The following is a 137419-nucleotide window of genomic DNA, read 5'->3' as shown; positions in this document are numbered from 1 at the left end:
AATGGATGAACAAATATTCCAGATAATAATAATGGAATATTATTAAGCACTAAAAAGAAAGTAGCTACCAAGCCATGAAAAAATACGGAGGAAACTTCAATGCATATTACTAAGTAGATGAAGCCAATCTGAAAAGGCTACATACTGTACGATTCCAACTATATGACATTCTGGAAAAGGCAAAACTGTGGAGACAGGGGAAGATGGCAGAGTAAGAAGCATCTTGCATCTGTCTCCCACCTAGGCAACAACTGCACTGGCAGAATTCTGTCGTAACTATTTTGGAATTCTGGAGTCTATTGAAGACTTGCAACTTCTGGGGGAAGATGTGGAAGGTAAATTAGGGTTAATTTTGCTTAATTTCAGTTCTTAGCAAAGTAGCAGCTACCCATCCCTCATTCCTCATGCAAAAGAATTAAGCTGGACCCTTACCTAACACATACACAAAAATTAACTCAGAATGGACCAAAGACCTAAATGTAACACCTTAAACTATAAAACTCTTAGAAGAAAACATAGGGAAAATGCTTCATGACACTGGATTTGGCAACGTGACACCAAAAGCAAAGCAACGAAAGAAAAAATAGACAAATTGAACATCATGAAAAATTAAGGGGCTTCCCTGGTGGCACAGTGGTTAAGAATCCGCTTGCCAATGCAGGGCACACGGGTTCAAGCCCTGGTCCAGGAAGATCCCATATGCCGCGGAGCAACTAAGCCTGTGCGCCACAACTGCTGAGCCTGTGCTCTAGAGCCCGCGAGCCACAACTACTGAGCCCACGTGCCACAGCTACTGAAGCCCGCGTGCCTAGAGCCCGTGCTCCGCAACAAGAGAAGCCACCGCAATGAGAAGCCCGCGCACTGCTACGAAGAGTAGCCCCTGCTCGCAGCAACTAGAGAAAGCCCGCACACAGCAACAAAGACCCAACGCAGCCAAAAATAAATAAAATAAATAAATTTATTTTAAAAAATTAAAAATTTTGTGCGTCTAAAAACAATATCCACAGAGTAACAAGACAACCCACAGAATGGGAGAAAATATTCGCAAATCATATATCTGATAAGGGATTAAGAGCTAGAATATACAGAGAACTGCTAACACTCAACAACAAAAAAAACAAACAACCTGATTCAATAACAAAGGACCTGAATAGACATTTCTCCAAATGAAGATATACAAATGGCCAATAGCACACAAAAAAATACTCAACATCACTGATCATTAGGGAAATACAAATTAAAAATACAAGATACCACCTCACACCCATTAGGATGGCTACTATAAAAAAAACAGAAAATAACAAATGGTAAGGATGTAGAGAAATCAGAACTCTTGCATACTGTTGGTGGGAATATAAAATGGTATAGCTGCTATGGACAACAGTATGGCAGTTCCTTAAAAAAATTAAAAATAAAATTACTATATGATCCAGTAATTTCACTTTTGGGTGCAAACCCCAAAGAAGTGAAAGCAGGGTCTTGAAAGATATGTGTATACCCATGTTCATAGCAGCATTATTCACAATAGCTAAAACATGGGAGCAACCCAAGTGTCCATCAACAAATAAATGGATAAACAAAACGTGCCACAACTAACTGAGCCTGCACTCTAGAGCCCGTGCTCTGCAACAAGAGAAGCCACCACAACAAGAAGCCCACGCACCGCAATGAAGAGTAGCCCCCACTCGCCACAACTAGAGAAAGCCTGTGAGCAGAAACAAAGACCCAACGCAGCCAAAAATAAATAAAAATAAATAAATCTATTAAAAAAAATATGGAGATGGTAAAAAGATCAGTGGTTGCCAGGGGTTAGAAGGGGAGAAAGGGATGGCTAGGTGAGCACAGAGTATAGGGCAGTGAAACTATTCTGTGTGATACTAAAATGGCAAATACATGTCATACATTTGCCAAATCCATAGAATGTACAACACCAAGAATGAACCCTAAAGTAAACTAAGGACTTTGGGTGATGATGTGTCACTGTAGATTCATCAGTTCTAACAAAAGCACCACTCTGATGCCGATGTTGGTAATGGGGGAGGACTTGCATGTGTGGAGGCAGGAGGTATATGGAACTCTGTACTTCTGTTCAGTTTTGCTGTGAATCTAAAGCTGTTCTAAAAAATATTCTATTTTTTAAAAAGCAGACTAATACTGCAAAAGAGTATTTTTGCTTTTACATCTTTTAAATATTTTTCAAAACTGCATCAAACAAAAGCACAAAATTAAAGGGTCTCACACTGCCTATGGACCTCTAAGATATATCCCTGGACTAGGAGTCCACAACCCTGAGTTTGAGGAATACTGATCTGTATCATTCATTTGACGTTTTCATATGCATTGCCTGAAATTGTGTTACTTAGCTCTTTCATGTTTGTCTCATTATCCTAATTATGTTGCAAGTGATTCAGGGAATGGCTGCATTTTCTATTTCCAGAATATATGTTCTAGAAGATAAATTATGTGAGTTTACAAAAAAAGGAAAAACTTTTGGTCGAGGAATCAAAAAATTTCACTAAAAAGAATGGACTTTGAGTTGGGTCATAAAGAAAGATCAGGATTTTGATTCAAGCATTCCAAGCAGAAGGGACAGCATTAGTTCAGGGGCAGAAGAGAGAAAAAGGAAGAACTATGTGAGGAGGAGGGAGTGGTTTGGTTTGATTGAAGCATTGGATATTGTAGTTGAGAAACAGGAGATAAGGTTTCAGGGTAGGTTGAAGAGATAACCTGCAGCCACCGTTTAGAGAAGCCCTGTGGGTCAGATTAAGGACTCTTAATTCAGTAGATGAGTGGGAGTCATGCAAGTTTTTGAGCAGGCAAGTATAATAATCACAGCTGAGTTTTAAGAGAATGAAAGAAGAGACTGGGAGGCAGCATGGTGTAATGTTTAAGAAGACTTTGATGACAGATGGACTAGAGTTTGCATCCCAGCTCTACCACTTACTGTATAATTAGAGCAAGTTATTTCACCTCTTTGGGCCTCAGTTTCCTCATGTGTAAAACAAGGATAATTATAACCACCTTCAAGATTGTTGTGAGGATTAAATGAGATAATACACAGGGCCTGGCCCAGAGTCTATACTCAGTAAATGATAGGCATGCCTGTTAAGAGACTATTAGGAAAGGGAAAAGAAGGCTTGTTAATTGTGAATCATAGTCTAAGGTATGAACATTCAGCTGGACTTTAGGGGAGGGGCAGCATCAAACCCTGCTCTGGTTCTGAGCCTCAGTAATGGGAAAGTGGTGGTAACACTAATGAAACTCTAAGAGCTGTTTAGGGCTGGAGGAAAGGGGTTCATTTGGTTTTTAAACATGTTTAGCTTGAGGGGCTGGAAAATTATTCAGTGGTGATTCCAAGTGTATATTAATAGTTGGTCAACAGAAATGGGGTACTGGTGCAGAGAAACTGGTACAAGTTGTCAAAGCTAGACCAACATATTTAAGAGTCATCTACAGGGAGGAAATAAAGCAAGCTGTGGAAATAGATGAGATCAATAGGGCAAAGAGTAGAGAAAGAAGAGAGTCTGAAGGCATAGCCTAGGTATGCTTATTTTAGGGGTATGGGAAAAGAGAGAGGGAACTTTGAAAGAGTCAAAGCTTATGTGGTTAGGAGACTAGGATGAGGATCCATGACAGTGAGTTTCCCTGCCATCCTAAATGATTGGTAGAAAGCACTGTTTTGAACAATTGAGCTAGTGGGAAATATTTTACAGAAAGTTTTCTCCTAGCCTGTGGCACGACCATTAACGTGGTATAACTACTTTAGTCATATTGGATTACCAACAGTGCTTACAGGCAACACTCCCCAGGGATCTAGCACAAACATAATTTTCAGGGGAAAGCAAAGCTCTTTAACGTTTCAACATGGCAAAATAAATTTTACATTAAAAAAAATTCCAGCAACAGCTGGAGCTTCCAAGAACCTTTAGAAATGGGCCCTGTGTCTAGTAAAGCAGTTTGTTCTCAGTAAAGACCGTGCACTTTAAAACGTTTTAATTCATGGAGTGACTCTGTGTGTGCTAATGATGTAATATGATATAAATGAAGTTTAACTCAGCTCATACAAAAAAAGGCAGTCAAATTATGCTTTAGTGTATCTTTGTCTTTCTGGAAATGGATATATAAATGCTTGTACCTAGAAAAAAACCAGGAAAGCTATATACCAAATTAACTGGGATTCTCTTTAGGGGACAGGGTTGTTTTTTTTTTTTTTAATTTTATAGCTACTTTATTTATTTATTTATTATTTATTTTTGGCTGTGTTGGGTCTTCGGTTCGTGCGAGGGCTTCCTCTAGTTGCGGCAAGCGGGGGCCACTCTTCATCGCGGTGCGCGGGCCTTTCACTATCGCGGCCCCTCCCGTTGCGGGGCACAGGCTCCAGACGCGCAGGCTCAGTAGTTGTGGCTCACGGGCCCAGCTGCTCCGTGGCATGTGGGATCTTCCCAGACCAGGGCTCGAACCCGTGTCCCCTGCATTAACAGGCAGATTCTCAACCACTGCGCCACCAGGGAAGCCCGGGACAGGGTTCTGAGTGATTAAAATATTGTTCTTCATGCTTTTCAGTATTTTCCAAAATTATTACAATAGAATTTCATCAATTTTGAAATATAAAAAATGTTATTTAAGAGGAAGTAGAGCAATCCATGGTCCATGACTTACATGTGCTGAGACTTCCAAGAAAGGAAAATAAAAATCATACCTCACTATGGTTTATTTTACCATGAAATACTGTGAAAATAACTTGTCAATTAAAGTCTACATGGATAGATAAGAAGTCAGGAAATAAAATACTGTATGTTACAAACTGAAAACCCTTAATGTCTAAGCTACATAGTCAATCTATTAGTTATTGTTGAGATTTTAAGGATTAATTTTTAGAGTTTGTATATAATTCAATAGACCCTTCAAAGGGACAGAGACCTTGATACAAAAGAAAGTTTTCTCAATTAAAAGGTCATCTGATGAGTACCAAATTAATCTATAAGGGCACACTGAATGCAATTTCTCCAGTGGAAAGCTTTCTCCTAGCCTGTGGCATGACCATTAATGTGGCATAACCACTTTATTTACATTGGATTACCAATAGTGTGTACGGGCAACAATCCCCAAGAATATAGCACAAACACAAGAGATTCTGTAGCTGCAAAGGTTCAAGGTGGAGAAGCCCAGAAGGCTAAGGGTGTGAGCTGCATTGATGCAGATGAGTCCTGAGTCTCTGGTTAATGAATCCTGTGGAGATCGGCAATGCAATTTTTAGGATGTCCTAATGATATAAAGTGATGTAAGTGAAATTGAACTCTCTGAGTACAGCTTGTGCACTTTGATGGGTTTTGGCTTAGGCCTGCTCAGTAAATAGGGCCCTTCTGGCAGTGAAAGAAAAGAGGAAAAATACAAGCCAGTAAATCTTGTGCTTTCTTCAAATGTGTGTTATTTCTCAACTATTTTGTCTTCATCCTACTCAAGATTGGCCATGAAAACAGAAACAACTAATGTTTTAATCGTTTTGTGATCAGAAAGGAAAAACTTACCAGTTTCAATCCTGTTATCAACATCAGTGCTGACTTTTGATGCAGTGCTCTCATTTGCTACACAGTTTTTCACTGTCTTCTCCCTAGAGAAGATCGAATAATTTATTTAAAACTCAAAAGAAGTTTCTGAGAGCACCAGTAAAGGCTATTTAGAAAACATTATTTCAGGGTGATCAGATTTTTTTTTTTCAAATGCTCTAGAACATATTATTTTCACAAATATTTCAGTTAAAGCTATTTTTTAAAAAGTCATATTTTCATTGGGAATAATGAGAGAGAAAGACACTATAGTTCAGCTTTTAAAGCATGAAAGCCAGAAAGTTCAGAACTTACTCTGTTTTCTTGACACAAACTTAGGTCTGGGTGATTGAGGGAATAGTATTTCATATTATAAAATAATAATATTTTCTTTTGTATTAAAAAACTCATAGTTAGGACACAGAAAAGAACGTTCTTCTACCAAGAATTATAATGGAGACAACTATAGCTATTAGTTTGAAAAAGAGACAAGAAAGGCAAGTGTTTGCACTTGGTTGATGCAGTATAGTAAGATTGGGAAGTACAGATTGGGAAATACAGTAAGTACAGACAGCCTAGACTATAAGCCAGGCACTTTACACCCACCATTTCATTTAATCATAAAAGCTCTCCTATTAATCTATTATCACCATTTTATAGGTTGGGGGACCTGGGACTCAGAAAGGTTTTAAAAAAAAAACCTCCACCCAAGGTTGGAGAGCTTATAAAGTATTAATGTTAATACCGGGCACTTGAGCAACATTTTACCTCTGTTTTTGCAGTCACTATAAGGTAACTAAACAGAAATATAGTGGTGAAAATTATTTGCCTCACTAGTAAGTTTATTCAGTTATACATTAACTCATCTTTGGATTTCTATAGTAAACAAGGTACCCCAATGCATATAAAATAGGAATTAATTTACAAAGTACATGCACAAATAATTTTTAAGACATATTCCATTTCTTTCTACCGCAGGGTGAATTTTAGTCTGTGTAAATTAACCTCAATAAACTTGACTTTAAAAAAAAGGGAGCTTCGGTGCTTTGTGACCACCTAGAGGGGTGGGATAGGGAGGGTGGGAGGGAGGGAGATGCAAGAGGGAAGAAATATGGGAACATATGTATATGTATAACTGATTCACTTTGTTATAAAGCAGAAACTAACACACCATTGTAAAGCAATTATACTCCAATAAAGACGTTTAAAAAAAAAAAAGGGAGCTTAAAAAAATAGGGAACTAAGGCTGCTCTCTGAGGATTACATTATAAAATATATAATGGATCAGAGCAGAGACAGGCAACGTCAGTGGAAAAGAGCAAGATCCCAGGCCAGCAGGCACTGACTTCATTCATTCATCATTCAACAAATTACTCCTTAGCACCTTATACGGGCCAGACATTGTTCTAGGCACTAGGGATACTGCAGTAAACAAGACAAGCAAGGTCTTTGTTCTCATGGAGCTATGGTCTAGTGGAGGGGAAAGACAATAAAGAAGTAAACAAATAAAAAACATTCTGGGGAAGAATATTTAATGTTGTGTGGATATTTTCATATTTTATCAAATTAAAAATGGTATGTATAGGAAGAAAATTACTATAAAATAAATGTAATATATTTATTATTTTATATTTACATATTGATTATATAATATATAATGTTATATATTGTTATAATATATAAACATGCACACACAAAACACACACACACACACACACACACACACACATACATATACCTAAGACTAAGAGGATATTTACCATAATATAATTAGTATTTATTTCTGGGTAGTGGGATTATGAGTGGCTTATTCCTTGTTTTTTTCTCTACTTTCCATATTCTCAACAGTAAACCCACATTACTTTTACCATCAGAAAAAAGTACTAATAGTTACATCTACATGTGTATATAGGTACACAGATGTCTGGAAGGATGTATACCAAACATTACTAGTAGTTAACTCGGTAGCAAAATATGGGGTGATTTTGACTTTTTTTCCCTGTACTTCTGTATTATTTAAATTGTTTATAATAAACTTCTATTTTTCAAAAATAATAAAGCAACTTTTTTTTAAAAGCATGAGTTTTGGGGTAGAAGATATGGTACCTTACTTTGATAGAATTTTGGTAATAAGAAATAGAAAAAAATCTACCATTCAGATACTTTAGAGCTTAAAGGTCCATTTACTTTTGGTTTTGTACAGAAATGCTTCCCTTATCATTCTTTAACAAATTTATCTCTAACGACCCTGCCCATGGTAACGTAATCCTCCTAATTCAATGGGAAAAGACCATGTACTGATTTATAACTCTACCAAGAAAGGGTTGGTATACATTTATGGGGATGATAAGTAATCCCATAATATCCCTATCTATAAACTTTGAACAACAACTTTAGAGAATGTACAACGATTTTATCCAAAGAAGACCCAATAGTTCAAGAAAGCAGAAATGTACCACTGAGGGCCAGATTCTCACCCCAGACAAATCTCAAAATGTTGCATAGATACTTTCATTTCTGATCTGAGGATTCTTACAACTTGTAGAGATTTCTGCTGCAAAATGAAGAAAGTTAAGCAGGAATTCACTATTCTCTGTCCAGAACCAAACTAAAAAAAATTTTTGTAAAAATTCTTCTTACCTTTTTTCCACCTCTAAAAGAAAATTTTCATTGTTACCCAACTGACTAAAATGCAGCTTGGCAGCCTTTCTCTCACTTTCTCGTACGGCTCGGTCATCTAGAGGCAAAAACCGTGGTCTGAGCATGTTTCTTTTTGGAGTAAACAGTAATGGGTCAGAAAAGCATATTCACAGAGTAAAAACTAAAGATCAGTCTCATCTTTTGTTAGAGATGGGTCACAGAATAATGCTATTATGTTGTCACTGGAGCACTAGTAACTCAGGGAGACTACAGGGACACCATAGCAACAACTGCCACGTAAGTGTAACTACCTCTGCAGCAAAGTACAGCTTGGTCAGCAAACAATCCAAATGGCCTAATCTTAAGGCTGAAAGTTATACCATTTCTGAAAGACTTTTCTTAGTTCCTCTATAATAACTTTCCCAGGGGCATGTAACATAGAAGTTTATATCAACAAGAAATGTATACTCAACAATAAAATTATAAAGAAATACAGACTAACTCATTTAAAGGAATATTTATTGTTCCTTGACAACTAAGCCCCAAAGAGTTGTTGTATTCGTTTTCTGTTGCTAATTCAGTTACAAAGTTGGGGCACCTGGAAAAATAAATCTCAACCTGGAAACTTTTTGTTGGGGAGGAAGTGGTGGTGAAACCATCAACTGAAGAAAACTAAAGCTGGAAGTAACTGATAAAATCGTAGATTGTCATTCAATAAACAATAAAAGGACTCGTCATACATCCTGCCAAAACAAAAGAGTTACATAAATATTGACTAATAAACAAATATATCCTGCCAGTGCACACTCTGGGCCAACATCCAAAAGGTTAGGAGGCAGCTGGTTTAAAGTAAGATTCTGGGGCAAAGAACAGGGGAGGAGGGTCTCACCCAGTTTCTCCAGAGTTTGTAGCGTGTACACAGCAAAGAGCCTATAATCTGTATCTTTCCTGACAACAGGATTGAGTCTCAAATCTAGTTCTTTGAGGAAGGGTAAAGGCTGTAGGCGGGACACCTCCACTAATGAAGGAATGTTGTTATAATATAAATTCAGGTCTTGGAGTGAACATAAATACTGGATGCCCTGCAAGGAAAAGACTACATTGTGAAACTGCACATTGGGAAGCACTAGGAATCTCACAGATAAAGATGGAAATACAACTATTACTTTCCATCCTTAAACAGTTACCTGAGACACCTATGAGAAAGGCAGGGTTGAAATTCCCATTTAGTTGCCTGAGAATAAGAATGCTGCAGCCCATGGGTACTGGATGTGCTATACATTAAATAATTCATAGATATCATACATTTCCTCCTTTATAAGCTCTGACATCCAAATATCTGCGGTCAGCTCTCTACTTCTGTTGCCCCCCATCACTCTCCCAATCCAATCCTTCTCAGTGGTAGCCAAGCCAAGTCACTTTTGCACTTCTCTCACCCTTGCTATAACCACTCTCCTGACCCCAGGAGCACCTCAATTTAAAAGAGGGAGGGAGGGAGGCAAAAGAGAGATGGTTCTGGGGAGAAAGGCAGGGAAAAAAATTAAGTGTGTATATGTTCTTATATCTCAAGACCTAACTTTTAGGGTGAATGGACTATATGGCAAAACAAAACAATGCGATCTCCAAGTCTTCCCTCCTGGACCAGTCTGGAGCCCCTTTTGTCCTTGTTTCCCCCTTCAGAGTTACTGCCACCCCACAAGCTCCCCATCCTCCAATCAGTCAGTTCTTCTTGGTAGAAATGCTCTGCCTTCTTCTGTTCTATTTCTGTGGACTTAGCAACCCCGCCCCCTTCCCCCACTTCTCTAGCAACAGTACAATCAGAACTGGGACACTGGAGAGGAAAAGCCACAATTTTTCTCCTTTGCTAAAACCTACTATCGAAAATAATTGTTTAATTTTCATGTATTTGGCTAGTTAGGTGCTTGTGCCCAACACTAAATTTCAGGACAATATTTCAAAACATGTACATATATGTATAATCACATACTGTTAGTAGTAAAAATGGTTACCATAAAAGGAACTCTGTCATTGAGAGTTATTTCAGAAAGGTAAAATTATTTTCCATCATGTATTTATAAAATAATGTTTTTATTCTCCTCTCATTTAAAATTAACCTTTTTATAATTGCAGGAAGTTTAGAAAACTCAAAGATATATTCAAAACATTTCTGAATAGAACACTGTTTACAGTTGGATGCATTTCTTTCTGGCTTTTTTCAGTTCCACTAACTTCTACATTGTGAAAGGGTCAATGGTTGGGAATATTTATCAGTGCTTTTGGCCTCACTCTCAGGGCAGTACACCATTAGGACTGTCTTTAAATGTGTCTGATGTCCCAGCTCAAGTAATCTTTTAATGTCTCATTGTAAAAGTCAGGGGAACAATTCTTATCCTCCTCTCATGTTTCCCAGTTGGCATAAATTCATGTATTCCCCAACGCTACACTAGAACTAAACACAAAACATTTCTCCCTTGGGAAAATTAAGCAAAATGATTCAGAGCTGCTAGAGATGAATACATGCAGATAAATCATAGATGTAAAAAAATTTGTAAAACTAACATTTATTAAGTGCTTCCTATATGCCAAACACTACAGGAGTCTTATATGTGTAATATTTGATTACACGTGCTAATTTGATTAATCTTCACAACAGTTTTCAGCCAATTTACAGAAATGGAACAAAAGAGAGTACAAAAGTAAATGACAGCAATGTTCACTCAGTTTTTTTTAGTCTGAAAAGAACAATCAGATAAAAATACATATGAGAAGAGGAGACCTAAATAACTCTGTACTAATACTTTCTGAAATTTGTGGGCCAAATACAAAGGGCTGTTATCAAAGAGTCTAAAGACCTAGTTCAACTTGGAATTTCTGCTTTTAGAATCCTAGTTGGAAATTTGATCTAGCTTGGATTTCTTCTTTCGGGGCCCTTAGTTTTAGACCTTGAGATTGGGTCTAGTTTGTGTTGTTGAACAAGTTTCCCCTAAGAAATGCAAAACTGGAGGAATAATCCAGATCATTAACCAATCCTGGATAGAATCTGTAAGTCTTTCACCTTCAGTCTTGCACAGAAGGGCTTTATCAAGACAGCCCCATAGCTGGGCAAAAAGGGAACAGTGGAAGAAATACCATTTGGGGGTCTATGCAAAGAAAATAAAACTTCCATCTCTGTGTGTGTGGGTGTTTATATTTGTAGAGCTCTTTCTGTGTGTTTGCTAATCCTCACACTTTCTGCTTAAGCATGCTCCCACCTACTTTCCTAAACTGCCCTCTGCTCCACCATCTCCTGGCCTGGAAATTTTTGTTTTCAAGACCGTCATTTCCTCCCCCTCCTAGAAAAAACTCACAGTAGCAACTTAGGCCACGCACCAACATCATCAGAATCCCCTGGGAATGTCCTGGACCCACCACAGATTTATTAACTTAGAGTCTCTCTCGGAATAGGGACTAAGACTCTGTACTCTTATTATTATTATTATTATATATTTATTGATTATTATTATTATTTTTTTTTGGCCATGCCGCATGGCTTGTAGAATCCTAGTTCCCTGACCAGGGATTGAACCCACGCCCTCAGCAGTGAAAGCACAGAGTCCTAATTACTGGACCACCAGGGAATTCCCAAGAATCTGTACTTTTAACAGTGCTCCTCATAATTTTTTAACACACATTAAAAATTGTACTATTGACCCAACACAGCCATAAATAAATAAATAAATAAATAAATTTTTTTAAAAAATTAAAAAAAAAATTGTACTATTGCCCTAGGCAGTGATAGTTTAATATAGTTTTCTCTCAGTATAAAAGGAATTTTTTCCCAATATTTTATAATAAAAAAATGTCAAACATAAAATAATTTTACAGTGAATAGTAAAATTTAGTTTGGAAACATTTAAAAGGAAGATGCTATATTCCCCAGGCTGATATATCTATCTTTTATTTCTTCTCATCAAAAAAATAAACAGACTGGTCATAGAATACAGAACTTACCTTCAGGCTAGTGATCAAATTTCTTGATAAATCTAAGGATCGGAGACTTTTAAAATTTCTGAAGGCATCACCAATGGAATGGATTTTTCCAGCGTAAGATCCCTGCAATGAAAGAGACTCCACCAGTTCTGAAAAGAGATCATCAGTAGATATATTATGATCTCTGCTTGGATAAAGAGCAGAGTCACTGAAAACAGGCCTTCCTTCCTCCCGTATCTCATCTGTGAAAGAGCCTACATTCAAGGCTCATAAGAAGATCAGATCATCCTTTTAAAAGCATCAATATGGTCTTATGCAGTGACGCCAAGCCTTGGTTTTACAGAACCCTTGAGTTCTCTAATTACCCTGAAGGATGTAGTAAAAGTCTCCAAAAGTTCTCAAAACAAACAAACAAATTCAGCAATCCCACTGCGAGGATTCAGCCCTATAGATAATACTCACAACATTTTGCCAGGATATATAACGTAGACCAAAAGGATGTCAATCACAGGAAAGTTTTAGGAGGAAGGAAGGAAGGAAGGGAGGGAGGGAGGGAGAGAGGAAAAGGAGAAAAAGAAAATTGTTAAAGAGCCCATCAGGAGAAGAGTAGAACTAGATGGCTTAAGCAGCAGTTCATTGATACAATGGACAATGTACTAGATCTGTGACCTTGTACAAGTCACTTAACTTCTCTGTGCATCGGTTTCCTTATCTGTAAAATGGAGATAATAACAGTACTTACCTCACAAGATGTTGTAGGGATTAAATGAATATATATATGTGTGTATATAAAGATATATACATATATATGTGTGTGTATACAAAACTTAGAATAGTGCCTGACACGTGGTGCTATATATATGTTAATTATTGTTATGCAGTCATTAAAAAGAATGAGGTAGATTTGTAGATGCTCATATGGAAAGATCTCCAAGACATTAAGTGAGGGAAAAGTATGACTCTGTGTCTGTGTGTGTGTGACTGTGTTTTAAAGAATATATATGTGTGTGTATATGTACATATGTGGGTATATGTGTATATATACTATATATATATACACATACATATGTACATACATACATATATGTCAACTAGACTTCTAACAGCACTGAAAAGAGGAGAATCTCAAAACTGCCAATAGGAGCTCACTGGCAAGTGTGGTGGGCCAAAATGAGAACAGCAACCAAAACTGGAAGGAGTGTCTGCAGAATCCCATTTGCTGGTGACTGCCAGGGGATTGCATTGAAATAAGCTCTTAAAGTGCTGGAGCAGACTGGAGCAGTCTAGGACCTATAAACTATAAAAAGTATGAAACTGAAGATCCCTTTCAAGGCAAGACTCATCCCTGAGAGAAATCAGTGGGAGTAGAATCCACATTGAAAGGGATAGAGACAATAGGTTCAAAAGAAAGAGAAGGTCCAGATACAAGTCAGGGAGGGAAGCAGAGATGGCAGTTCTCCGGAAGCTTAAAGCCCTGTTTTTAGTACTTTGTGAACACAACAGAAGAGGGAGCTCCAAAACCTTGAAACTAGAAAAGCTATTCTGGCCCACTCTTCCCATCTAAAAGTATAGAAAACGTAATGCACTTTAACAAAGAGACAGAAAAGGTTTACAGTTAAATTTTATATGAGGTTATTAAAACAAAAAAGAAAAAAGAGCAGAATAGCATCCTTAAAGAATGAAAGCACTCCAAAAAGATACATCCACAAAACAAATGAAAATTTTAACTTAGTATTTCAAAACAAATTTCAAAAGCTAAAAGATGTCATAACAAAATGTAACAGTTCTCAAAACATGGTCCCTACACCCCTGGAGGTCCCTGAGACATGTACAGGGGTCCACAAACTCAAAACTATTTTAAAAAATTATTTTCATAATAATATTAGAACATTAATAGCTCTTTTTGCTGTGTTGATATTTGCACGTACTGTGTAAAGGCAAAAACTACTGAGGCCTTAGGATGAGTCAAGGCAGTGGCATCAAACTTCATTCTTAGTCATTGTATTCGTCACCATTGTATGCTTGCAGTTAAAAAAAAAAGCCACTTTCTCTTAAGAATGCCCTCGAAAAAGCAATAAAAAGGGTTAATTTTAGTAAATCTTGACGCTTGAGTACGTCTTTTTTATATTGTGTGACTAAATGGGAAGTACGCATGAAGTACTTCTGCTTAATACTGAAGTATGGTGGATGCCTTGAGGGAAAACACTTGTGTGGATTTTGAGATGCCAGCTTAACTAACCCCCCCCCTTTTTTTTTTAGAACACCATTTTTACCTGAAAAATCTGACATACTATGGTTATTCAGACTTGAATAGTTGGCAGACATTTCCTTGAAAATAAAGAAAGTGAGGCTGTCACCTCAGGAAGACAAGTGACAGCAACTGTTGTCAATTATAACATATGAGCTTCCAAGCTGAAATTAGAATTTTGATAAACTTGTATTTGCCACCATGAACTTGATAGATTCCAAAACCTAAAGATCTCTCTGATGAGATTTGTGATGATACTAACAAACATGATTTTTTAATGTTACAAAATGAAATTTGTCAGTATTTGGAAGACAGACATAACTCAGTGAGTTAATATTTTTCAAATGACGGATGCCTGATGTTATTACAAAATCATACATGGGTAAAAGATCCGTTTAAATGCAAAATTACCTGGGGAATTCCCTGGTGGTCCAGTGATTAAGAGTCCACCTTCCAATTCAGGGGACGCGGGTTCGATACCTGGTCGGGGAACTAGGATCCCACGTGCCACGGGGCAACTAAGCCCTCGCCACAACTACTGAGCACGTGTGCCTCAACTAGAGAGCCCGTGTACTGCAAACTAAGGGGCCAAACGCTCTGCAGCCTGTGCATCGCAACTAGAGAGAAGCCTGTGCGCCACAAGGAAAGATCCCATGTGCTGCAACTAAGACCCGACGCAGCCAAAAATTAAAAAAATTAAAAATAAAAATAAATAAATGCAAGATTACCAATGGATTTTAATGTAACAGAGTACAAAAAGTTCATTGATATGGTTTCAGATTCCACATACAACTAAACTTTGAGAAACTACCATTTGCTCAGTTTTCATGTCATATCAGAGAAGAAAATTCACTGAAAAGGCTATTTAAATACTCCCACCTTTTCCAACTATATATCTGTATGACTGTGTGTACATATATATGAAATATATCTATATTTCAACAAAAACAACATATCATAACATATTTAACACAGAAGAAGATATGAGAATCTGGATGTCTTCAATTAAGACATTAAAAAAACATTATATACATTAACACGTAACGGGTATGTTATGTTACCTTTTAATGAATTAAATAAATATTTTTAAATTTTCTGTTTCAATTTCAAATATGGTAAATATAAGTAGATATAATCCACATTAATAAAAACTCTTTGAAGTTCTAAATAATATTTACGAGTGTAATGGAATCCTGATACCAAAAAGTTTGAGGATTGCTGAAAAATGTAAATTAGAATTAGAAAAATTCAGAAAGATTACTGGAAAGATAAGGAAGATTTGAAAATGGAGAAGATAGAATTCAAGAAATAATAAAAATAAAATGAAAGGTCATTTCAGAAATGAAGATCAGAGCAAAAAAACCCAAAATCCAAAAACCAAATAAACAGTAGAACAATTCCATTTCTGAATGTGTATTCAAAAAAATTGAAATCAAGGACTCTAACAGATATGTCTACATCCATGTTCATAGCAGCTTTATTCAAAATAGTCAAATGGTAGAAACAACTCAAATGGCCACCAATAGATGAATGGATAAACAAAATGTGGTATATATCCATACAACAAAATATTACTCAGCCCATAAAAAGGAATGATGTCCCAGCAAGTTATTTTGTAGATATCAACAAACTGATTCTAAAGTTTATATGTAAAAGGCAAAAGACCCAGAAGAGCCAACACAACATTGAAGAAGAAAAACAAAGTCAGAGGACTAATACTACTGGACTTCAAATCTTACTTTAGAACTATAATAATCAAGACAGTGTGGTGTTGGAAGAGAAAAAAGGATCAACAGATAGAATAGAGAGCCCAGAAATAGACCTACACAAGTATAGTCCACTGCTCTTTGACAAAGTCAATTCAGTGGAAAAAGGATAGCCCTTCAACAAATGGTGCTAGAACAACTGGACATCCACATACAAAAAGAAAATAAAAGAAATCTAGATACAGACCTTATAACTTTCATAAAAATTAATTCAAAATGGATCTAAATGTAAAACACAAAACTGTAAGACTTCTCAAAGATAACAAAGGAGAAAATCCAGGTGACTTTGGGTTTGGCAGTAAATTTTTATTTTTTATTATTATTATGTTTTGGCCGTGCTGCGCAGCATGCAGGATCTTAGTTCCCTGACCAGGGATCAAACCCATGCCCCCCCTGCATTGGGAGCACAGAGTCTTAACCACTGGACTGCCACGGAAGTCCTGGCAATAAATTTTTAATAAAACACTAAAAGCATGACCCATGAAAGAAAAACTTGAGAAGTGGGACTTACTAAAACTTAAAACTTCTGCTCTGCAAAAGACACTGGGAAACTGTTAAGAGACTGAAAAGACAAGACACAGAGTGGGAAAAAATATATGCAAAACACAAATCTGAAAAAAGACTAGTATCCAAAATATACAGAGAACTCTTAAAGCTCAAAAATAAGAAAACCCAATTAAAAATTTAATCAAGGACTTCACTGGTGGTGCAGTGGTTAAGAATCCTCCTGCCAATGCAGGGGACATGAGTTCGAGCCCTGGTCCAGAAGATTCCACATGCCACAGAGCAACTAAGCCCGTGCGCCACAACTACTGAGCCTGTGCTCTAGAGCCTGCGAGCCACAACTACTGAGCCCAAGTGCCACAACTACTGAAGCTCGCGTGCCTAGAGCCTGTGCTCCACAACAAGAGAAACCACTACAATGAGAAGCCTGTGCACGGCAATGAAGAGTAGCTCCCGCTCTCCACAACTAGAGAAAGACCGTGCACAGCAATGAAGACCCAACACAGCCAAAAACAAAATAAATAATTTTAAAAAATAATAAAAATTTAGTCAAGGACTTCCCTGCTGGCGCAGTGGTTAAGAATCCGCCTGCCAATGCAGGGGACACGGGTTCAAGCCCTGGTCCGGGAAGATCCCACATGCCAGGGAGCAGCTAAGCCCATGCGCCACAACTACTGAAGTCCATGTGCCTAGAGCCCATGCTCCGCACAAGAGAACCCACCGCAATGAGAAGCCCGTGCACCGCAACGAAGAGTAGCCCCCGCTCGCCACAACTAGAGAAAGCCCAAACGCAGCAACGAAGACCAAAAAGAAAATAAAAAATGTATTACTATTTTTAAAAAAAATTAGTCGAAAGATTTGATCAGACACCTCACCAAGGAAGATATACAGATGGCAAACAAACATATGAAAAGATGCTCAACATCATAAATCATTAGGAAATTGCAAATTACAAGATACCACTCTACACTTATTAGAGTGGTTAAAATCCAAAACACTGACAACTCCAAATATTGGTGAAGATGTGGGGTGTCTTTGTCTGTTTGGGTTGCTATAACAAAATACTACAGCCTGGATGGCTTATAAACAACAAACATTTATTTCTCACAATTCTGGAGACTGGAAGTCCAAGATCAGGGTGCCAGCATAGTCAGGTTCTGGTGCAAGCCTTCTTCCAGGTTGCAGACTACCTACTTCTCAATGTGTCCTCACATGGTGGAAGGGGGCAAGGGAATTTTCTGGTCTCTTTTATAAGGTCATTAATCTCTTTTATGAGGGTGTTCATGACCTAATCACCTCCCAGAGGCTCTACCGCTTAGTACCATCACATTAGGCATTAGAATTTCAACGTATGAATTGGGAGGGGAGGACACAAATATTCAGACCATAGCATGGGGGCAACAGGAACTCTCATTCACTGTTAGTGGAATGCAAAGGTATCTTCCACTTTGGAAGATAGTTTGGCAGTTTCCTACAAAGCTAAACATGGCTTTTACCATAAGACCTAGCAATTATGCTCAAGTGAGTTGAAAGTTTATGTCCACACAGAAACCTGTATGTGAATGTTTATGGCAGCTTTATCCATAATTGCCACAACTTAGAAGCAACCAAGATGTCCTTCAATAAGTAAATGGATAAACAAACTATGGTACATTTACATAGTGGAATATTACTCAGCAATAAAATGAGCTATGGATCAAGCCGTGGAACGACATGGAGCAGCCTTAAATACACATTACTAAATGAAAGAAGTCAGTTTGAAAAGGTTATACACATATAATTCCAACTGTATAACATTCTGAAAAAGGCAACACTAAAAAGATCAGTGATGTACAGTATGATGACTAGTTACTAACACTGTATTACATATTTGAATGTTGCTAAGAGTAGATCTCAAAAGTTGTCATTGCAAGAAAAAAATTTTGTTACTATGTAAGATGACAAATGTTACCTAGACTTATTGCAGTGATCATTTTGCAATGTATATAAACCTCAAACCATTATACTGTACGCCTGAAACTAAGTTAATGTTATATGTCAATTATATCTCAACTAAAAGATTTAAAAAATTTTTTTAAAGAATCAGTGGTTGCCAGGGGTTATATACTGTATGATTACAACTATATGACATTCTGAAAAAGGCAACAGGAAAAAGGTCAGTGGTTTCCAGGGGTTCAGTGGTGAGGGATGGATGAATAGGTGGAGCACTGGGGATTTTTAGGTCAGTGAAACTATTCTGTTGATACTGTAATGGTGGACACATGACTATACATTTGTCAAAACCCACAGAACTGTACAACACAAAGAGTGAACCCTAATGTAAACTATAGACTTTAGTTAATAATAATGTATTATTATTGGTTCAAAAACCATAACAAATGTACCACGTGAATGCAAGATATTAATAATAGGAAAACTGGGAGGGGATATGGGGGAGGTGTTATGGGGGGAAGAGTATATGGGAACTCTTTGCACCTTCTGCTCAATTTTTCTGTAAACCTAAAACTGCTTTTAAAAACAAAGTCTGTTAATAATAAATATTTTTAAAAAGGGATGAAGTACCCTTTATGCTAAAATATGGATCAACCTTAATAATATCATGCTAAGAGAAAGAAGCCAGACACAAAAGGCCACATATTGTATGATTCCATTTACATGAAATATCTAGAACAAGCAAATCCATGGAGACAGAAAGCAGATTAGTGGTTGCCACGGGCCGGGTGGAGCTGGAAACGAGGACTGACTGCCTAATGGGTATGGGGTTTCCTTTTGCGTTGATGAAAATGTTCTGGAACTAGACAGTGGTGATGGTTGTACAATGTACTAAGTGACACTGAATTGTATACTTTAAGTTTTATAGGATGTGAATTATATCTCAAAAAAAAAAGCAAAAAAAAAATTTCCCGACTTTGAGGGCACCATATTGGTAGCTCTGTATTATGCAATGATCTAATACACTGAGAATCTTGTTACAATGGGACAAAAGCTAAGGTCAGTTATGATTTCATTCAGTGCCCTGCTGCATTTCACATGCCTTTCACTGCAGTCTATTTTGAAGAGCAGACATTTTAACATTTTTAAAGGGAACTAGAATTATCAATCAAATGATAAACTGCCATTGGGACAGATTTTTTTTTATGATTCATATGAAATACAGGTCTTAAGAGATTATGCACTCAGTTTCAATGGTTATAAAGAGAGTGAATACAAATAGATCAGAGAACAAATCAAACACTGCACATCATAGATGTCAAGAACAACAGAATAATCTTCCAATTTTACTATATGGGCCACAATAACCACAATGGGCAGAAACATGCTTTAATCATGAAAACATCAAGTAATCCCCTTATAGAAAACCATTTATAGTTCACTTGGAAACTGAATTCATAATCTTTAATAAAGCCTATTTATAATAATGATGAAAGAGTTTCAAATAAATAAAACTTAAATAAAAAAGTCCTCAGGAATCAACATGAAAGATCTCCCACTACCAAATTTGGGACAAGTTCTTAAATCAATAAGTTTATAATTATATTAAGAAAACATAGGCTTCCCTGGTGGCGCAGCGGTTGAGAATCTGCCTACCAATGCAGGGGATACGGGTTCGAGCCCTGGTCTGGGAAGATCCCACATGCCGCGGAGCAACTAGGCCCGTGAGCCACAACTACTGAGCCTGCGCGTCTGGAGCCTGTGCCCCGCAACAAGAGAGGCCGCGATAGTGAGAGGCCCGCGCACCGCGATGAAGAGTGGCCCCCGCTTGCCACAACTGGAGAAAGCCTGCGCACAGAAACGAAGACCCAACACAGCCAAAAATAAATAAACAAATGTGGGGTTTAAAAAAAAAAAAAAAAAACAACCCTCGTTGGTCACCTTTGGAGGACGCTAAGAAAACAACTCATTTTTCTAAAAACTGGTAAATAAGGTGAAAAATATCAAGCATTTATCCTTTCTTTCCTATACAAACTGTGCCTCAGGATAACCAAATAGTTGGCATGAGGAAATGTCTTTTTATATAAGTATTACAACTAACAAATATTAAAGAATTTTAAAATTTTCATTTTGCAATCCCGAATGAATTAATAGACCCTAGGCAATCATATTCAATGACTGATAATATCACAAAAAGAACACCAGATGTTATATACTTCCTGATGGAAGTATACACCATCACTTACGAAGTGGTCTTGCAAAAAAACTCAAAAAAACAGGGACTTCTCTGGTTGCGCAGTGGTTAAGAATCCGCCTGCCAGTGCAGGGGACACGGGTTCGATCCCTGGTCCTGGAAGATCCCACATGCCGAGGAGCAACTAAGCCCGTTCACCACAACTACTGAGCCTGCGCTCTAGAGCCCACGAGCCACAACTAACTGAGCCCGCATGCTGCAACTACTGAAGCCCACGTGCCTAGAGCCCATGCTCCACAACAAGAGAAGCCACTGCAGTGAGAAGCCCGCACACCTCAATGAAGAGTAGCCTCCCTTCACCACAACTAGAGAAAGCCCGTGCACAGCAACGAAGACCCAACGCCGCCAAAAATAAATTAAAAAAAAAAATCAAACCTGAATGTGATCAAGCCTTATCTAACTACCAATTCATAGGAAATACAAGGAACAGAGGTAAATGTTAAACATCTTAGGAATGTAGTGAGCAAAATCCAGATTGTAAGAAATTATTCAGGACATGACTAGTTTCTTCAAAAACAATAGAAAATACAAGAAAAATAATGGGAAGAACCTGTAGATCAAATAAGATTTAAGGTAAATATCAACCAGTTGCAATAGACCTTATATAGATCCTGATTCCAAAAATTAAAAAAAAAAAGAAAAAATGTATAGGACAGTGGGGAAATTAGAAAACTAATTGGATATTTGATAATATTAAGAAATTACTGTTAAGTATTTTTAGGTTTTATATGTGATTTTGAAAAAAGATTTTAGGGACTTCCCTGGTGGTGCAGTGGTTAAGAATCTGCCTGGCAATGCAGGGTACACAGGATCGAGCCCTGGTGGGGAAGATCCCACATGCCGCGGAGCTACTGAGCCTGTGTTCTGGAGCCTGTGCTCTGGAGTCCCTGCTCTGCAACAAGAGAAGCCACCTTAGTGAAGAGTAGCCCCCATTTGCCATAACTAGAGAAAGCCCGCGCGCAGCAACGAAGACCCAATGCAGCCAAAAATAAGTAAATTAATTAATTAATTAATTTTAAAAAAACGATTTACTGTTAAGCCATGGTAATTACAAAAGTCTGATATTGGTGCAGGAGTAGATAAACAGAACAATGGAACAGAATAGAAAACCCAGAAACAGACCCACATTTATAAAGTGACTTGGAATATAGCAGAGATAACACTACAAATAGGTTCCGGGAAAACTGGCTATTAGCATAGAAAAATACAATTATATTATATCACATATCATATATAAAAATAAACTCCAAGTGGATTAGATTTTTTTAAAATCTGGAATCCATTGTTTCCAGATATCAAATGAAATAGATCATAATTAATTAATTAATTTATTTATTTTTTGGCTTCGTTGGGTCTTCATTGCTGTGCTCAGGCTTTCTCTAGTTGCAGGGAGCGGGGGCTACCCTTCGTTGCGGTGCGCGGGCTTCTCATTGTGGTGGCTTCTCTTGTTGTGGAGCACGGGCTCTAGGTGCGCGGGCTTCAGTAGTTGTGGTGCACGGGCTTAGCTGCTCCGCGGCATGTGGGATCTTCCCCGACCAGGGCTTGGGCCCGTGTCCCCTGCATGGGCAGGCGGATTCTTAACCACTGAGCCACCAGGGAAGCCCCTGGATAGATTAGACATAATGTGAAAAGCAAAGCTGCAGAATTTTTAGAAAAAAAAACGCAGGACCCTATTACATCAGTGTAGGGGAAAACTTCATAAATAAAACACAAAAATCACACATCATAAGGAAAAGTAAACTTGACTACCTTAAGATGAAAATTTTCTGCATGACAAAGGATAAATATTTATTAGAAATTTTTAGTACAGAGAAATATAACAAAGAAAACAAACATACAGAAAAGGTCTATAATTGTACCACCAAGATTATCCCTTTGGATATTAAAAAGAAAGTAATGCTTATTACACAGCCAGAAAATTCTAACAGTACAGAAAAGTACAGAATAAAAGTAAAAGCCTCTCTCCCCCAAGGTGACCACTGTGATTTTATACAGAAGAATTTTAGAATGCATATACCAGCACATTCATTTAACTGAAAAGTATCCATGTTTTGGGAATTCCCTGGCCATCCAGGGGTTAGGACTCCGCTCTCACTGCCCAGGGCCTGGGTTCAATCTCTCGTTGGGGAGCGAAGATGTGCAAGCCATGTGGCGGAAGGATAGAAAGAAAGAAAGAAAGAAGGAAGGAAGGGAGGACGGAAGGGAGGAAAGAAAAGTATCCATGTTTTATTGGTAAGTAAAAAAAGCAAATTGCCGAATAGTATATATGCTCTATTCCTTAAAAAGATAAAGAAGGATACCTATGTGTGTATACTTGTATAAGCAACAGAAAAGGAGAGGGAAGAATATTCTTTTACTTTAGATACTTTTGTATCGTTTGAATTGTCAGAATGAGCACAATTTTGTTATTCACATGTAATAAAAACAAGCTAACAAGCAAAAAAAAAAAAAAAAAAAATCCTGCTACATATTATTCTAGCTGGAAAATGGAAGGGGTATGTGCCCCCCCAAATCAAGTTGAATAAATTTTTAAAAAAGAAAGAAGGAAAGGAAAAAAGAAAAGAAAGGTACACCAGTATGTCAAGCCAATAAAGCTTTTCTTAGGTAACTTGTAAATTAGGGGAGCTCAAAGTATTAATAGTTTGGAAAAGAAAAACCTGAAATATCTACATCAATCTATCTATATGCACACCAAACCATTATCTTTGGGGTGGGGTGGGGGATTTCCAGAAGAAGGACCGATTAATACCCTCTTTGCTCACTCATGTAGTGTTTGACTGTTACCAGCATGTATTAATTTTGATAAATTTTAAATAACAAATAATTTAAATAAAATAAAACCAAGTTATTGCATATCCCACAAATAAAAAGTACTAGAGGAAGCAAGAAAGGTAACTTTGTTATGGTTAGAGCGCAGGCTCTGGAATCAGAGTCCTGGGTTAATAAACCCTGGCTGCATTACTTACGGCTGTGCGGCTTCGGGCAAGAGTCTAAACCCAATTTTCCTCAACTGTAAAACAGGAACAGTAACAGCATCTGCTTCACAGGCTTGTTATGGGGATTAAATAATGCAGTGAAAGCATTTAACACAGGGCCTGTCATTACGATGCAGTGAATTTAGGAAGGCTAAAAGTTGAATCAGGAACGCTGATAACTTTTCCAACATTTCTACTCCTTAAAAACTTAAAAAGCAAGCTGTGTGAGTCAGACCCCAGGTCAGAGGTGGGGTCAGCAGTCACTCCGCCCGTTTTACCTCTAGGACGAAGTCAAGGCACTGATCTAAACGCCTCGAGAGATCAGCTGCTATTCCTTTTACATCAGACCCCTTTCTGAGTCTCAAAAGGAGGCTACGCATCCAGATGGATCAAAGAAATCGCCAAGTTCTTGAGGTGAAGACTGGACGAAGAGAGGGACTGATCAAGGAACATCCTTTCCCATTTCACCCCAACCAGGAAAAGCCCTCCCGGGTCGTTAGTTTCCGAAACTGCCAAAATTAACGCCCTTTAACGCCCTTTATGGCTCCTCAATAGCACCCCGACCTCAAAAGCCCTTCTCACAGCGCTTCCCTTCTCCCGCCAATGCCCCTCTTGGGGCTCATTTTCCTTCCACTAGTTCAGACTGTCCAGTTCTGTGTTCTTGGCCTCAGGGTCCGCTTAACCTTGTTTCTCCTTCTCCATTTTAGACTCGGCTTCTCTCCCTCAATTTCTCGCCCTCCACCCCAAACTCCCCGGTTACTTCAGTTTCTTCACCTCTACTTCACTGTAACCCTTCCGCTTCAGTAACCCCTCCTCCGCCTCAGAGACCGCTCCTCCGCCGCCGTTCCCCACCATCTACCTCAGGTTCCTCTGCCTCCCCCTCAGTTTTCTCCCCTCAGCCTCTAACCCCAAGCTCCCGATCCAGGACCTCCCGGCCTGGCCCTACCGGGTTGCTCCAGGGTCAGCGCCCCCAGGCGGCGGATGCCCTCCTCGTCCAGCTCCCACTGCTCCGCCATTCCCGCCCACCTGCCCCACTCCGCCGCTCACCTGTCACCGCCCGCGAGGCCGCCCGGCGCGCTCCAAGCCCCGCCCCACGCCTCCAGGCCCCGCCCCGCCCCGCGCGTCGCCGCGCTTCCGGGGGCCGTTATTGCCCGGGTCACGCTCCTGCCCACCCGCCTCAGGACCTTAGACCATGGTATGGAGCCCGCCCTGGCGGGGACCCCAAAACCACTAAAACAGCGAATGGGTGCGATGTGGCGGAGGATTAGGGCTGTGGGGTTAGGAACCTGACTCTGGGACACAGGGGGTGGATATAGCCCCAGCTTTGAAGGGTTTGGGGGCTAGTTCTGGGGAGTCAGAAGAATGTACCTGCTTTGAGAGTTGAAGTGCTTTAGCTCTGAGGGTGTGGGGGACGCCAGGTCTGAAGGGTGGGAGTGTGCTTCTGACGGGGTGGTCTTCATATCTCTAGTGCTTGGGGATGTTGTCTCTGAGGCAAGGCGGTGGGCGGGAGGGTGACCGTGGTGGGTGTGGGGGGATCTGAAGGATTGGGTTGGAGGGCAGCTCTCTGAGGCATGATGGGAAGATCCAGATATGAAACGTTGTCTCTGAGGAGTTGAGGTCCTGTCTTTAGAGCATGAGGCAGCTCTAGTTCTAGAAACTGCTTTGGAAGGAGCTCCTCTGGGAGAGAGGGCTCAGTGTGGAAAAGAGAGATACCTTTTGGGATGGGGTGGGGATGACTATGCTGGGGCTGCCCCATTTCCTGCAGTCAATCTGGCAAGAAGCCTTTTGTCCTTCAAGTACTACAGGCCCCCAGCCTGTGACTGAGGGCTCTTCCCAGGCCGGGGTAGTTCTGCACTAACCAGCTCCTGAGCAGTCTTTGGGAAGAAAACTCTGGAAAGCATAACCACATCCTTAACCCCAACCCTCCCTCCAACAGGCTTCTCTTGAGAGCCCACCTGTGGATGGGCCATGTACCTGTAAGAAGGAGGCAAACTCTGTGGCAAGACCCCTTGTCATACCCTATCTTTAATAAGAAAAGAGGAACTGAGACCAGAACTGTGGCTCACGTTCAAGGAGCAGGTTTTATTTGGCACCCAAAATATGCACACTTGGGACACTTTCACTGAGCTCTCAACCAGCCTGTCACCTTTAAGGAGAATAGAAAGCAAAATCAAGAGTCCTTGCATATTTATGCTTTCTGGTCTAGGTGGGGTCCTTAGTTACCCTCAGCTTGTCATGTTCAGCTTTACCTATGTTTAGAAAGGCCAGGACTCAAAAGCTTAGATTAGCTCACTAGATTGGCTTTTCCAGCTCTGCTTCTGTGAGTCGTGACACCATTACAGTTTGTAATCTTTCTCTTCATGTCCCTTTTAATTCTTCTAGCCTCAAACGGGCCATGTATAATTGTTGTTCTTTATATCTGAATATTTCAACAAGGCTTGTTATAAGAAGAGAACCCCACCCCCTTCTTTGTTGCATGCATTTATTTTCCTAACTCAGCTGTCAAAATAGGAGATGCAGATTTCTGTTGGAGAAGTGGGCTTTTCCTGCCTTGAGAAACCACCTCTTATTTTAACATTCTTTCCCCCCACCAACATTTTAATACAAATTTTGAAACATTTAGAAAGTTTGAAAGAATTTTACGGTGAAACTATATACCCACCACCTAGATTCTACAATGAACATTTTGCTGTAATTGTTTAATCACATATCCTCTATCCATCCTTCTATCGATTCGTCTTATCTTTAGATAAATTTTAAAATAAGTTACAAATATTGGTACATTGCACCCCAATCACTTCAGCATGCATAATGTTTACCTAGAATTTGTTAACCTAAAACAATCAGTTATTTTTTACCAGCAAAACAGGTTTATTTGGGAGCAGTAAAGAACTGCAACTCAGGACATGCAACCAGGGTGAACCACATGCAAGTCTGGTAAAGCAAAAGATGAAACTCTTTTATAGGGAGAAGGGGAAGTTGGGAGGGGCTGTTATAAACAAAAAATCCATTGGAGGAAACTGGGAGTTTGAAGTATAGTGACTTTCCATTGGCTGAGTTGTGACAGTCTCTCACTGGCTGAGCTGTGCCAGGCAAGAAGAAAATCTTCCTCCTGCTGGCCAATAGTAAGGTAGTATCACCTCCTGCTGGAGCTTTGAGTTATGTCTCTTTCGTTGGATCTTTTATTGACCTTGAGTGGCATGTGTGTGAGAGCTCCCTCTTCTGGCCTCCTGACTCCATTTTAGTGAGGCTTCCCTTTATTTTCACAAATTCAGTATTGTTTTATGGTTCTTTTTTAGGTAAAATGTTACATACTATTTACGACTCTAAATTTTTTTAATAAGAGTAGTGCTCCTTGAGTGTTTTTTTTAAAGTCTGATACAGATTGTATGTTTGATGGCTTTCTGCTTTTCTATAGTGTTGATAAGTTAGGTCGTCTTGAAGCAAAATGGACAATTTGTTTATGAATAGATAACCTTCAACTTTTAACAATGAACTGGGGAAGGTTAATGATCTTTGCTGCTTTTGTATATATAAAAAGGAACCCACAGCATTCAGCCATCCTGCCATGGCCTTAATAATGTAGTGTCTCTGCAGGTATGATTCCAAGAGAGCCCTGACATATTCAGTGGAGTGGGGAGCACCTCATCATAACTCTTTCAAAAAGAGCTTTATTAAGATATAATTCACATACCGTACAATTTACTATTTTAAAGTGTACTATTCAGTGGTTTTTAGTATGGCCACAGAGCTGTGCAGCCATCACCACAATCAATTTTAGAACATTTCCATCATCCCAAAGAGAAATTCCATATGTATTACAAGTCATTTTCCATTTCCCCTCCAATCTCCCCAGCCCTAGGCAACCACTAATCTATTCTCTCTATAAATTTGCCTATTCTGCACATTACATATAGATGGAATAATATGTGGTCTTTAGCGTCTGGCTTCTTTCACTTTGCATAATGTTTCAAGGTTTCGTCTATGTTCTAGAATGTATCAGTACTTCATTCCTTTTTATTGACAAATAGCATTGCATTGTATAATAGTAAACTAGTTTGTATAGTAAACTAGTTTGTTTACTAGTTCATCAGCTGATGGACATTTTGGTTGTTTCTACTTTTGGGCTATTATAAATAATTCTTCTATGAATGCCTGCAAATTTTGCTTGCAAATTTGCCTGCAAATTTTGTTTGGTCATAGGATTTCATTCCTCTTGCACTTATATCTGGAAGTGGAATTGCGAACCATGTAAGAACTCTGTGTTTAATGTTTTGAGGAACCACTGAACTGTTTTGCAGAGCAACTGCACCATTTTACACTCCCATCAGCAGTGTATGAGATTCCTAATTTCTCCAATCTTTGTCAGCACTTGTTATTATCTATTATTTTGATTCAGGTCATCCTAGTGGGTGTTAAATGGTATCTCACTGTGAGTTTTGCTTTGCATTTCCCTAATGACTAATGACGCTAAGTATGTTTTCATGTGCTATTGGCCATTTGTGAATCTTCTTTGAAGAAATGTCTATTTAGATTCTTAACCCACTTTTTTTTTTTAATTAATTAATTAATTAATTAATTTATTTATTTACTTGTTTTGGCTGTGCTGGGTCTTCGTTTTGGTTTTTTTGTGTTTTTTTAAATCAAATTTCTTTTTTTTTAATTACACTATACTAGGTGTGCTTTATTTATTTATTTATGGCTGTGTTGGATCTTCGTTTCTGTGCGAGGGCTTTCTCTAGTTGTGGCAAGCGGGGGCCACTCTTCATCACGGTGCGTGGGCCTCTCACTACCGCGGCCTCTCTTGTTGCGGAGCACAGGCTCCAGACGCGCAGGCTCAGTAATTGTGGCTCATGGGCCCATTTGCTCCGTGGCATGTGGGATCTTCCCAGACCAGGGCTCAAACCCGTGTCCCCTGCATTGGCAGGCAGATTCTCAACCACTGCGCCTCCAGGGAAGCCCTGTTTGTTTTTGTAGTATGTTTTGAAAGTGTGAAGTGTGAATCCTCAAATTTCGTTCTGCTTTTTCAAGATTGTTTTGATTATTCTGGGTCCCTTGTATTTCCATATGAATTTTAACATCAGCTTGTCAATTTTTGCAAAAGAAAAAAAAAGCAGTTGTAATTTTCATAGGGATTGTGTTCAATTGTACAATAGATCAATTTGAAGAGTATTGCTACCATAACAATATTGTCTTCTGATCCGTGAACATGGGATGTTTTTCCATTTATTTAGGTGTTTTAAATTTTCTTTCAACTATGTTTTGACATTTTCAGAGTACAAGTATTGCACTTCTTTTGTTAAATTTATTCCTAATTACTTTGTTCTTTTTGATACTATTGTGAATGGAATTGTTTTCTTAATTTCATTTTTGTGTTGTTCATTGCTGGTGTATGAAAATACAGTTGATTTTTTATATTGATCTGTACCCTTCAACCTTCTTGAACTCATTTCTAATAATTTAATAGTGAATTCCTCAGGATTTTCTTTATGCAAGATCACATCATCTACAAATAGAAATAATTTTACTTCTTCCTTTCCAATATGGATGCTTTTTATTTCCTTTTATTGCATAGATCTCTTTTCATTTTCCCTTTAGGAGGAGCCTGGTATACCTCATGAGTCAGCAGAGGATTTGTTTCATTTCAACGTCGGGGGCTGGCATTTCTCGGTTCCCAGAAGCAAACTCGCTCAGTTCCCAGACTCCCTGTTATGGAAGGAGGCTTCAGCGTTGACCTCTTTGGAAAGCCAGAGGCTATTCATTGACAGAGATGGTTCCACATTCAGGCATGTGCACTATTACCTCTACACCTCCAAACTCTCCTTCTCCAGTTGTGCAGAACTGAACTTGCTCTATGAGCAAGCACTGGGTTTGCAGCTGATGCCTTTGCTGCAGGTAAGATACCCTTGTCTTCCAGGAGTGGGGATCAGTAACATAGGCCTTACATCACTAAAATGTTGTGTCCTTTTATATATTCGTTGCTGAGATGATCCTCTTAATGAGGAAGTGTGATGAGTGAGATAAGGTAATAAACGGTACACTAGAAATGCATGTTCTGAATAAAGGATTTCATCTGACTCTGCCTTATCTATGCCAGCAGCCACCACAGACCCAGGATAGGACTTTCCATGGCCTGAAAGGGTGTTCTTGACTCTTGGAAATCCTAGCTTAAGCTTCTTCTTTCTTTTGTTGTTGAATTTTAAAAGGTGGAAACACTAGAAATTGTAGGATTTGCTACATACACTGTGTCTGAGATTTAAAATCTAAAAGATTTGTCAAGAACATTACTTCTCGGGACTTCCCTGGTGGCCCAGTGGTTAAGAATCCTCCTGCCAATGCAGGGGGCATGGGTTCGATCCCTGTTCTGGGAAGATCCCACATGCCGCGGAGCAACTAAGCCCTTGCGCCACAACTACTGAGCCTGCGCTCTAGAGCCCGAGAGCCACAACTACTGAGCCCATGTGCCACAACTACTGAAGCCCATGCGCCTAGAGCCCGTGCTTCAGAACAAGAGAAGCCACCACAATGAGAAGCCCACTCGCCGCAACTAGAGAAAGCCCGTGCACAGCAACGAAGACCCAATGCAGCCAAAAATTAATTAATTAATTAATTAAAAAAAAAAAAAAAGGACATCACTTCTCACTGTGCCTGTTAGGTACACAATGTTCACTTACAGCAAAGTAAAACGTCCTCCAAACTGCAGAATCTTTCATTCGTCTTCACTTCTCTGTTTTCCAAGACTTCTTTTCTTGGTGTAAGAGCTTTAAATACCTTTACTTTTAAACCATCATAGTATCACTGAAGAACATTACCTTCTTTCCTAATTTTTCTCCAGACTACAGAAATCATTTCTGTGGTTTATCTTAATTAGTTTATTCTTAGTTTTTGAACAATGATTTTTTTTAACCTGGAAGAACTAAATATTATGACTGGGAAGGACCATTGGCCATGCTCCCTGTTAATCCTACTGTCTGGACAAGGTGTTGTTTATTCTGTCTTCACGAGCACTGACTGACAAGCCACAGTGCAGCTCAGTGCACTACGAACTATGCCTCTCCAACACCTCAAAGAAGAGAATTGAGGTAGACCATGCATATCTGGGTCATATGGGAATGAGAACATTTCATAATGCATATTTTCATGGACGCTGTTTACGAAATCAGTGTTTTCTCTTAAAAGGCATTATACAGGGCTTCCCTGGTGGCACAGTGGTTGAGAATCTGCCTGCCAATGCAGCGGACACGGGTTCGAGCCCTGGTCTGGGAAGATCCCACATGTCACGGAGCAACTGGGCCCGTGAGCCACAACTACTGAGCCTGCGCGTATGGAGCCTGTGCTCCACAACAAGAGAGGCCACGATAGTGAGAGGCCAGCGCACTGCGATGAAGAGTGGCCCCCACTTGCCGCAACTAGAGAAAGCCCTCGCACAGAAACGAAGACCCAACACAGCCAAAAATTAAATTAGTAAATTAATAAATTAATTTTAAAAAAATAACAAAAGGTATTATACATTTGGAAATCAAAATCCTTAACATACTCCAGTGCAAGTTGTTGTATACTCTTTTCTTTTTATTTTTTTTAAAGTTACCCACCCGAAATAAAAATTTGTTCAACTATCCCAGGAACTGAGTACTAGAATTGCTTACAATTGGCTTCCAAATCACTTAATCAGCCTGGAATGTCAAGATGGCTGCTGATTTTTTTTTTGGGGGGGGGTTGCACCACGCAGCTTGTTCCCCGACCAGGGATCAAACCTGGGCCCCTGGCAATGGAAATGCGGATTCCTTACCACTGGACTGCCAGGGAATTCCCAAGATTGCTAATGTTTCTATACCAAAGCACCATATTGTGGGGAAAAGGAGGGAGTCACTTGCAGAAAATCAGAGCGATCAAGGCAATTTTTTGAAGAACCATTTTAAAGAGCACAAGCCTATTCTACAGTTTATCAGCCCTTTAATTCCTTTGATGTCCTTACTTCCCAAATTGAAACAAAATATATTTGGGAAGCAACTTCTAAATGGGAGGTAATAACTCAGAAGCCAATGAAGTGGTCCAATTTCAAAGTTCCAAGTTGTGTGAGCAGTAGAAGTATTTGAGGAATCATATGGATCTGCCTCCCTAAAACAGACCAAAAAACAAGTGCTTATGTTTTGGAAATGGTGCTCTAAATAAACATTTAGGCCGGCCCAGCTGAAGTGGTATTTATTCATTGAAGCAGAGTGTAAATATAGCTGGAGAATCAACAGCAATCTCAAGCAAATCAACAGCCTCACTCGTTTCCATCATTTTCCCCACTCCTAAGGCCTGTCCACATACTCAGGTTCTTACCTAAGTGTACAAACATTTTGCTTGGAGAAAATGGAGTTTGCCAGTTCTAGTCTAAAGACCCTTCTCAGGCAGCCCACCTTAATGCATTCAGCCAGTATTTATTGAAAGCACTGTGGTTACCAGGCATTATTCCTTTGGGCTTTAAGGAAAACATAGGATGATCCAATAAAAATATAATATAAACCACATATGTGAGCCGCGTGTGTAATTTAAATTTTTCTAGTAGCCACATTAAAAAAAACCAAGTGAAATTAATTTTAATATTATATTTTATTTAACCCAGTATATTTAAATACTGTCATTTCAATATGTAATCAATATTTTTAAATTAATATATTTTACATTCTTTTTATGTGCTCAGTCTTCAAAATCTGATGTGTATTTTACACTTAAAGCACATCTCAGATTCAGACTATCACATTTCAAGTACTCAATAGCCATATATGGCTAATGGCTACCATATTGGACAGCACATATCTAAATTGTTCTAACCTGTTAGTGCTGCTCACTGTAGAGTCCTTCAGATTTAGCCCCTAGCAATAAAAATGGGACTTTGCCTCCCACTAACTAAAGTTCCCATGCACGCAACAGGTGGCATATCCTACACAGGATTATCTATAATATAGTAAACTTTGTTGGAAAGCCATATAGGAGCCAACAAGTAGAATGAGATGGGAATCTTCTGGAGGACAGGTGCCTGAGCTCACACTGCTGCTCTGCTCTCTACCCTTCCTCATCCCCTCACATCCCTACCCTTTATCTCTCCCGTCCCCCAGCCCCGTCCACCTGCCCACCCCACCTCCCCCTGGCCTATAGCTTTGGCCTTCAAAGGGCACACTCAATACCTATTATTGTCTTGATTCTAAGTGTAACATTTATTGTGTATTGAGCACCAATCACAGGCCAAGCACTGGAGATATAGGAATAAACCATACAGCCGTACAAGGTCAGATAGAGGTGTGTGCTATGAAGAATAGAGCAGTGTTTCCTGTGTAATGGTGAAGGAGGATGGCATTTCTGTATTCTAGAACTTCTTGGGGTTTCAGAATGTGTTTATATGATTTTCTTTTTGTATGTATAGTTTTTATTTATTCTATCAGTCACTGCCCTCATAGTACTGGAATTTAGTTGAAAGAATAAAGCATTTACATCTAATCTGCTTGTTTTGTAATGTACTGATGTGTAGTATGTGGTAAGGAGATAGCAAGTGACTGAGGCCAGCTACTCCTTTAGAAAGAGTGGTCAGGGCTGGCCTCATTGACAAGACAACATTTGAGCAGAAGACCGAATGAAAGAGGGACAAGTCATGCAGATGTCTGGGAAAGAGCTTTGAGGCATAAGGAACAACAGACACAAATGGGAGCTTCCCTGGTGGCGCAGCGGTTAAGAATCCGCCTGCCGATGCAGGGGACATGGGTTCGAGCCCTGGTCCAGGAAGATCCCACATGCCGTGGAGCAACTAAGCCCGTGCGCCACAAATACTGAGCCTGCACGCCACAATTACTGAGCCTGCATGCTGCAACTACTGAAGCCCGCACACCTAGAGCCCGTGCTCCGCAACAAGAGAAGCCACCGCAATGAGAAGCCCGCGCACCGCAGCGAAGAGTAGCCCCCGCTCGACGCAACTAAAGAAAGCCTGTGCGCAGCAACGAAGACCCAGTGCAGCCATAAAAAAATAAATTTATTTAAAAAACAAACAAACAAACAAACACAAATGCCCTGAGGTTAGAGTGACTTGGAAGAGGCAGACTCAGCAGCCATTGTCAGGTGCAATGAGAAGTAAGGAGGTGCCGGGACTTCCCTGGTGGTCTAGTGATTAAGACTCCGCGCTTCCAGTGCAGGGGGTGTGGGTTCAATAGCTGGCCGGGGAACTAAGATTCCACATGCCATTCGGTGTGGAAAAAAAAAAAAGTAGGGAGATGCCAAAAACAGATGAGGTCAGAGGAGGCTATGGACCAGATCTTGCAGAGTCTCACAGGTGACACTGAAGACTCAGGATCTATTCTAAATGTTATAGGTACCTTTTGGAGATGTTTAAAGAAAGAAGTAAAATTATCAAATTTAACATTTTAAAAGATCATTAGACCTTGGGTTAAGCAGTGTTTTCTCAGGTACAACATCAAAAGCACAAGCAACAAAAGAAAAAATAGATGAATTTTGAATTTCATCAAAATTTTAAAATTTTGTGCTTCAAAGGACACCATCAAGAAAGTAAAAAGACCACACACAGAATGGAACAAAATATTTGCAAATCACACATCTGATAAGGGACATGTATCCAAAATATATAAAGAACATTTACAACTAAACAACAAAAAGACAATCAAATTTTAAAATGAGCAAAGGATTTGAGTAGACATTTCTCCAAAGAAGATATACAAATGGGCAATAAGCACATGAAAAATGCTCAATATCATTAGCCATCAGAGAAATGCAAATCAAAACCATGATGAGTTACCACTTCACACCCACTAGAATGCCTCTCATCAAAAAGACAGTAACAAGTGTTGGCAAAGATATGGAGAAACTGGAACCCTCATACACTGCTGATAGGAATGTAAATTTGTGCAACCTCTTTGGAAAACAGTCTGGCAGGTCCTCAAAAAATTAAACATATTATGACCCAGCAGTTCCACTCCCACGTATATACCCAAGAGAAATTAAAACCTACAGGATGTCCACACAAACACTTGGAGACAAATGTTCATAGCAGCATTATTCATAATAGCCAAAAAGTGGAAACAATGTTTCCATTGTTGATGTATGTTCATCAGCTGATAAATAGACAAACAAAATGATATATCCATACAATGGATTATTAGTTGTCAATAAAAAGGAATGAAGTACTGATACACGTAACAACAAAGATGAACTTTGAAATGTTATGCTAAGTGAAAGAAGTCAGACACAAAAGACCATATACTGTATGATTCCATTTATATAAAATGTGCAGAATACACAAAGTTAATAGGGACAGAAAGTAGATTAGTGGTTGCCTAAGGCCAAGGTATGGGGTGAGAAGGATAGGGTGAGCAAAAATAGGCAGTGGACTGTAAATGGGTACAGGGTTTCTTTTTATGATGTTAAAATAGATTGTGATGATGGTTGCACAACTCTGTGAACATACTTAAAATCATTGAATTGTATAAGTGAGTAAATTTTATCATTAATATATAACATAAAATTTATTCACATTAGATATAATATGAAATATATTTCAATAGAGCTATAAAAACATCATTAACTCCTGGCTTAACATTAGACCTGGAGTCAGCAAACTATTTACATCCCATGGACCAAATCCAGCCCAGTACCTTTTTTGTACAACCTGTGAGCTAAGAATTGCTTTTACAGTTTTAGATGGTTGAAAAAAATCAAAAGAAAAATATTTTGTGGCACATAAAAATTATATGAAATTCAAATTTCAGTGTTCATTAACAAACTTTTATTGGAACACGCCAAGCTTATTTGTTTATATATTGTCTATAGCTGTTCTCAAGCTACAATACAGAGTTGAATAGTTGCAACAGGAACTATATTCTCAAAGCCTAAAATATTTACTATCTGGCCTTTTACAGAAAAAATTTTGTTGACCCCTGGCCCAGACTCTACTGGGGCATGGGAGGAGCAGGAAGACAAGTTAGGAGGCTCCTGAAGCATTCAAATGAAAGATAGTGATGGTTTGGCCTAAGGTGGTAATGGTAGATTTAGAAGTGTTCAAATTCTGGATATGTCTTGATGACAGAACTGATAGGGTTTGCTGATGAATTGGAGGTAGAGTGAGAGAGAATGGATAACTCCTCTGTTTGTATCCTGGGCAATCAGGTGAAAGATGGATTCTGAGGTGCAGGCTCAGAGGGAAAAATCAGGAGTTCGGATTTGAATGTATTAAGTTTGAGAGGCAAGAAAATGGTGCTTGTCAAACATCCAAGTGGTGATGGGGAGGAAGCAGCCAGATGTATAGATGTGGAATTCATGGAAGCAGTCAGGTCTAGAGACATAAATTTAGAGTCATCAAAGTTGGTATGTAAATCCATGAGCCTGGATGCTTAGGAATGTCATATCTTGTTCACAGGGGAGATATAAACTAGTCATTACAGGTCTGTACATTAATGTCACAGTGCTTCCTAGGACCTTCTGTGTAATTTGGGAAGTCCCCTTTGTGTAAATGTAAGCTGCTCCAAGCCTCTCATATGCTATCAGCTTGGTTGTGAGTCATAGCTGCTACTGCAGAGTGTGAAATTTTTCTTCAGGGTAATTCACAAGGGTTCAAGGTTCATGGCAGACTGTTGATTCCCTTTTACTTGCCCCCTTGAAGTCCACCGAGGACTTAGTATGTTGACAGTATATGCTACTTGTGTTTCCTTTTTCACTGCCTTCTGAGGACTTCTAAGTTTGGAAACTTAAATCGTTCCACCTGTGAGTGTTCGGCTACCAACAAGCAACCCAAAAACGCCTGCATTCCTTGTGCTCAAGGGAGCCAGAGAGTTTTTATGTTGATCACACAAATGATGCTTTTAAGAAAACAGACCACTGACGAGTCTCACATTTCCTATTACTCATGATGTGAAGACAGATTACCACTGTGATCTTGTAAAGGAAGATTATGTAAACAGCAGATATTTATCCCAACAGTGTAGCTCATCTGTTGATATGGGTAAGTGGACAGCTCAAGTGTAAATGCCTTGACATGGCATCAGGGTTCCTCACAGGACAGCCCATCTGCTTGTCCTGACTCATATCCCAACACATATACACACCTACATGCATGCATGGGCACATACGCATGCACATATGCACACACACACACACCCCTCAGTGTTCAGGCATTTCACTGAGCACCCTAAATGCTTTCTCTCCACACCTTTTCACTTGCTGTTCCCTCTTTCTAGAATGCTTCCCCTTCAAGATTTAGCCTAAATGAGGCCCACTGGAAGCCTAGCCTGACATTTCCAGGTGGAGTTTTGCCTCTCTGCTCTCAGATCAGTGCTAATTCTGTTGAGACCATGTATTCATATGTCCTTCTCCCGCACTAGCTTGTATTCTTTTCATGTTCACATTCCCAGCATCTCTCACAGTACTGGGCCTATAACAGGTGCTTAATAAATATCTGCTGAGAGAACATTGAATGATATACCCAAGATGATCTGTGAAGGCTGAATCTACTTCAGGGTGAGGGGGCTGGAGCTGGCAGTGGAGGGGCAAGTTTGAGACGCTGATAGGTGTGTCTTATTTGGCTTGTTTGGCTGATAGCAGCTATTCTGAATATCCTTTTGTTCTACCGGCCTTGCTTCCTTTGAGCTTCCAAGTGGTGCTGGCCCTCCTTGTCTTTACAAAGCAGTTGGAGATTTGCAGTCTCCCCCAAGCTCTCTTACCATCACATTCCTTCCAACAGCCCACATCAGAGCATAAGGCATCTCTGAGCACTGCTGCTGCTTTGGAAAACCTCCGTTAAGTCCCAAGGCTCTGCCAGTAGGGCATTTGTCAGCCATCTTTTGGCAACCGTATACACACACACACACACACACACACACACACACACTCGCCCCTGTGCCATCAGTCTTATGTTGCCTCTGATTGACATATTTTTTCACTATTACCTAGGCCAAAAGCAACATCAGTTATCCTTGTGCTAGCAAGTAGCCATTTGAATTCAGGTCTGTATTTCCCTAAAGAAATCCTCCCTCTAATAACTTTCTGGGTCATAATATATGAAGAGTAAAAGTACCAGAAGTAATATTCAGGCAGAAAAAAAGGGAATTGAAGTCCACAGAAGACCAGCCACACGCTCTGTGGCAACTTCAGTCAGCAAAGCCAAAGGACAGCTGGAAGCATGGGCTCTCTGAAGTGCTCTTTCACTCATTCATTCATTCATTCCACAAAAATATATTGAGATCCCACAGACACTACTGTGGGTGCTGCAAATACAGCAGAGAACAAAACAGGCAGGGTCCTCATGGTCTTGGAGGTTATATCTATTAGGGGAGACTGGCAGACAGTAAATAAATAAGTAGGTGTTATTGAGACCAACAAAGCATGTTGAAGGGGTTAAGGGATGCTTCCCATGGATTCTTACAGCACCCAAATGGCTTCCCATGAGAAGAAGGCCTTGTATTTCTAGAAATCAGAGCAAGGATTGGCTGAGAAAGTTTAGAAAAAAACCTAGTTGAGGCTCCTTGGCCTAATGCTTCCAGCATGTCTTGAGTGGCAGGAATTGCGATCTTTGTAGATTTACTTGTTTGTGGGTTTTGGTTTTTTTTTTTTCCTTTTCAAGATTTGTCAAACACACCTTTTTTGGGGGAAAATGGTACTGCTTACACTTTACATTAGTGGAAGTAGCAGGAAATGGAGATTTCATTTCTATAAATTAGATCATTCTTCCCTCAACTAGCACATCTCTCAAGCTAGTCGGACTCTCATTACTGACCCGCCCCAAAGGACACACCTGGGTACGAAAGAGAACCTCCAAATAGTGCTTCTAGGTCCATCCTCAAACAGGTTGTTCTCCCAGGTAGGGATTCCCTCCCCCAACATGTCGCCTCCCCAGTGGCTGATTTAGAGTTGTTCAAGGGCACCATTGTTTCTTCCACTGAGAATCTCGGGATTTGAATCTGCAGATAAAGTAAATGGCACGTTCAGGTTCCTGTGATTCGGTTAGCTTAGGATAGGCTTGGAATGATATGCTGTCTCTTGCAGGCTCTCCCTAGTTTCACTTCCTTTTCATGCTACTTCACCCAATGTCTTTCAATCCATTACCAATCAGACCCAAGCTGAGCCCTTTCTTCCTGTCATCCTGTCTCCATCTCCTCCTTCATCCCTGTCCTTCACCCCATTAGATCTTCCTTCTGGACTCCAGCTCCCAAGTTGGAATTGCTGCCTCCACTGTCCTCTGAACTCTCTGGTCTCTGCCCATTGTAATCCTGTGCTGGCTTTTCCTATGGTTTTGGATTCTCACCATCTTTCTCAGTTTTTATGAGTGCAGTCTGCTTCTCTGCCAGCTCCTTTTGGCTCCCCCATGTCTCATTTTGCTTTTCATTCCAGAGGACTCAGCCCTCCAACCCTCCATTTTTATGCATTCTTTCATTCAACACAGCGGTTCTGAGCACTTACTACATACTAGGCTCTAGACTAGAAGCTGGGGATGCATCAATCCAGTCCTTTTTCCAGGAGCCTCAGTAGAGGGGGACGGACAGGCCTGAAGCCAAGCCAGAGGCTGAGATAGAAAAGTTTGCAGGGGTCTGTGGGAACAGAGGGGGAGGATGAACCACTCTGGCTGGGAGAGGCTCCAGGCTCTTCAGGCAGGGAAAGGAGGAGAGAGGTATTCTGGGAAGAGGAAACAGCATACATAAAGTTGAGGAGGTATCACTGAACATGGTGTGTCTTTGGAGTTGTATGCAGTTAATGTCACAGATGTTGGGGTGGAGACAGAAAGAATGGTGGCAGATGAAGCTGGAAAGGTACTTTGAGATTTGACCACTAAAAAGAAGGAAATTAACGTAATATTTCCTTTAATCCTTACAACATCTTCCAGATTTTACTGTCTCCACTTTGCATGTGAGGAGCCTGAGGCTTGCAGAGGTTAAGTGACAAATAGGAGGCAGCTGGTTAAGAAAAGTGGTTAAGAGCACAGGCTCTAGCGTCCTGGGTTCCAGTCCTAGCATCTCCACTTACTTGGGGCACTGAGTACTCTTCCTCTTCCTGGATCTTGTTTCCTATTTGCTAAAAGAGAGTGATAGTACTAGAGCCTACTTTGTGAGTTGGGGGACATTAGGAGGATTCAGTTTAAAAGCGCCTGAGCAGTAAATGTTAGCTCTTAAGTGACAGAGTCAAGATTGAAACCCCAGTCTGTCTGAGTTCAAGGCCCTTGTATTGCTCGTGTATACCCTGCTCCTGGCCTTGATTGTGAAGGAGCTTACATGCACTGCTAAGGAGAATTTGGACTTGATCCCATAGGTAATGGGGAGCACTGAAGATTTTTAGGATGGGGAGTGGTTTGGACTCATTTTCCTGTTTGAAAGATCACTGAGTGGAGAGGGCCTGGGGACAAGGAGACCCGGACTGGGGGAAGGGAGAGGAGAGAAGAGGTGGTGCCAAGAGCAGAAGATGGAGTCCTAGGACTTGCTGGCTGACTGGGTGGAGATGGTGTGAATATCGTTCAAATCACAGTCCCTGCTTTGAATCCTTCAATGGCTTCTCTTAACCAGGGGATAGACTCCTCAGCCCAGCTGACAGAGCTCTTCACTCTCTGGCTCTTGTTTACTGCTCTAAATTCACCTCACACACTCCCTCAACCTCCATACACCTTAAACAAAGCCACATTCAAGGCAGAGAAGCAGGTGGCTGAGCATATATCCCTACCTACTGTCCCCCCGACCCTGTCCTGTCCCTTCTGTGCACAGTCACCATTTTCCTTTCTTTGCCTCACAGCACAAATACTGCCAGGCTATTATCCCTCACCTTAACTCAATAATCCCGCCCACCCACTGATACAGAATCTGTTCCAGCCTCTCAGTAACCTTCCTGGCACCTCATTTTTATTCCTCTTTGCCCAAGACCAACTACTCCCTCATACGGAAATCCACCTCTCACTGATTTTCCTCCTGAGAACGGCTACAGTTTGATATAGAAGCTAAAGTCGTGTGCAGTCTTGAGCAAAGAGGGACAAGAAAGCTTGGGTCAAAAAAAAAAAAAAAGAAAGAAAGCTTGGGTCCCCTTCTAATGCTGTCGAAAGAAATCCCAGAGTTCCTGGAGGTCCTGAAACTTCATAACTGATGCTGCCTCTTATCTCAGTATATGTAAACTGTTGGATCCAGGCACAGTATCTGACTGTGGCCCTGGTGTTGTACAAGTATTTCTCAAATGAATGAATGACAGACTCACTTCTGCTGTTTCACGCATGCACTGTTCTCCTCCATTGTCAGTGCCTCCAGGAAAGCACTCCCCATGACCCTGCCATTATCCAGTCCTTCCACAAATCCATCAGCCACCCAAAGCGAGGAAGATTACCTGCTCCAGTCCTCTCCTTTTACAGACCTTGAGCAGTTATGAGGGTGCAGTTTATAGCCATGGCCACCAGAGGGCTCTTCTCAAAGCTCAGGATTTCCTTGAGCAGCTTCACAAGAGCTTCACCTGTGTAGCTAAGCAGGTTCTTTTATTAGTTTCATACTGCATCTGAGGTGTTCTGTCCATTTTGAGGCGGCTCTTAGAGAAAGAACTGGTCATGTGGTGCCTTTAGAGGACTACTTTTCCAGCTATTTCCAAAAATTTCTTGGGAAAATACTATTTTCTTCTAAGGAAGGGACAGAAAAAATGGGCTTGATGTTATGGTAATCTGTGCCCTGTGCAGGACTTTTTAGGGAGGATAGGTCCCTGAATGTGGGCAGCATGAAGACTCTACCCTGGGCTTCAGCCCAACCTAGCTGGGGTGCTCCATTCCAGCCTCAGCCCACCCCTGGTCACCTGCTCCTTCAAGTGGAGAAGCTCTGGACTTGGAAGACTGCTTGGGCAACTCACAGATCCTTTGACTGCAACTGTCTCACCAGCACAGTGGGAATGCAAACACCACATCTATCTCACAGAGCTGTGTCAGGGTAAATGAGCAAATGTAGGTAAAAGTGCTTTGAAAAGTGTGATGCTCAGTGCCACCTCCATTTCCCTACTTAAATCACATTCCAGGATTAGGATGAGCACAAACAATAAGCAGATCACAATTATAACAGGTCAAAAGGGTTTCTGAACTCTTGAGGAGAAATGATAGCATAAAATCTTAAGTTTTTAATTATTAAATATAAATTACTCTTAATATTGCATAAGATAAATTTCTATCAATCAACATAAAATTATAATCCAGAAAAATTGTTTCAAAATCAGAAAAGAAATAGTCATTGATATTTTGAATATCAGCATATCATCTTACAGACCTACATTTTTACATTTTTGTGAGTGACTATTTCAAAACACTTTACCAAAGTAAGTCACAAGCTATTTTTCCTGGTATTTTACCCTAGAATTGGTAGATAGTTACTTGGTTTAAAATTTTCAAAGCAATAATCTTCTTTATCTCACAGACTCTAGATAATCTGAAGGAAGGGAAACACCATCTACGTGTGAGGCCTGCAGACATACCTGTTGCCGAGAGAGCATCTTTGAACTACTGGAGAACGTGGAAGTGTATCAGCAAACCCTCAGAATTTCCTATAAAAAGCCCAGCCTTCACAGGTACAACCACAGACTGACCTTTTCTGAAGCCCAGACCAGCTTCCCTTCTCACTCTAATAGAAGTGGCTTCAATCCAGAGAGTGCCCTGATTTCTGAACTAGTTCTGGATGATTCCTCTACCTTCCTGTCATCTCCTTTGAGCTTGTACCTGCCACATGCCCTCTCCATGACTTCTTACTCACTGGAACTAAACATCCTTCTCCATGTTCATTCCCCTGCATGCTGGTTTCACTTGGGCAAGGCTGGGCTGTATTCCACCCCGTCCTATTGGTCAGGGCACTCCACCATACTTTCAAGTCACCTCTAACCACCACACAAGGAATGTCTCCAAATGATCACTGTCTGGTGGGTGCCTTGCAGCATAGATCGACCTACCTGGGACACCAGAATAGCCATTCATGATTATTGATGGGTTTTGAGCTTTCGGGAGAGTCAAAAGGATCTATTTTATCTGTAGGTCATCTGTTTTATCTGTGGTTGGTTTGATCAGTTAAAAAGAAACAAATAGGTAACCAGTATGAATTTAATGACTGAGTATATAAGCCAAAATTTCACATGTCCCACTGCCCTTCACTGCAGAAAAACTAGATTTCCATGCCCTGCTCCCCACCACACTTCTGCCAAACCTAGGGTTACATCTGAAAAGAGTGAGTGAGAAGAAGGAGGTATCTGGCAGGGACCATCTCTGGGGTGATCTCTTCAGCTTCCTCTGGGGCCCCTGGGTCAGTGAGAGCCCTGCCCACTTCTGAGAGCCCTGGCCTCTGGGAGGTGGTGACACCCCTCTGCACGTCCTCCTCCAGGCCTACATGATAAGGCACCTTTGGGACTTATGGATACACCACTGTTAGACACAGAAGAGGAAGTGCACTACTGCTTCCTGCCCCTAGACCTAGTGGCCAAGTATCCAAGCCTGGTAACTGAAGACAATCTGCTGTGGCTGGCTAAAACCGTGGCCCTCATCGAGTGCGAGTGCAGCGAGTTCCGCTTCATTGGTGATTGCTCTATCCGGGGGGGGGGGGGGGGGTTGGGGGGGGAGGGGGGGGAGGTGGCGGCAGGCTGATAGGACCCATCCACCCCTCCTAACCCCACACCCCTTGGAGGCCCAGCTTGGGGCTTAGGGCCTCAGGAGCTTCCCTGGGCAGAGCTGGTGGAAGCATGACAGAGCCTTCCTGGAAGCAAATGGATTCTCAGCATTAGACTCCCACTAGCCTCAGGGCTATTTTATTCCCTGTTCATTTTGGAATGGCCTGGGTGTAAAAGGGCACTGGAAACTAGCTGCAGTGGTGTCACGGGCCACAAGAGTTGGTGTAAAGGGCAAGACCCTGAGCTGGACTCCAAACTACTTATCTCTCTGCCTTTATGTATCCAACTGGGCTCTAGACCTCAGTTCCTCTCACCATAAAATGAGGGAATAGGGTTGTTTCAAAGGATGGTCCCTTCCTCCTCTCACTTCCACTAAACTCAGGATAAAAGGGAAGAAGGGTGGATGGTGAAAGGTTCCCCAGAATCATTGTAGAATTGTCCACCTGAGCTAGTGGCTTAAGGAGGGATGAGATCTTCAAGCCTGGACAGAAGAGAGCCTCCCTCCTCCACCAGGACAGGCTCTGGTGGGGTGTGAACTGAACTGATTCCAAGATGCTGCTGCTGGCTATATGAATAGGGCAGGAAACACCCAAATTGTACTGGGGACCAAATGCCTGGAACCCCAGCCTTTCATAGTCACAGTCACCTGGAAAGTTGTCTATAATGTGCTTCTGAATCTCCAAGTTGATTCACATAGGACAGTAGCGTTGGCTCCATCTCTGCCTCCCACACTGCAGTCCAGGCAGGGACAAACTGCAAGAGCCACCTGCCAACCCAGGCTCGGCCAGGCCCTTCCTCTCTAAGCGGCAAGACAACTCCCTCTTTTGGAATGACCTGCTCTTGGGCCAAGACTCACAGGGTAAGTCTCAGGGCCAGTGTGCTCACCAGGAAGGCCTGGCTTGGGAGCCCCAGGCCAGGCCATGGGAAGCCACACCCACGGACTCAGACACAGGAAAACAAAGTAATTTGGGGTTTTTCACCTTGAAAACCACAGACTGAAAGCTAATCTAACCAGGTATGTTTAGAAATTGTTTTGGAATAAGGAGCGCCTAGGATAAGTTGTAGCACCAAAAACCTGCCAAAACCTGGACCTACAATTAGATCAGAAATAACCTTGTTAACCCATTTTGTTTCCCTTTGTTTTTCAAGTGAATTTTCTCCGCTCACAGAAGATTTTACTACCAGATAATTTCTCCAACATCGATGTGTTAGAAGCAGAAGTGGCAATTCTGGAAATACCTGAGCTCAGTGAAGCTGTGAGGTTGTACCGAATGAACACGGGTATGTCACCAGGGGAACCTTGCCCTCCCCTTGACATCCTGGGGCATTCTGGGCTTTAGCCAGAAAAGCCAAAAACAAACATCTTTCCTCCCGCAACCACTTCGGGCTTTGGGTGGTGGTAAGAGAAGTGGGTGTTTTGGCTGACTTGGAATCTGAGAAGAGAAATTTCAGTCTGAAACCCAGTGTGCCCTCTGTCTGCTCAGTCTTGCCACTGACCTGTAGGTAGCTCAGCCCAGCCTGGGTGGGGAAACCGGGCCAGAGTGTCCAGGGGAGGGAAGTTGGGCCTGAGGCCCGGCTTCCCAAGGTCAGGGGAGGTCTGCCCTGCTTGTGGATGTGTCAAGCAACTGGGAACTTGTAACTAACCCCTACCTGCCACTCCCATCCTTCCTCTTCCAGGCATAGCTGGAGGGCGTGGGAAATTCCCCATAGGACTTCAGTTAGCCCACACACACCCCAGTTCCTTTGTCCCCCCTACTTCAAATCCCTGGCTGCTGTGCCTGTTTCTGCCTGCTCCTGACACTTCCTGACCCTGGTCCAGGCCTTCAAGTTCCCGGCCCAACCTCATTCCAATTTGTTCCTCATATTTTTTATTTGCCTTTAACCATCCCATTTCCCAAATCCTGCATGTCTATGGAAGCTACTGTGCATGTTGCAGGAGCTAGCTACCTTAGTGTGGCCTCAGCTGGCATTCTGAGAATATATAGAACTGTCTTGCACATGTGAAGTTTGGCCTGCGTGTCACCAGGTATTTATTCCATGGGAACCAGACTTTCCCTACTTCTGGCCAGCTCTCCCAGACTCCTCCCCAGGCAAGTGGCATCCTATCCTATTTGGGGGTAGTGGCATCCTGCTGCAGGTCTCAGGAGCCTGTCTTGGGATCTTACAACCCACTTCAAAGGGTGTAAGTTCAAACCTCTCCCCCAAAGACTTCTGTTCCTTCAGAGAACATGGGTCAGAGAGATGAGTAGAGTGGTGCATGCTGCACAAGAGCTATGTGACGTTGGAAGGGAAGCATGCCTGTGGACGGGCTCTGTAAGCCATAAAGCAGCCCCCAAACACAAAGCATGTTTTTTGTCTTTTATAAAGCACCATAACTAAGGGAAACAGCTCTCGTAGCCTTGGAGGTAGAGGTGCTCTCAAATCTCAGCTGTGCCCCACCTAGCTTTGCTATTTGGGGCAAGGTTCTTAACTGGCCTCTCAGGACACAGTTTCCTCATCTGTGATAAGAGGAGAGTACTACCCCTCTTGTAGGGTTGGAGATGACCCATGAAAATCACCTGGCAGCTTGCCACTGGCCCACTGTTGCCACTGGAACAGGGTCCTGTAGACTGTGTATTGTGCCCACTGCAGGAGAAAAAGGTTTCACCCATGAGCCTGCAATACAAATATCCAACCTGAAAGTAACACTACACAGTGTGTCTCCGGGGAAAATTCTGCCCAAGAGTGATAGGGACTGTGAATCCGGGAAGCCTGTAATGCACATTAGGTTCTATGCTATGGTTGTCATTCTTTACCCATGGATAATTAGAGCAGAGCTTGGAACTAAGGGAAATTCCTGCAGAGGCTGGGCCAGATGGCTGTTATTCTGAAATTCAAATGTTAGTGATACAGCTAATTAATCTACCCCCCATACCCACCCCGACTCTCAACAAATAGTTTTGACCTCTAAACCTGACTGAATATAAGAAAAACTATACTGATTTCGAGCAGATCCAGATTTGGCTGTGCAAGGAAATAAGCTCCCTCAAAGTCTCTTTAGTTACTGATTTAAGGCAGCAGTAGGAAGCAAGACCCAAAGCTTCCAATACAGTTATGACCATGAGGGATCTAGGAGTCACCCCTTTCTCTCTGGCACAGGTGGCTGTTCCCGGACCTCCTGTCCTCCTCCAAGCCCTGGGAAGGGGGGCCGTGCAGCAGGCCTAGAGTCTGTGAAGCCACTGTACGTGATGGCCCTGGGTCTGCTTGTCAAGTACCCAGACTCCGCACTGGGACAGCTCCGCATCGAGAGCACTCTGGATGGAAGTAGACTGTACATCACTGGGAACGGGGTCCTCTTCCAGCACGTTAAGTAAGGCCATCCTCAGAGCACAGCTTGGTCCCACTCAGGCTGAGCTTTACCTTTCTCGAGGAACCAACCTGGGGCCCTGCCCATGAGCCAGAGAAAGTAGTGTCCTTGGGGACAAACTGATCATTTTAGCCACTCCTACTACCCACACCAGCACCACCAAATTTGGGCCTCAGAGGAGAGGCCTGGTGCCAAGGTATAAGGTTCCCAAGGTTCAAAGGTCTCACACTGTTTCATATTACCATCCTCTGTAATTCATTGCTCTGGTTCTAGCCCTGTGCTAGGTCTGAGGTGACCAGGCCAGTCACAACACTTAGGGTGCTGGATAGTCCCCCTCCTTCAAAGGTCCTCCCCACAACCCTTGGGAGGCTCTCTGACACACAGAAAGTCAGAGCCAGGGGTGAGCCCCCCCCCCCAAGAAGCAAGGCAAGGCAGGCTTCCTGGAGGAGGTGATACCTGGCCTCTGCCTTGCGGGATGAACTCAGAATGTTCCCATTAGTGCAGGGGCATGGATTCTAATCCTGTTTTTTAAATTAATTTAATTAATTCGTTAATTTATTTATTTATTTATTTATGGCTGTGTTGGGTCTTCATTGCTGTGCACGGGCTTTCTCTAGTTGTGGCGGGAGGGGACTACTCTTCGTTGCAGTACATGGGCTTCTCATTGCGGTGGCTTCTCTTGTGGAGCACCTGCTCTACGCACGCGGGCTTCAGTAGTTGTGGTGCACGGGCTTCAGTAGTTGTGGCTCGCGGGCTCTAGAGCACAGGCTCAGTAGTTGTGATGCATGGGCTTAGTTGCTCCGTGGCATGTGGGATCTTCCTGGACCAGGGCTCGAACCTGTGTCTCCTGCATTGGCAGGTGGATTCTTAACCACTGCACCACCAGGGAAGCCCCTAATCCTGTTTTATAGAAAGGTAAACAGGTTCGGAGTAGAGCAACTCTCTTAGGCTCACAAAATACACTGGTACCAAAACTAAAGATAGAAGTGGGTTTTCCTGAGCACCTGGGGAGAGGGTCAGCCAACCCCAAACACTGTCTTACCCCAAAACTGTCATTTGTGGCCCACACCATCCATCTCTCCCAGAGATGTCCCACCCCTGATGTCACAGGGCACAGAGGGCAAAGACAGGTGCCTTTGGAGGTGGGGGGTTTCCTGGGCATACAAGGTATCAGTAATCTCCCAAACCGTGACAGGCTGCCACATAGTGACTGAGATGTCTTGGGCAGATATTTATGGGGGCAAAAATGGAGTGACTGGGCCCTGGCCTGGATTCTGGAACCTGAGACGGGCTTGGAGGCTTGCAATTAGTCAATTTAGAGGGCTTTGCTGAAATAGGTCAAGCTCAGCTCCAAAAGGGTGAGCCTATGTGTCCAAGTATACCCCCCTATGAGACATCACCAGAAACCAGTTAAGGAAACGATGTTAGTGGCCACAGGCTTGAGTTAGTGTTAGGGCAAGACATTCTAGACATGGAAGGTTGACAGGCTGGACTCCCTTGGGGTGCAGTGCTGAGGCTCTCTGTGACAGGCCTTTCCTCTGGGCAGGAACTGGCTGGGGACTTGCCGGCTGCCCCTGACTGAGACCATTTCTGAGGTGTACGAGCTCTGTGCCTTCCTGGACAAGAGGGACATCACCTATGAGCCAATGAAAGTGGCTCTGAAGACTCATCTGGAGCCGAGGACTCTGGCACCCATGGATGTGCTCAGTAAATAAAGAAGCTTCTCAGTTTGAATTCAACATCAGAGGAGGGTCTAGGGGATCACAGAGGAAAGATAAGGCTGGCTAGAACCAGGAACTGTAGATGGAACAGAAAAGGAAAGCTAGACTAACATCTGTGGGTTTCACCTAAAAGGAAACTTTCATGTTAGGTGACCCCTCCCCACCCCAAGCCCACAGGTAGCCTCAAGTAGTCCAGGCTGAGCAGTGCAGACTGACCCAGTTGGGGGCCACATGGGACCCCAAGGGCATGCCTGCTGTGGCTCTGGGAGCCGATGCTATGCCCATTTGGTCCTCGCAGCCATCCAGGGAAGAATGATCCCTGGGTCCATTTAACAAAAGAAGCAGAGGCTCAGGGAGGTAACTTGCTTATATTAGTAGATCGTGTTCAAGCTGGGATTTAAATCTGAGTCTAAAGCCAATGTTGTTTCACCAGCTGCCTGTAACTGTTTCCTAACAAAAAGTGTTTTAGATCAATTTATGCTATATTACTATCATTCAGCAACATTCAGTACGTATTTGAGCACCTACCATATACCAGGACAGTAGATAACACTAGAGGTACAGAAGAGAGCAAAACAGACCCAGTTTCTATCTTCATGAGGTTCACAATCTAATTATATACCTCTTGGTTATATCATCTATTTATATATCCTTCATTCATTACAAAGCTCATTAGAAACTGGTTCTTAATACAGAACAAAGCCTAAATCTAGTCACCCCAGGAAAAGGGTCATGAGTTCATCTTCCCAGAATAAAGCCCCATTCTCCAGACATGCCTCGAGGCTTGGTCTCTGTAGAAGTGACAGTGATTTGATGAGAAGCTGGCTCTATGATATTTGCCAAACCATAAGCACAAACATACAGAGGGACTCCTAGCTCCGGTCTGAGTGGCCATGTGGAAAATTACACACCCAGCCAGAAACCAGAAGCAGTTAGCAAGGTAGGTAGAAAGGTACATCAGCCAAGCTTTCTTGGGAGAGGTGGGTCAGGGGAAGAACAGCAGTGCCCTTGGGGTTGGTGGCCCTCCCCTAACCCAGAGTCACCAGCTGACCCTCCAAGCTGCTGTTCTAAACCCACCTTGACACCCAGGAAACCATATGGTGAGCCACAGGGAAGGCCTGAGGAGCAGAAAAGGTTGATGTCAGGGATTTCTGCTGCTTCTCAGACTAGGCAACAGAATATGTGGGCTAATGGGTAATGGACAAAATTTCCCTTCTGGCCACGTGATGTGTTCCCTCTCATTGGTTTCCTTAGATGAGGAGTGGATGGCAGAAATCACTGTGTATTCCCCCCAACAGATCGTCAAAGTTTATGTTGGAAGCCACTGGTATGCAACCACCCTGCAGACCCTGCTGAAGGTACTGCTGGCCCGAGGCTGCCCTCCTCTCCTTTTGGCTTCTGCGGCTGAGAAGAATCTGTCACCTGACCCTCACACAGCCTTCAGCACCTGATTAAAACAAGGACCTTCCCTCTGCTCCATGGCCCAAAGTGCTTTTATTGTATGAGCAGCATTCTGGGAAGGCCTTTAGGAGTTTGGGTAGGGATGAGGCCAGTGTGAGGGGCCTGGACTGAGCAGGACATAGGGTGAGGTTCCAGATGCCTCAAGAGAGTGGTCTAGGAGCCAGCAAAGCTTGAAGGAGAGATGATGTGCTTCTCCCTACATGCTCTGCTCCTCATTATGGCTCCTTGTGGCCAACAAGATAGGGAGATGGAAATCCCAAAGCCTCTGCTCTAGAATGGTTAGGAAAACGAAGAGAAGGCTGACCTTCCCCTTAATAAGGACGTAGCCCTTTAACTAACAGACTAAAAAGAGTCTGGTGTCCAACCCTTTGCAGTATCCAGAACTGCTGTCCAACCCTCAGAGAGTGTACTGGATCACATATGGACAGACCCTGCTGATCCACGGGGATGGCCAAATGTTTCGACACATTCTCAACTTCCTGAGACTTGGAAAACTATTTTTACCATCTGAATTTAAGTGAGTGAAGGAAGGAAATCATATAATGAAACCCCATCCCTCTTCAAGAAGGAAATTTGAGTTTGTAGCCTTCAGGGAGATTATATTATTTCCAACATGTGAACTGCTGTTCAAGGCAGCAGCTCTGGAGGCTTATAACCCCACCCACACTCCCACTCCAGATGCCCAGTGCGACATCTCCTTGTCATTTGCAGGGAATGGCCCCTCCTCTGCCAGGAGGTGGAGGAATACCACATCCCATCCCTCTCAGAAGCCCTTATCCAATGTGAGGCATACAAGTAAGGAAACTGCTCCTGACACCATGTTCTAAAGTTTGAACCTTTATATTCCTCTTGGGAATCCTGTCCTAAGTCTCACCTCCCAGTAGGACCTGTTCTCCTTAGGGTTAAGGGGGTGGAGCAGGCCCAGGATTGGGCAGGGACCTAAGCAAAACCCTTTTAAGCCCCTTCTCCCCTGCTGTCTAGAGTTAACTCCCAGCCAAAGGGCAGACGTGGTCGATGGACTAGTGGAAGCTTCTGCTTACTAACCAAACCCTCTTGGAGTCTGCAGGTCATGGATCCAGGAGAAAGAATCTGGAAATGAAGAAGTTTTTCCCATCAGAAGGCTGCACGTGGTGACAGAAGGGCCAGGGTCACTGGTGGAGTTCAGTAGAGATGCCAAAGAAGTAAGTCCCAGCATTTTTTGGTTTGGTGTTGTCCTGAAAGAACACCAGCACAGGGCTCAGAGGGCAGACTGCTACTGAGGAGCATGGCAAAATGAAAGAGCCGGGCCTACATGGCTCCTGGCACAGTGACTGGTTTCTGAACCTTGAGGGAGACACAAGGAAATGCTGGCTGCCTGTGGCCTGGGATGCTGGTATGTCCCTTTGGCGTGTGAAAGGACCCTGGGCTGGTACCACCCCCACTCAGACTGAGCAAATCTCAAATGTAAGACCCATGTGGGGGATGGGATTGTTCTGGGTAAGCAAGTGAAGTCTTAGAGACCCAGCTTATGAGATCTTGGGTAAGGCTTCGATGTGGAAGCACAATATGCCCAGAGCTGCTGTGCCCTCCCTCTCCAGACCACAGCTTGCATGCCTATGGAGTTCCAAGACTGCAATGACAGGACTCCACGGAACAAGGCCAAGGGGACCCTGGCCAGGTCCAGCCAGACAGAGGAGGCTGAGCAGTACTTCCGGATAATCCAGGTGTCCCTATGCCGAGGTGCCAAGAGGGCGGGTAATCCCAGCACATACTCACACTGTCCTGGCCTATGTGCCAACCCTAGACACTGGGGGGCCCACCCTGAGAGTCCTCCCAAGAAGAAGTGCACCACAGTCAACCTCACACAGAAATCTGAAAGCAAAGACCCTCCTGTCACCCCCATGCAAAAACTCATCTCCCTGGTAAGGGAATGGGACATGGTCAATTGCAAACAATGGGAATTCCAGCCACTGCCAGCCCCCCGGAGCAGCTCCTTGGAGGAAGCCACCCTGCAGCTCCCCTCAGGAAGTGAGGCTGTTTCCCAGCCCAGCACCTCAGCTTCCTGGAAAGGCCATTACACAGCCTCAGAGAAGGACCCAGGCCCACAGGCAGGGGCTGGAGCTGGAACCAAAGACAAGGGGCCAGAGCCAACCTTTAAGCCATACTTCCCCATGAAAAGAGCTGTCACCTTGAAGGACTGGGGCAAGCAGAGGCCAAAGGAGAGAGGTGAGTCCTGTCCCATCCTTGACCTAATTCTCATTTACAACAGAGAAGGCAAACCTTGGCCAAGACCACAGAGCGAGTCAGTGATTAAGGGGGACTAGAGCTCTGCACTCACTGATGCCAAGCAGAAGACCCAGAAATGACAGGCGCACTGGCATGACTTGGGGGCTTGAGAAACTACTTGAGGCATATGGGAGGAAGTGCCTATAAAGTGATAGGAGCACAGAGAAGGGTTGGGGGCTGAGGAGTCAGCAGGGGAAAGAAGGAGAAGCCTTGGGTGCTTGAGGAAACACAAGTCATGGGTCTAGCAGCTGGAGACCAGGCTTCACATGAAGTGATAAAGAGATAAGGCTGAAGACATAAGAAAATCAGGACAGGTCTTGTGGGTCAGATTCAGGACCTAGCAGTTTGTTCTGATCCTAAGGGGAGTGGACAGCCACTGAAGCATTCTAAACAAGGAAGCAAGCAGTCAGGTGTGCATTTAGAAAGTTTGTTCCAGGGCAGAGGAAATGCAGCAGCAGAGGATACGTGTTAGAAATGCCAAGATCATTCTAGATGAAACAAGTTAGGCAGTTGGAAGAAGCAGGAAAGTATCAGGCCAAGGAGGGGGCAGGTTTCTGGTTTGGGTGATTGCAGGGGGGTGGATGGTTACTGAGGCAGGAAGGAGAAGAAAAGGAGTAGGACTTGGGGAAGAGGACACATTGCATGTGAGGTACTGATGGACACCCAAAGGGAGAAGTCCAGAAGACAGGAGGGTATATGGGGACCGGGCTGAATAGACAGGTGTGTGTGTAGTGGGGAAGTGTGGAGCAGCCCAGGGAAGTGAGCTGAGAACTGCTATGATGGACTGTTTCCTCTGCTCCTTCAAAGTCCTTCCTACAGTATTCTGTCATTTTCCCTTTTAGCGGCTCGGGCCCTGCTTGGAGGGGTCTTCTTGGGCCCCACCTGTGAGTCCCAAGTTGGTTTCTTAAGCGTATTCTTTTTTTTTTTTTTAATTAATTTGTTTTATTTTTGGCTGTGCTGGTCTTCGTTGCTGCACACGGGCTTTCTCTAGCTGCGGCAAGCAGGTGCTACTCTTTTTTTTTTTTTAATTTTATTTATTTTTGGCTGTGTTGGGTCTTCGTTTCTATGCGAGGGCTTTCTCTAGTTGCGGCAAGCGGGGGCCACTCTTCATCGCGGTGCGCGGGCCTCTCATTATCACAGCCTCTCTTGTTGCGGAGCACAGGCTCCAGACGCGCAGGCTCAGCAATTGTGGCTCACGGGCCCAGTTGCTCCGCGGCATGTGGGATCTTCCCAGACCAGGGCTCGAACCCGCGTCCCCTGCGTTGGCAGGCAGACTCTCAACCACTGCGCCACCAGGGAAGCCCCAGGGGCTACTCTTAATTGCAGTGTGCAGGCTTCTCATTGCGGGGGCTTCTCTTGTTGCGGAGCATGGGCTCTAGGCCTGTGGGCTTCAGGAGTTGCAGCACGCGGGCTCAGTAGTTGTGGCTTGAGGGCTCTAGAGCACAGGCTCAGTAGTTGTAGCGCACGGGCTTAGCTGCTCCGCGGCATGTGGGATCTTCCCAGAACAGGGATTGAACCCATGTCTCCTGTATGCGCAGGCAGATTCTTTTTTTTTTAAAATAAATTTATGTATTATTTATTTATTTATTTTTGGCTGCGTTGGGTCTTCATTGCTGTGCACGGGCTTTCTCTAGTTGTGGCGAGCAGGGGCTACTCTTCGTTGCAGTGCATGGGCTTCTCATTGCGGTGGCTTCTCTTGTTGCGGAGCACGGGCTCTAGGCACGTGGGCTTCAGTAGTTGTGGCTCGAGGGCTCTAGAGCGCAGGCGCAGTAGTTGTGGCACGTGGGCTTAGCTGCTCTGCGGCACGTGGGATCTTCCCGGAGCAGGGATCAAACCTGTGTCCCCTGCATTGGCAGGCAGATTCTTAACCACTGTGCCACCAGGGAAGTCCCTCAAGCATATTCTTCAGAGTGGACATGCATCAGCAACTCCCCACAAAAGCTCCTCTCATAATTGTACAAAGATTTCCAGTCCCCAGCTGGGTTGTTATCAGCTCTATTTACTACCAGTCCTAGTTCAACAGAGGATTTGGAAAGTTCCTTGGAGTTCTGAAATTCAGGATTTGGCTTGCAATGATTCAAGGGCAATGGAGAGAGGAGAGCCAGAACATGCCCCTGCCAGCCCAGCGTACCACTCCTGAGAAGCTGGAGGCAAAGGCTCATGACTGACTGTACTGGTCTGTTGCCAGAGGTCTCCTCCCTGCTTGGGCTCTGAGATGGCTTAAGGAGAGCCCTCCCCTCATGTTGTTTTCACAGAAAGTCCTGCCCCTGAGCAGTCTCTGCCTGAGGCCAGTCAGGTGGACAGCACAGGGGTCATCCTCAAAGTGACCCACCCCCCCGTGGTGGGTAGTGATGGCTCCTGCATGTTCTTTGAGGACAGCATCATCTATACCACACAGATGGACAACCTCAGGCACATGCCACCCACAGCCAGCCCCCAGCCCCAAGGTAAGGCTCTGGAGCCATGCCTGGCCCTGCACTTCCTCGCGGAGATGCCTGAGCCCCCACCCAGGGTACTTCAGGGATACAGTCTCCCTTGGAAGCCCTACACCTCTCCCTTACTCCGGGCTGGCTCTAAGGCTCTAGCCGTGGCAGATGTGGCCACATCCACTCTCTTCTCCACAGAGGTGACTTTCCTGAGTTTCTCTCTGTCCTGGGAAGAGATGTTTTACGCACAGAAATGTCACCGCTTCCTGACTGACATCATTCTGGATTCCATCAGGCAAAAGGACCCCAAAGCCATCACAGCCAAGGTGGTCTCCCTGGCCAACCGGCTGTGGGTACGTGTGATAGGCCTCAGGCCCTGTTCCTTCTCCACTGTCCCCTTGCCTCCACAGTAAGTAGGCAAGGCGAGAGGAAGCAAGCCAAGATGGGGTCAGGGGAGTAAGGGGAAGAGGTCAGGGACAGAAGGGCAGGGACAGGGAGACAGGGCAGCAGCATCTGGGCCAAGCCTTGGCCAAGAGGTAGTTTGAAGTGACAGTACCCTCTGACCTCTGCGGCTCCTGCAGGCCCAGGGAAGCCCCTGCTGTGCATCCCACTCTGAAGGGCTGGGAGCAAATGTGTGTCACACTGCTGCCCCCAGCCCTGCCTGACTGTGGGCTCTTCTGGCAGACCCTGAACATCAGCCCCAAGCAGTTTGTGGTGGACTTGCTGGCCATCACTGGCTTCAAGGATGACCGGTACACCCAGGAACATCTGTACAGCTGGGTGGAGGTGAGGGCCACCTGCACCCCACTGGGAATGGCAACCCTCCAGATGCCTCAGATGGACACTGTCTTGCTGCATGAGGGCCAGGCCAGTGCTGCCCAGAAGGCAAGACAGGCAACTAGACCTCTAGTCCCTGGTCCCAGGGAGGGAGGAACAATGGATGAAATTAACCTGTCTAGAGTGGTCAAAATGCAGTATTCAGGCCACTGGTTTTTGTAGTTTTCCTCCCATGTTACCAATTTAGCCTTCATCACTAACAACCCTGACTATACTCAGGGAAGCACATCATATGAGCTCAAGGTTTTGGGGTGCTGAAATCAGAGAAACTACTGGGAGTCAGATAGATGTTTTCAATGACTGATACCAACTTCACCTACTCAGCCATGATGTCAATACTTTTGTACATTCCTTTTACACTTAAGCTGCTTTAAAGCAGTTTTTACAAAGAAAAGGAAAATGTTCAATAAGGGCAAAGGAATGACTCAGGTTTTTTGTTTTTTGATTCCTTAAAATAATTTTAGGATTCACATTTTTAACATTGTAGGTGAAAAAGATGTAGCTAATTTTTCATTAATCTGGCATTTCTGTAATCAAGTACATTACTATAACACCTTTCACTATAAACACAAAAGTGCCAAGTTACTATCCTATGCCTAGTCTGTTGAGTGGAAAGTGAAGTCAGCATCTACGACTAGAAAGTGGAAAACCAGTGGCAGGAAACATGCACTTTTGGCCCTCTATTCATTCTGTCGTGTTCCCTGGTAGCCACTCCAAACCACAGGTCTGTGAGACGCCTTTAGGCAGAAGTGAGCTCAATAGCATCAGGTGGCCTTGCCTTGACCCTGCCCCCACCCAGATAGGAGGACCCCATCCACACAGCCAGAGTAAGCACCCAGCCAGGAAGTCAGGAATAAGACCAGCCTTTTCCTTCCAGCTCACGCTGCCTTTCGCCAGGAAATATGGCCACTGTGTGGACCTGCTCATCCAGAGGGGCCTGTCGAGGTCTGTCTCTTACTCTCTCCTGAGCAAGTATTTACAAGATGGCTAAGGTGCCCAGAAAAGCTGCCCCACAAACACCCCATCCCATCGCCAAGGTTCATTTTAACCGGGGATGTCCCCAGAATGTGTGTGCCCATCCAAGGGTGTGTTAGTTTATTTTTTATTATAAACAAAGAATAAGTCACAAGTCAAGGGTCTGGACTCCATCTCTGACACACCAAAGACCTTACAACCAGTGAAATAATCTTAAACTGAAAGCTATTCAAAAAGCTTTGAATCAGTATAACCAAACTGACCCAGGAAAGAAGGGGCTGGGCCTGGGGAGCCAGGGCAGGCAAGAGTAAGAGTCCAACAGGGATGAGCTTGGCTTTGAGACCAGGGGTTGGGAAGCAGTGGCTAGGAACCCACCTGTATTCCTACTGAGGGGTGGGGCAGCCCAGTCACTAGATGTCCCACCACCCTACAGCATAGAAACAAACACCCACCCTCTGTTCTGGGTGGGAACAACTGGGGTGGGAGCTGGAGATGGGGACAGGAAAAGGGGACATGAGGCCAGGGGCCCAGAATCAGGGTGCTCATTTAGGCTCTGCAACCAGCATCCCCTGGAGAGGTCCCTGCTGATCTCTCCAATGACACAGACATCAGAAAGGGTAGTCCACAGGGCTGTGCATGTAGGCTGGAGGCGACCCAGGTGCCACCCATGGCCTGGTCATAGCAGATCCCGAGAGAGGTGATGTTCCTTGGATCTAGCAACTCCTGGATCCACTGCCCACCTTCAAGCCCAGGCTCAGACCTGTGGTGCAAAGCTAGGCATGAACATGTATTTCCCTGGCTCGGGGTCCAGGTGGGGTCTCTGAGGAATGGCTCTGACCTACCACCCCCATTTCCACCTAAAAGCAAGGCAGCCATAGGCCCAGGCAGGGCTGAGAAAGGGCTGGTGGGTATAAGGCTAAATAGCACTCACATAGGACAAGTCCTCCAGGCCCCTGCCCAGGGCCTGCCCTGACACACAGCTGCTGTCCGAACCACTGGAGCCACTGGCTGACGGGCACTGGGAGGAGACCTCTGAGTCCTCAGGAGCTAAGAAGGGAGACTGGGTGAGCTGTCAGCAGAGGAGGCCCAGACCCCAAGCCATGCCCTCCTGCCTCTGGCCAAGCCCAGACCTACTCAAAGATGGCTGGCTGCCCAGCTCAGCTTCAGTCTCCAGTACTGCTTCCTCTGGGAAGCTGGTGGAATACAGGGGCCAGCGGACGCCCAGAACAGCTGGGTCTCTGTACAGATGCAGGTTGAGGGACCCCAGTACAGAGCAAGAAGCAGCGTCTCCAGAAAGGGAGCTTGAGGCCCCCAGGTAAGGGCTGTCATAGTCAAATGGGGCCACAGCAATGGAGGCCCGAGAGCGAACTTCTGTATGAGAAAGAGGGTCAGGTTGGGACAGGCCAGAGCCCAGCTGGGCCGAGGTCCTGAGGGGAGCGCAGGCTAGGGCTGACAGAGGTCCATGTTGCCGCCTGTGCAGCTCTCCTCACCCCAACCCCCTGCAGCCTGCCTGCTACCTTGGCACTTCAGGATATAGTTGACGGTGCGGTCGTTGATAGCTTCTTTGCTGGGGGCGATGTCGTGGAAGGCCTTGTTCCCCACACCCAAGGACACCATCTCAGCCATGCGCACCTCTGGGTGGAGAGTGGACATCTGGACATGAGCCCAGCCCTTTATCACTCTTCCCCCTTATATTAGTCTCTCTTGTACACCCATAGCCTGCAGATTGTCCTGTGCGCTGAGCCTTTCCCAACAATCCCATAAGGTGTCATAATTCTCCTTTTAAAGATGAGGCCTCTGACACTCAGAGGTTAATACTGTGTGCACAGTCTGAGACTGACTGCAGGACTGCCTGACTTTGGAGTTCTTTCCCCTGCGCTGGCTGCTGCTAAGGGACCTTTTCCACCCTCCCAAGTATTTCCAGGTCCCTAGGCCCTCCTTGGGGCCCCTCTGGGACAATGTAAGCTCTCCAAGGAGGGGAGCGTGGGGTGAAATGGGGCAGGGACCCACCCCTGTTGTGGACAGCCTGCCTCCAGAGCAGGCGAGAGATGTCAGCTGTCCAAGCCTGCTTCGTGGCCAAGCTGGCAGCTTGTAGCACAAAGGTGTCCCTGGCCTTGCGACGGCGAAACCAGATCTCAAAGCGCAGGTTGCTATCCCCACAGCACTCAGTGAGGCCAAGGTCTGCCATCTGTGTGGCCAGGAAAGGAGCTTAGTGAGGCACTGGGGGTGCAGGGGGCAGAGGGAGGGGTTGGGTGGGCCTACCTTGAAGGAGCGCTTGTAGGCAAATGTGTCGATGCCTTTGGGTCCTCGGCGAGGCTTGCTGAAAAGCAACAGCTCTTCAAAGAGGAAAACACGACGCAGGGACTTGTGGCGCCCAGAGCGCACTGTGAACTCATCCTGTCGGACCAACTGCCCCTGTTCCTTGAGGTTGACCTGCCAAGTTGGGGCCCAGTGGGTGCCCAGCCTCTTCTGCCCCCTCCCTTCACACCCACTGCCCCTGCCCACCACAGCCTGTGATGACTTACGTCACAGCCCTGGATGGCATCCATGGCTAGCAAGTCATTGCCGTGTCGCAGCTGGAAGCGCACGAGGCTCTGGGCAGCCCGCAGGGCACTCAGCTCTGGCACGGTCCCCCCACAGGCCCGTGCCAGCTCCTGCAGCAGCAGTGCGTACTTGCTCATGCGCTGGATGGGCTTAAGCAGATAGGAGGCCAAGTCCAAGTGGTCCCCCAGTGCTTGCTGCTTGTCCTGCCAGGTGCGTAAGAGACCGTCAGGGAGCTTCAGGTTATTTGCTCCATCCCCCCTCCCACTACAGTCTCAGGCTCACCTACCCTGAAAAAGATGTGACCATAACTGGTCATCAGGGCATCGGAGCATGGTTTATTCTTGCTGTAGAGTGCGTACATCCCAAACTGCACCCTCTGCAAAGATACACAGCTTGGCCTGGTGCAAATGGGCCAGCGTCCAAGGGGGCCAAACCACTCTCAGTTTGGGAGGACCAAAATGCCTAAAGGTCCCAAGGAGGCCTCCCCACACAGAGCCAATGTGCCCTGCTTTGAATGACGGGTGATCTGGCAAGAGGCACTGTGCGGAGAGGGGCTTGCCCTCAGGCCCTCTGGGGAAGAAGTCCTGCATACAGCTCTGCTGCTCCCACAGCTCTGAGGGCAGTGCTCTAAGCTCACCTCACCTCGGACTACACCTTCCCTTGCTCACTATGCTATGCTACACTGACTTCTCTCTTCCTTGACCACTGGGCCTCTTTCCTGCCCAGGGCTTTGCACTTGGTCTTTCCTCTGGATGGAATGCTCTGACTGCAGCCCCTCCCTCTGGCCTTAGCTCAAACATCAGCTCCTCTAAGCAGCCTCTCTAACTGCTCTCTCTAAAGGGGATACCTCTGCCTTGCTGCTAACTCACAATCACCTATCTATCCCGATTTTTCCCTCCTAACCCAACTATAATATGGAATTATCTTTTTTACTTTTATGTCTCCTCTGCTAAACTAAAAGCACCCTGAAAAACAGGGACCGGTTGGTCCTGCTCATAGCTGTACCCATCATAGGGCCTGACCCCAAGCACATGCCCAATAGCTCTCTGTTGAACGTGGCAGAATCAGCCAGAGCCTGTGCGGCCTGTGGGGCTTACATGGCGCAGGAAGGCATAGGCCACCCGGGGTGGGTGCTGGGTACAGGCCTCCAGCTCACGCAAGAAGAAATGACGGTGGAAGTCCCGCAGCTTCTCCAGGTTGCCAAAGAGGTGGGCGCGCTGGCCACGGAGGCCCTGGGGCACATCAGGGCGATCCAGCTCAGGGAAGTAGTTCTCCATGGTGTAGTCAAGAGCATGGACATACTCCCGCTCTGTAGCCACCATCTCCGCCAGCACCAGCTGGAGTCTACCAGGTAGGTGGAATCAGGACCCAAGACATCTGCCCTGCCACACTGCCCTCCCCGCCCTGCTCACTACCTACCTGTTGGGACTCCTGGGTTCAGAGCTACCTGGTGGAGGCATGGTGGGGCATGACCCTGACTGGGCACCAACTCCAGCCTCTGGTCTGTGGCAGGCAGCCACAACGGCCTCATGGTGGCAGTGGTGGGCAGATTCTCTGAGACTCAGTCCCAGATTCCGATCAAGGCTGTATGCCTTCCTCAGGGGAGGGGTAGCAGGTACAGCCAGCAGCCGGCTGACACACAAGCTAGCTGTGCTACCTGTCAGTGGTGGCTTCAGAGCAGCTTCCAACTTCTGGTCCAGGGCCAGCCAGGTGTCCTGGCACCGCGCCCAGGCCCGGCGGCACTCCTGGCGGATACCCTCAGATCCCAGCCCTGTGGCTAGAGCCCACATCTTTCGGAAGTGGGCAGGAGGCAAGTCAGGATGCTTGGTCCAATGCAGCTGCAGCCGTTGCAGCACAACCCCTGGGCGTTCCTGTTCCAGCTCTGCCAACACCCGCTGCCCCTCCTCAGCCCACGTCAAGGCCTGCAACACCAAGGCCAGATAGGCATTGAGGAAGGATCCCACCGAGACTGCTGAGCCTTCTCCTCTACCTCCCCCCATCCCCACAGAATGTTGGCCCCAGGCTGCATCCTCAGTGGTAGGATTTTGGGGTCAGACTGAAGACAAGAAGGGAAAACAGGCAAGATATACAACAAAGCTCAAGCTGTCGTAGAGCTGAGCAGCCACCCCTCTGACTTCACTGACCACCTGGAGCCAGGGATGGGACCCCTCACCCACCTGCTTGAAGAACTGCAACAGCCTCTCAGCATCTGCCAGCTGCTGCCGCCGCTGTACTAAAGCCCTACAGAAGTCGGTCAACTGGGCTTGCAGGGTCAGAAAGCGGGCCCCAGAGGGGCCCAGTTCAGCCGCATCCCAGCCAACCAGTGGCTGCAGAAGTTTCTCCCCTCGCCTGACCTGCTCCTGGAGACAGAGACTGGGCTCAGCAAGCCCGGGCCTGGTAGTGCAGCCCGCGAGCCCAGGTCTTTTCCACAGATGTCTACATGTCCTCATCAGTCATTTCTGTGAAGACCTTCCCTCCACTCCCAACCCATTCCCCTCTCCCTCCGTGCTCAATGAACAAGTACTAAACTCACCTGGGCAATTCGGTCCAGGTCCCAAAAAGGGCCTTGGGCCTGAAGCAGCATGTCCAATGAGGGTTCCCTTGGCTCCTCAAGTGCTGGCCAACCCACCTGCTGTAGCCACACTTCAATCTGGAGGAGTACAAACAAAGAAAGGAGAACTGCTGTGGAGTGGGGGTGATGCTTGAGATTAGAGGTGACGCCCACCTGGGCGGATAGTTCTCACCTGGTGCAGCTCGCCCTCCTGGGCCTCCAGCATCTGGACCAACTCCAGTGCTTGTACTCGCTGGTTACTCTGCAGGGTCAGTTGGTGCAGCAATCCATCCACACGACCATACAGCTCCTCAACCTCGTCCACTGCAGGCCTGGTGCATGGTACATGTCTTAGCACCCCTGCTGAGTGCCTAGCTCCACTCCACCCTGTCCTAGGACCACAATCCTGGCTGGTTCTGAGCCAGCCACTGAGTCCTTGGCATGGGATATGGTGGGCTGGGGAAAGATCTGGGCTTCCACCTACCTGTAGTCTGGGCTCAGGGTCACCTCTGGAACCTCCTGCTTCAGCCGTGCCAGCTCCAAGGCTCCCTGGCACTGTAGCCATGCCAACCGAGGTGAGTCTAGCACATGCTGCATCAGGACCCGTGCCTGCCGCAGCAGCCGACCGACTTCCTGTGATTAAGGGCAACAGGCAGTGGAGGTGTGCGTGGGAGAAGAGGAAGAAGATAGGGAGCATTCGGGGAGGTGTTGAAAGGAGACACTCACCCCAGACTCCATGGGCTGGGGCACAGCCTTCATGCTCTCAGTGGCCCCCTGGAGCAGGGCACAAACCACCTGGCAGCTCTGCAGTAGGGTTTCCAGACGCTGTGAGCAGAGGCAGGCATGACCAGGGCAGTGCACAGTGCTAGTCCCAGGTATCTTGGATCCCAGGCCACTGCACTGCTCAAGCCAGCCCAGGGTAGCCTCCTCTGCTGGCCAGACTGCCTGCCTACCCACCCTATGCCCCACCCAGTGCACTGACCATCCGGAAGCCCAGCCAGGCCTGGTGGCAGTAAGGCAGGCCTCCTCCTAGTGAAGTGGGCAACCCCGAGGTGGAGATGTGGGTCAGCAGGGTCTGATGAGAGGACAGCTGCTCTAACTGCAGAAAAAGAAGGTGTAGTGGACTCAGGCCTGGTGGGGAAGCGCCCCACCTCCACCCTGGCCAAAATGGCCCAGTCCCTACCTGCAGCCCTGAAGGCACCTCCTGAGGCATCTTTCCCACTAGCAGCACCTGGTGCACCGACCCTGGGGCTGCTTCCTGCAAGGAATCTGAGCTCAGCCCTGCTCCCAACCCTATAAAAAGGGTTGGGGGGAAGAGGAGAGCTATAATCCTGTACTCACTTGCAGCTGGCTGAGCCCCCAGAAGAGGGAAGAGATTGGGGAACAAATTCGGGCGTCCACTAACACGGTCAGTCCCAGGGCCTGTACTTTGGGCCTAAAGGAGCAGGCTTTGATTCAGTATCTATTTCCACAACCCTACCATCCCCTTGCTCAGGTTCTGTCCCCCAACCTCCTCCCCAACCTGGGGATGCTTCGCAGGTAGAGCAGGAGGCGGATGAGTTCATGGCTGCTGCACTTGGGGTGAAGCCAGGCCGGGTTATGGGCACTCAGAAGCAGCACTGCCCGGCCTTCTACATCCCGAGTCCCTGTGCAGAGAAGGCAGTGAACACCTGCACAATCAAGTCACCCCACCTCTTCTGCCTCTAGTGTCTCCCAGTTACCTGGCAGGGCAGCCAGGCCACTGGCAAGCAGCTCCCAGGCGAGGTCTTGGGCCAGGAGGCAGCCAGTGGACTTAAGGAGCCTGGATCCGTTGGGGTCTTATGAAGGAAAATGGCTTGGGTCTACATTGGGCCATTTACCCAGAGAGCCCTACGTGAACTTGGGCTTTAGCCTGAGTAGAGTCAGAGGCCTCCCCACCTCCAGGTACCCTTACTCCCTTCCAAGACTTTCCTTCCTTACCTGCCTCCAGTAGCTCTGACGATGTCTCAGATAAAAGATCTCCGAGGTTCACAGGGTCACTGTCCAACCCTTCAGGGTCCAAGCTGATTGGCATTGCCCTGCCTGAAACTGAGTCCCCTGCCAAGCCTCCTCCTTGGCTGTCATTCTCATCCTGTGCCAGACTAAGGTGGGAGGACATTGGGCATAGGAGGATCTCCATTCCAGAGGAGGCTGGTTCCTCCCACTGGACTGAGGAACCTCCTAATACGCACCTCTGGCCATCCCCCGACCCATCTGCAACCTTCTGTCCTGGAGGTGACTGAAGCTCACCAGGCAGAGGGCTGCCCTGTAGCCCTTCCCCCTGGGCTGCCCCTGCTGGTGGGCTCGGAGGATTGGGGTTCTGCATCTGGGGAGCAGGTTCCCCCTCATCCCAGGCATCTCTGAAACTGCACACAGCAAACCTCCAGTCGGTGGCGTGGCCCTGGGAGGCTGAGGACTCATCCCCATCCTCCAGGGGCCCTTCCATCACCCCTTCCTTAAGGGTGGGCCTGCTCCCGGCAAGTGGCAGAGGGGCTAAGCCCTCGGTGTGAACTGAGGCCTCAGCTCATCCAGGAAACAGGTTGAAGATGGTCGGGTAGGGCTGCGCGGGTGATGCAGGTAGAAGGCACTAGGCCGTAGGAGGTGCCAGTCTTGGTGCCCGGCTCAAGGAGCGCAGTCAGTGCCGCAGTTCAGGCCTGAAGAGCGGGGAGAAGAGCCGGTGTCTCTCCCTCCAGCTCACGGCTCGCGGGTCCACGCTCACGTGGGCCTTCGCCGGGATGGCCCCAAGCTCGAACGCTCACTTGCCGCCACGCTGGGCGGGCCTGCGCAGGTGGGACGCTCACGGGGTGGGCGGGGCGCTGCCTCGTGCTCGCGCTCCTGTGGGCCCAGCCGACCCTGGCCTCACCCCCCGCGCCGGGGGACTCGCGTTCCCGCTCCCTCGCTCGCCCGCCCGCCGCGCTCACGCCCGGGGTACGCGCCGAGGGGAACCCCGAACCCGGGAGGCCAGGCAGCCAGAGCCCTCGAACGTACCACACCGTCCCCTCGACGGCGGGTACGGCGCGGCGCCTGGCGTTGACGGGCGACACCTCCTGGCCGCGGGGGCGGGAACGAGCGCGGCAGAGGACCAGGCGCCGCGCCGCACCGCCCCCTGGGGGCCGGAGGACGCAGCCACAGCCCACCCCGCCAGGCCCGACGGCAGCCGCCAGAGCCGGCCGGAAAGCGCGAAAACGCGGGCTCTCGCAGCGCCCCCGGTCCATCCGCCTCCTCGTCCCCCGCGGACCCGGACGCCTCAGCTTCACCGCCCTACCCCTCGCCGCCGCCCAAGCCCCCGCTGACTTTGACTTGGCTTCTCAGTTCGCCGGTTGGGGCAGCGACTAACGGCCTTCCCACCGCGCCTGCTCAGCGCGCCGGAAGCTCTCCCCCGCTGGGGAAGGCGGTGTAGGTGCGCGAGGGTGAGTGAGCAAGGGGTCCGCCTGGGGCTGAGGAAAGGGACTTGCAGAGTGGCGGCGGAGGGGAGGGGGGCGCTTCTGCTCTTGAATGCACGCATGATGCGGGGAGCCCTACCACAGCCTTCCTCAGCAAGACAAGGAGCACTCGTTCCTGTCAGCCAGGAGAAGAAAAGTGTGAGCCCAGGGGCCCAGGAGGCCCCTAGGAAGAGAGACTCCCTAAGCCCAGACCAGCTGCTTGGTGCTGCTGGCAGCCAGTAGGGGTATCTTCACGGAGGGTGGGAGGGAGGGGCCCTTCCGTTGCAGACCCCATCTTCCTTTCAGTCCTCAGTCCCAGGCACCAAGAGCCAGGTTGTATTATCCCATGATGGGCTGCTGTTTGGGTTAGAGGGAAAGAGGAGGCAGGGAGGGGACTCTGTGGTGGGAGCTGACCCAGACCTGCCGGAATCCACCAATCCGCCAGGCCCAGACCCACCACTCGCTTGCGCTTGCGTTCCTGCACTTCCTTCATATACGCTCCCTCCCCAGCCCCACACCCCTCCCACAAAATCCCACCGAGGAGGCTGAGACTGAGGTCAGGATTCTGGAACCAGAGGGCCAGCTCTGCTCTTTCACTTACCTGCTGACTGAGCTCCAGCAACTCGGTTCTCTTTGAGCCTCATCTTACTCACCTGTAAAAAAAAAAAAAAAAAAGGAAAGAAAAAAGAAAAGAAAGTCATTCTTTCCTCCTGGGATTGCCCCGAGAACTAGGAAAGACCCTGTATGTTGAAGGTCCACTTGCTGCCAGCTCTTGGGCTGTGTTCGTGTCCTGCCCCTCATTTCATCCTCAGCTGGGGGACCCTGAACTGGTGAAAGTCACTTGGACAGTTGACCTGTGAGATCTCTCCCAGCTCTGAGGTGTGAAGTCCCTTTGGGGCATGTGGGCCTGGCCTGACACTCCCCCAAATTTGTGGGAAGATTGTAAGAAGGTAGGTTATGTGGCCAGAAGAAGACACTGTGCCCCATAACATGCTCAGGCCCTTGGTTCCTTGTGGGGAGAGGGCAGTGGGTGCAGTGGCTTCCCTGGCTCTAAGGTAGTCACCTCCTTCATGAGCCCAGGGAGGCTGCCAGAGGAGGGAACCTGGGCATCAGAAGCAGGCACAGAGGGAACAATAGCAATCCTCCCCTCCCCACCATCGCAGCTGCCACGTCAGCACCAAGTCCAGATTCTCGGAGCAGCTGCCCGGGAGCCTTCTTCATGAGGGGATCTGGCTGTGAGTGGGGAGCCTTGGAGTTGTCCTGCTCCATCCCCAACCCCCAGCAGGCCCTCTCATCCCACCCTCCTCTAGCTTCAGCGAGTATCAGGACCAACCTTGGCTCCCTCCCCAGCTGTCCTAGAGCCGCCCCACTGAGTCACTGCCTCCAGCTCCCTCCCTCCCCTTGTGCTGCCCACTGCCTGCCCACCCCCACCCACCAGCCAGGCCCCCTGTGAGCCCTAAGAGCTGGTTGGACCTGCTGGCAGGCACATGTACCCCTCCAGTGCTAAGAGAGACCTCCAACCACAGGCCATAACTGACCCCAGCACCCCTGGGCACAGGCAGAGAGACTGATTCAGCGGCAGGGCCAGGCCTTGGTTTATTCACTCCACATAGAATGTATGCTGTAAGCTTTGCGAAGACAGAGACTGTGTTTTATCCACTTCTATACTTCTAGCACCTAGCACAGGGCCTGGAATAAATGTTGAGGGGTGCCTGAGACTGGTCGCACTACCCCTGTCCTCCTGAGGTTCCCCATTTATGAGCCAGATGTAAACCAGAGTCACAAATGGAGACAGTTCAGAGGCTCGGTCTGAAAGGGACACAGAAGAGGCAAAGAGCTGCAGGATGCACAGCCCCAGGATGGCAAAGATACAGATAGAAATGGGGACAAACTGAGCCTAGTGGGGAACACTGGGGGCTGGGCCTGGAGCCAACCTGTGCCAATGACCACAGCAGGCTTTGTGGGCTGAGCTTGCAGGACTGAACAGTGACTCATGGGGCCCATCTCTGTGGCTCTCCTGGCAGCAAAATCTACTCACAGCAGCCTTTTCCACTGAGATCATAAAATGGGGATGGGCCTCCCTCCCCTGCCCCTTCCCCAACCTTCCCTCAGCTTTGCATTTCTTACCAACATGACTCAACCAAAAATGAAGTGGGAGCTCTGTGCCTCAAGCTCTGTGCCTTATCTAGTGATAAGAGATCCGCAGTCATTGCCTTCATTCCATCCCAAACCTTGCATACCCTTTTTAGTACTGCCCCAGACAGTTAAGTTGACAAATACCCTAAACCCTTCAGATCTCTCTCACCTCTGGCCTAAATAAACTCCAAACTCCTTAGTGTGGCCTTCAAGACCATCTAGAGCCTTCCTTACGAGCCCTTATACAGGCCTGGAAAACTCATCTGATCACAAGTCGTGTCTCAAACTGTCTCCTATACCTGGAATGCCCATGTCCATCTCCCCAGGTCAAAATCCTTCCTCCTTCAAGGCACTGGAGGCCACTTCTGCCATCCTGCCTAGTCAGGTGGTGACTTGCTTGCTCTCCTGCATCCCAGATGCCTGCCTCCTCCCGGCTGTGCTCACCTGCTTTCTTACCCTCAGTCTGCTCATCTCTGACCAACCCTATTTGCCTGGAAGTCCCCCCTTTTACCCAGCTCCAGGCCCAGGAGCCCCTCTGCACCCCCCTCCCCTACACCACCAGTTGTCTGATGATGGGGATTTTATTTCTAAACCTTTCTAATCTCGTAATTTTTGAAGGATGTGGTGTCTGGGCCACCTTCCTCTGGAGACCTGGTTAAGATTACAAATTGCTGGGCTCCCGTAGACCTGCTGAGTCAGAACCTTTGGGGTAGGCCCAGGAATCTGTGTTTGACAAGCTCCCAGTGATTCTGATACTGAGGTCTGAGAATGGCTGCCTGCCCTCTTCAGCACAAGCACCTTCACATCCCTGGGCTGCTGGAGGAGCCTCCCAACAGGTCTTCCATTTCTAGCCTTTCCTCCTACCAACCCTTCCTCCACGTGGGGTTTCACACATCCTCCACCTGGCACCAGCTACGTTCGAGCTCCCTAATGCGCATCACTGCCCACACTCCCCAGATCATAATTCTCCAGGCTGGCTTTCTGACACCTCCAAAGCTCAGTGGGGTCACCCCACCCAAGCCTTTGTGTCCCTGGCTGGTCTCTCCCCAGCACATCACCCACTGCTCCTTGCTTTTCACATGTGCTCCAGATATCTTTTATTCATGCTGCTCTTCCCACCTAGAATGCACCCATGCAATTTTGCCCACGTTATCAGAGCCCCTCCACACACACACACTCATGCTCCTCCCAAAGCCCTCCCAGATTTCCTCAAGGCCTCACATGTTCTTTGGCTTGTAATGTAACACCAATGAGGACAAACATTATAATCCCTTACCATGGGCCAGGCTGTATACTAGGTTTTTACATTTCATCATCTAATCCAGACAGCAACCTTATGAAGTAAGTATGATTGTTACCTCATTTTAGAGATGAAGACACTGGGGCTCAGAGAGAAGACGCGACATACCTAAGATAACATAGCCAGTGAGTGAGAGCTGGGACTAACTGCTAGGCCTTAACACTGCCGACTGTAAGCAGTGTGAGGGCAAAGCCTAAAAGTCACTCTTCCTTCTCTTCACACCTTCCCCAGGCATAACACAGAAAAAATGTTGACTAAATTTGTAACCTTTGCAGTGTGTTGGGTCCTTCAGATCTGTACAGATGAAGAACAGGATGGTGATTACCTAGGGCTAGGCAGAGGGTGAGGAGTGACGGCTGATGGTACAGTTTCTTTTGGGGACGATGAAAACGTTCTAAACTAAGGCCGTGGTGAGGGTTGCACAACTCGGTGACTATGTTAAAAACCACTGAACTGTACATTTTAAATGGGTGAATTTTATGGTGTGTGTGTTAGGTGTCAATAAAGATAGATAATTTTTTTTTTTTGTAAATCCTCCAGCACAGTGGAAATTGAATCTGGGTCTGCTGTTATCAGGGATTTCTGTCCCTAAATGTTTCTGGACCCCACGCTATCCAATTTGTGTCGGAAACACTCAAGGTAACCAGCTCCCTTGAGATTGTCCTCCCACCCGCCAGGTGCAGAACACTTCTGTTCATTTGTCCTACACCTCCCTCCAGGTGTTTAAGGAAGGCTTATCCGGTCCCAGTGTGTGGTGGCTGCATCTTTGGGCACCTTGGCACCTGACCTCTGGGGTCTCTTTTCCTACAGGTTGTTCCCATTTTGTGGACTCCCAGTTCTGTGACCCTGTGCCCATACAGCAATCCCCCGGACTGCAGACATCCTGTAAGGTGATGTACTGGGAAGGAATGGGAGAGGAGGGAGGGAGAGCCATAGGGCCTAACAGTCCTTCCCAGGACCCCAGGACCCCCCTCCCCATTCTCTATCCAGGAAGCCCTGAGGCAGGGATTTGGCAGTTTCCATCTCCCTCACCATCTGCCCTCTTGCCCCCTGCCCACACCGCAGAACCCCCCAGACACATGGACACAGGACACACATCCATCCGAGAGATGTTTAATGTATCTTAGGTTCAAAGTACAAAATACAGGGCAGGCGCTAACCCCAGGAAAGTCACCTGCCACCCAGTCAGCCCCTTACCACTGCAGCCAGGCATCCCAGCCCCAGAGCAGTGGAGCAGTGGCCCTGGGATACCTGGCTCCTTTCCTGTTTGGGGAATAGCGAGGTGACCATGTGGGTGGGAGCCCAGAGGCCATCGTCTCCCCTCCTCATAAAACCCAGACCCAAGGATCGGAAAGGTCCAAACTTGGACACAGAGCAGCAGATCCCCCAGAGTAACCCTGGCTAAGAAGCAGCCCTGTTGTGAAGCCTGGCCCAGCCCTGTGGCCTAAGTCCTGGAAAAGGAGGAACTATTGCCCCAGTGACTGGCAGCAAAGGGAAGGAGATAAAGCAAGGAGTGGAGACAGATTCCCACTGCCCTAAACAAATCGATTATGGGTAGCTGACCCAACAGGGCAGCAAAGCCTGCTGCACTTCCGACCCCATACCCTCTGAGGACCAGCCCCTCGCGGAGCCTTCTGCCAGGGTACTGTCCTTGCGCTGGTGCTAGGGAGGAGATGGAGGGCAGGAAAGGCCAGTGTCAGCTGAGGAATGATGCTGTTGCTTTGGGGGCAAGAACATCTGCGTAGAGTCACCCCATGAGGACCCTCTGGGGAAGGGGCATCAACTACCCGCATCTCTGGACCTTGCCCCTAGAAGCTCTGGACTGGGTCTTGAGCCAGGGTAAGGGCCTTACTGAAAGGGAAAGTGGCAGGAGTTAGAAGCAGGGAGGGTGGTGAAAAAGGTCCCTGTGAGGACCAGCCCAGGAGACCCTTCTGACCTGCCCCACGGGAGCCCAGTTGCTACTTCAGTCCAGGCCCCTCTAACCCCGTATCAGGTTGAGTGGGCTCCTCTGCCCATTGTGCAGGGAAGGTTTCCACAGGGGCTCCGGCCCCCTGCTCCTCCTCGAGTCCCTGGGCTACAGCCGGCCACCTCTGTTGAACTGGATGCACCAGTGGGAGTTGGCGGTGCCTGGGCTGAGATGAGTGTGGTCCTCGTGTCCCATGAGGGGCTGCAGCTCCTGCTGCTGGGGGATGTCAGCGCTGCTCTCGCTGTGAGAGCGGCCAGCCTTGGCCAGGCTCGGGGGAAAGGCAAAGCTAGGGCGTAGATCAGAAGGCAGGTTGAGGGGGGCCTGGGGCTCTTCAGTGACCAGTGAGCGGGGAGGCAGGCGGGTCATAGCTGGGGCCTGGGTACAGGGCGGGGATGCCAGGCTCTCCAGGGACGAGATGCTCTGGTTCCAGCCTGTCTGCATGTCCACGGGCACAATCTTGGTGGTCTCTGAGGACACGTAGACTGCCAGGTCCCCCTGCCCACTCTTCCAGGGCAGCTCCTTCTCTGCACAGGTTGGGGAGGGGGGGATGATGCGTGGGCTTGGGCACACCTCAAGGCTCCCTGGGGACAGAGTACACATGCACTCATTACCAATCCAGTGGAATCTTTCTCAAGTATAAGCACACTTTCAGTAAATAAGTTCATTCCACAGTTGCCACATAGCATCCATGTGTGCAATTATTTGATGCATGCCTTGCCGAGTGGAAGCACCACAGCTGGTTTTGCTCCCCATAGTATACCCAGCACCTAGCACAGGGCTGGGCACATAGCAGTTGCTCAACAAATACCTATTGAACAAATGAAAATAACTAAAGCAAGAGAAAGTGGGATCAAGGCAAGAAAAAACCCATCTACAATCAGCCCTCACCCAACTTGCAGTGCTAGTCTTAAACCACATCCTGCCAAGCCCCATCCCAGGGTGAGACAGCAGCAGGGTGAGGAAGATCTTGAGGCTTGGCCACTGGGCTCCTTGCCTGAGTTCCCACCACAGCCCTTTGGTGGGACAGAGTCCAGGAGTGTGAGCTCATGCGAACCTAACAACAGGCTAAAGCTATGCCGGCGAGGGGGATGCCAGAGCACAGGGGACCTGGGAATCCCAGAACTGCTGGCAGCCAGCATGGAAGTCCCGGCCGCTGCATTACAGGAAGTCTGAGGTTCTGAAAGAGGAAACCTGGGAAAGAGCAGCCCTCTGGCCACCTACCACCCCTTGTTCTCCAAAGTCAAGCTCAATGCCTTGCGTATGAAAGGTGCTCATTATGTGTCTGCTCATTGATAAAGTCCTGAGCACTCCAAAAATCTTGACTGAGTATGTTATGAAATGTATTAATTCTGCGATTGAAAGTAAAACTACCTCTCTTGAAAGACCTGGGATGCTGGATTGAATTTTAACAACAACAAAAACTAAACAAAAAACTTCAGTGTTCACCTTTAGAGGATGCTGGGGAACTAACTGTTGGTATGAAAACTGATAAATAAAATGAAAAATTCAAGCATTTATCCATTCTTCCCTATATGAACTGTACCTCAAAGTAACTAAGTAATTGATGAAGGGAAGTTTTTTTTGTAGAAGAATTACTGTTAATCAATGCAGATGAAAAACGAGACAGAGAATATCACCATTGTGCAACCCCTAATGAAATGTTGGATCTGGCAGTGATCACCAACGGCTGCCAAGACTGTCTGATGAAAAGTTGACAGGGAACTTGATAATGGATGGATCAAGCCAACAACAGCTAAAGCCTGTTATCAATGTTAACTTCACAAAAAGAGAGACAACCACATGGTATATGCTTCCTGGTGTGATGAGTGCGATAGGAGGTACAGCATCACCACCTATGAAGTATGCTTACCAAATCTGATCTGGATTTAATTATTGGTTTAGAGGAAATATAAGGGTCAGTGAAACATATTAAATGATGCTTTGGGGATGCAATCAGCAAAACCCAGACAAGGAAAGACTGTGGGACAAATAACCAGGTTATTTCAATAAATACAATGCAAGAAAAAAAGGATTGGTGGGGGGAACCTATAAATCAGGGTTTTTCAAACTTGACATTATTGACAGGTTGGAAGAGATACTTTGTTGTAGGGAGGCTGTTGTGTGCATTGTAGGATGTTTACCAGCATCCCTGGCCTCTACCCACTCATTGCAGAGGTACCCCTCCAGCTGTGACAACCCAAGATGTCTCCAGACAATCCCCTAGAGGGCAAAATCACTCCACCACTACCCTCTTAAGAATCACTGCTGTAGATTAAAAGAGACCTATCAACCAAATTTCATCGGTGGGTTTTGTCTGGATTTTTATTTGAACAAACCTACTGTAAAAAAATATTAAGACAATCAGGGAAACTTGAACACCAACTGGATATCTGATAACAAAGATTTTGGATATGATAGTGGTATTGTGGTTATATTTTTAAGAAGAATCCTTATCTTTTAGAGATACATGCTGAAGTATTTTTTGATAAAGTGATAATGATATTTGAGATTTGCTTCAAAAGAATCCAGTGAAGAGAGGGGCATAGTGAGGGTATAGATGAAATAAGATTGGTTAGGAGTAGATAATTATTGAAGCTGTCTGGTGGATAGATGGGAAGTTTATTTTACTATTCTGTCTATTGTATATTTTGAAATTTTCTATAATATGTTTTTTAAAAGACACCTAGGGTGCTTGAGCCCAGTCAGGCTCCTCTCTCAGGTCAGGCTGCCACCCTCACCGGGTCTGTACCTGAGGGCTGGTGTGCTGAGCCGTCACGGGTCACAACAGTCTGGTGTTAGGTTTGCTTGTCACCTCGTGTTTCTCGCCAGAGAGTAAAGGGAGGCGGCACGGCAGTAAAAAGGCTTTGGACTTTGAATCGGGTGGGTCAGGTTCAAATTCTGGTTGGTTCTGGACAAGTCCAGAATTCCTTTGAGCTCAGTTTCCCCATCTTGGTTGTTGTGAGGATTGAATCAGATCATGTATGTCAGGTGTCTGACATAAAGGAGATGCTCAGTAAATGCTGGTTGGTGAATAAATGAGCGAATAGGAAGAGGGATTGTCTGGAGTAGAGGCCATCAGTGAAGGGGGAGGAAGCCAGCTGCACAGCTCCAGAGGGAGGTAGGCGGGAGGAAGCCATTACCTGAAACTTTGCCCTCTTGGAGAACCTCACTGGTAGCCCGAGCCACAAAGATGATCCCTTCATCGTCCTCCTTCTCTGTCTCCGAACTGTCGCTGTCCTCCTCCTCCTCAGACTCTACGGTTAATATCACAGCAGCTGGAGAGGGACAAGAGCCGAGTGGGGTTGGCCACCAGCAGCTGCCTCTTGGTACCGCACAACCCCAAGCCGGATCCCCTGTCCACCCAGGTAGATCCCACAGTTGGCAGGGACACCTCCTTTGTCCTGTGGCTGTTACAGCACTGGCCTACGGAGTTGTGTGTTTGAGAGGAAGGGAGGTGGGGCTGCAGAGCTGAAGGAGGCAACAGGGAAAGCCAGGTCCTCAGAGGAAGCCATAAGGCAAGTCACACTTTCCAGCTCCCCCATCATCTCTCAGCCCCAGATCCCATCGTCAACTGGCAGCATAAACATCTGGAGGGCTGGAAGGCCCATCAGTGTGCAGCTCATCCAAACTCCTGGTTTTACAGACGGGGACACCAGGGTTCACCCATCCTTCAAGGCCCAGACCAAGCTCCCCCTTTATGACACCTTCTCCAAGTCCTCAGGGCCTGTAACCTGTAGTTAGCTATCTGATGTCACAGATGTCTAATAACTGCTTAGACATGTTCAGCTTTGAAATCAAGTGTGCCCATCTAGTCCCTGAGGGGAAGAGCCCCAGTTTATGGTATTGAATGCTGTACAGAGGAGGTCCTTCAGGCTTCTGGCTGATGGGCCCCCGCCCTTTCCCTCCCTATCCCATCCTCAACTCCACCCCGCTCCCTGCTTGCCTGTGTCCTGGAAGCCCAGGTCTCGAGGAGGTTTCCCATTTGTAGCCTCCGTGTTAGCCATGCCATCCTTCTAAGGACAAAAAAAAAAACAAAAAACCCTAAGCCTATGGCCCTGGCTCCAAACCCCAACCCTGTCGTCTGGTGGGGTCAACAGGAGGACAGGTCTTCCTGATGCAGCAGGGAAGGGAATCTGTCAGTCCCAGTGGTTCTACCATCCCTTGACCGCCCGCCCCCCCCCACCAAGTGTTGTGGAGTCTGATGTGCCCCAGCAAGGACACTCAGTACATCAGCCTGGGCTGAATAAGGAGCTCATGGAATCCCCCCAACAAGGAATCTGCCTTTCTCCTGCCCATTTCACCTCTGGTAGGTGGTCCTGCTGCCTCCCAGCAGGTGACCACATGGACAAGAGGCTGATCTCCTTCTGAAGCCCTTGCCTTCCCCTTCTGGGGCTCCAGGAAGATGCAAAAGGGAACCCAAGCTGCTGCAGCCCCCAAGTCCCTGAGGATTATCCATCTAGGGGGTCCCCCTAGGCTGGATTCCAATACTTGGAAGCTCAAAACTGCGTGCCATCAGCCTGCAGCTGCAAACAGGAGTCCCAGAGAAAGCACATGCCTTCTTGCGGCCGGCCTTGCGGGGTCGTGGCTTGCTCTTGGTGAAGCAGATGTTGTGCTTGGTGGACTTAAAGGACTCCAGCCGCCGCTTCATGTTCTGCTGGAAGACCTCCTTGTCCTGGCGCTCCTGCGCATCCTCAGAGATGAAGTGGCGGCTGCAGCTGGCTTTGTACTGACAATGACAGCCCCGCCCTGCCGTGAGGCTGGGTGTCCTGGCCTCCCACAGGGACCCCAGGCCACAGCCCCATGTTCACCATAGCTCCTGCCAGCCCACTGTTGCCAGAACTAGCCATGGATTGAAAAAACAAAACAAAACAAAAAATACAGTAGGGACCCAGCCAGACTCTATACTCTCTGTATGCTCAGCTCACTGGGGAAAAACTTTCCTTTATCCCAGAACCTGTTCCCTCAAATTTGGCTTTCCGTATTCCCTACTGCCCTCTCTCAGTTCTCTCTGATCTGAAGTGACAAGAGGCAGGGGACCCTGTGTCTTGTCCCCTCAGTCCTGTGAGGCCAAGGGGGGCATTTCCTTCTTTGCACCTCTGTTTATCTGAGCCTGGTCCACATGCCTGGCCCATTTGCCTCTTTTTAACTACACAGGACTCTCTATCCAGCTGGAACTCTCCAGCTAGCCAGTCTACAGCCACCACCATGACTCCTCAGGCTGCACTTTGAACTTCCATGACTATCTCTCTTGATACCTTCAACCCTCTCAGTCCAACAATACCTGAATTGGTGTCCAATTCAGGACCACCCCCATCTCTCCTCTTTCCAACTCTTTCTCATAAAGACCAAGCCCACTACACACTCACTTAGACTGTCTCCACCTCTGCCCTTGACTGCTGAGCGGCCTTTTCATTACCTAGTGGTAACCCTCCAAAGTGCTGCCCGCATGTTCCCAATCATTTGTCCTGCCTCACATCCCCAGTCTGGTCCCTTTCCTTTGCCTCATATTTTCTGCTTCCCTGAGCTGGATCTAAGAGCCCCCTTTAAGTCTCCTCCCAGCTGCCCTCTTCTACACACTCACACAGAGGTGCCCTTCTCTCCTGGGCATGCAGGGGCCCACCTCCTTCACAGGGCTCATCACTCCCCAACCCAGGCCTCCGCTTTGCTTAGCTCACTCCCTGCCTCCATCAGTTCCCTGCTCTGCTCCCTCCTCCCTCCCGGTCCTCCACTCTCCTGCATCTTCAATCCTTCCCTCGACACCGGCCCCCCTCCCCCTGCTTTTAAGCGTGCTCCTGCCCTTACCTCCTTGAAAAAGGCCTTTCCATTGATACCATTGCCTCGCTTTTGCTGCCAGACTTTTACACTTACATTCTGACACTTTCCCTAGTACCCATTAATTCCTTGACTATCAGAAATACAGCTCCATGTATATGTATAGCTGATTCACTTTGTTACAAAGCAGAAACTAACACACCATTATAAAGCAATTATACTCCAATAAAGATGTTAAAAAAAAAAAGAAAAGAAAAAAAAGAAATGCAAACTAAAAAAAAATAAAATACAGCTCCAGTGGGGTTTGCCTGATTGCAACTTCAGTGTGCTGCTTTGTCCCTGGTCAGCAGTGCCATGGCCTCTGGTTAGGCAACATCTGTGCAATGTCCAGCCCTCCTGCCCCAGGCCCCCGAGACACCATCTGCTACTGCCCCTCCAAGGGCTCCTTCTCTCTCCTCCGCTGGCTCCCCTTCCTTTTCTTACATGTGCATTCCTCAGTGTTGTCCTTGGCACCCCCTCTCCCCTCTAAATGCCCTCCCCAGTGAAAGTGTCCACTCTCAGCGCCAGCTAGCCCAGGGATACATCTGTGTTTCCCAAACATCAGCCATCAGACCAGCTACATTTGAATCCCCTCAGGGGACTTACTAAGAGCAGATTCCTCATCCCATTGCACACTACAGGATCAGACTCTCCGGGAGGTGAAGCCAGGAATATGTATTCTAGCAAGCTCCCTGGGAGATTCTGATGGAGCCAGGCCAGGAAACCTCTGATATAGATTGCTTCCAAATCTTTATCTCCAGCCCGTGTCTCTCCCCTAAACTATAATCTTATGTTTCTAACTGCATACTAGACACTTCTGTCTCTCTCTAATGATATTTCTGTGAAGAACATGAGGAATTATGGATTGTGTTCTGGCATAACTAAGTGGATTTAGAACTGGTTGAGTAACCATACCCCAAAAATTCTTGATCAGGGTCAGTCTGGAGGAAAGTCTTTAGTAGCATGCCACAGGGCTCTGTCCTCAGCTCTATCCTGTTCAACATTTTTATGTTGATTTTGATGAATACAAAGTTAACAGGCTTAGCAAATTTTCATATGATGTGAATCTGAGGAGATGTTTGGTGGCAGACATGGGATCCAAACAATGGAATGATGGACTAAATCAAATACGATGACATTTAACAGGGATAAGCACAATCTTAATCCAGTTTTTTTTAATTGACTTCACAAGAACTGGTTGGACTGAACCATTGACCAATCTTACACACACACATCCACAGACAGTCGGTCATTATGTACTTCCTGATGTAATACAATAAGAAATACATAGCACACCTATCGAATGTTCCTGAATACAACCAGGCCTCCAGATTTAACTACCCAGAAATACAGTATGTAGAGGAACATGTTAAACACCACCACTGGAATACAATCAGCAAAATCTGTAAAATGGAACGTTCTCTGAGATAATGTATCCAGTTTCTTCAGTAAGTAAATAATAAGGAGAAAAAAAGGAAGACAAAACTATCACAGATTTTTTTAAAATAAAGAGACATGTTTACTAAATGCAAACTGTGGACTTTATTTGGATCCTGACTTGAACAAACCAGCTGGAAAAAGGTATTTATTGACCACTGGCTGGATATTTGAGGTGAGAAGGAATCACTGTTATTTGTTGTAAGTGATAAGGGTACTAAGGCTTTTTTTTTTTAAAGAATTCTTGCCGCCTAGAGATACATGTGGAAATATTTAGAGATGATATGATGTCTGGAGTTTGCGTTAAGATAATAAAGTGTAGATGGGGCGTAGGGGGGGACAGAATGTAACAGAATTGACCATGCATTGAAAATTATTGGAGGTGAGTGGTGGTTAAATGAGTTATTCTCTCTAGTTTTGTGAACGACAGAAATTTTCCATAAGAAAAAAAGTAAACAAAACCAAAAAACAAACAAAAAACCCCACAGGTTGGATGCGACAGGGTTTAATAGTCATTAACTGAGGAAGACATGGTGGGTTGCCTGACTGTAAGAACAATATGGGGCCTCAGGGTGGTGAGCCAGAGCTGGAGGGATTCTGGGCTGTGGGAAGAGAATGGCAAGTTCCAGAACTAGAAAGGTGAAAGAGCCCCTGTGCCAAACCCAGGCCACGGCAATGAAAGCCCAGAATCCTAACCACTAGGCTACCAGAGAACTCCAAGGGGCCTCATTTCTAATGACTAAAGAAGACACACCAAGGACAGGAGCTGCTGGCCTGAGGGCAAGGAGGCCTGTGTGGAAGGAAGCTGTTTTGAAACCTTTGCAGACTTACTCTGCAGAGCTGCAGAGTCAAATCAGGAGCAGTGGGAGAAAATTAAAGGAAACCAATCTGTCTCAGCAGTAGAAACAGCCTTGACTGTTAAAGCTGCCAGGAATGGTAACAGCTGGCTTCTCATTTCAAAAAGGTTCAAGGTAATGGCTTGCTGCCCCCTTGTGGGGTTGCAACAGATTCCTTCCTGTATGGGTTGGGCCTTTCCAACCCCAAAGCTTCATGACCTGCATTGGACTAACTCACATTACCTAAAACAGATGTCTGCCTCCCCCAGGTTAGGGTGGTCCTGCAGGCGGCTTCCTCAGCACTCCTGCTTCTGTCTGTGACCCCATCAAGCCCTCTGTATCTCCTGCTCTCCCCTTCCTGGCTGATCACACAGTTCTTTGTGCTCCTCTCCCTTCCGACCACGCAGGTCTAATCCGCAGTGGTTCACTCCAGCTTCCCAACGGGCTCTCCCAGCCTCTCAACTCACCCCCTCCAGTTTGATCTGCCCTCTGCTACCAGAGAAGACATTCTTAAACAGTTCTTGTAACAGGCCAACCTTTCTCAAAAAAAAAAAAACTAAACTAAAGGTTATAACCAACAAGATGAAGCCCACACTCTTCAACTGGGCATCCATAGCTCTCCACAAGCTGGTGCCAGCTGCCTCTTGAGGCTTCCATCGTGGCCTCCCCAGACAATGCTCCCCCTCAGAACTCTGCCCTGGCTGCTCTCACCCTGTAGCGAGGTTTGTAGAGGCCTCCACAGAGCAGGTGGTGCATCACAGCATCCTCACGGTCCCGGCCGCTGCGTACTGTGTCAATCACCTGCAGATCCAGACATGCTCCACTGCCACTCTCCCTCCTGCAGGAGGGAGGAGACACGTGTGCTAGGGACGGGCCAGGAGGCACAGGCCAGGGGAAGGGCAGAAGCAAAGGTGCTCACAAATCTTCCCCAGAAGGGATTCAGAGAGAGGGCGCAATAGAGAGGAGCTTGAGGAAGGGGAAGGGGGCTCAAGGACTTACAGCAGGTTGGTGACAGAGGTCTCTGCCACAGAATTGCGGCTGGGCATAGAGGGCAGAGTGAGCCCGGTGGAGGACAAGACGTGGCCTCCCTGCAGGGGCCAAGTCAGAGGTCAAAATGGCAATCAGATGAAAGGTGGCCCAGACAATCAGAGGGTAATAAAAAGAATAACAATGGTTAACACACTTTGCTCTTTTGAAGTTCCAGGGACTGTGCTAGGCACTTTTTATACTGACTCTACAAAACTCTGACAGAGGTACTCTTACTCGCGCTTTCTTACAGTTGAAACTGAGGCTCCGAGAGGATAAGTGACTTACCCAAGGTCACAAGCGTGAGATGATAAGAACTGAACCACATCTGCTGACTCCAGAGTCCAGCTGTTTCCCACCTTTCTGTACTGCCTGCTAGACTCTACATGTCAGCATCAGGCCAGGCTCGTGCCTGTAGCTGCCACTTCACAAGACTATGGCGTCTGCTGGGAATTCCCAACTCCCTGCTCAGGGCCTGCCTGCTTGTCACCGCTTCCTGCCTTGCCCTGCTGGCCACCTGCCCACCCACCATTGTCTGCCGGCCCACCTGGTCCACGAAGCTGATGGCATCCCGGATGTTGAGTCTGTAGTACACATCCCAAATCTGGTCCCGGATGCGGTAGGCTGACCGCCGCATCAACAGCTGACTCAGGTACTTCTTATCAAACTGCTCCCACCTACAGAGGATGCCAGGCCCGGTCCTGAGTGCCATCCCCAAGGCCTGGGCGGCTGGCCCTTCCTCAGACAGGGCAGGGGCACAGCCAGCGCTGGGCCTATGTCTCTTGGTGTGGGCATCAGTCAGGGAGAATCTCGAAGCTGGTCCCTGCCCTTATGGAACTGACAGTGTTGTAGGAAAGCCTGCCATTAATGAAGTTATTACATATAACTGTAAAATTACAACCATGGTAAGAACTATAAAGGATAATTATAGAGTATGATAAGGATTTGTCCTAGTCAGGGAGGCCAGGGAAACCTCCCTAAGGACTTGATGCCTGTGGTAAGATCTGAAGGATGAACAGAGGTTAAGTAGGTGAGAGGGAGGCAAAGGAATGTTCTAGTAGAAAGAACAACATGTGCACAGGTCCCAGTGGCCAGGGCCGGGGGAGCATGGTGGGTTCTGAGTTTCTAAAACGGTTCATTTCATTGGCAGACAGAGAGTCAAAGACACAGCTGAGCACAATGCGGCTGGTGTCTGGAGGTGCCAGACCATGCAGGGCAGAGCTGCGCAGGCCTCACTGGGGAGCCTTGTCTTATCCTGAGAGTACTGGGACACCAGTACTGCCTGAAGGGCTTCAGGAAGAGGTCGCCCAGCCTGAGCCTGCCTGTGTCCCTCCTCAGAAGTGTGCACATCCCCCATGCTGCCCTGGCTGGTGAGGCTGCCGCTGCTGAAGGAGCCTCGGGGCAGCTCCCTCACCTGTCCCTCCAGTAGTGATAGCCATGGTGCCCCACAACGTCCTCCACTGCAGCCAGAATGTGGTCAAAAGTCTAGAAGGGGGGTGGGTAGGGGGACCGGATCAGGACTCTGCTCAAAATAGGAGAAGGGAGAGAGGGACAGGTGGAGGGATGGGGTTCTGGTACCCACGTGCTCATGCAGCTCCTGGTTCAGGGTGGGTTTGTGATGCTCACTCCTCTTCACCTTCAGCCACTTGACCAGTGGCTTGATGGTCAGGCCCTACGGACAGGCAGCCAGTGAGCGCTGCCCTGTCCAGTTCCCTGCTGCCTTTCCCTCCCCATAGTTAGGCTTCAGTTTCTGTATCCCCACCTCACTGCACTCAAGGTCTGGGAAGTCAAGCCCCCCTGCCTCCCACAAGAGGAAGAGTAGCCCCTCTCCCATAGGCTCCAAGCCTCCCCCAGGGCCTGCCAGACCCTCTCCCCATCCAGCCTCATGGGCGCTCCCACCTGCACGATGACTGTGAAGAAGACCACCACAATAGTGGTGGCTACAAAGTAGTCCTTGGCAGGGATCTTGGTCCTGTCCAGGAGGATGACGAGAGCGAAGGCCACAGCCCCCCGCAGGCCCCCATAGGACATCACCACCTGGTCAATCTTGTCCAGAGGGACCAGCCGGAACTGATTCAGCACCCACGTCTGCAGGACTACGCCTACAGCAGGAGGGAGGCCAGTGGGAGCAGGGTGTTGGAGGGCACGCCTACAGCAGGAGTGGAGGGCACTGGGCATGGATGGCACCAACTATCTGGGCTCAGGTCTGACAGGGGCTGGGAGGGGTGAGCAATAAGGGGAGGCTTAGAAATTGTTGACAAGGATGTGGACTCAGACTGGGAGATGAGCTGGGAGGGTGGGCAGGAAGGAGGGCGGGAAAGCAGAGGGTGCCGGCAATACCGAGGGCTCGGAAGAACAGGATGAAGAAGAGGGTGCCCAGCACCAGCCCAGAGTCCCAGGCCCACTTGGAAGAGTCCACGGCCGAGATGCCAAGCAGCATGAAGATGATGGTCTCAGCGCAGCTGGCTAGAGTCTTCATTGTGTACTTGACAGCTGTGCGGGACTTATGGGAGATATTGGCCTCCACGTACTTCTTACAGCCCAGGCCACACATAGTCACCCTGGGAGAGGAATGGAGAGTCAGGGTGAGTGAGGAGGGGCCACAGGAAGCACAGCCTTTGGGGTTTGAGCATGCGCAGGAGAGGGTGTTGCCCATCACAGGATGTCAGATTCTCAGAGCCGAAGCCCAGGGAGGCATGGAGGCCATCCAAGGATAGGTAGTGGTGGTCCTGGGAGAAAAGGGTCCGAATCTCCAGGCTTCCCTCTCGGTGCCTTCTGGAGGGGGAAGGTGGGAGAAACATGCTCTGACTAGCACACTGTCTGAGGCACCTTTTAGAGTTCTGTGGCCACCAGAGCCAGTAGCACCAGGCCTCAAAGTCCACTTCCAGCTCAGCCTACACCCCAGAGAGCACTTTAAGCAGAGGAAGTTTGGGTTCTGGGGTGCCCAGGACAGCCCTAGAGGCAGGTCCTGGAATGTTACATGAGGCTTAGTATCTCCCCAGGGGAGTTTGAAGCTCCCACTCCCACAAGGGCTCAGGGAGACCTATGGACTCCTCCGGGTCCTGCTTCTGTCCATGTGAGGGGCGACCATCTCCAGTGCCCCCTCCCAGCTGCCTGCCTGCAAGGCCCCCAGGACTCACGCAAGAATGGCGGAGAGCGAGGCCATTTCAGCAGTAAGGTAGGCTGCGTAGGCGAGGAGGAAGACCAGCAGAGGCTCGATGATGCGGACCCGCTTGGTGAAGCGTGTGGTCAGGGCCAGGAGGAAGGCAAAGACTAAGCCCACGGCTGCCCCGCCCAGACTGACCACAAACAAGGAGGCTGGGGGAGGAGTGGGTTGTCAGCGTGACCCCTGGCCCGGACCCCACCAGGGCTGACAAGACTGCTGCCTGGCAGGGAGTGGAGGACAATGCCCACTGTGCTTCCCAGGGGTCAGGGTCCCAGAGCTAGGATTCCAGGAAAGGCCCTCCTTCTCAGGTTCTCAGGGCCCTATTTCTCCATACAGGAGGGAAGGGAATGAGGCAACCCGAGCAGCGTCCTCTGTCCTGATGCGGTGGGGGGCAGGGGCTCAGCAACCCAGGGGAGGCAGACCTCCAGTGCCCGCCAAGAGGGGGGAAATACTGACCGACTCCCTTCAGGTAGTCAGTGGCCTGCACGTTGGCAGAGCCCATCTCCACAAAAGAGTTGCAGACCTTGTACAGCACCTAAGCGAGAAGAGGAGCATCAGGAGCGCCGGGGGAAGGCAGCAATTTGGACTGCTTGGAGAGGGGGAAAGCAGAGACCATATTTCTTCCCCAGGGGGCCCGGGGAAGAGTCGAGCCTGGTCAGAGCATGGCAGCCTGGGGTCAAGGAACGGCAGCCAGCCGAGCACTCTCACCACAGTAACTGCATCATTGAGCAGGGACTCGCCGAAGACGATGATAAAGAGGGTCTCGTTGACGTGCACCTCCTCAAAGACAGCCAGCACGGCCACGGGGTCCACTGCTGAGATGAGGCTCCCAAACAGCAGGAAGTCCAGCAAGCCAGCCTGCACTCTAGGGGCTTTCGAGGGACAGATGAGGGACAGCAAATGGTGAGGTACTGAATTACCTACAGCAGTCCCTGTGACAAGCCCAGACTCCAGCTCCACTATTAAAACAAGTATGCCCAGAGAGGACCTGGGATGGTGAAGAGAGCATCGGCCTGCAGGTCAGGAGACCTTAGGTCTTGAGCCTAAGGCCTGCCTTTGCCACTTACCAGCTCTGTGATGTTGGCACTGTCATTGTCACATGACATCTCATAAGCCATGCCTCCTCATATGCCTGCCTAACAGTACTGCTGCAAAAATCAACCCAGGAGATGGCTACGGTAGCTCTATGTAACCTGGAAAGCTAAGGTGGCACTGACAATAAGAACTGCAGCAACAGTAATAATAACCACCAGCAGGTGGAAATTGGCTGCTGACTGGCTTTATTCGGGAGAAGAACGAAAGAGAGTGCTTTCTCCCACACCGGTGGTTCTCAGCCTAAGGAATTTGACACAGTTCTCAGCAGGAGGGGGAGGGACTATCCATCCATGAAGGCTGAATATAGTATGGGAAGCACCCACCACAGGTGGGACTTGAACGTGCCATGTAATCTCTGTGAACCTCTGTTTCCACATGTATATATTGAGAATAATAATAGTGAGAACAATAAGAAACTCAAAAAGTTCCTTATTTAGCCAGTGCCTAATACATAGTAAGCAACCAATAGATATTACCTATTATTAGGATTACTGTTACTATGGTCTGATGTCCTCCCTTCCCTTCCTGCCCCCAAATAGTTCACTGACCCATTAGGAAAACCAGGTTGGAGTCCCCAAGTGGAAATTGCAAACCTCCCCTTGCATCTGTGAAGAAGTCTGAATCATCAACATTCAGGGTTGAATGGATTTGGGGGCCAGGAAATGAGGAAGAAGGGAGCAGGACAGGGCAAAGAGCCTCAGTAAAACAGACCTCTCCTGCTAACTTTGGACCTGATATCGAATGAGTTTAAGGGACTCTATTTCCTCATCCATTAAAGTGGGACAAATTATACCCCCAGCAAGGTTGCTATGAAGAGCCAGCGGGATGAGTAAAGAGAGAACACCCAGTGTAGTGTCTTGCATTCTGTGGATGTATAATATGTATTTATTAAAAATAATAATAAAACCAGAAAACCACCCTGACGTGGCCTGGGCAGAGCCCTCACAGGCAAGGGGAGCTGTGCCTCAGGGGAGCCAGGCTGGCAAGTGGCAGTATGGTGTCAGGGCAGGAGGCGGCAGAGTCCCAGCCTTGGCAGCCCACACACAGCTGGGAGCCAGGCCCCTACTCAGCTGTCATCTGCAGAAGCCCAGACTCATCTGGCAGGGACCTAAATGAAGGCTGAAGGCCCATCTGGAGCATTGCCTCACACTCCAGTTGGGAGGGACCTAAGATGGAGCTCTCAGGGCATGGCTCTCGTCAACACAGGATCTTCAGAGCTGGAGGAGAAGGGAGCTGGGTGATGAGTCTGGCAAAGCCTCCCGCTACCAGTCCAGGTCTTAAGGTCACTCACCCACAAGTCCAGCCTGCTGCAGGCCCCAGAGGGCAGCACCTGTCGTGAAGGCATTCCAGAGTGTGCCCACCACAGCGTAGGTGAGGATGGCGCCCAGGTTGTCAAAGAACAGCCGGCTAGGCATGAAATAGCCCGAGTCCAGCACGATAGGAGGCAACAGGAAGAGGAAGAAGGTGCCTGGCTCCAGCTGGTATTCAGCTTTCTTGGCCACAGCCAAGACAATGCCCCCCAGCACCAGTCCCAGCAAAATCAGCAGGCAGCTCTCAGGGACCAGAGACGTCACCTTCCGAGACAAGTGAAACACTACAATGCAAGAAGAGGGCAGGAGCTATCAGCTTATGGGGTGCGCGTGTGCGCGCGCGCACGCACACACACACACACACACACACACACACACACACACACACAGTGGCCTATAACCTCCCAGTCTTAAAAGTTTATTCAAGGTCGGGACCCCTGACACTGGGACCAAGGAAGAAGAAAAATCCAGGACTGCTAGAATCTCCAGCCTCCAGGGCTTCAAATCCCCCACTGCAGCCAAAGTTGTCTGTTTCCTGGTGCTCCTGTCATAGTAACCTAGACCTTTGCTTACTTTTTCCACTTCTGGAAATGCCCCCTCCTCTCTAATCCTCGAAGGACCTCACCTTTCTCTGATCTCCCTTATCCATTGCCATTATTTGAATCTCAGCAAATACTAGGTATATTTTTATGCATAACACAGCTGTAAAAATCAGGACCTCTGGAGTCAGGCTGCCTGGGTTTAAAGCCTAGCTCTTCCATTTACTAGTTCTGTGACCTTGGAGCAAATAACTTCACCTCTTTGACTTTCAGTTTTCTCATCAGTAAAATGGGGATAAAAACAGTAATGATCTCATAGGATTGTTGTGAGGTTTAAGTAAGACAGTCTACTCAAAAGCACTTAGCCCAGTGGTTTACAATAAGCACTCTATAAATGTTACCTATTATTATATTATTGTGCCCTGCCTCTTGAGCTAGACCATAATGCATATCATACCTCCTAGGAGCACTGTAGACCTCCTAGCCCAATGTGCTTTTCATTATATAGGCTCACTAAGGACTCAGTAGTTTAAAAAGCATTAAGTTTAGCAGTCAGAGATCCAGTTCTTCTTCTGGCTCCATCCCTTCCTAATTGTGTGATCTCAGGCAAATTATTTAATTTACCTGAATTTCAATTTCTTCTCCTGTAATATGGGGAAAAATACCCCTCACACAGGGTGAGGATAAAATGATATAGTGTGAATTTTCCTAGCAGAATGTCAGACACATAATAGGATCTCAACAAATGTTAATTCAATATGACTCTGGAAGAAAATAACAGATCTGTCCCTAGGAAAGAAGAGGAGGTTTTCTAGCACTATTGCCACTCCTACCTTTGCCTCCTAATATAAACTGTTTTGGCTTTCCCTTGGGACCTGAGACCAGATGAGCACCTCTCCCCAGACAATCCCTAGTGTGGTGAGTAGTGAGGGAAGCCTCTGTGTTAGGCTGTGTGAGACCCAATGCTAAGACAGTGCCCTTTGGAAGCCGTACCCAGAGAGCCTAGGACAGTGCCTGGCACATGGTGGGATCTACATAAATATTTGGTGAATAAAAGGAAAAAAAAAATCTCCTGGTAATGAAGCTGGGGAAAGGTATCTCTGAACATTCTACCCATCTCCCCTGCCCCTAATCCCAAGGATTTTTTGTTTGTTTGTTTTGTTTGATGAGAAAAAGGCTCTCTTCTACCTCCATAGGACATGTCATCCAAGCTAGAAAAAGCACTATGATTTATGGGGGAAACTACAGTCATTGCTGTAAACCCTAAATAAGACAGGAACTCCAACTGGCAGACTTCTCAGCAAACCCAATTCTTGGCTCCCAAATCTGAGGCTTCTCCCACCTTGCTCTCATTGCTGCCAGGCCCTAAGGTGAGCTCAGCCATAGCTCTTCCCACTCTCATCCCTACCTTTGGTCCCCCTTTCCTCTCCTTCAGGGACTTTATTCCATCCTTATCTCCAGAGCATGTATTACTCCCAGCAAAAACCCTTCACAAAAGCCTGTTCTCTGACAGCACTAGGCTCCCTGAGGGCATTTCAAGCCCCATTTTCCATTATTAATGGGCTGCCACAGCAGAGTGGAGAGTTATTCTGTTCCTGCCCAGCCCCCACCCCCAGCTGTGTCCCTGGGGGGAGAAGGGGGCAAATCCTAGACTGTGTGATTCCTACATGAAGACTGTATTGGTGAGACTGGAGTACAGGCTGTGCCTGCATAGATGGGGAGTGAGTAGCAACGGCTCAGCTATAATTAGTCACCCCCACAGCAGAGCCTGCACAACAGGGAGAGGGAGGAGGGTCTGTGGTGGGAGGAGGGACCACTGGCTGCTCAGAAGTGGGGAGGAAGGGGCAGAGGCAAGGAAAAGCAGCTCTATTCAAGGAAAGGAGTCTGAAGCACAACCTTTACTGTGCAGACTGAAGGAGACTGGATGTATGAAAGCATCTAGTGCAGGCGGTACAGAGTAAGGCCCCAATAAATGGAAGTTTCTTATATCCTGAGGTGGGAGGAAGGTAGACCTGAATTGGGGGTGGGGCGGGCACAGCTAAGCACAAGAAGGGGGCACCTTTAGGGGAGCAGAGGGGGGAGAGAGGAAAAGTGGCAGTTTAGTATCCCAAGAGAATGGACACTTGGCAGTGGCCTCCAGGGAAGGCTGCTTCCTCAGGACCAGGATGCCTGGGTTTGCAGGAGAACACCATCCCCTCAATGTCCCCACACGTCTTCACTGCTGACAGAAGCTTTTAGGAGGCTGGGGATTGGTGGAGGAGAGCCCAGATCAAAGAGCTTACTTCAAGGAGAAGAGAGGAAAGGGCAAAGGAGTCTAGGGATGGGGCTGGAGAGAGCTGGGGCAGTCCTTTGAGAAGGCAAATCCTCAGGGCTCCCACTCGAGGAGAAGGGGAGGAGGGAGATCCACAAGAGGAGGCGCAGAAACAATGTGAGAGCCTGGATTTGTGGAATCGGAAGCTAGGTCAGGGCACTCTGCAAGAAGCCGGCCCGGATCTGGGGACTAGGGGTTGGGGACGGGTCCAATGACGGCCGCCGGCCCTGGCGCACGCACACACGCACTCACCGATTTTAGCCAGGCTGGCCACCAGGATCCAGAGGGCTACCAGGTAGGGCGCCTCCACCTCGTGCCACTGCCAGCGGAAGAGCGCCAACCCTGGGGGAGGCTCACCCGGCGACCCCGGCTCCTGGGTGGGCTCTTCGGTTGCTCCCGCCCCCGCCAGGGGCAGCCCGAGCAGCGGCAGTGCGGCGCGCAGCATCCTGCCGCCTGCCTAGCAGCCCTCCCGGCACCGCACGGCCGCCGGCCCCGCGTCGCCGCCGCCGCCTACCGGCCGCCCCCGCGTCACAGGCACGTGGGGCCCGCTCCCCCCAATCCCGGCTCCGATACCCCCAAGCCAGGTCCGGACTCCGAGACCCTGCCCCGGGCGTCCGTAGTGCGGACGCCTGCTCCTCCGCTCTAAACCAGTCCCGACTCTGGAAATTCCCCAGTGCAGCCCTTCCCCAAGTCCTGCAACCTATTCCTTCAAGCCCGCTCCCCCAAACTCTCCCAAAACCTCCCCCGACCCGGATTCAGAACTGTGAGCGGCCACAGCCCTCCAGGGGCACCTCTGCATTCCACCAGCCGGTGGCGACGGTGGCGACGGCCAGCCGCTGGAGTGACCGGGGTCTGCCGGGGGGCGGGGTCCAGGCGGGAGGAGCGCAGCCCCGCCACCGAGAGTGCTGCTCGCGGCCAGCAGCCGGCCCCCGATACCGAGGCCACGGGCTCCGGCGCTGCCCGGTGCAGACTGGAGGGGCCCCCTTCGGGTCCCCGCCCAGACCAGAGCTGCGCACGCGCAGTGGGCCCTTTTTAGAAAGCCGTGAGGGACAACTGTCCCCATCGTCCCCAGAAATCCCAAGGCCCAGATTGGGCCCAGCTCATTCCAGGCTGAATAGGAGGCTGTTCCTCTTCATTTACCAAACCGAGGGACAGCCGGCCTCCCTTTCCCTTAAACTACAGTGAACGCTTCTCACCTTTTCCATGAGACAATGAAGGAAACGTATCTTCTTCCCTAAACTACGGAAACCCCAGTCTATCGATTCCCTTCAAACTAAGAGGGATCCACCCAACCTCTTCCCCAAACCTGAGGGGGCATTCGGCTTATCTCGCCCCAAACTGAAAAGGACCGTTTCCACTTTTCATTCAAGCTGAAGGGCAACCCATCCCCGTTCTTCCCCAAAATTGAGGGTAACGTTCTACCTCGCCGCCAAACTGAGTCATCCCATCCTTTTCCCAGAATTAGGGGCACCCGTCCCTCTTTTTCCTCCAACTAAAGGTAAATGATCCCACCTCTTCCTTCGAATTGAGTGTAATCTATTTTCACTTCTTGCTCTAAACTGAAAGGGACCCATCTACCTGCTTTCTCCAAATAAGGGAAGCCCATCCACTTCATCCCTCAGCTGAAGGAATCAGGACCTTCTCGCCCCTAAACTGAGGGGGACCTGGCGGGCCACAATCCGAAGAAACTTCCACCCCACCTTGCCCTAAAGAGAGCGCATCCTCACCGCCCCCAAGCCCAAAGAAAGCCTCCCCGTGCTCCGCGCGCTCTCGAAGTGGGTGAGGGGCGCGCGAGCTCGGGTTTTCCCCCGGACTAGCCAGTGAACTAACAGGACCATGATCACGCCCTCTGAGTGGCTGGCTGCAGTCTCCGCCACCGGCAGCGGTTGCCCACTCCTAGCCTCCGGAGACTACTATTGGCTCCACCCCCTTCCTCCGCCCCGCCTCCGCCTGGCTCCGCCCCTCTTCCTCGGCGTCCGGCCCGGTCCCGCCCAGACTGCGAGCTAGTTGAGTAGACGCCGCGGCGCGGCCGGGACCCGCCCGGAGGCGCACTGAGCGAGCCACTGGCGGAGCCATGGCCGGCGAGGAAGACCGCGGGGACGGGGAGCCGGTATCAGTGGTGACCGTGCGGGTGCAGTACCTAGAGGACACCGACCCTTTCGCATGTGCCAACTTCCCGGAGCCGCGCCGGGCCCCCACCTGCAGCCTGGACGGGGCGCTGCCCCTGGGCGCGCAGATACCCGCGCTGCACCACCTGCTGGGGGCGCCGCTCAAGGTGAGGGGAGCCGGAGAAAGGTTGGGGGCGACCGAGGGTTCAGGGTCAGCGCCATGAAAGCCTTTGGGAGCCCCTCGAGGAGAGGCTGGAGCGGGTGCGCTCCTAGGGAAAGTTTTGGGCTGGGGACCCAAGGTACACGTTGCCCGGCTTGTGGGGAACGCCTCTCAAGTTGAGGGAAGCTGAAGAAGGGAGGATGGGAGCTTGTACTCTGCGGCACCCAGGCTGGCCCTCGAAATGAGGCCCACCTGGGGAGGCGCTCGGGGTCCGCTCGCTGCCAGTCTGCCTGGTTAACTGCTCTGGATAGGGTGGTGTGGGTGTTTGGGCAGTAGCGGACTTAGGAGACGGAGCTGGGGATAGACCAGCTTTCACCTGCTTCAGGTCAGGTGGGGGCGGGACCACGAGGAGGGCGGACCCGGGGCGGGCCACTGGAGGTGTCTGGAGGCTGGATTGGGTCCAGCCGGACAGAGTGTTGTCCCTGCCTGGTGAGGCCCGGCTGAGGAGTGCCGGTGGAGAAGAGTCTTCACGGGCTGAGGGGAGTTCCCGGGAAGCGGCCTGGCCCGGGACACCCCGAGCGCGGGAGGCTGCACTGGTGGAAGAACCCTTTGAGTCACCGCCCCCACCGTCTCGTACAGCTGCCGCCGCCGGCCGTGAAGCTGGAAGGGAGGGAGCGGGCCGGGCTAATTTTAAACCGCCGGCCTGCCCTCGTTTGTCTGCACCCCAGAACCGACTCGTGCACAGTGCCGGGAGAGGCCCTTTTCCAGATGGCCCGCCCTACCTCCCCTCCTGCTCCCTGCGCTCAGCCCCCCGCAGGCAGCCTTTTCCGGTGCACTCGCAGGCACCCGGTTTCCGGGCCAGAACTCTGGGAGGCACACAATCACCTCCCGGGGTGCCTCGCCAGCCAGTCAGCACCAAGTGGTGAGGAAGAGAAGAGAGAGTTGGTGGAGGTGCCCTCCCTCCCCTGATCCCAGGCTTAGCTGGGCGCCGAGTTGCGCAAACTTGCCCCCCCGGGCCTGGGGTCTCCCCTGGAATGTGCCCCAGGCGCCAGGCCCCCAGCTTACATTCCTAACGCTGCGGGCCTGCCCCGCCTCCGAGCGCGGGCGGGAGAAGTGCTGAGACTATTGGCCTGGGGAGTGGCGCGTGTCTGAGCAGAGCCCAGGCTTCAAGGACAAGGATTGAAGATAGCAGCACATTGCCCTCTCCAGAGTTTTGATGCGACCCCTCCTTGTCCTGCCCTGTTCAAAGGGGCAAACTGAAGTGGACCTAAAAGAAGCACCTCTAGCCAGAGGCCACCTCCCATTCACAATGGGCTCTGGGGAGAGAGTGGTGCTGAACTGAGGCCAGGTTCCTGCCTCCAGGCTCCTGGAACTCCTAGTACTGAAATAAGCCTGGAGCACTACAGAGAACATAGTATTCCTCCCACCCCCGACTCGAGGACAGAACTTAGCCCTAACACCCCTCTTCCCAGTTAGGGGCAAGTTTGGGAGGTCAGCTACAGGAAAAAGGATCAAAATTACCCCTTGCCTCTCCCCCTCATTTAGGGACCCATCACCACCACCCCTTCAACCAGGTGCTCTGCCCTCTGTTCTCTGCTCCCTAGCTGAGAGCTATGATAATGCGTTAAGTACCCCCCAACTCGGTCCTTCCTGGTCTCCCCACTTTCAGAACTCCCACCTGGTGTGCCTGAGGACTGCCATATCCCCCACAGGCAGACTATGGGGGCCTGCACACTGGGTTGCCACTGTGCTTGGAGCCAGGACTCCCTGGGGCTGGCAGCTCTGCCAGGAATGGTCAGATGCACTGTGATGTGCTCATCCCAAATATAAACTGTGACCACAGCCCCAGAATAGAAGGCCAGAGGAAGAAGGGCTGAGAATAGGGCAGGGGCAGGGACATCAGAGAGCTGAGGGAGGGGGAGCAGGGCTCCTCCTTGTAGGAAATGTCAACAGCTGGTCCCTCCCCTAGTCCTATAAGTGGGTGGCCCAGGGGCACAGACGTGACTCAGGCCTGCTCCACAGCCCTCTAGAGGGGAGAGGTGGCCCAGAAACCCAGGCATCCCCATCCCAGGCTGTAGAGCAAAATAAGAGGGAGGGGTTCTGTGCTCACTGTTTCATCCTCTGCACAGTTATCCAGCAGGAGAACAGTTCACAGCCAAATGACCTCTGCCTCCCACTCTGGCCACTGACGCCCATCATCCCCCCATACCCTGCCCCTTCCCTGGGAATGTACAGAGGCCCAGCCCACTTTCCCTCTGTGGCTCCACCCACACACACCCCATTGGGCTGTGGCTTGCCTGTATAGTTCCCCTGGGGGCTTCCTTTTTAAATGTTTCAGAGCTCTCAGGTCTGAAAAGGCCTTGCTCATTTCCTCCCAGTCTAGGAGGAAGCTCCTGGCCACAGCCTCTGACTCATCTCCTGGCCCTGGGGGTGGGATAGGGGGTGTCCTGGCAGTGCCTTGGGTCATGTGTGGTGTCCCCAGGGAAACTCAGGAATATCTGTCTCCCCTCTGTGCCAGAGCCCAGGGACCTGCCCCTGCCCCAGGGGAGAACCTGGCCCTCTGGCCCTGCCTCATTTTTTTACCCAGAGCTGCCCAGTCCCACCCTCCCTGCTACCCTGTCCCACTCTCCGTGCTACCCTTTGCCCTTCTGAGCCTGCCTCACGAGCCCCTCCCTGATATCCAAAGGCCCTGCCACATCTGGGATAGCACAGACTCCTTTCTCCCTGGGCTCTGGGCAGAGGGACCTGGGTACTGCTCTGACCCTGATGCAAAGGCCAGATGAGCCCCCTATTCCTAGCAGCAGAGATAGCCATAGAAATCTGTTCATTACCAGCAACTTTGTTTCCCCAACTGCTGCTAAACATTAGAGTGGAACAGGGGTGGTACTTGTTTCCTGACCTTGCCCATCCCTACTCCAGCCTCAGTTTATCCCTCAGGAGCAGTTGTGACAAAGGGGCTAAAGTGTGAACCTGACCTTCTGGGACAGGGACCAACTGGAGGGGTCCCAGAAGATTCTTAAGGGTAAGATGGGGTGCTCTGGTGATGAACTGAGCCCTTTCCTTTTTTGCTGTGGAGGTCTCTTTGGGAGCCTATAGAAGATTGTGATGTGGGCATGAGTCATGGTCTCCTCCCATCTTTCCCTGGGACCAGCATGTCCAGTCTGTTCATTCTGGGTTGCAGCCTGGTAAGGGACCCGAACTTAGTCCTGGCAGAAGTACGCACTGTTACCCCAATGTGTATGATGTGCGTGTGTTCATTTGTGTTCCCTTGCTGGAACTAAGAGGACCAGTTTGGGGTATTTGCACAGTTCAGAAAGCTGAGGGGCGGTCTCCAGCCCTCACTCCACCTCCCCTGCAGGGTTCCCTGGAGCACTTCCAAAGTCCATTGGCCCAGGATCTAGGTCAGTTAGCCCTGGTTCCATTCAGCCTGGGGCAAATTCACAGAATTTCTGAGCCTTGGTTTCCTCACCTGTAAAAGGATTATCAGGAGAATCAAAGGAACCAGGCAGCCCAGTGTGTGACACAGAGGAGGCATAACAAATGTGGGCTTCCCTCCTCAAGACCCATTCATGTCATCTCATTCAGGAAGCCAAGGTCCAGTTGGAGACCCAAGATAAAAGGGAAGGAGGGTCATCAGAACACAGGGTCTTACATTTTTAGGAAAGGAGAAGAAAAAAGTAGTTAACAAATTATTTCCTAGAACAAGAGTCCTTCAGCATGTAATTCTGCACTTTTCTCCAACTTCCTTGCCCCTGGCATTCTCACTCGATTATACTGTTATGAAAAATATTGGGTAGTAGGCACCATTGTGTCCTAAGCTTGTAAAACCATATGTAACAAGTTGGTTTGGGCTGCCAGAAAAGCCTAGCCCAAGGAATCAAGAGAAAAGTGGGCTGGGGCAAGATAGGGGTAGGAGATTAAGAGGTACAAGCTACTATATATAAAATAAATAAGCTACAAGGATATATCGTCCAGCACAAGGAATATAGCCAATATTTTATAACAATTTTAAATGGAGTATAACTTTTTTTTTTTCTTTTGGCCATGCTGCGCAGCTTGTGGGATCCTAGTTCCCTGACGACCAGGGATAGAACGGGCCCAGGTGGTGAAAGCGCAGAGTCCTAACCACTGGACCGCCAGGGAATTCCCAAGTATAATCTTTAAAAATTGTGGATCACTATGTTGTACGACTGAAACTTATACAATATTGTAAATCAACTATACCTCAATAAATATAAACAAATAAATAAATAGAGAAAAGTGGGCTGGAGGCTGAAGCGAGGGGCTGAGCCTGGGAAGAGTGAGGGAGAGACTCCACCCCAAGACAAACATCAGAGAAGTGTGGAAGACAAGAGCCAGGAGGGAGTCCAACATGTGGGCCTACACTGACCCTGTGCTGACCCCAAGCACTGTCCTCAGGGACTAGGGTTTGGGCTTACGCCAGCCTGGCCTAGCCCCCGGGTGTGAGAAACAAAGCCCAGAGGTTTGGCGCTCAGAAGGGTGACCCCAGGATGGATCTAGAGACTGTCATACAGAGTCAAGTAAGTCAGAAAGAGAAAAACAAATATCGTATATTAACGCATACATGTGGAATCTAGAAAAATGGTACAGATGAACCGGTTTGCAGGGCAGAAATAGAGACACAGATGTAGAGAACAAACGTATGGACACCAAGGGGGGAAAGTGGCAGGGGGTGGTGGTGATGGGATGCATTGGGAGATTGGGATTGACATATATACACTAATATGTATAAAATAGGTAACTAATATGAACCTGCTGTATAAAAAATAAATTAAAAATTAAAAAAAAAAAGAAGGGTGACTCCAGGAAGGGGCCAGGGGTGTGAGGGACAAGCAACGCCCAGCTGGCAGGAAGTCTCCGCTCCTTGGAGCTTGCCTGACCCTGCTGCCCGCTCCATCTCCACCCAGGACAGACAGTTAAGGGTGGGGGGCATTGTCCCGGAGGCTTTGGGCTGGCTGTTACCTCTGGACCTCTTCCCCAGAAATGGGGCCCTGGCAGGATAAGACAGGTGAAGTGGCTAGGGAGCCGCTGCTACCACCACAGAGGGAAAGGGGCTCATCTGAGGAGGCTGGGGGTGGTAGAGCATTCAGTCTTCAGGACCCTGCCCCAAATGGAGGCAGGTATTCTGGAAGGTGAGGGCCATGCTCAGCTCACTTGGAATTAGAGCCTGCAAGTGTGCGTGCAGGAGGGGAAGAGAGCTTGCTGGACCTGAGCTTTCTGTGGGTGTGCTTCTCACCTGTGCGTGGCCAGTAGCACATATATACCCTGCCTGACTGTATTCTTGGGTGTGTAAGCCACTCCCAGGTGGAATCTGCTCACTCCTCCAGTGTCTACCTTTACAGCACCCCACCCCTCCCCTTTCTTAGCACCCGTGGCGGTTGTGCTTCTACATTTATTTGTGGCCTTTTTCTGAGTCAGACCTGCCTGCCTCCCCAGCAGGGTTGGAAGACAGGGAAGGCAGAAGCAGTATCTTGTTCCCTGCTATGTCCTCAGCACCTAAAACCAGCCTGGTTCGAGACTATTTGAATGAATGAGCTATTCTATATGTGTGTGATTTGGGGGGTCTCTGAGGGTGTTTGTAACTTTGGGGGAAATATGTTTCTCTAGGGTCCCAGAGTCCTCCAGTCCAAGGCAGAAGGAGATGTAGCTGTGCCTGGCTGGGGGTGGGGTGGGTTGGCTGCTGAGTCACCATGTGGGAAGAGGAATCAGGAGGAATGTGGGGCTGCCCTCAGCTGAGCTGGCCCCGGACAAAGGACCCCAGCTCTGGGGCCTTGCTGCCCTATCTCAGGGCCCATTCCCAGTAGGCCCTGGAGAGGATGACTCTGCTCCCAGGGAGGGGAAAGAGGCCAGGCCTGCCCAAGGGAGGGCAGGCAGCCAAGCAGGAAGTGGGACAGAAAACAGGCTGGAGTGTTTGTCCTATGTCCCACGTCCCACGCAGGAGCCTGGGGGGTGGGAAGGAGTGGGAGGTGTGGGTGTCACCAAAGGGCCTTACAGGCTGAACTCAGGCATGAGCAGGGGTAGTAAGCACAGGAGGGGTAGGGGCAGGAGCTGGACTCCCTTAACGCCAGGGGACCAAGGGCAGCTGGAAGTCCTTGGGCTGGGTCCAGAGCAGGGCAGGGCTGACAGAACATCAAGACAAATGTTGGGGTTGACTTTCCCAGTAAGATGGAGACCAGAAGACACTCTGCCTCTCCAGAGGTGGGCTTTCCCTGGGGCTCTCAAGAAGCACCACCACTCAAGTCAAGGGAACTTTGCTGAGCGGGGCACACTGGCACTGTGCTACATGGTGGAGGCATCAGGGAGTGGCACGGTGCTGCCCTCAGACTCTCCAGAGTCACCTCACTAGGCTTCTCTACAGGCACTTCTCAAGGGGCCAAGAGTCATCCTGGTGTTGGTGGTGGTGGTGGTGATGGTGGGGAGCCAGCTCAGGGGGGTGGGAGACATGGGCAGCAGACTCATGGGTGGAGCACCTGACTTCTTGTTACGGTGCAGGTTCCAGGGACCCACTGTAGGCTGACTGAGTCAGACCCTAAAACCTGGTGTTTAATAGGCCTCTTGGAGGTCTCTGAGGTCCAGCTAGGACCATGGTGACTGTAGCCCACTTGGGGCAGGGCAAAGACCCTCAGGCTTGGAGGGACTGGGAGCCCTTCTCCTCACTATCTTAACTCGGGGAGACACACATCCCCCTCTCAGCTGGGTTTGCGCCTCCCAGCATTCTTAACACTTTTCCCTGGGTGTTGAATGTTCACAGCTGCGAACTTCCTTGAAAGCAGGAACTTCCTCCTATTTTCTCTCCATTCCCCTTCCTCATTCATGTTCAGTAGCTCAACAACCATTTAGGGAGCACTTGCTGTGTGCTAAGTGCTGTGATAGGCTCTGCAGATATTGCATGGACAAGACAGACATGGTGCCTGAACCCAGAGAACACACAGTTAGTGGGGAAGGAGACTAGTGTCTAGGACGTGATAATGCTGTGTGTAAGGCCTAAGAGGAGGGTACACACAAGGGCTGGAGGGATTTGCATGGCATTGGCCAGAGGAGTCCAGGAAGGCTTTCCAAAAAAGCATTATCTGGGAATTCCCTGGCGGTCCAGTGGTTAGGACTCCACGCTTTCACTGCCAAGGGCGCGGGTTCTATCCCTGGTCAGGGAACTAAGATCCCACAAGCCGCGTGGCGTGGCAAAAAAAAAAAAAGCAAAGCATTATCTAATCTGAAACCTAAAGAATGGGTAGGTATGAGCCAGGAGAAAGCTCTTTGAGCCACATGGGCTTTGCACATAGTAGGCCCATGAGAAATGACTGCTGAAGGAATGCATGGCTGCACCGCAGGCCCTTGTGTGCCTCTGCCAGCACCCTGAGTGGGAGGTAGGAGGTCATGGGGTCTCCATATGTACTCCTGCCACCTCTTCCCCAGCCCTGACAGCTGTTCCCTTTGCCCCCAGCTAGAGGACTGTGCCCTGCAAGTGTCTCCGTCTGGATACTACCTGGACCCTGAGCTGTCCCTAGAAGAGCAGCGGGAGATGCTGGAGGGCTTCTTTGAAGAGATCAGGTCAGAGCTGATGGGGCCAGGAACGCTAGGCTGGCTCCCACCCTTGCCCCCATGCTGGAGGGGCTGGCTCAGGTGTCAGCAGCCAAGACACTTGATCTCTAGCCAGGGCTGTGGGTCTCCTCCTACCACCCCAGGGAACTGTGCCAGGGGAATCCCAAGGCCTGGCCAGTGTTACCTGCTGCCTGGGTTGGGGGTGGGGGCTCTCCTACATACCTGAGATGCCTGTGTTCTTCAAACCCTCCTATCTGGACAACCCTTTGGCTTGGAGAAGCAGCTGGGGAGAAAGGAGCTGTGGCCAGGTTTTGGCTGCCTTGGTGTGGGTGGAGGGACCCCGAGGAATGGGCTGGGAGCTGCTGACTGGGCTACTTGATTCCAGCAAAGGACGGAAGCCTACTCTGATCCTGCGGACCCAGCTCTCTCTGAGAGTCAATGCCATCTTAGGTGAGTGTGTGAGGATATCAGCGTCCAGCGCCTCCCCTCCCCCCCCCACCCCCGCCCCGGTTGTCTCAAGTTTGTTTCAGGCCTGTGCTGGACAGCAGACAGAGCATATGGGAGACGGGATGTGCAACTCCTCCCATTCCTATCCTGACCTCTTCTTCCAGGGCAGCTGCTAGACTGCGGTCGGGCTTGCCCAGAGTCAGGGAGTGGACGAGGAGGTGGGGGTTCAAGAGTACTAGAAGATTCTTTGATGGGGGGTTGTGGTTGCGTCCCAGTAGAAGGGGGTGGGGGGCTTGTGGTGTGTCCCCTTGAGGTTTCCATGCCCACCTACGTCTTGCAGAAAAGTTGTATGGCTCCAGTGGCCCTGAGCTCCGCCGCTCCCTCTTCTCACTAAAGCAGATCTTCCAGGTGAGGCCCGGAGGTGGGCTGGGGGTGGGCATCCAGGCTGAGCCTCCCCCCACTAAACTCCCCCATGGTGCCTGCAGGAGGACAAGGACCTGGTGCCTGAATTCGTGCACTCAGAGGGGCTGAGTTGCCTAATCCATGTGGGCGCTGCTGCCGACCACAACTACCAGAGCTATATCCTCCGAGGTCAGCCTCACCCCCTCCCCCATGACCCCTGCCTTCAGTGACCGCTTACTGACCTCTTCTTGTCCCTGTGTCCCCAGCACTAGGCCAGCTGATGCTTTTTGTGGATGGGATGCTGGGGGTGGTGGCCCATAGTGAGACCGTGCAGTGGCTGTACACACTGTGTGCCAGCCTGGTAAGTGGCCCTCCACCCAGCCATGCACCCTTTTCCCACTGCCTCTCTCTGGGCCTCAGTTTCCTCTTCTGCAAAGTGGTCTGGAATGGAGGGGGTCTGTGGCCCCTCTAAGCCTCAAAGGCACTTCAGTACCTGGGCCTAGAGATGGCTCTTTCTGCCTAGACTCTCCTCTCTGGGTCCAGCCCCAGGAGCCCTTCCCCCTCCCCACCAGGAGCCAGCACAGGTCTGGCCCAAGCTCCACTCATGTATGGTGACCCCTTCCCCCCAGTCCCGCTTGGTGGTGAAGACAGCCCTGAAGCTGCTGCTGGTGTTTGTGGAATACTCTGAGAGCAACGCACCACTGTTCATCCGTGCAGTCAACTCTGTGGCCAGCACCACGGGTCAGAAACTGTCCCTCCCTCCTCCACTGCTCAGAGCCCTCTCTCCTACTTGTTCCCATATGACTGCTCCCTATCTGGGTGACAGGTGCTCTTCCATGGGCCAATTTGGTGTCCATCCTGGAGGAGAAGAATGGCGCTGACCCCGAGTTGCTGGTGTACACTGTCACCCTCATCAACAAGGTGGGATAGGGGGAGCAAAGGGGGAACCATGTGCCATTCTGGGCCCCTCAGGCTCTTGACTTCTGGTCTCCATCAGCTTTAGCCTTGCCGTCCTATCCCCACCCTCCAGACTCTGGCAGCGCTCCCGGATCAGGACTCCTTCTATGACGTGACGGATGCACTGGAGCAGCAGGGCATGGAGGCACTGGTCCAGCGCCACTTGGGCACCGCGGGCACTGACGTCGACCTGCGCGCCCAGCTTATGCTCTATGAGGTGGGCAAGGCAGGCTGGGCTGTCAGGGCCGGCTGGGCTGTCAGGGCCCGAAGGCAGGAGAGAGGAGGGGAGGGAGGGAGGCCGTTCTCCAGTGCCCCACCCCACCTACTTGGGCCTCAGTCGCTCCCATCTGGGCTCAACTCTCCTAGAGCGCCCTGCGGTTGGAGGATGGGGACATCGAAGAAGCCGTCGCAGGTGGGCGGCGCATCACCCGTCGAAAGCCTTCTTCAGAGGAGGGCAAGAGGATCCGCCGATCTCTAGAAGTGCGCTCCCCGGAGCCTGGGTAAGAACGAACTGCCTTGGCGGAGGCGGAGGGGTGGATCCGCCAGGAGGAGCCCTGCCTCCTGACAGGCCACACCTCCAGCTCCACAGGCCCCGCCTCACCAGGAGCCTCCACCTCCTCCTCCGCCAGCCCTGCCTTGCCGACTGGCCCCACCTCCAGCCCCGTGGGCCCCGCCCCACCTACAGGCCCCGCCTCCAGCGCAGTGGGCCCTGTCTCTGGCCTCCATACCACCTTGAGCCTCTTTCCTACCATCTCCGTGATGCCCTCACCCGACAGCTCCTGCGAGAGGAGCATCTACAAGTAAGTAGGGAGATAGAGGCTGTCCCGGGAGTCTTTTCTACAACTGTCCCTCCACTCTGCGCCCCTCCACGGGCCCTCCGCCTCCTCTGCCCAAACTTCTCTGCCCAAACGCGTGCTTTCTTTCTCTTTCTTTCCAGACTTCACCAAACTGCTCCTGTTTGGTAAGTGACTGCTGGGGGGTGGGGTTCGGCTCTGACTGGACCTCCTCCTCCTGCGGCTTCTCTTCTTCTTTCTGGCATTCTGCGTGTTTTGTCAATGTCATCTGTCTCTCTACCCCCTTCTGTCTTTGTTTTTCTGTCACTGTCTCTGACTCTCCTGTTTTGCTCTGTCTTTGTCTTTTACTGCACCCTGTCCTGCGTCATGTCGGTCTCTCCCCTCCACTTCCAGTTTCCTCACATCATGCCTCCCCCACTCCCTCCTCTTCCCACTGTGGCTGGGAAGGAACCCCTGATATCACTGCCCAGCTGTGTGTGGGTGTGAGCAACTGGGCTTTGGGGTGGAGCACATACCACAATTACCATTTCTTCCTCTCATTCCCCCCTACCCAGGGCCCGTGAGAGCCCATCTGTCCCCCAGTTCCCTACTGGGCAGGCCAGGCTGGAGTAAGTACAGAGGCCAGCCTGCCAGGCCTGCCATGTGCTCAGGGCTTCAGCATTGCTTCCCCCAGCAGGGGTTCCATGTGCCTGATGCAGCCAGAGCTGGGGGACTCTCCCAGACGTATGTGTCCTCGATTACCCAAGGACTAAGCACTGGGGAACAGTTCACCGGGATCATAGAGGTCCCAGTGCTTTAACAGTGACACCTTAACAGCTTTGATCAGTGATGAGGATGTGGACTCCCAACCTGGAGCCGATTCTCCTGTGTCCTCAGCCCAGGATTAAGGCTGGGAGGGGATCTAGGGTGCTGTGTGGTGCTGAGGTGGAGGAGCAACCTCCGTCTAAGGGAAGGACAGAGACTGAGTGCCAACAGAAGCTGGAAGGGCCAAAAAAGAGATGGGATCACCTTTATTACTTCAACATAAACTGAGTGCCTTTCGTTTACCAGGCCCTTTTCTGGGCATAGGCCATAGCTCTCAGAAGCTGCTAGACATGCCAAGGGAGGGACAGCCTGGTGTGCCCATTGGGACAGCTTTCCCCTCCCCCTGCTCTAAGGATCCTTGTCTAGAATCAGAACAGTGAACATGAACAGCAGCAAGGTTGCAAGTTAGATATTAAGTAGAACTTTTCCCCGTATGTTGACCTGGGAATACTGGGTTGGTAGTGACCCTCCCCAGATGTGGAAGACTGAACAGGGGCTGGCCTTCGTGGGGGGGGCGGGGCAGGTCCTGGGTCTGCTCAGCGCATGGACTGTTCCCTGTGTGTCTGTGTGTGCCTGCAATTAGGGGCAGTGCCCAGGGGCCCAGCAAGGCATGTGCACCACCCTGGGCTGGGGTGTGTCAGACACCCTCACTGACAAGTCCCTCCCCCCAGAGCCCGGTTCCTGGAGAATGTAGCAGCAGCAGAAACAGAAAAGCAGGCTGCGTTGGCCCAGGGCCAGGCAGAGACATTGGCTGGAGCCATGCCCGATGATGTCGATGGACACCCAGGTGAGCAGGTGGGTGGGCAGAATCCACCCATGTTGCCCTGTTGCTCCACAGAGGACGTGACACTGACGGCTGTTTCCCTTTTTCTAGACACCCAAGAATTACGGGGCTCCCCAGAACCAGCCCCTGCTCCCGGAACACCCCAGAGCGCTGCCCCTCAAATCCTGCTCCGTACTCAGCACAGCCTCGAGCCAGAGCCCAAGGAGCCATTGGCCCCACCAAGCCCCAAGGCTGAGCCCGTCCGGGAGCTCCCTACCAGCATACCCAGCCTCTGCATTGGGGACCTGGACTTCTCAGATCTGGGGGAGGATGAAGACCAGGACGTGCTGAACACGGAGTCTGTGGAGGCGGGGAAAGGGGTCCCGCCCCTGCCGCCCCCGCTCCCGGGAGGCCCCCCACCTCCTCCGCCCCCACCCCCCCCACCGATCAAAAGCCCCTTCCCACCACCACCCCCAGCTGCCACTCTTCCCCCCTCAGCACCTGATGGCCTAGCCCTCCCCACCAAGAGGAAGACAGTAAAACTCTTCTGGCGGGAGCTAAAGCTGGCTGGGGTCCATGGAGGCTCTGGCAGCCGCTTTGGGCCCTGCCCCACTCTGTGGGCCTCACTAGAGCCTGTCTCGGTGGATACAGCCCGGCTAGAACACCTGTTCGAGTCCCGTGCCAAGGACGTGCTGCCTTCCAAGGTAAACGTGCCCTCGTCTGCAAGGTAACCCTAGGGGAGAGAGGAGGCAATCAGAGCTCAAGCGTCTGAACTGCTGGGGCTGCCACTCATTTCCCACGTGGGGAAACCGAGGCAAAGAAAGGAATAGCGACTTGTCTGAGGTCCTTCAGTAAGAATTCAGCCCAACCCTAACTAGTGTCTAAGCCCATCCCAAGGCCTTACACATCCCAGATCCCTGGCTGTGGGGTAATCCCACCATTTAGCCATTCAGAGTGGGGCCTCGGTGTGCCCTCTTAGATTGTTGCCCCAGTTAGACCCTTTCCCAATCTTACACTGCCCTTTGCCCAATTTCAAAGAAAGCTGGTGAGGGCCGCCGCACAGTGACCACCGTGCTGGACCCCAAGCGCAGCAACGCCATCAACATCGGCCTAACCACGCTGCCACCTGTGCACGTCATTAAGGCTGCCCTGCTCAACTTTGATGAGTTTGCTGTCAGCAAGGATGGCATTGAGGTAGGGATACCCAGCTAAGGGTGCAGCAAGTCCGGACCTCTCCTTTGGTCAGTGGGCATTTCCTGTCCCTCCAGTGGTGAGCATGGGCTTGGCATTTCCCCAGACTCTGGGGCTGCCCCAGATGACCTAGGGAGGAGTCAAGACCAATACGTGAGGCCTCAGGCCAGCACTGAGTGGCCTATGTGGGCCGTTGGGTGCATTCTCAGAAGCTACTGACCATGATGCCCACAGAGGAGGAGCGGCAGAAGATCGAGGAGGCCCAGCTGGCCAATCCTGACATACCCCTGGGCCCAGCCGAAAACTTCCTGATGACTCTCGCTTCCATCAGGGGCCTGGCTGCCCGCCTACAACTCTGGGCCTTCAAGCTGGATTATGACAGCATGGAGCGGGTACCTGGGTCATGGGATGGGACAGGCAGTGGGGACAGGTGAGCATGATGACCACGTAGTCTGAGTCCCTGGTCTCCCACACCAGGAAATTGCAGAGCCACTGTTTGACCTGAAAGTGGGCATGCAACAGCTGGTGCAAAATGCCACCTTCCACTGCATCCTGGCCACCCTGCTGGCTGTGGGCAACTTCCTCAACGGCTCCCAGGTGAGCTGAGAGCACATGAGGGCGGGGGCCAGGGCTCTGGAGCCAGCCAGGCTCAGGCTCAGGCTCAGACGGGGTCCTTTCAGAGCAGCGGCTTTGAGCTGAGCTACCTGGAGAAGGTGTCAGAGGTGAAAGACACGGTGCGCCGACAGTCACTGCTGCATCATCTCTGCTCCCTGGTGCTCCAGACCCGGCCTGATTCCTCTGACCTCTACTCAGAAATTCCTGCCCTGATCCGCTGTGCCAAGGTCAGCACCTGCCAGAGGCTTGACTAAGACTGGCCGTGGCATGAAGGAGCACTGCTTCTCCCCCTCTCCGAGTGGGCTGCTGGGCCAGGGCTTGCTTAGGCTACAGGCGTGCGCGTGGGCTGTGTCCTCTGCCAGAAACTCTTTCTTCTATTGGCATGGCTACACCTACTCTGTCTTTAGGTCTGTTTAGCTGCCACTTATCCCAAGAAACCTTCTCCGTTCTCCACTGCATCAAATGGACTTGTCTGTCTCTTGCATCAGACTGTGAGCTTTTGGAGGGCAGGGGCCAGATCTCGGCTGTGTCCTCAGGGCCCAGGCTAGTCAGCCCAGCACAGAGGCAGTTCAGGCGGTGTCTTTCTGTGGGGGGACAGCATGTGTACTCCCTGCTTTTCCAGGTGGACTTTGAGCAGCTGACTGAGAACCTGGGGCAGCTGGAGCGCCGAAGCCGGGCAGCCGAAGAGAGCCTGCGGAGCTTGTCCAAGCACGAGCTGGCTCCAGCCCTGCGTGCCCGCCTCACCCACTTCCTGTCCCATTGTACCCGCCGTGTTGCCATGCTGAGGGTCGTGCACCGCCGTGTCTGCAACAGGTGGGGGCGTGGGCCAGAGAGAGGCAGGACCGCCACCACCATCCCTCAAACCCCAAGCAGGACTCACCACTCCTCCCCACCCCAACCTGGCTAGGTTCCACGCCTTCCTGCTGTACCTGGGGTACACAGCGCAGGCAGCCCGTGAGGCGCGCGTCATGCAGTTCTGCCACACGCTGCGGGAGTTCGCACTGGAGTATCGGACTTGCCGGGACCGGGTGCTGCAGCAGCAGCAGAAGCGGGCCACGTACCGCGAGCGCAACAAGACCCGGGGACGCATGATCACCGAGGTGGGTGTCCCTTCCGGGTCTCGACTGCCACCCCCATGGTTTTCTTCCTCTGCTCCCAACCCACCCCTTTCCTCTCTCCAGACAGAGAAGTTCTCAGGTGTGGCGGCTGGGGAAACCCCCAGCAACCCATCTATCCCAGTGGCTGTGAGCGGTGGGCCAGGAGAGGGTGATGCCGACAGTCACGCCAGCATGAAGAGTCTGCTGGCCAGCAAGCCCGAGGACACCACACATGGCCGCCGCAGCAGAGGTGGGACCTACGGCCACTGGGGGCAGTGGGCTCTGGTGCCGCTTTGGCCTCACCTCCCTATCTATCCGGCTCCCTCAGGCATGGTCCAGAGCAGCTCCCCAGTCATGCCCACAGCAGTGGGGCCCTGCACTGTACCCCCAGAAGAACCTCCAGGCTCCAGTTTACCCAGTGACACTTCAGATGAGATCATGGACCTGCTGGTGCAGTCAGTGACCAAGAGCAGTCCTCGTGCCTTAGCTGCTCGGGAACGCAAGCGTTCCCGTGGCAACCGCAAGTCTTGTGAGTATTCCCCACACACCCACTGCCAACCTTAACCCCATCAACCTCCTCCAACCCTGCTCTGTCCTTGCAGTGAGACGGACGTTGAAGAGCGGGCTCGGAGAGGACCTGGTACAGGCACTAGGACTGAGCAAGGGCCTGGAAGTGTGAAGGTGCTGCCTCCACGATACCTATCTATCTGGGCCCCAGTCTGCAGTGCAGGAGACTATGGTGAGGAGGGACCAGAGCACAATTCTGGGCCTCCTCTCAACTCGAGGGCCACTCTGTGCCCGTGGCCAGTGCCGTGAGCAGTATTAGCTGTGTGTGCCTGTGTGAGTGTGCGTGTGCATGTATGAGCTCCCTGGACACGTGGAACATAATAAAGTTTCCCTAGCCAATCCAAGAGCCTTTTTCTTCTTTCAAAGTACCCACCACGCTGAGCCTGTAGCAGAAGGAAAATACCAAAGGACTGGCTGTTCCTGCCTTACCTCTCTTTATCACCCACACAGCCATTAGCCACATTGTAAGCCATTTATTCACCAGTCCTATACCTTAGACTGCCTTTGGCCCTTGGACTAGGCCCTCATTGCTCCTGGCATGGGGGCCATGCAGCCTGATAGAGCCACCCGGGGCCCAGAAACCTGTAGCCACAATGTCAGTGGCTATAACCGCTTCATCTGCCGCCGCTCCTGTCGGCGCTGCCGTTTCTCGTTGTGCTCTGGCGCTGGGGCGCCACTGTCTGCTGTGAACCAAGGGCCCAGTACATTGACCCACAGGAGGTAAAGGGCTCTGCCCGGCGCCTAGGAGAGAAAAGGGAGCTTGAAGCCAGGTGCAGGAAATGAAAGAAGAGAAGGGGTAGATGCCCCAGCTCCTCGTTGGGAGCCCCACCACCCACGTACCAGAAGCCAGAAGGACCAGATGTAGAGGGAGAAGCAGCTGAGCACCTGCACAATAGCTGTCAGCAGGATCACATCTTTAAGGTGCCTGTGGATAGAAGGGAGGCTGCAAGGGCCAAAAATAGTAGATGGGGAATTCCCTGGCGGTCCAGTGGTTAGGCCTCCGTGCTTTCACTGCTGAGGGCCCGGGTTCAATCCCTGGTCGGGGAACTAAGATCCCACAAGCCGCACAGAATGGCCAAAAAAAAAAATTTTTTTTTAAATAAAAAATAAGAACAAAAACAATAGATGGGCCCTAGTTCAACTCCCTTCCACCCTCTTCAAGTTGCAGGTAGCTGTCTGTGGGTCTTGGGCCCCAGCACCCCAGCCCTGGCACCGCTCACCTGGGCTGACAGCGGGGGACACTCACTCTGCCATGCCCTGCTCCATGTTGAGATCCATTCCACCATCCATCAGGGCCCCATCCTCAGAGAAGGCTGCCCTTGCCATCGAGCTCATAGAGTGGTAGCTGGCCCCATATACTGCCAGACTAAAGCCCAGGGCCATCTGCCGAACAAGAATGGGGGTATCAAAGGCCAGCCACTGACCCTATGTGCTTACCCACTTCCCAGGATGCGGGACACTTACCCAGGCCCAAAATGAAGCAGATGAGTAGAAGAAGACCAGGGTGACAAGACAGTAAATGGCCTGTAAGCAGACACAGGATCAGGCTGGGATCGAAAGCTTACTAGGGACTTCCCTGGTGGTGCAGTGGTTAGGAATCTGCCTGCTAATGCAGGGGACACTGGTTCGATCCCTTGTCCGGGAGGATCCCACATGCTGCGGAGCAACTAGGCCCATGCACCACAACTACTGAAGCCCACGAGCCTAGAGCCCGTGCTCCACAAGAGGAGCCACCGCAGTGAGAAGCCTGCACACCGCAACGAAGAGTAGCCCGCACTCGCCGCAACTAGAGAAAGCCCACGCACAGCAACAAGGACCCAATGCAGCCATAAATTAAAAAATAAATAATAAAATTTTAAAAATTTTTAATGAAACAAAAATCTAAAAAGCTTACTAAACCATGGACCTCCCTCAACTCTGACCAAGATATTAGGCCAGGTGATGAAAGAAGACAAGTCGCTTCTTATACGGTTGGCGAAAGAGGTCTGCTTCCTGAATACCCAGACTCCCCTCCGTCACTTCAGCCCAGGAAAGAAGCCCCTGTGTATTTAGGATGGGAATCTGAGACTCACACCCTCATTTTGTTTTTGGTTTTTTGTTTTGACTATTCAGCACTTTCTCTGTGCCAGGATCCTTTCTCATTTATTTTTAGTTGGAGTTTTCTTCTGGAGCTTTAGCTGTCATACACTGCCACCACTCCACCCCACCAAACAGAGCTGAGGGCTATGGAACCTTGGGTGGGCACAGAAGCAAGGAGGGAGGCACTTACATTGGCCCCCAGTATGATTCGCAGGTAGAACTTCAAGGTCTCTTTGTTCTCCTCAAATATCTGCTTCTTCCCTCTCGTGCCCACTTTGCCCTTGGGCTGCAGAGAGATGACGAGATGCTGTCAGAACCCTCATCAGCCAGGGTCTTCCTTATCCTCCCCACCATTCCGGTTAGCTACAGAGTTCCATCTGCACCTCAGCCGAGTCTCCGTGGTGCTCAAACCTAGCACAATCCTTGGGATGTCCACCCCTCCTCCAAACCATCCTGCTTAGGGCTGACAGCATCTTTGCAGCACACCCAGCAATGACCGCCTCCTCCTGAGAACAATCCAACACTAGGCTGGTATCTCCTGAATCCTCTGATAAGGTCCAGTTTGGGGCTGACAAACCCTTCACGGGGGATCCCTGAATGGGCTTGAATGGCGCCCCTCTCCGGCCTCTGCTAGAGTAAACCAGATCTGGGCTAACGCCTACCCCGCCTCAAGCCCCTCAGATCTCCAGCTAGTCCTGATACTGTCCGGTACTGACGCCCACCCCTCTCCGGCACCAGCTCTGGTACGTTCCTGCGCCTCTCCACTCCCCACCTTAATCTAGTACGGTCCAGCCACCGGATGGCACCTCCCTCTGGCCGACCCACTGCCCTTGATGTCCTTCCTCTGTTTTCAGTCTCCCGGTCCCGAGAGTGCTTTGCCTTGCGGACCCCGCCCTACTCGCCCTCCTTACCGCCATGGTGCGACGCAAATACCCAGCCGGGGAAAGACGTGAGAGCGACCGAAACAGCACTCAGTAGGTACCACATCTGCTGCACAGGCACTTCCGGTGCAGACCCAAATCGTCAGCAACTGGGACGGAAGTGGGAGATCCACTTCCTTCCCAAGCTCCGCCCGCCAGAGTCGGTGGGACTTCACTTCCCAGAAAGCCTTGCGCGGGGGCGGAGGCGGCAGGGATGCGATGGCTGAATCTCTGCCTCTGGAGGTGAAAGGAGACCGCCCTCAGGCCTAGCTCGGGACAGGCCCCGCCCTCGGGGTCCCAGGCTGTGGGGAGCGGCTGTCAGACAGCTCGCCTTGGCCCCGCCCGTCTGGCGGAAACAACCAGCCCGGGAGATCCAAGGACCTGCTGGCTATGGGTAACGGCCCCGCCTTTGGGCCACCCCGTCCCCTTACCTTGGGCGACCATCCTCTCCTTCCCCATCGGCCCCAAGAGATGGCCACTCTGTCACCTCAGCGAGGACAGGGCCTCTGCCTACCCTGCATCTCTTGAGATGGCCGCCCCTCCCCCTCAGCTCTGGAAGATGTCCGCTCCATCCCATCATCCCCGAAGGGTAACCGATCTTATCCCCATTGGCCCCTTGGAATGGTCGCTCTATTCCCTCCTCCCCGAGAGACGGCTGCCCCTTCCCCTGGCGGTGGAAAACAGACTGCCCCCTCCCATCAACTTCGGGCATGGTCTCTGAGTTCCCTCACCGGGGACAGGCCTGCTCCCCACTCCCTCGGCCCCTAGTGATGGCTGTCCCTGCTTCCTTCACCCCATGGGATGTTTGCTCCCTCTCCTTAGCCTGGAGCAAGACCACTCTGCCGCTGTTATCCAGAGAGAGATGATAAGTTTTGTCCCCAGTGGCCTCTTGGGATGGCCTCTTCATCCCTTTTCCCCTGAGAGCTGGCAACCCCCTCCCTCAGCCCAAGGGAGACAGGCCACCCTTTCCCCATCAGCCCTTGGAATGGTGCTCCTTTCCCTTCGCAAAAATAGTACTGCTCCAACCCCAGTGAGCCCCCTGCGATGGCGTCCTTTCCCCCTTTGGCCCCGGAGGATATCTGTTCCATCCCCATAGATCTCAGAGATGACCAATCATATCTCTAGTAGCTCCTTGGGATGGGGTTCGTTGGGTGGCCGCTCCACCCTTATCACTGCTTCTTCTGGTCCCTCTAGAAAGGCCTCCCCGCTTCTCAGCTCAAAGAATCATGCTTCCTCCCCTCAGGGAGGACAGGTTTGTTGCCCTCCCTTTGCTCCTTGGATTGACTGCTGAGCCCCAGAAGACAGGATGGCCACTATCTTTCCTCGGCTCAGTCAGGTTTTCCTGCCTCCCCTTGGGGATAGGGGCTTGATCAGTCCCAGTCCCCATCAGTGTTCTCTTCCCCATGCCTAGCCTCCCTGGCCCAGAGGCTGTTCTCCCCAGTCATTCTCCTCTCAGCAATGATCTGCTTTATCTTCCCACCCCTTCCTTGAGCAAACCTTTGGTGAAAACAGAGGTAAAAGACTGTCCATCCTTACTTAATGCAATCCAGTAAGTATTGACTGAGTACCTTCTGTGTACTAGGGATCAGAGAAGGGAAGAAGAGATCAGAGTGGGCTAGGGGAAAGGTCCACATAGGCAAAAGGAAATAAGGAAATAGACATGCTGTGTTTGTAGGACAGTGAGGAGACTGGATTGTGGAAGCTCTGGAATCAGGGGTCCAGTCAGGTATGGAGGCCTGGCAGTGCTGACCCAGGAGAAGAGATTTTGTCTTGAGGGGACTGGGAAACCCTGAAGGTTTTCATCAGGAGTTCACTGAGACTGAAAGCTGTCTTTTAGGAAAATTAACCTTGTTGCATTGTGAGGAATGATTAGCAAGGATGAGCCTGGATGCAGGGAGATCAGGTGGGAGATTGTGGAAGGAATGAAGGTCTGGGGTGATGAAGATCTGGGCTACTAAGGTGGTAAGTTTTCAAAGGCAGACATATTAGTAACAGCAATCCAGGAACCATTTATGGACAACCTACTAGATGTGAAGCATATTACATCTATTAAATATATATATATAAATTATATTATGTAAATATAATTTAATCCCCATCATAAGACTATGATCTAGATTTTTAATATCCCCATTTTACAGGTGTGGAAACTGAGGCTCAGAGAGGTCAAGTACCTTGCCTGAGGTTACACAGCTAGGAATCTGTGGAGCTGGGATTTGAATGAGTCTAAGTTAGCCTGGCCTAAAGCCTGTGCTTTACACCTATATCTGAGAGCAAGGGACAGAAGAGCATGAAGAGTACAGAGTATTATCAGGATCATCAGGTGAGATGCACTGTTGGCATTGAAGCTCAGGGGCTGGAAAGTTGGGAGAAGGGGCTGCTTTGGACTGAGGTTGAGATGAAGGTGATGGTAAAACATTTGGATGAAGACTCCTTTGGAGAGTTGGCAATACTAAACTAGCACATGAATGATAAAACTATATGTCCATATTGAATTGCTGGTTATTCCTATAGAGGTAACTGTTAAAGCCATGCAAATGAATTTATTATCCTAGAAAGTAAACAGATTGAAAGGCCCAGGTCTGAACCCTGGGAGCCACAGAAGAATCCAGAAACAGGGGAGTTGGAGTGGTGAGTGAAGCCCTAGAAAACACAGTGTCACAGAAGTCATGGAGGGAAGATTCCAGAAGAAAAGAATAGTTAATATCAGATAATTCCTGGTCTCACAGGCAACTCCCTTCCCCAGTCCCTAATAGGGCCTCCACTGCCACGCACCCCCAGCCTCATAGAGCGTAGGTGGAGTGAGAGTCTGAGCCTACCAGGCTGTTAAGATTTTCTTGCTGAGAATCTTAACAGTCAGCTGAGTAGCCTAGTTGGCAGTGAAGAAGATGGGAAAAGAGTGCGGTCCCAGTGTAACTTCCTGAAGATCAGAGAAGGAGCACCTGACTTGCTGTGTTCTACATCCTATGCAAGACACTTTACCATGTTATTTAATTGTCACAACAACCCATTTAAATCTCACTACAATTGTCTTTTTATAGATAAGGAAAATAAGGCTCGGAGAGGTCAGTTGAGAGAATAAGGATCTAAACTAGGTTTATCTGGTCCCAATGCCCAGGTTCTTTTTACCAACTTGAGCAGGAAGTATGACTTTTATCAGTCAGAGCAAACCTGCATCCAGGTGGTGCTCAGGAGAGGTTTTTTCCCAGTAAAGATACCTGGCGGCTGGAGAGGGGAAGTGAAGACTCCATGACGCTTAGGATCCAAGATGAACTAGAAGCCAGTGCTCCAGTCCCCTGTGACCTACTGTGCTATCAGCTGGAGAAGGTTCCAAAGGCCCCCACCAGCACTAACAGCCCCCAATGCCCATTCTTTTTCCCTCAGATGCTCACATATATTCTGAGCTTCCTGCCTCTGTCAGATCAGAAAGAGGCCTCCCTCGTGAGTCGGGCTTGGTGCTGTGCAGCCCAGAATGCCCTTCGGGAGGTAAGGTACCCACCCTCACCTGGCCCATTCTCAGTTGTCTCACTTCAGCTTGCTCATGGCCCTGCTGATGCATCATTCATCCATTCATTCCTGCATACTTATTCATACATACTTGGCTCTGGGTACAGTGCTGGGGCTCTACAGATGAATGAAACTCCCCTGAGAAGCTCATAGTCCAGTGAAGGAGAAAGACAAATACGTGAGTGATCATGATGTCGTGTGCTTGGTGCTGTGACACTGGAATGAAGGGTGCCATGGGGACATGAAGAAGGACATCGAAGGAGACTGGCAGCATCAGGGAAGGCTTCCTGAAGGAATAGGATGAGGATGAAGGTTGGTCTTCCAGAACTCATATCAGCACAGGTGAAGGCACCAAAGTGTGAAATAGGTCTGGAAACGGCCACACGGGTTCCCTATGACTGGAACTTAGGTGTGTGTGTGAGAAGTGGTAGGAGATGAGGCTAGAAAGGGGTCAGACAGCAAGACAGAGGTGCCAGGTGGCATTGCTGGGACTTTCGCCTGGTTATCATTGTGGGGCCTTTAAAGAAATATTAGGCAGGGGAGTGACATGTGGTGATTTGTGTCTTGGACATCTGCAGTGCAGAGTGGACTGAGAGGGCGAGTCGGAGTGCAGGGAGACAGCCCACTAGGAGGTGAATGCAGGCATCTGTGCTCGTTTGAAGGGCAAGCAATGATAGCTCTTTGTTTCAATTTTGACTTCTTTGATTATCACTGAGGTTGAACAGTTTTCCCATTAGCTGACCATTTACATTTCCCTCTTTTGTGTATTTGTGTTCCTTGTCCATTTAACTATTGGGGTCTTAAGTGTTTTTCTTATCCATTTGTATGAACTTTTTATAATTAAAGAGATTAACCTTTTACATATCTATTGAAATACATTCCTAATATATTTGCCTTTTAATTTGATTTGTAGATATGTGTTTATGAGGTTAAATTTCTAGGTTGTTGATTCTGAACATCTTTTCTTTCTTATTTCTTCCATTGCTTTAGAGATCCTTTGCCTCTCTTCAGAGATCTGATAAATATATACTCATATTTTGTGTCTTTCTTTTTAATTAGAATTTACTTTTTAGATCAGTTTTAGGCTCACAGCAAAATTGTTTCTTGTGTTTTATGGTTTGAATTTTTATATTAATTATATTTTTTATTGGTGTAATTTATTTTGATTTATGCTCTAAGGTAAGGAGCTAAACTGATCAGTTTTCAAATAGCCCAAATACCATTTACGTATAATGAGTTGGAAGCCTCCTCTGTCACATATTAAATGTGTGTGTTTAAGTAGGGTCTGTTGTTGAGTTATCTCTCCAGTGTCATTGAGCTTAGTGTCTAAAGGAATTTGATTTGAACTTGTTGAAAATTTGAAGTATAAGACATCTAAATGGTGAGATCCAGTTGGCAGCTGGGTTTCTGAGAGAGGAATTCAAGAGAAGGGCCTAGGTAATAAATATATATGTGGGTGTCATTAAAGAACAGGTGGACGTTTAAGCCACGCATCTGAGTCACTTCCCCTGGGGAGAGCATGAGGAGTCCTGAAGAGCAGGCCACAGAGAATGCCCCCGAGAGGACACCAGTCCAAAGGCGTGGAGAGGAGTGGGGGGCCTACAGAGGGCGCTGAGGAGATCCCAGCGAGAGGAGGACACACAAGTCAAAGGTGAAGAGCATCTAAAGTGTTGAGTGGATGGGTAACAGTGTCAAATCCCACCAAGAGTCCAGGAAATAAAGAACAGATAGTGTCCATGATGTTTGACATACAGGGAGGTCACCAGTGGCTTCAGTAACATTTGGCATCTGGGGAAAAAAGCCAGGTAGGTTGAGGAGTGAATGAGAGAAGAAAGGATATGTAGAGGATGACCTCATTTGCAAGAAATTTCCCATGAAAAGAAGAAAATAAATAGAATTGTAATGAGAGGTTGAGGTGGGCTAAACAAAGGATCTTAACTGGGAGAAACCTCTCATGTGTTTATGTGCTGAAGGAGTCACTAGAAGAGGGTGAGTGTAGGGAGGAGAGAGGTCAGGAATGGCAGCCACCACCTGAGGTGGCAGCCAGACAGGCTTCAGGATAGTACAAGGCTTGGTCTTGGGTAGGATGGAGAGGATGCCACCTCTCCTGAGGAAGCGAAGGGGTGGGGCTGGCAGCGCGAAGCTGTTTGTTGAGGCCGTTCCTTAAAGGCTGGTGGGTTCTTTGCGTGGTGACCGTGGAGGCCAGGTTGTCTTAGGGGAGTAAGTAGGAGGTAGAGGCCAGGGCCTCAGCAGAGAGGTTTGGAATATTCACACGGCAGGAGGAAGATGGGAAGTTACCAGAGACACAGGGAGGGGCCTCACTCACTCAGGTGGTGATGCTGCCTGTCTGTGCCCAGCACGCTGCTGGGCCCTAGGTGTGCACGGCTGGGGCTGACACAGCACCCAGAGTTGATAGTGAGAGGGAGACAGCACAAGCCAAAAGGAGGGGGCAGGGTGCTGCACTCAAAATCTTATGAGGCACACCAAGGATGCAGAGAGAAGATACACTAAAGACTTCATGGAGAAGGGGATGCTTGGGCTAAATCTCCAGAGAGGAATAAATGCTTGCTAAATAGACAAGTAGGAGTAGGTAAGGGGTCAGACCCACCCACCCCACCCCACCCCTGCCAAATATAAACAGAAAACAGCTGAACCCAGGCAGGGGAGCATGAGACAATAGAAGGGCTTGAGTGCCAGTCAGGAAGCTCAGTCTCCGTGCTGTGCAGTGGCGAACCATCAAAGGGCCTGAAGAGCATCGTCAATTGCCTTTTGTAAGGATCACCCTGGTGACAACACCAAGGAGAGACTGGAGCCAGGGAGACTGGAGGCCCGGACCCTGAGCAGGAGGAAACTGCTTAATATATTTCTGACAGACAATAAGGACACCTGAACTAAGGCAGAGCAATGAGGGGGGAGCAGAGGGACATATTACAATGTATCAAAGAGATGGAATGGAAAGGACTTTCATCATTGTGGATGTGAGGGAGCGGTCTAGGATGACTCCCAGATTTCTGACTTAGGTGATGTGGTAGAGGGCACTGAGTTTAGGAGAAGGGCCAGACACCGGCAATAAGACAGTAAACTCAGATTTGGGCATATTGCATCCTTGTATCCGGAGAGAGGTCCATCAGATCATGGCTCTCAGTATCTGGTGCTCAGGAAGAAGGTGTGGAAAACAAAGTAGTTGGAATGGGATGAAGTCTGCTGGGGTGCACGTGGAGGGAAACAGCGTGTGTGTGTGTGTGTGTGTGTGTGTGTTAGAATGGAACAACCCATGGAGAACCCACTGGTCTATAGACTGGGTCTTTCTCTTCTTTGGTGACCCTGAATGGAAAGCAGGCTAGAAGGTAGGAGAGCCAAGAGGGCAGAGTCTCAGAACCCCCAGTGGGAGAGAGCATCGGGGGAGACTGGCCATCCATAGCAGGCAGCATGGCATGGCAGAGAGGACACTTGTGGGAGGTTTTCAGGGGAGCCCCCAGATGCTGGTGACCTTGCCAGAGAGGAGCTGGGCATGAGTGACTCTGTGGGGACAGTGGTGGAGGGGTAAGTGGGCAAAGCCATGGTAAAGAGGTGGCCACAGTGGGTGTGGGCGCCCATGTGCTTCCAAGAAGCTTGACAGTGGAGGGGAGGGGGTGAAAGGTGAGAAGAGGGGGTGCAGGATCAAGGGAGGCCTTTGCTAAGACTCCGGGGTGTTTGTGGACTCTGGAGAAGGAGCAGTGGAAAGGCAGGGTTCTCAGAGGAGAGGGTGGGGGACAGGCTCAGTAGGCCGGGAGAAGGGGGTCACCCTGAACCAAAGAGCAGGAGAGGGAAGGAGGTTAGGATGGGTCCTGCCAGGGGTGGGCTGGTGGATGTGAACAGGGAAAAGGGAGGGCCTTCCCACCTAAGGGGCTTTGGTTTCTTTTTGAAATGGTCAGGTCATCTCTGAGAAGGCTGGAGTGAGGGGAGGGAGCTACAGTAGCGTCAGGGGCTGGAGAAGATGGTGGGCTTGGAGAGAAGTCTGAGGGGAGTGAGAAGAGAGGGGGAGGCAGTGAGGAGGTGGGAGCGGGCAGGCCAGTGCTGGCAGTGCAGGCGCGAGGGGAGGCCGTGGCTTCCGCGGGCAGAATTCTGCACCCCCAGCACACACCCAGAGGAGGCAGCGGTCTCATCATCCCTGGCCAGGCAGGGGGCAAGGAGAATGGGCACAGACAGCAGTATGACGGGCAGGGCCACAAGGACCCTGAGGAGAGGTAATCCGGGGGAGGCCTCTTGGAGTCCCGCAAAGAAGGAGAGCATAGAAGAAGCCAAGTGGGCAATCAGGCCCCGGGGATAAAGCTGAGATTGGTATAGGAGTAAGGGAGGGAGGAAAAGGAGGAGACCAGGGTCAGAGTTTGGGATCGTAGAGTCTACCATTTTAGCACTGGGGCTGCTCCAGCTAACTCTGAGCTTCAGATAGAACATTGACAAAGACCCACTTGGTGCCTCTGCAAAACTCAGTCCCCCACCCCCACCCCCAGCGCTGGGAGTGCTGGGAAGCCAGGCCACAGATACCTGAGCATCTAGGGCCCTGCCGACACCATGTCCCAGAGACCAATCTGCGGAACCCTGCTGGCAGGAACCGTCTCCCAGGGCTCAGCAGCTTGATAAGGAGGTGGAGCCCCAGCTAGTAGGTGCTACAGAAGATTCTAGCTGACCAAGGCCAAGCTGGGGCCTATATGGCTCCAGGCCAGGCTAGGATACTAGATTTGGTGACTTCTTATTCTCCGTGACCTGCCCCCACTTAATTCCATTTTTTTTCAAATAAGAAGGTAGACAAAGGCAGCACCCCGACAATACACCCAGGCTCTGTCCGTACCGGGGCGGGGGTGCTTTGCCTGCCACTGGGCTGGTCACTGTGAAGAACTCAGGACGGCTCCCACCCCCTGCAGCCTTCTCCTGCCTGAGGCGTCTATAACATCTCTGGAAATGACCCCCAAGGTCTGACTCCTCTCTGGAGACCAAAGCCCCTGGGTGCCAGGGCATATATTTTCTCAAAGGCCTTCTGGAAAACAGGCGTGTTCACTTTGGATTCCTGTGCCAGCAGACAGGAGGGCCACGTCTCCGTCAGGTGGCTTTTCAAGTCTGCACACAGGCCTGCCATCTCAGCTCAGGACTTCAGTAGTTATGACAGAGTCCTGGCCTCTCACAGTCAAGGGACATGTATTGCTTTTAGCAAGTTTAGGGCATTTTCCAAATGATTTCGCATTTACTCTTAAGATGCTGGCATTGGGAAGGGAGGAGCCCAGGGGGCTAGTTGGCCCCTCTGTGATGGGGCGGCTGAAGCTGGAGCAGGTACCTGTGTAGTCCTCCCTTAGGCCTTTAGAAGCATCTTCCTAGGGCCTGGGAAGGGGGACTTTCCTACACTGGGGCCAAGGACCAGAACCCAGAAGCCTGCTGCTCTGCCCCCACAGATGATAAATACCCCTAACAGGCTGCTCCTGGGCTCCTGTATTTGAGTCCCAGGTAGACCACCTCGGTGATGGCTTAGAGGCTTCCTCCTCCCCACCAAGAAAAACAGTGGGGAGCAAGGAGGCAGTCTCAAATCTCACCCTGGCCCCATAGCTGGAAGTCCTTTAGGCCAGGCCCTGCCCCTTTATTGGGTAGCTTTTGCTGCCACCTGCCAGCCCTGTGCTTGGACGCTGGGCTGTTCATCTACCTTGTTCACAGGAAGGCAGTTGGGAGAGGGAAGAACTTTCCTGGCAGCCAGGGCTCAGGAAGACAGGGAAAGAAGGAAGACTGGAGGCTGCTGGAGCTGGGGCCTGCGGGGGTGGCATGTGACTGTTGGGGGCAGGTGCTGCCTGGCAACCAGCACCGCTCTGCACTCCCCCAGCCACAGTTCGTTCTACTCATCATCAGATTGGCTCATCTGTCGTCACTGCAGGGCTTTGAAAGGGCTGGAGGCACGCTTTACCTTTCCTTTCTAGAACCTTTTCTCCCTGATCTTTTCGGTACCCTCCCGAACCTCACACACTGAGATCTTTCCCAGCTCTCCTTAAATCTGAGAGAGGGACCCAGGTCCTCGGGAGTCCCCACTACCCCACTGTCTCCCAGTGTCCACGGGGGGAATCTGTGGGGAGAGCTCCTCTCATCCATACTGACCACAGGGTCTGAAACGGGAACCTGGTTTGACACCCTGATTCCCGTGAAATTCGCCGGGCGCTGGTCTCCCTCTTACCGTACGCTCCTCCTTCCCGTGAGGACAGCCATAGTCAGCTGCTTCTCTCTGGGGCAGAAGCCAGGCTGATTCTCCACACCTGGGAATGAGTTCCACGCGTCTTCCTGGGAGAATCCTGTTGATAAGTATCTTGCGGGGAGTGCGTATTAGGCGTCATTTCTACCTTTCTGGTTCCCTTTTGATGATGTTCTGTGGGGAACAAGCAGGGAATGTCAGCTTGTTCTTGCCGTTACTCACAGGACAGCTTTTTGGGGAGCTTGCTTGTGAAAACAAGAGCCTTTGAGTACCACTTGCCTGCAACCTGGGCATTGGTCAGGGGTAGAGAAATGGGGCTAGGATTTTAGAAGCCAAGTCCTCTTCTCCCTCCCCCCACAGACCAGTTCCACACATTCCTGTAGCTACTGTCCTTTGGCTCCTTCTGGCACAAGATCAGGGAAGGTTCTCCGAAAACATCTCCCTCACTGGGGGCTCCCCAAATTCGTAAACAAGCCAGCTTTTTTCCCACAACAACTTAGCCCTGAGCTTGCCTCCCGGCCCCACCCAACTCCGACTGTGTGCTCCCCACGCTCGCTCCCCTGTTCCTCTACGGCAGGGCCAACTCAGCTTCCTCCCTGCCTCTGAAATTCATCCTATGAGCTCCTGCCCACAGAAACGGGATGCTTCTCCCTCCTTACCTGGACAGATAAGACAGACCCTCTAAAGATGAGCCCCAGGGCTCACAAGCACGTCTTGAACTCTCGAGCCTGAAGGGCCTACACTTGTGAGCGCGCCCACGCCCCCCACGCATGCGCACACCACACTCACGTGCGTGTGCACGTTTTCACTCACACACAAAACCCATTTTTGCAAACATTCATGTGGCTGAGACACTGAATGTGTATGGCCACCAGGGGACCTCGGCCTCACTGCCTGCCCCAGATCTCTGGCATCTGGGCCACGGGGGATTGTGCTGAGTGACACCTGTGTAGCTTCTTCCCGCCCTCAGCTGTTCCGAGGGCTATTTATATGCTCTCGCGAAAGTGGGAGAGGCTGACTGCTTAGCTAAGGCCAAGCTGAGGCCCTAGACTTGGAGCCGAGTCCATGGATCTCAGGGCCACCTTCTGAAAGTCCCAAAAGTTGGGGTTCAGCATACTTTGTCCTCCTGCTCCCTGGGGGCTTCTCTGGCTCTCCTCCAGGTCACCCCCCAGCCCTCCTGTACTCAGCATGCTAAGTCCCCACTCTGGCCCAGGCCCTCCATAGGCATTCAGTCCCATCCGTAACTAACCTTCCTGTCCTCCCCTCATAGTCATCCCCTTGGAGCCCCAGTGTGACCCATCCTCCCAGCTTCCACTTCCCATCAGCACCCCCTCAAGCACACATGACACCACACACCACAGTGGCTCCCCGTTGTAGAAAACCCCTTCCCTGACCTGCCCTCAAATTCTGGCCAGCGAATTGCCCCCAGACCCGATGGCCAGCACACTCTTGAGACCAGAGGGCTAACCCCAGGTCCACTGCTGCCCCGTCGGCCAACGTGAGGTACAACATCCCCGTGTCCTCTGCCTCCCTTCCAACCATCAAGAGCCTGGGTCTCACGGGCATCTGCTGCATCAGCCTGACCGACCTGGATGGCTCGCCGGCTTCACACCAGGTGCTGCAGTCTGTTGCCTACCACCTGGGCCTGTACCTGCAGAGCTTGTGCCTTGGTGGGGGCAGCCCCACAGAGGCCTCCTTCATGGCCCTGATCCTGGGCTGCCCGGCCCTGCGTTTCCTTGACCTCAGTGGCTGCGACAGCCTCTTCACGTCAGGCATGCTGCTAGCTCAGCCCAAGACAGCACAGTGGGTCCAGCAGGCACTGAGCGGCCTCCGTGAGCTCAATCTGGCTAGCCTGCAGGACCTGACCGATCTCAGCTTCAACCGGCTCAGCAGTTGTGTCCCCAGCCTGGAGCGCCTCGCCTTGGCCTACTGCCACCTCACCTTCGAGCCAGACCCAGCCCGGGGCTCCATCGGCCCCCAGGATTCCTCCCCTTCCCAACTCTCCTTCCACAACCTGCTGCAATTCGTGAAGGAGCAGGCTGGTAGGCTGCACGCCCTGGGCCTGAGTGGCACTGGCTTGCCACCCGAGGCCCTGCAGGCCCTGGGCCAGGTGGCCGGGCTGCAGCTGCAGGAGCTGAGCCTGCACAGCTGCCGGGACCTCTCCACAGAGGCTGTGGCCGCCCTTTGCCACCAGCAACCAGGCCTTACCTCCCTGGACCTCCGCGGCTGCTCAGAACTGGCTGACGGGGCACTCTTGGCTGTGAGCCGGGGCCTGCGGCGCCTGTGGCACCTGAGCCTGAGGAAGCTGCAGCAGCTGACGGATGCGAGATGCTCAGCCCTAGGGGGCCTGCGGGAGCTGCAGAGCCTCGACATGGCCGAGTGCTGCCTGGTGAGAGGGCGGGAATTGGCCCAGGCCCTGGGCTTGGTGTGCGGAGCTCCACACCCACTGGCCTCCCTCAGCCTGGCCTACTGCTCCTCACTCAAGGTGAGCGTCCCATCCCCTTCCTTCCTTCCTTCCTCACCAGGACCAGGGATTGGGGGAACTGGGAGCGTGGCGCCAGGGAGGCGCCCGGTGTTTGTGTCCAAGGAGTAGTTAGAGCTGAACTGGGGACACAGTCGGGAAGAGGAAAGGAGCCTAGACAGACAGGGCTGCTGCCAGCACTCCTCCCCGCAGGCCCACGGCGGGTCCAGGTAGAGGGAGGTCCAGGAGACCAGGGGGCCCAGCCCACAAGGTGGCACATACCTCACGAGCCAAGTGATTGGTGACCACTGCAGTCTGGGGAGGGGAGTGAGGGTGGGTGTTCTGGGGGCCAGGAAGGCTGGTGAAAGCGGTGACAGAACCGAGCCCTGTGGGGAAGGGTACCAAGGTTACACAGCAGTCATGGTTCAGGCAGGGCCCGAGGGAGGTAACGTGACGTGGGAGCAGAAGGGTCATTTCTTGACTGAAGCCAGTTCCTTCAATAGGGCTCAGCCCTGTCCCTCTGGGTGGCGTCCCTGTCTTCCTGCAGTGTCAGTCTCTTTCTCTTCAGCAGATTATTACTTCAATCTAGCACTGTGCCCAGAGCATTCCCCACCTGAAAAGCATCTCAGCCTTTTCCTCTGAGTGCCTCTCTTCCCCTGCCCTACTCCATCCTCACCGCTTCACCACTGTGCGTCGCTCAGCTGCTCTCTCTGGGGCCCCACCTTCCCGTGTCTCTGCATCCCTCTACAAAGCAGCTTCCTCTCTTCTGCCCTTAGTTCCTGCTCCTGGCAGGTGGCAGCCCCACCCGCTCTGTGACCTCACAGTCCTAGAGGGAGCATATTTGATTGGCTCAGCGAGAATCATGTCCACCACTGGTGCTGGGAGCACAGGCAGGGTGAACACCTTAGAAACTTTGACCTGCATCCTTCCTGCCCCAGCCAATCTAGGCATTTGCTTTTCTCCTGGTGTCCCACCACTGCAGCCCACCAGGTCCACTCCGACACTCACCAGCACAGGAGTATTGTTGCTTCCTTCCGTGGACCCTGTGGCAGCTTCCTGGTGCCTGTGGGGCTGGAACCTTGGGCAGAACCTTCCTAGTGACCCCCGCCAAGCCCGGTGACGCAGGCACAAGCCACCTCTCCATTGCCCTCTCCCTCTTCCACTTCCCTCCTAGGATGCCTCAGTGCTCTCCCTGATGTCAGCGCTAAGCCCAAGCCTCAGGGTGCTAGACTCATCCTCCTGCGTGGCCCCTCACCAACCAGACCGTGCAGGCCATCTGCACCTACCTCACCCACCTGTCAGTCCCGCGCCTGGCTTGGTGCAAGGAGCTCCGTGACCAGGGGCTTCTGGGCTTGGGGCAACCAAGTGAGGAGACTCTGCAGGGGCCGCAGGTGCGGGACCCTCGAGGTCATGGTGGGCGGGGAGGCCCCTGGGCTCAGCTGCCCTCCTGCCCCTCCTGCGCCTGTCTCTGGGAACAGCTGAGGGCGAAACTCGGGAGGAATCTGGGAAGCAGGGGCTTCCTCTCACAGCCTCCCCGAGAGCTGGGCATCGGGCCTCCAGCCCCAAAAGGACCCTTCTCCCTGGCCACAGGTCCCGCCCCACTCATGCTGCAGACCCTACGGGACTTGGACCTCACAGCCTGCAGCAAGCTGACTGATGCCAGTTTGACCAAGGTGTGGGGCTGGGGACGTGGAAAGGCTGAGGGCCCTGGGGCTGGAGCCAGCGGTTGGGGCCAACCCACTTTTTGCTTGGAAAAAGTCCTTTCTCGTTGGCTTCTGCTGCCCGTAGCCATTCCTCTGGCTGGGGGTGGGGGAAGCTGGAAGGGCTCCAGCGCCACATCACCCACCCCCCGCCATCCTCGCAGGTGCTCCAGGTCCCCCAGCTGAGGTGACTGTCACTGAGCCTGTTGCCAGCACTCACAGACAAGGGCTTGCTGGCTGCGGCCAGAGGCTGCCCCAGCGTGGAGCGCTTGGCGCTGAGTCACTGCAGCCGCCTCAGCGACGAAGGCTGGGCCCAGGCAGCCGGCTCCCGGCCGAGGCTGCAGCACCTCAACCTGTCCAGGTGCAGTCAGCTCGCGGAGCAGTGAGTGTGTCCGGTGCTGCACAGTGTAGGGGCTGGGCTGGGGCCCCGTGCAGGGTCAGGCGCTCACCCAGTGGCCTCCCTGCGGAACGCTGGGTTCCACTGGGCAGGTGTGCAAGCAGCACCGGATGGTAGGTGTGGCCATGTGTCCTGGCATCAGCATGGCTTCCATCAGGCGCTTCCAAGCCCAACTGCCTGAGGTGACCTGCGTCCAGTCCCGCTTCATGGGAGGGGCTGAACTGACCCTAACACTCTGAGGCCAGGTCAGTAACCAGCCCTGTGGCTCAGCCTCTGTCACCTCCAGAGGCTCCAGCCCTGGCCTCTTGACCTGCAGTTTGACTCAGTGCCTCCCACCTCCCTCTGCTACATGCCCCAGAGCCCCTTCCCCAAGCTAAAAACCCCTGTTCTAGGACTAAGGGTGGGACTATATCAGGGCAGCCCAAGGGGCTTCCTGCCCCAGTCTGCCCCACAGCCCAGCAGGAACCTTTTCCAGCTACATGTCGCTGCCACAGGCCCCTGGAAATGCCAGCTCCTGCTCTCCTGTCCAGGCCTGGGTCCAGAGGCCAGGCCCACAGGTGGGCTGGGTCTGGTGCTGGGAGGAACAGACCCTGTGCCTCTGGCCCTGCCTCTTCTCACACTAAGGCCTGTACTGTTCCCCACAGCCCTCCCAGCCCCCTACCAGCACTGAGCTTTAGCAGCCAAGCCACAGTCTTTGTTGTATACCCAACAAGATTAAAAATTCCAGATCTCACCTCCTTGTCTGAAGTTCTCAGACCAAAGGGCCCCTTGCCTCCCCACCTCAGATGAAGCAGCCCAGCCCAGGGACGATGTGTAGGAAACGCCAGAGGGACAGACAGTTTCTTCCTCACACCTGGCCCAAAGCCCTACATGTGCCCCCAGCAGGCCCTAGCTTCTTCCCCACATGGTGGGAGACTCCAGAGGCCTCTCCCCAGCACAAGCCCCAGGACATGTCCTGCAGCAAAGGCATGTCTGTGTACCCTCATCCCAGCCAGATCCCAGGGGCACAGTGATTAAGGCTGCCTGGGTCATTCAGGCTGTTTTCAGCACACACACACAAAGACACTAAAGAGGACAGCATCTCTGGGTAGGAAGGCTCATTAAAGGTCTAGTCCAACCTCCTAAACAGAGAAAGAAGCTATTAGCTTACCCTGGAAGGTCAAGGGAAGACTCAAGTCAGTGAAAAAAGAGGAGGGAGGGAAGGAGACAATTAGGCAGAAGGGACCAGGGAGGTGCACATGGGCAGGCCAGAGCTGGCGCTGGGTGTAGGGGTAGTCCCAGTCCCATGGCGGGCAGGGAGGATGCCAGCTTGGACCGAGCATCCTTGGTCCACATGCTTGTGACTCTGTAAGCCACAGGCACTCTGTTGAAAGGGTTAAACCACAACGTGTCTGCAACCCATCTCAACTCTGTTCAATCATGGTACTGTGACCATTATCCAAGGTCAATAGGGAGACACCGAAGAATACAGGGGAGACGGTGTGTGTGTGTGTGAGTGTGTAATCAGATCGGCTTCCTGTTTGAGAAAGCAGTGGGGTAGTTGGTATTGAGAAGATTGTAAGGGCGAGACAGGAGGCAGGAAGTCAGGAGGCTCTTGCCAAGATGATGGCGGCCTGTAACAAGGGACTGGAGACACTGAGAAGGAAGAATTGATGGTATTAGGAGACTTAACTGCATTTGGGCTCCCCATTTGCACCCTGAACTCAACAGGGACTATTCTAAGTGCGGTGGGAAGTCTGAATGCAGGAGTGGGCATGTGGGGCCCTGAATGCCCAAGTCAGAAGCATAGCTAGAGAGGGGGAACAAGTACTCCCCCAGAACATTCTTCAAAGGAGGTGCCATATCATCAGTTTTTAGGTAACATGGTGATGGTTAACACTTAAAAAAGATATTTTGAGGAGGCACTGGGAAAGAGAGGTAGTGAGAGGCATGGAGGAGGTCAGAGGGTGGTGGCTGGCAGCTTCCAGCCTGCCCGTGGGTCCTGTGGGTGGGTGTGCTCCTCTTTGCCTCAGAGGCTTGGGGTCTATGACCATAGCCTCCGAGCTTCACCTCCAGCTGGCCTGTCTGTGGCCCCCACCCCACCCATGCTGCTGCAGTTGGGTTTTAATCAGAATGCAGGCTTCCTGCACTAAATTCCCTCTTGTCAGAATCAGCCTACATCCTCCCACTGGCCTGGGGGACATCTTTTGGACTCTTGAGTTTGCCCTTCAGCACAAAGCATACCCAACTTCACATCTCTCCCTTCAAGCCTCTCAACAGGGGGCCGTCACGACCCACAAATGACGCAGGGGAAGGGCCAAGCAGGGTTGAGGACTGAGCTCAGACTGTCGAGAGCCTTCTGGAAACATGGCTCCCAGACTAGGCCCCTGTTAATGGCGCCCAGAAAGGCATCCACTTGGGGAAATGCCTCCTGCCCTAACACCTCTCCCTCAGCTGGCTGGCAGCCCCAGACCTCTCTCAGCTGGTGCCCCCAGACTACAGGCCATCCTTCTTTGCAGGCCTAGCACTGAGGGAGGCTGAGGACTCATGTTGGAGAAGGGTAACAGGGCCAGCCGGTCCCCACCGTCCTTCACAACACCAGCCCCTCAACTGTAGCTGCCCAGGTTTGTGGTCCCAAGCTGTGGCCCTGGCCTGACACCCTCATCTCATCTGCCAGCTAAGCTTGAAGGCAGGCTTAGCCTGCAGGGTTCAGAGCTGGCTCAACACATGTCTAAGAGCCAAGCAGACTTTATTTCTGCTGCAGCCTCTGCTGGTCAGGGTGCCTGTGCTTCTCCCCACCTCCACCCTTTGTGGCCACCACAGTGGCAGCAGCTGTGGCCCTTGGCCAACCTCGCTGTCAAGGTTCAGCGATGCTGCAGTCGTAGCAGAAGTTGAAGTTGGTGGGGGGCGGGGGGACGGGGGGTGGCTGCTCAGGGATGGGCACATTCTCCAGCTCCAGCAACCGCAGCTTGGTTTCCATGGTCAGCAGCTGCTCCAGGTCCAGCCGTGTCTGCTCACTGCCCATGGGACTGCCCAGCAGGGCGCTCAGCCCATCTGTCCACAGGTGGAACTGGGGATGGGGCCATCTCCATGAGGGCCTTCCCGTCTCCTCCCCTGCCCGTCTGCCCAACTCTGCTCAGCCTGCCCGGACACTCACCTCCCGTTTGGATGGGGCAATGAAGTTGAGGTATGCCTCCTCCTCCCCGTGGTCATAGCTGACTGAGAAAGCTAACTCACAGACATCCTGGGGAAGCAAGAGAGCCAGGAGCACTAAGCAGGGGGCAGGGGCGGGCGGGAAGGAGCCCCTGGTCCCCACTGCACTCACCTTGTTCTGCTTTCCCGAGCCCTTCTCCCGGACGTGGGGGCAGTCCTTGCCTGTCAGCAGTGCCCTGATGTCGGCCACAGGGACTGCAGGAAGAAGGTAGGGCTGACCACTGGGACCCCAGGCGGTCCCGGGGTGGGGCGGCGGTCTGGGAAGAGCAGGTGTCTGACCCCCACCCTGCCCTCCTTACGCTGCTCAGGCAGGCTCTCGGGGGCGGGCGGGCTGACGCCCTCCTCCACATCCCCATACTGCAGCACCTTGTGGTTGGGGGACAGGCAGCAGAACCACAGCTTGTCTGTGGGCAGAAAGGGGAAGAGGGAGGAGTGATGAGAGGGACACGCCCTGACCCCAGCCCAGCCGCTTTCCAGCCCCACTGCCCACGCAATGACCCTGGCGCCGTCGGCTGCTGATCTTGCGGAAGAGTGTCCCCTCGCAGAGGCGGAGCAAACGCTGCTGGCGGATCAGGCCCATGAGCTCTGGCTTCAGCTTCTCCCGCAGCTCCCTGGGGGAGGGGGGGAGGGGGCTCGCTGAACAGGACGATGACGACCTGGGCCTGAGCGAGGCCCAGGGGGCAGCAGGGAAGGTGGGGGCTAGGACTGGGACCCATCCCCACCAACTCACAGAATGGGAGGGGCCAGTGTGCCTTCTTGATGCAGCCGCTCTGTCTGCCGCAGGCGCAGGACCTCCCCGTAGGTGAGCGCGTTCACCTTGGTTCGGAAGAGCTCCAGGGAGCTGGGCTTCAGGGCCAGCGTGCGGGCCAGCTGCTCCCGTACCACTTGCATGACCTGGGGCCACCCCGAGCTTAGCTCAGGGCCTGAGTTCTGGGCCCCGACCCAGAACAACCCCCTGCCCTGGCCCAGGTTTCCCTGTTCCCGCCCTACGCACCTTGTCAAAGTCTTCCTGAGTGGCCCGCATCTCCTTCCAGGTCTTATTCAGCAGCTGGATGCTCACACAGAAGAGCTCATGGAAGCTCTGGTCTTGGCCAAAGAACATGGGCGAAAAGTCCTGGGCAGTTTCGGAGCCTGGAGCGGGGGGGCAGGAGGGGCTCAGGGAGAAAGTGTGTGCAGCCCCTGGCCCTCTCTGCCCTTCCGTCCCCCGTTCCTGGACACGCTGTGCCCAGTACCACTCACAGGGCTCCCCGACATGGAGCAGTTCACACAGCAGCACAGTCAGCTGGATGCTGCTCCGGGCAAAGGGACACTCGTGCTTGTCCTCACGGCTGCTGTTCTCCAACACAAACTGGGGTGGTGGGGGCACAGGACGGGGTGGGGAGTCACGACTAAGGCTGTGGAGACCCCGCCTAGGTGGCATCCTGCCGTATCCCACCCCACCCTGTCACTGACCCGGCTGTAGGCACTGGGCGCGTGTCTGGAGAAGTAGAGCATGTTGTCCAGGGCCAGCAGGCCAGGGGGCACGCGCTCCAGGTCCTGCGCAGGGTTGCTGTTCTGGGGGAAGGGGGAGAGGCAGCTGAGGAAGGGCCCAGCCCTCTGGAACAACAGCAGCCCCGGGTTGAGGCAGGGGCAGGGAGCTGGATAGGGGTCACTCACAGAGAAGCCCAGTTTGCGGAACTCGCGGGCACAGAGGGAACGGCGACGGTCAGCACTCAGCCCAGTGCCCAGGGACTCCCCCTCCGGTTCAAAGGCAGCCTGACGCAGGGCCTGCAGCTGCTCCCGCTGCTCCTGGGGTCATTGTTGGAGTGGTGTTAAGACTGAAGATTCAAGGCCAAGCTCCAGCCGTCCCCAGCCTCGTGTGCCCCAAAGGCACCTACCTGGCTGTAGGGGTCCAGTGGCGTCCGCATGCGCGGCTCCAGCAGCCCCAGCGTAAGGGCCTGCAGTACGTACAAGTGGTGAGCCATCTCGTCGCCCAGTGGCGCTGCGCTATGGATGATGTTCTGGAGAACAGCCAGTTCATGGGTGTGAGCGTGGGCTCACGAGGAGAGGAGCGGGGAAGGGTATGCCTGGCCTGGTCCTTCCTACCTTGTAGATGAACTGGCGAAGGTTTCTCTGCCACAGGTAGTCAAGCATGTGCTGAGGTGGGTGGGAAGGGGACTCAGGTGATTTAGCCCCACCATGAGCACCCATCCTGCAGGCCCACTGTGGAGCACAGTGCCCACCAGCTCCTCCCCCCACCAATCCAGCCACTGGTTGGACACCTTACGTTCAGCAGCGCTGGCTCCCTGCAGCAAAGCTGTCAGCAGTGCCATGGCCTTGGTTTGCAGCTGCTGGTTCATCCTGAGACAAGAAGAGGGCTCAGCCGGCCATCCAGGGTCCAGCCCCGCTCCACTCATCTGTACCCCACCTCCAGACACTTACACCTGTAGGTGCACCAGCAGCCTATCCAGTGGCACCTCGCTCTTGACCAGCTGGCCCAGGGCAGGGCTGCTCAAGGTCACACTCTCCAGCAACCCCAGGGCCAGGGGCTGCACAGATGCATCCATGAGGTTCATGTTCACATAGCACACCACCTTTAGAGGAGCAGGGGTTGTCACCACCTCAGCACCATGGAAGGCCAGACCCTGACACCACTCCACTGCCCCCACCTGTTACCCCTAGAAAAGCCCACCCACCTTCCTAACAAAGGGGATGCTGAGCGTCTCCCAGGACACCACGCCATGCTCCATGAGCTCCAAGAAGGCCCTCAGTGCGAGGGCCAGCACCTCTCCTAGGCTGGGGAGATATGTGGGGCTGAGAGGGCCAGACCAGGACGCCCAGCCCCACCATGTCCACCACCCACCACAGCCCTGTGCTCACTCGTCCCCATCCTCAATGATGGAGCCTAGTCTCTGAAGCCCATCACGGCTGATGACTTCCCGGGTGAAAGTCATGTCTGGGGCCAGCAGGACGAGGTGCCGAAGGGCTTCCCGGCGCCCTTCACAACTCTCGCTCTGCAGCCCACGCAACAACCGCTCAGCCTCAAGGTCCTGCCAGGGGTGGGAGCAAGAACAGAGGTGAGGAGGTAAGGAGTGGGAACTGGGGATGTGGGGACTTGGGTGTCCACTAGGTGGGGCACTACTGGGCTGGAGCTGGGGCTAGGGCTGGGGCCTCCAGACCTAGGGCCCAGGTGCCAGTGGCGGACAGAGAAGAGGCATAGCAGAGGGGCACAGAATGAGGGCAGGGTCAGGAGGGGCATTACTGGGGCAGTACTGAGGCACAGGATGCTGCCATTCTTGATCTCCGTGCGGTTCTGGAAAAGATGGCAGAAAATGGAGAGAAGTCAAGAAGGGCTCTGAGGATTGGTTAATTGGGGTTGTCAATAAGGGAGGATTTGGGAGTCAGTAAAAGAAAGATCATGTTCCAGAGACTGGGACGATGACTCTGAGTCAGAGCCAGGTGGGTTAAAGGGGTCGCAGAGTGGAATGTGGGGCGGAGAGGGGACTCACGTTCTCAGTGATGTATCTCCTGTGCCCATCAGCAAACTGTAGGGCATAGCGCTCAGAGTGAGGCAAGCTCCACCTGCGGGCAGCAGAGGCTCAGCGAGGCGGGTAGGGGGCGCCCTCTCCCTCCTGCCCTCCCATCAGCCACCCCGCTTGCCCCAGCAGACCCGCACTCACGCGTCGCACACCTCCTTCAGCACAGCGGCCAGGGGTTTCGCCTACAAGTGGAACAGTCACTCACCGGATGGGAGTGGGAGTTGGGGAGGAGCCTGGGGGAGGGGGGGTGTGGGCTATTCGAGGGGAAAGGGGCGACCCGGAGGTAGGTGGTGGGGTGGACGGAGGCCAGACAGTCCGGGTGACCTGGTCCAGCTGGATGAGCTGCGGGATGGCGTCGCGCATCTGGACGGCGATCTTCACTACATTCCGCGGGGGCGCCATAGTCTACCCGAGGTGGGGTCCTCTGTACTTTCCAGATGTGCGACTTCACGCCAAGGGCACACCTGGTCTGAAGCCCCTGAGGACGAAGGTGTTCCTCTGCCCGAGACTTGGCTCCCGTGGCCCGCACTCACAGCCCAGGCAGGCTCCCACTCCCGACAAGGCGCTGCGGCCTTCCCAAGGGAGCCAGAGCCGAGGCTAGTTCCTAGTTCCGGGTTGGAGTCCCGGGGGTAGGAGGGTTGGAGGGCGCCTGCCCCGCCCCGCCCCGCCCCGCCCCCGCAGAGGCGGCCCCGCCCCGCCCCAAGGTGCGGCAGGTGGGGGTGGGGAGGGCGGGCTGTCAGCACCGCCACACCTTTTCCAGAAAGTTGACCCGCCCGTTCCCACCACCAATCCAGCACAGTCCCAGGGAGGGTCCCTGAAAGAACCAGATCAAAGACAGCCTTAGGCATGGTCTTTATTCACTTGGACACTGTACAAATATTACAATTTCCTTTTGTTGCAAAAAGTATAAAAATAATCTTTATATAGGAATCCATTCGTTACTGCAAATCTTTCTAAATCTCTGCAAATGGCTCTAAATGAGGATAAATGAATAAACAAGAGGGGGACTGCGGGGCAGAGGGAGGCCGGGCCAATCCTCAGGGACTCTCCCGCCCAGATTCCTAGCTAGAGATCTCCATTACTCCTGTTAGCAACCTGCCTGCCCCAACAGGTTCTCAGGGCCAAGGGTCCAGCAGAAAGGGGGCACACGAGCGGTACAGAAGGAGCTGTGTGATCCGCGTGGGGAGAAGTGAAGGAGGCTAGGCTAGGTGCCGGCAAGTGCCCAGCCCCACTCCATGCTTCCTCCTGGAGGGGGAGGGGCTGGCAGGTACAGGGCAGTGGGGCTGGACACGCTGCCCTAGGAGGGTGACGGAGGGTCCTTGGATCTGTGCCACTGGGTGGCAGCTGAAACTGAACTCTGGGAGGGCCGGGGGAGGCTACCAGGTAGGGGAAGGCCCCCAAAAAGGAGCGGCAAACACTCTGGCTCCACAGCGGAGAGGGCTAAGCCCCTATTCCCTGCTCTCCCAGCACAGAACAGGTGTTGGTGCAGGAGTGGGACTTGTGGCCAGAACTGTGCAGTGAGGGAAGGCTGGGGAAGCCAGGAGTCTACGGCTCTCAAGCTGTGCAGGGGTGGGGTGGGGGGAGGTCCCCAGGCAGCCCCCAGGTTAGACAGTCTGTGTCCCAGCCACAAAGGGCATGCCCCTGTCAGTCAGAGGTTGAGAACAGGCACATCAAAGAGGTCACAGACACCTTCACTCTCATCCAGGTTGTAGATGTAATCGTGGTCTCCAGGGGGTGGAGAAAGGCGGAGGAGGGGTGCAAACACTGCAGAGAGCAACAGGCTGAGGCCCCAGGGCCAAGACCCCACCCAGCAGCCACCCAAATCCTGCCCACACACACTCACCCCCCACCTGCCTGGGCCACCTACCTTCTGAGGACATCAGCTCCTCCAAGAGCTCTGAGCTCATGCACTCTGGGGATGGAGGGAGAGCTCAGTTACATTCTGGCTCCCGCCTCTCCACCCACCAAAGCACATGAAGGGGACCACCCAGCCACCCATCAGAAACTTTACCCTTTGCCCAGGTACCGGGCACAACCATAAGGTCCTCAGAAGGGCAAGAAAACGGCCCTAACCCCCAATGAGCTGTGCCCCTCACCCCAGCCCCAGGGAAGAACACAGCCCTACCTCGAGTGGGATCAAAGATTTCTGACAGCTCTTTGGGGAGCTCCAGAACTGAAAGACAAGAAAGCCATGCTCAAGGGCACAGAGGTCCAGCCTGGTCCCACTCTAGCCCCCACTTCCCCAGATCCTATATCACCCACCCAGGGGCTCCATACAGCTGAGATGTCGGCCCTGCACCAGACCAAGCCAGCCCTGTCTGCAAGTCTCCCCTACCAGACCTGAATTCCTCGGTGCCAAAGGACCACTGTAGGTAATCGGTACAGCCCTTCTAACTCAGTGGTTCGGGAGAAGGGCAGCACACCCTCTCCATTTCTGGGCTCAGAGTACATACCCTGTCTGATGGAGGATACTCTGTCTGATGCAGGATGCCCTGTCTGACAGAGGATGTCCTGTCCATCCCTGCCCTTGCTAAGCACCTACCTGGTGCCAGGCTCAGAGACCACAGCCCAGGCCAGGTCACCTGGCAGAGGAGGAGGCACTCTTAAATAGGGGATAGTGCTACAGGGTGATGACACTGCTACAAAGGTCTAACCAGGAGGACACACATGGGAAACAGAGGAAAGGAGTGCTGGAGCTAGATCACAAGGGATTTCATATGCCAGCTTTAGGGGCTCTGGTTTTATCCAGCAGACCTTAGGGAGCTGTTAAAGGTACTTTTGTAAACAGAAAAATGCCAGTCAGGCTGTGTTTCAGACAGATTCTTGTCAGTCGGGGTAAAGAAGATGCTGAAGAACTTAGGATAGAGGTGGCTGGCAGCGATCCTGAGTGTTAGGATACATGAGGCCATCCATGGGGGATGTCTGCAAGAGAACTCACTTAGCTGATGTGGGGTGGGGAGCAGAAGGAGGGAGAAGGAGATAGAGCTGGAGTTGACACCCAGGTGTCAGGCCTGGGTGACTAGGGCCAGTGGTCGGGTATGCACAGAGGTAGAAATCCAAGTTTCAGTTGAGGACACATGGGAATGAAGTGCCCACTGGATGTGCAGAGGAAGGCACGTGGACACAAGAGGTAAAGTTCAGGCAAAAGGCCTAGGCAAGATGGAGGCTGGGATTCCTCTACCCAGAACTGGGGCCCTCCACAGGTGTGGAATGCGCCAGAGATCTGGGAAGCCAGATTTAAAGGAATGCCAGGGAGAGGTCAGAAGAAGAAGCCAATTAAGGGAGAAGAGCCAAGAGCTGACATCATTAATGCCAAAGGAGAAAAAAGAGCATCAACACAGAGCAAGAGAGCACCAGAGCAGATCAGCCTAGAAACCTGCTGGAGCTGGCTGTCAGAGCTGGGCAACGTATCAAGAGTAGCACTGGTGTAGCATGGGGTGGGGGTTTGGGGTCCTGACTGCCGCAACCTGAAGGCTGACTAGGGGACCAGGATATGGAGTAGAATGGAGATGACTTTTACAAGGAGTCCAAACACAGAGGATATAGGGAAGAAGAGAGAGAGAGACACAGGCGATGAAGTGTCATTTAACGAGGAGAGACTTAGCAGTGCTTGAGGGCCGAGGAGAATAAGTCCTGGAAAAAGCAAACACTCAAGTCACAAGATGGAGAGGAGACACCAGGCAGATGACACCACCTCTCCTAAGAACATACTGCCCACCTTTGGAGCCTGAGGGCCATACCACAGCCCGTTCCCCAAGAGAGCGCTCACAGCTTCCTGAGACCGGGCTCCAAGGGGTGGCAGGCAGGGCTTGAGGGAGGGCCAGGGAGTTCTGTGTCAGCCCAGGAAAGGGGCAAAGGGGCACCAGCGCCAAGCCAGAGGCCAGGCTCCTCACCTTGGCTGGCAGAGCTCTGGTTGATGGCAGGGGGCTGGCCAGCTTTGGCTGAGGAGATAGGATAGTTAGGTTCCAAGCCCAGTTCTGTTTCTGACCTGGGACTGTCTGAGGCTGGGTTCTCACTGCTGCCAAGGGGACAAGTACTCACCACCTGTGGGGTCTGCCTTGATGGGCTCAAAGGAGGTAGAAGGGTTGGGTCCGGATGAACTGCTATTGCTGCTGCTGCTGCTGCTGCTGTCCAACAGGGCAGAGGACTGCAGCGGCCGGGTGTCCAGTGCTGTCAGGCCCAGCGGGAGGGAGCTGAGCTCACCACCGTCCTTGTTATCGGTTCCAGGGCCAGCACTCACTGCAACCACATCCCCCAAACCCAGTCACTTGGGGACAGGAAGCAGGGTATTGAAGCTGGCCGTGCTAGAAGCCACAGCCAGGATGATCAGCGCCCCGGTTCCTAGGCCCAAGGAAAGTTAGGCACTGCCCATCATTCCCAAAAAGGTAACATGAAAATTAGTCACTGAAGGAGACAAGAGCATGAAGCCTGCAGGAGGGAGACTCACGGACCTGGCCGCTGTGACCACACTTCAAGAGGGGTTGCCAGGGCAAGTGTGACACTGGCGGATCTGGGGGAAAACTGCCACCACTAATTCCCCTTCACACAGTCAGAACTTCCCTGTTAACAAGGGCCATTCGCTGGACTAGCAAGGAGAGGCCTGCGGGATGGGGGAGCAGGAGAAAGAACCCCACAGGGTCCCTTCCACTCTGAGTACGGCATTCCATCACACAGAGGTACTGCCTCTTGGGCCCCAGAAATCACCCCATCACCACATGGCCATTGTGCCTCACCTGTGAGCTCAGCGGCTGGACCGGCCACCCCCTGGGCTTCGGTGCTGCCGGGAACAGGGTTGGGGGTGGTCACCTGGGGACTGCTTGGGCGTGAGGCATCCTGGGGCGGGGCCAGAGCAGGCTTGGGCAGAGGCGGAGGAGTAGAGACAGCAGGTGGGCTCTGGAGCAGATCTTCAGGTGGCGGCACAGGCACCGCCACAGGTGGTGAGCTCCATGCCTCCTTGTTCACCAGCAGCACCTCGATGGGGCCACTTACACTCTTCAGGTGAATCTGGTACTTCTTCTGCCCATTGAGGCCCTACCGGTGAGGATGCGGGGTGGAGGACAGGTGGAATTGGAAGCAGGCTCGGCTCCTGCCTGACCCTGGGCAAGGGCCAGTGTCCTCTCCCACCCTAGGCTGCCCGTTCTCCTAGATAACCTCAAACCCCAGGCCTCCCCCTACCTGCCCCACCCGGGACTTATCGGGCTCCACAGCCAGCACCCGCCCTCAACCAACCCCGCATGGCTGGGCTGAGCACCCACCTCTGGGATGGGCACCTCCAGGCTGGTGCCCGACGGGGCCCGGATGGCAAGGAGGGTGTCTCCTAGGATGACAAGGAGAATGGATCAAGGCCCACGGGCTCAATCTGAACTGAGAGTGGGGTGCCTATCCCTTAGAGTAAGGAAGGAGATCATGGTCTCTGAGGGGCTGGACAGTAGGCTGGGACAAAGAACTAAAGCTTTTCTCCTCCTAAGAGCCCAGGGGTCAGTAACCAGAAAATCTGGGTTCAGACACATGGAGCAAAAGATTGCTGGCCACGGGCATCTCACTTGATTGACGGGGCTGCTCCCCAAGCGTAGACGTTCTAGCCAAGGCCAACATCCCTTCCCCAGAACCAGGCTGGGAGATGCAAGATGAACAAGAAACAGTTCCTGTACCTACAAGGCAACTAAACTAACTGTAGGTTGGAAGTGGGCACCATTGCCCCCTGCATACAAGCATACATGAACATGCAAATACACATTCTCCCTTGTATGCTTCTGTCACACGTAAGAAGCCAAACCTAGGGGACGATGCAGGTAGGGGTTGACCCAGGGACCCAGCCCAGGATTCTTGCACCCTCTCAGTACGGTTAGCCTCCATAGGGTCCCAGTGACCCTCAAACCCAGGACTTACCCTGTCTGGTTCTTCTTTGGGCAGGCCCCAGGAACCCTCTTAAGAGACAGAAATCTCTTGGGCACTGAGTCCAGTCCACTGCTCAGGGCTGTGGCTCAACCCATCCCCACCCCCGTCTCCCCCTACCCAGGCTCTGCTCACCAGCAAAGCATCTGCAGATGTCCTCATGAGTCACGTAGGCCAAGGTGTGGGGGTTAAGGAGAACGGCTGATGCCCTGCCCGTGGCGACAGATGGCTGACCACAGAGAAGACCCAGCTCTCCAGCAGAGGTCTGACATATATGCTCTCAAAAAAAGTCCTGAGGCCTGGGGTCTACATGGGGAGGGATCACAGTCCAAGACTGGTGGGCGAGAGGCTCTGAGGAGGGAACCTGAGGCTAGAACCTCCTGGAACCAGGAGCTGCAGGACCACCCTCCCAAGAGGAAAAGGGACTAGGGGACCACAAGCAAACCCAGCTGGACTAGAGGGCCCCTCGCCCACTCCCCTGGAGCAGGGACTGCCAGGAGGATATCAGCTGTTCTGCACGTCCTCTGTGACGTTCCGGATGCTCTGCTGCACCCACACCTTGTGCTGGTCTAGTTCTTGCTCTCGCTGCTGCAGCTCCTCGATCTCTGCCTTGAGCTCAATCAGCTTGTCCGCGATCTCCCGGGTATTGCAGCCAGGCCCCACGCCCCTGAGCCCGGGGAGTGGAGCTGAGAGGGGCTGCCAGGAACTCTGGGTCCCACGGCCCCCACTCTCTCTTGCACCCTCCACCCCACACCCCTGACGCTTCTGGGTAGGAGATCCCGTTGCCCTCCCTAGTGCCCCCACTCACTTCCACTGGATGCTATTCTTGGATTTTTTCTCGATCAGCCCGATACCTTCCAGCACGTTAGTAATGTCATAAATCCGCCGCTTCTGGCGAACAGCTAGGGTGTCAGCTGCCTGGCAGGCAGAAGAGAGTGGGGAATGCTCAGCCCCACTCTCAGGTGAGACTTGGTCTGGAGTAGTCTGAAAAGGGGGTGGCCTTGATTCCAACCCTCCTCCCAGGCACTACAGCAGCTCGGGACTGTGGGGCGGGAAGAGGCCTGGCGCAGCGTGAGCTGATGTTCTGATGCTCTTCTCCCCACACCTGCCGGGGAGGGCCACGAGGACCAACACCTGCAGCCCCAAGCCTGGCACATAGCTGACGCCCAATGGCCTCGGCCGAATGAATGAAACAGCTCCCGGCCTCCCTCCTGTGAGAAAGCACATGGATGGCGGCCTGCTCTGAAGGCTCAGCTGGGCCGCCCCGGGGGTTCCCGCTACCGGCCCAGGCCTGGTCCACCATCCCCCCTGTCGCCCCTTAGCCCGGGCCTCACCAGCTTGAGGTCAAGCACGCCGTCCTTTGCCTCCTGCAGAAGCGACACGAACTTGGTAGTGAGAAGTCCCAAACTCTTCTCGTGCCGGCTTGGTGTGCCCGGGGGCGGCGGCGCCTGCGGCCCGGCCTCCGCCATAGCGCCCTCCCGCCACCTCCCCTCAGCCAGGCCAGGCCAGGCCGGCGCCGCCGCCACTTCCGCTTCCGTTCCTGGCCTCCAGGCCGCCGGCGCCAGCATCGCTGGTTCCGCTTCCGCTCCGCGCCCTCCCAGGGAATCCAGCACTATTCATCTCTGCGAACACGGCCGAAAAACTTCGGGGACCATCAACAATTGTCCAACCGCCGAAGAGGACGAAAATAACCCCAGGATCCCCGGAGACCAGCGTTGTTGAGGAAGGATGTGGAGGAAGTCTTTGGGCAGCTCCGGTAGCAGGGAAGGAGGAGCCACTGGAACCTTACGGGCTGGCCAACCTGCCCCAACTCCACTAACTCTACCCCAACCCTCATCTCAGGAGAGGAGACTGTGCTGCCCGATGAACCCAATGTGTTTCCCCAAACCTGCTCCTAAAGGCTGCCCCACTGTCTTGGGATCACCCATCCTATTCCTGTCCTTCACTTCCTGCCAAACAGCAAGCACTAACTACATCTAGCTTGTCCACTTGTCTCCATCCCCACTCTCTTTCCCTGATCCCAGCCTCATCTTTCTCTTGTCTCCACACAGCAGTACTCAAAGGCCATGGGATTATAACCACTTTTCAACCAGTGCAAACATGTTTACCTATGTGTAA

At 50.5% G+C, this 137419-nt stretch overlaps 9 protein-coding genes across 24 annotated transcripts in view; 3 read left to right on the top strand and 6 right to left on the bottom strand.

The window, feature by feature from the left end:
• LRRC36 (leucine rich repeat containing 36) overlaps positions 1–24855 on the bottom strand; it is a 49951-nt gene extending 25096 nt beyond the window's left edge. For all 3 annotated transcript variants that reach the window (XM_059905190.1, XM_059905191.1, XM_059905192.1), the window contains exons 1-5: positions 24781–24855; positions 12177–12304; positions 9076–9268; positions 8187–8283; positions 5529–5611 (exon numbers count right to left, since the gene is read on the bottom strand). In XM_059905190.1, the coding sequence (XP_059761173.1) occupies positions 5529–5611; positions 8187–8283; positions 9076–9268; positions 12177–12304; positions 24781–24850 (571 nt within the window). In that variant the 5' untranslated portion in view covers positions 24851–24855. The remainder of the gene's footprint in view (positions 1–5528; positions 5612–8186; positions 8284–9075; positions 9269–12176; positions 12305–24780) is intronic.
• A 105-nt stretch (positions 24856–24960) lies between these two features.
• KCTD19 (potassium channel tetramerization domain containing 19) lies at positions 24961–56648 on the top strand. The gene is made up of 16 exons (XM_059905114.1): positions 24961–25029; positions 29433–29729; positions 42230–42380; positions 43181–43372; positions 44613–44744; positions 46602–46812; positions 48356–48516; positions 49785–49888; positions 50366–50508; positions 50703–50786; positions 51058–51172; positions 51569–52196; positions 54512–54703; positions 54881–55035; positions 55367–55468; positions 56397–56648. Exons 1-16 carry the CDS (start codon positions 25027–25029, stop codon positions 56508–56510), a joined length of 2784 nt encoding a protein of 927 aa, XP_059761097.1. The 5' UTR covers positions 24961–25026; the 3' UTR covers positions 56511–56648.
• Positions 56649–56774: 126 nt separating this feature from the next.
• PLEKHG4 (pleckstrin homology and RhoGEF domain containing G4) lies at positions 56775–64053 on the bottom strand. Its single transcript, XM_059904335.1, has 21 exons — positions 63549–64053; positions 63311–63406; positions 63112–63235; positions 62931–63024; positions 62773–62847; positions 62572–62688; positions 62316–62414; positions 62074–62222; positions 61783–61921; positions 61572–61688; positions 61216–61398; positions 60458–60960; positions 60136–60382; positions 59325–59414; positions 59020–59241; positions 58757–58927; positions 58505–58682; positions 58012–58128; positions 57629–57865; positions 57426–57541; positions 56775–57254 (listed from the first exon to the last, which is right to left on the bottom strand). Exons 1-21 carry the CDS (start codon positions 64051–64053, stop codon positions 57249–57251), a joined length of 3585 nt encoding a protein of 1194 aa, XP_059760318.1. The 3' UTR covers positions 56775–57248.
• Positions 64054–70454: 6401 nt separating this feature from the next.
• On the bottom strand, positions 70455–89649 carry SLC9A5 (solute carrier family 9 member A5). Of its 6 annotated transcripts, none has more exons than XM_059904545.1 (16): positions 89159–89649; positions 85094–85376; positions 83416–83579; positions 83164–83242; positions 82682–82859; positions 81882–82102; positions 81441–81643; positions 81124–81213; positions 80956–81026; positions 80089–80218; positions 79515–79603; positions 79227–79353; positions 74987–75157; positions 74375–74444; positions 73572–73706; positions 70455–71012 (listed from the first exon to the last, which is right to left on the bottom strand). In XM_059904545.1, exons 1-16 carry the CDS (start codon positions 89165–89167, stop codon positions 70540–70542), a joined length of 2493 nt encoding a protein of 830 aa, XP_059760528.1. In that variant the 5' UTR covers positions 89168–89649; the 3' UTR covers positions 70455–70539. The 6 variants fall into 6 exon arrangements, with proteins under 6 accessions (XP_059760528.1, XP_059760525.1, XP_059760527.1 ...); XM_059904542.1 differs by lacking the exon at positions 89159–89649 and adding an exon at positions 88215–88940 and having other exon boundaries at positions 85094–85396; XM_059904544.1 differs by lacking the exons at positions 74987–75157; positions 89159–89649 and adding an exon at positions 88215–88940 and having other exon boundaries at positions 85094–85396.
• A 308-nt stretch (positions 89650–89957) lies between these two features.
• Positions 89958–105766, top strand: FHOD1 (formin homology 2 domain containing 1). Of its 2 annotated transcripts, XM_059904158.1 has the most exons (24): positions 89958–90237; positions 97693–97799; positions 98176–98240; positions 98578–98645; positions 98723–98828; positions 98906–99000; positions 99269–99380; positions 99466–99560; positions 99670–99813; positions 99963–100096; positions 100178–100396; positions 100534–100557; positions 100945–100998; positions 101866–101981; positions 102069–102661; positions 102996–103151; positions 103358–103540; positions 103626–103745; positions 103829–103990; positions 104386–104576; positions 104671–104863; positions 104945–105110; positions 105189–105389; positions 105463–105766. In XM_059904158.1, the coding sequence occupies exons 1-24, from the start codon at positions 90037–90039 to the stop codon at positions 105537–105539; spliced, it is 3582 nt and encodes a 1193-aa protein (XP_059760141.1). In that variant the 5' UTR covers positions 89958–90036; the 3' UTR covers positions 105540–105766. The 2 variants fall into 2 exon arrangements, with proteins under 2 accessions (XP_059760141.1, XP_059760142.1); XM_059904159.1 differs by lacking the exons at positions 100534–100557; positions 100945–100998.
• Positions 105767–105885: 119 nt separating this feature from the next.
• TMEM208 (transmembrane protein 208) lies at positions 105886–125328 on the bottom strand. 2 transcript variants are annotated; one of them, XM_059904169.1, is made up of 9 exons: positions 121608–125328; positions 120882–120985; positions 118124–118312; positions 108418–108663; positions 107697–107792; positions 106892–106951; positions 106674–106810; positions 106268–106352; positions 105886–106168 (listed from the first exon to the last, which is right to left on the bottom strand). In XM_059904169.1, the coding sequence occupies exons 4-9, from the start codon at positions 108421–108423 to the stop codon at positions 106031–106033; spliced, it is 522 nt and encodes a 173-aa protein (XP_059760152.1). In that variant the 5' UTR covers positions 108424–108663; positions 118124–118312; positions 120882–120985; positions 121608–125328; the 3' UTR covers positions 105886–106030. The 2 variants fall into 2 exon arrangements, with proteins under 2 accessions (XP_059760152.1, XP_059760153.1); XM_059904170.1 differs by lacking the exon at positions 106892–106951.
• On the top strand, positions 111602–123372 carry LOC132352963 (F-box/LRR-repeat protein fbxl-1-like). The gene is given in 6 exon segments (XM_059903761.1): positions 111602–111912; positions 120333–120623; positions 121774–121919; positions 121966–122272; positions 122464–122685; positions 122753–123372. Coding segments are annotated over 6 exon segments (1386 nt in total). The 5' UTR covers positions 111602–111675; the 3' UTR covers positions 122936–123372.
• Positions 125329–125407: 79 nt separating the features above from the next.
• ELMO3 (engulfment and cell motility 3) lies at positions 125408–130033 on the bottom strand. 5 transcript variants are annotated; one of them, XM_059904160.1, is made up of 20 exons: positions 129731–130030; positions 129548–129588; positions 129377–129449; positions 129130–129180; positions 128748–128917; positions 128564–128663; positions 128310–128461; positions 128150–128228; positions 127974–128024; positions 127766–127888; positions 127545–127676; positions 127341–127442; positions 127128–127236; positions 126883–127019; positions 126619–126782; positions 126387–126499; positions 126188–126292; positions 126001–126083; positions 125833–125919; positions 125408–125745 (listed from the first exon to the last, which is right to left on the bottom strand). In XM_059904160.1, exons 1-20 carry the CDS (start codon positions 129806–129808, stop codon positions 125533–125535), a joined length of 2163 nt encoding a protein of 720 aa, XP_059760143.1. In that variant the 5' UTR covers positions 129809–130030; the 3' UTR covers positions 125408–125532. The 5 variants fall into 5 exon arrangements, with proteins under 5 accessions (XP_059760143.1, XP_059760145.1, XP_059760146.1 ...); XM_059904161.1 differs by having other exon boundaries at positions 125641–125729; positions 129731–130033; XM_059904162.1 differs by lacking the exons at positions 129130–129180; positions 129377–129449; positions 129548–129588; positions 129731–130030 and having other exon boundaries at positions 128564–128658; positions 128748–128837.
• Positions 130034–130243: 210 nt separating this feature from the next.
• Positions 130244–136831, bottom strand: E2F4 (E2F transcription factor 4). 3 transcript variants are annotated; one of them, XM_059904165.1, is made up of 11 exons: positions 136636–136830; positions 136110–136219; positions 135807–135968; positions 135437–135480; positions 134662–134723; positions 134140–134437; positions 133448–133645; positions 133300–133347; positions 131532–131579; positions 131274–131318; positions 130244–131170 (listed from the first exon to the last, which is right to left on the bottom strand). In XM_059904165.1, the coding sequence occupies exons 1-11, from the start codon at positions 136768–136770 to the stop codon at positions 131055–131057; spliced, it is 1266 nt and encodes a 421-aa protein (XP_059760148.1). In that variant the 5' UTR covers positions 136771–136830; the 3' UTR covers positions 130244–131054. The 3 variants fall into 3 exon arrangements, with proteins under 3 accessions (XP_059760148.1, XP_059760150.1, XP_059760149.1); XM_059904167.1 differs by lacking the exon at positions 133300–133347 and having other exon boundaries at positions 136636–136829; XM_059904166.1 differs by lacking the exons at positions 130244–131170; positions 131274–131318; positions 133300–133347 and having other exon boundaries at positions 131338–131579; positions 136636–136831.
• Positions 136832–137419: the final 588 nt, after the last annotated feature.

This window comes from Balaenoptera ricei, chromosome 19 (genome assembly GCF_028023285.1).
Source record: "Balaenoptera ricei isolate mBalRic1 chromosome 19, mBalRic1.hap2, whole genome shotgun sequence".
Taxonomy (NCBI): domain Eukaryota; kingdom Metazoa; phylum Chordata; class Mammalia; order Artiodactyla; family Balaenopteridae; genus Balaenoptera; species Balaenoptera ricei.
This window is presented reverse-complemented; position numbering and strand designations above follow the sequence as displayed.

Bases quoted from the DNA above. Each gene is read 5' to 3' on its own strand.
- KCTD19 (XM_059905114.1), top strand. The intron at 44,745-46,601 runs GTATGTCACCAG...TCTCTGGCACAG, and splicing joins GTTGTACCGAATGAACACGG to GTGGCTGTTCCCGGACCTCC. The intron at 49,889-50,365 runs GTACTGCTGGCC...AACCCTTTGCAG, and splicing joins CCCTGCAGACCCTGCTGAAG to TATCCAGAACTGCTGTCCAA.
- FHOD1 (XM_059904158.1), top strand. From the start codon at position 90,037: ATGGCCGGCGAGGAAGACCGCGGGGACGGGGAGCCGGTATCAGTGGTG. The intron at 97,800-98,175 runs GTCAGAGCTGAT...ACTTGATTCCAG, and splicing joins GGCTTCTTTGAAGAGATCAG to CAAAGGACGGAAGCCTACTC. The intron at 98,829-98,905 runs GTCAGCCTCACC...CTGTGTCCCCAG, and splicing joins CCAGAGCTATATCCTCCGAG to CACTAGGCCAGCTGATGCTT.
- SLC9A5 (XM_059904542.1), bottom strand. From the start codon at position 88,407: ATGCTGCGCGCCGCACTGCCGCTGCTCGGGCTGCCCCTGGCGGGGGCG. The intron at 75,158-79,226 runs GTGAGAGCAGCC...TGTCATTGTCAG, and splicing joins TCTACAAACCTCGCTACAGG to TACAAAGCCAGCTGCAGCCG. The intron at 73,707-74,374 runs GCAAGCAGGGAG...GTCCCTCTCCAG, and splicing joins CCTGGGCTTCCAGGACACAG to CTGCTGTGATATTAACCGTA.
- E2F4 (XM_059904165.1), bottom strand. From the start codon at position 136,770: ATGGCGGAGGCCGGGCCGCAGGCGCCGCCGCCCCCGGGCACACCAAGC. The intron at 135,969-136,109 runs GTGAGTGGGGGC...CCCCGGGCTCAG, and splicing joins AAGAATAGCATCCAGTGGAA to GGGCGTGGGGCCTGGCTGCA. The intron at 133,348-133,447 runs GTGAGTACTTGT...CTATCTCCTCAG, and splicing joins CAAGGCAGACCCCACAGGTG to CCAAAGCTGGCCAGCCCCCT.
- ELMO3 (XM_059904160.1), bottom strand. From the start codon at position 129,808: ATGGCGCCCCCGCGGAATGTAGTGAAGATCGCCGTCCAGATGCGCGAC. The intron at 128,918-129,129 runs GTAATGCCCCTC...CACCCCTGGCAG, and splicing joins TGTGCCTCAGTACTGCCCCA to GACCTTGAGGCTGAGCGGTT. The intron at 127,237-127,340 runs GTCAGTGACAGG...CCACCACCCCAG, and splicing joins CGCCCAGTGCCTACAGCCGG to TTTGTGTTGGAGAACAGCAG.
- PLEKHG4 (XM_059904335.1), bottom strand. From the start codon at position 64,053: ATGGAAGGGCCCCTGGAGGATGGGGATGAGTCCTCAGCCTCCCAGGGC. The intron at 59,415-60,135 runs GTAAGCCCCACA...GTATCTTTGCAG, and splicing joins CCTATGCCTTCCTGCGCCAT to AGGGTGCAGTTTGGGATGTA. The intron at 57,542-57,628 runs GTAGGTCTGGGC...CTCCCTTCTTAG, and splicing joins GGGCAGCCAGCCATCTTTGA to CTCCTGAGGACTCAGAGGTC.
- TMEM208 (XM_059904169.1), bottom strand. The intron at 106,811-106,891 runs GTAAGTGTCCCG...CTTGTTCGGCAG, and splicing joins CTGCTTCATTTTGGGCCTGG to ATGGCCCTGGGCTTTAGTCT. The intron at 106,169-106,267 runs GTACGTGGGTGG...TTTCTCTCCTAG, and splicing joins TCTGGTCCTTCTGGCTTCTG to GCGCCGGGCAGAGCCCTTTA.